This window comes from Elgaria multicarinata, chromosome 18, assembly GCF_023053635.1.
Source record: "Elgaria multicarinata webbii isolate HBS135686 ecotype San Diego chromosome 18, rElgMul1.1.pri, whole genome shotgun sequence".
Lineage (NCBI taxonomy): Eukaryota > Metazoa > Chordata > Lepidosauria > Squamata > Anguidae > Elgaria > Elgaria multicarinata.
In genome coordinates, this window is record NC_086188.1 from 16162769 (window position 1) to 16306067 (window position 143299).

A 143299-nucleotide genomic window follows, 5' to 3' on the forward strand; every position below is an offset into this window, starting at 1 on the left:
GGATCCTCAGGCCAGGGTGCAAATAGCCACACCTCCTTCCCTGGCCCCGCCCTCTTTCCCTTAACCACCAATGAGTGGATGATTTCCTGGCCCTTGTGCATTTTTTCCCCATTCTAAAGCCTCCTGTAGGGTTTTGTTGCTGGCAGCAAGAGCTCTAAGATAAAACATGATTATTATTTTTTGGCATTTTGGCTCCGCCTCCTTTGCCATCAGCCCCGCCCACCTCTGGAATGTGCCTCCCCACCCCCAGCTTTGCCAAAATGGAATTTAGCCTCCACCTCTCTGAGCTCTAAAGAAATATAGTTTTCCCGCCATTGCCACCGCCAGTCCCATTTTCATCCTCCCAATAACCTTGTGAGATAGGGCAGTTAGAGCGCACACGCTGGTAACTTTGAGGCTCGACTTCTGCAATGCACTCTACATCAGGCTACCTTTGTGCTTAGTCCGGAAACTTCAATTAGTTCAAAATATGGCAGCCACATTGGTCACCGGTACACTTAGGGTGGACCACATTACACCAGTTTTAAAATCTCTTCACTGGCTGCCCATTAGTTTCCAGGCGAAGTATAAAGTGTTGTTTTTCACCTTTAAAGCCCTACATGGTTTGGGTCCAGGCTACCTTTGGGATCGCCTTCTCCCGTACAATCCGCCCCGCACACTCAGGTCCTCTAGGAAGAATCTACTTCAGCCTGCCAAAATTAGGCTGACAACCATTACCCAGAGGTCCTTCTCTTCTGCTGCTCCCAGACTGTGGAATGGCCTGCCGGAAGAGAGACTCATCAACTTAATAGACTTTTAGCATTTAAGAAAGCTATAAAGACTGATCTCTTCCGGCAGGCCTATCTAGTGGATTTTTAGGGTGTTTTTAGGATGTTTTAATAATGTATACTATGAATTTAATTCAGTTTTATGTATTTTATACTTATGGTTGTTCCCCGCCTCGATCCAAACACAGAGAGGCGGGTAAGAATTATTATTATTATTATTATTATTATTATTAGTATTATTATTTAATTTATTTATTTATATAGCACCGTCAATGTACATGGTGCTGTACAGAGTAAAACAGTAAATAGCAAGACCCTGCCGCATAGGCTTACATTCTAATAAAATCATAATAAAACAATAAAGAGGGGAAGAGAATGCAAACAGGCACTGGGTAGGGTAAACAGGCACAGGGTAGGGTAAAACTAACAGTATAGAGTCCAAACAACATCAGGTTTTAAAAGCTTTAGGAAAAAGAAAAGTTTTTATCTGAGCTTTAAAAGCTGCGATTGAACTTGTGGATCTCAGATGTTCTGGAAGAGCGTTCCAGGCGTAAGGGGCAGCAGAAGAAAATGGACGAAGCTGAGCAAGGGAAGTAGAGACCCTTGGGCAAGTGGGAAACATGGCATCAGAGGAACGAAGAGCACGAGTGGGGCAATAGTGTGAGATGAGATAGGAAGGAGCTAGACCCTGAAAAGCTTTGAAGGTCAACAGAAGAAGTTTATATTGGATTCTAAAGTGAATTGGAAGCCAATGAAGAGAGTTCAGAAGTGGAGTAACATGATCAGAGCGGCGAGCCAAGAAGATGATCTTAGCGGCAGAGTGGTGGACCGAGACCAACGGACTGATGTGAGAAGAAGGAAGGCCAGTGAGAAGAAGGTTGCAGTAGTCCAACCGAGAAATAACCGAGAAAAATTATTATTATTATTATTATTATTGGTAGTGATTGGGTGAAGTCACATCCTGAGCTTTCTGGCTGAGTGAGGAATGGAAGCCTCATCTCCCCAGTCCAGCACTCTAACCACTACACCATATTGGCGTAGTCTTTAACTTTCTGGTTGACCTTTCCTCTCTGCCTTGTGTGTGTGTGTGCGTGTGCATGCAAGAGACTTCTAGTTTGTTTTGCCTAAGATGAATGTTAGAATATCCGGACAATTAAGAACATCAGAAGAGCCCTACTGGATCAGACCAAGACTCCATCTAGTCCAGCACTCTGTTCATGCACATTCATACAGTGTGCGCGCACTGCAGTTAGGTTTTGGTGGGAGAAGGCCTCCCATTGAAAGTGGGATTCTTAGGAAGCCGATTTTTGCTATGTAGGTAGAGCTGCTGCCTTTTTATGCTCCTGAATCGAATTGCGCACGCAAATAGCTTGCCCACCTGCAGAGCTGTTTTGGACTTACCCAACACGGTCTGGGTGTGAAAGAAGAAGTGTTGATTGAAATCACTCTTGCTTGCTTACACCCGTCTCCATATTTAGCCCTGTGATGTGGTGCAGCAGGAAGACACAAGGGGACAAATATCCTGTGGTTTTCTTTTCCTTTTTTCTTTTCTTCTTTTTAAATTTGGTTTTCCGGCTAGCTTCCATTTCTCACTCATCATTAGTGGCACTCTTAATTGCAGTGGGTGGGTGTCAAACTTCAGAAGATGCACCCAAGCATGAGACTTCTGCTAACAGAAGATTTGTTAGCAACTCACAAGGCATGCATTCCCCCTTCTGTGGCTTTCTCTTGCCTCTTTCCAGATCATCCCCAGTTTCAAAAGACTAGAAAGTAAATACTTTAATTATCACTGTTGCATTTAAAATCCCCTCCTGTACCTCAAGCCAGGACAGTCAAATCCAGCCAAAATCATAGCAGCCTGCTATTACCTGCTTCTTCTTAGATCACTGAAAAAGTGTATCAATTACACAACTCGTTTAATCTGGATATGATAGGTGTCTTCAAGTACCTGAAGGTCTGCCATGCAAAAGATGCTGCAGAGTTGGGCCCTTTCTGTACCTAAGGAGTATCCTAGGAAAATGGAGGGATCATCCCTGCCTGCTCCTGGGATCCCCTGTGTGTTATTTGGATGCACAGGGATGATCCCGGGAAGATCCCAGGGGAAAAGGCAGGAGTAGAAAGGGCCTCTGGTTCAGTGGTGTAGAGAGAATTTTGAGATATGTATGTATGTATTATAGATGCATTTATAGATGCAAGATTTCATATTGCATCTAATAAATCTGTGATTGAATGGACAGTAAACTTTAGAACCTGGAGGATCAGCAGCTGACAGAGCCTTGTTTGCATGGGGCTAAAAGTCCATCTCATTCAGCATCCTCTTTTGAAAGTAGTGAGCCGGCCAAAGGCTTCCAGAAAGCCATGATGGTAGTGCACTGCATGCGCTGGTAACTTCGAGGCTTGACTTCTGCAATGCGCTCTACATAGGGCTACCTTTGTGCTTAGTCCGGAAACTTCAACTAGTTCAAAATATGGCAGCCAGGCTGGTCACTGGTACACCTAGGGGGGGACCACATTACACCAGTTTTAAAATCTCTTCACTGGCTGCCAGTTAGTTTCCAGGTGAAGTATAAAGTGTAGTTTCTGCAGCTGGAACTCTCCCCAAGGCCTGAGTTCGATCCCAGCGGAAGCTGGTTTCAGGCAGCCGGCTCGGGTCGACTCAGCCTTCCATCCTCCTGAGGTCGGTAAAATGAGTACCCAGTTAGCTGGGGGAAAGGTAATAACGGCCAGGGAAGGCAACGGCAAACCACCCCGCTATAAGGACTGCCAAGAAAACGTCAGCGAAAGCTGGCGTCCCTCCAAGAGTCAGTAATGACTCAGTGCTTGCACGAGAGGTTCCTTTCCTTCTTTCCTATCACCTTTAAGGCCCTACATGGTTTGGGTCCAGGCCACCTGCGGGATCACTTTCTCCCGTACCATCCGCCCCGCACACTCAGGTCCTCTGGGAAGAACTTCCTTCAGCCAGCCAAAGCTAGGCTGACACACTGTGCAATGGCCTGCCGGAGGAGTTTCGTCAACTTAACAGTCTTTTAGCATTTAAGAACGCTATAAAGACTGATCTCTTCCGGCAGGCCTATCCAGTAGAATTTTAGGATGCTTTTTTAGTATGTTTTTAAAGAAGTTTTGACAATGTATACGGTGTTTTTAATCAATATTTTATGTATTTTATACTTATTGCTGTTCCCCGCCTCGATTAGGATGGAGATGCAGGTGAGAATAATTATTATTATTATTATTATTATTATTATTATTATGGACATGAAAGTGATACCACTCCCTGCCTGTCCTGCCCCACAACTAGTATTCAAAGGTACAGTACTTCTAAACCTGGAGGATCTATTTAGGTCTCTCAGTTAATAGCCTTGGATCAACGTGTCTTCCATGAATTGGTCTAATTCCCCCTTTAGGGTGATCTAGGGTGCAATCCTCTGCATGTTTAGGAAGAAAAAAAAGAGTCCTACAACTCCCAGCAGGGGCGTGCTGGGAGTTGTAGGACTTTTTCCTGTGTAAATATGTATAGGATTGCACCCCTCAGCTAAAGATCAGCATCGCTTCTGGTGGCAGAGAGTCCCACAAGTGAACTGTGTGGTTGTATGAAGTCCTTGCTTTTGCTCGTCTATTTTATCGAGAATGGGGGAATCCTTGAGTCTGAAGTTATAAGAGAGGGAGGAAAATTTCACCGGCAAGCCTTCTCATTGACGTAATTCTGTGGTCTTTCTCCCCGCCACCACCTGTTTCAAAAGCCTGAAATGTAAATAGCTTTTATCCCTGTAAAACAGTGCCTTGGTAGGGCCTCCCTAGGGAAGGGTAAACAGTCACTAAGAGAGATGCAAGAATCTCACGTCCTTGCACCTTCATCTTGATGCGTTTAAACAGAGAGGGCTAGACAGGATCGCATTCAAAGGGACGTCCTACATACTAATAAGCATATAGCAAATTTGGATCCAATACAAACAGCCGCAGCATCAAAGGGGATAGCATCAAGAGATCCCCAAGGCTTCAGAAAGAAAAATAATAATAATTAAAAAAAGCCTGGGTCCAGCTCCAGCTGAGAGCCCCCTCCCTCCTGCTACCAACTGTCTCTGCAGAGGCCACCAGTGAGGGAGGAAGCAGCAGCCAGGCGCCTCTCCACCGTGCCTGGGTCCAGCTCCAGCTGAGAGCCCCCTCCCTCCTGCTACCAACTGTCTCTGCAGAGGCCACCAGTGAGGGAGGAAGCAGCAGCCAGGCACCTCTCCACCGTGCCTGGGTTCAGCTCCAGCTGAGAGCCCCCTCCCTCCTGCTGTCATCTGTAACTGCTGAACTTTACAACTAAGATTGTAGTGCCTGAATTTGCTTTCCTTTCCCCTCTCCTCCTCCTCCCTCCCAATCCCCTTTCCTTTTGTGTCATGTCTTTTAGATTGTAAGCCTGTGGGCAGGGACTGTCAAGAAATACTTTTGTAAGCCGCCGTGAGAGCCTTTTTTGGCTGAATGGCAGCATAAAAATCCTTAAATAAATAAAAATAAAATAAATAAATAAATAAATAAAAAAGGAAAAAAAAGGGGGGGGGAACTCAGTGGCATGATCAAACAGCCCGACTGCATATTCAGTGGCCATAGTGGGGGATGAAATGGAATCTCCTGGAAAGGGCATGGCTGGCTGGAACCCTGCCCACATGGTAATTTTAAAGCAGTGTTTCCCAGATTTCTGAAAAGCGAAACGCACTTTTTAAATCCGTATGAAATCCAGAAGCATACTCCACTTTCATACCTGTAACGGTTTTACTTCTAGAGGGCGTAAGGTGATGACTGGCACATCCTAAGAAAAGCCCGACGGCAGTGTTGTGCAAACTATTGCATGAGTCACGGTTCTTGAGTTTGCCTCTCCTATCTGGAAGGAGGCAGGCTCCAGACAGAGGCCCAGTGGGCAGCCTCCTCAGCGAGCGATCACTTGAGCTAACCGGGGCCTTCAGTTAATTTCTTGCAGTAGATGTGTTTGGAGAAGACTGTCTTCAATCACACTTCGGGGCTTTCTGTCTGGGACAGGGATCCCCGGCTTTTTTAGGTTGGTGGGCACATTTGACATTTGGAGAGAGAGCTGTGGGCACTTTGACAAAATGGCTGTCGTGGGGTGAGGGTGGGGGCGGGGGCTTGCTCATTCATAAAATAGCTGCTGGTGTGAATATGGCAAAGAGGGTTGCAAAGCCTTGGTCCATCTAGATCAGGAGTGGTGAAATGCCTTTCAATCCGAGAGTGGGATTCCATTTCAGGGGAGCTCTCGGGGGGGGATTTTGCAGGGAGGGGGACGACAAAAGCTGAAAGGGGTGAGGCCAAAATACCAGCCTCTTGTAGTTTAAAGTTCTTACAGTCATGAACATTACAACCCTTAGAATGGTGGGGGTGGGGTGGGGGTTGGAGCAAAAACCTGGAAACCATCAATTGGTTGGTGGTTGGAAGAGGTGCTGGGTTGGGTCAAGGAGGCAGGGTCCCCTGGAGGGCCCCAGGTGGGCCAGACTTGGATCCAAATCCTGAGCTCCTCCATCCATGATGGAGACATGACAGCACTTTTCAAGTACTTGAAAGGTTGTCACACAGAGGAGGGCAAGGATCTCTTCTCGATCCTCCCGGAGTGCAGGACATGGAATCATGGGCTCAAGTTATAGGAAGCCAGATTCCAGCTGGACATCAGGAAAAAATCCTGACTGTTAAAGCAGTACGACAGTGGAACCCATGACCTAGAGAGGTGGTGGGCTCTCCCACCCTAGAGGCATTAAAGAGGCAGCTGGACAACCATCTGTCAGGGATGCTTTGATGTGGATTCCTGCACTGAGCAGGGCGTTGAACTCGATGGCCTTGTAGGCCCCTTCCAACGCTACTTATTCTATGATTCTATGATGTAGCTGGGAGTCAGACAGGTGTCTTTCACAGGCAGTGGAGGCTGGTGGCTCCGATAGCACTGGGGCTGTGAATCCACTCTGGTTTTCAGTCAGAATGCTAAAGGAGCTATCCAAGGTGCTGAAGCCTATTCCCAAAACAAACCCAGCATTTTGAGTAGCTCCTTCAGAGTTCTGACTGGAACCCAAAGCGGATTCACAGCCCCACTGACATCAGGGCCACCAGCCCCCACTGTTTCCAGCCCCACCTGGAGAGGCTGGAATGCACCTGAGTCCCCCTTCATGCATCTATGGCAGCAGCCCCCTACTTGGCATTTTGCCCAAGGACACCCCCACCCCACCCACTCACCCGCATCTCCAAAACTGGAGATGACAGGCTGGGTCAATCAATCTTCAGCCCGTGGCTGACGGGCGCTCAGCTTGCGGGCTTGCTCCGAGAGGCATGTGGCTGTCCGCCCTTGGAAACAGAACTCTGGGTTTCGACCAGCGGGATGGAGCAGCGGGAGGGGCAGGGGCAGTGCTACCCTAGAGGCCACTCAGGCAGCTGCCTAGAGCGCCAAGCTAAGAGGGGCACCAGGCGCAGTGCAGCACTCACGCGCGTTGGCTGTGAGCCGGGCCGGCCTGAGATTTCAGCTGGGCCTGGGCGGGCAAGATGGTGCCCTGCGCCCGGCCGAAGCAAAGCCAGGGACGCTGGGGTGGGGGTGGGGCGTCTCCACGTTCGGACTTCCGGAACGCGCCCGGAAGAGAAAGAGAGAGAGAATGTATGGGTGAATGGGGTGCATCATGGGGTCTTTGAGTGAATGCATGTGTTCATGCGTGTGTGTTTTTTGGAGTGTGTGTGTGCGCGCGTGTGTGAGTTGGGGGGGGAATGATTTGGAGGTGATATTCCTATTAAATAATGCATTTTAGACCCATCGACGTTCCTTTCCAATTTGTTTGCTATAATTGGCATGACGTATTTCTTGCACTTTAAAATAAATTTAGCAGTTCCAAGTTTTGTGCTTCTTATTTTTTCCAGGAAACGTATGTTCTTAAAAACCGAAGTTGGCATTTTTTTGTGGGGTGGGTGGGTGAAAGTAGCTCACCTTGGCTAGGGCGCAAAATAGTCTGGCACCGGCCCTGGGGAGGGAGCGGGGGCATCTTGCGAAGAACTCCGCCCCACGCACCCAGCCCCCGAGCGGCGGCCAGGGCGGTTCCCCCGCGCGGCCGCTAGGAGGCGGGCCAGCTCCACACTCCTCCCTCGCCCGGGCAACCTGTAGCCGCAGCAGACGCGCCGGAGTTCGCCTGGCACGAGGCAAGCAGAGCGAGCCGCTTAGAGAGGCGGGCGGGCGGGCGCGCAGGCAGGCAGGCAGGCGGGCGGGCGCTGAGGCTCCGCGAGGATCGCCACCTGGGCCGACCGGTTCGCCTGCTCCCTGGCTCGCTCGCCTACCTGCTTGGCTTGGCGACTTCCCGGCGTTCCAAAAGGGAGGCGTCGGCGGCGTCGGCTCGGCTTCCCAGCCGTCGAGGATCGGCGTTCCATGAGCCCCCCGCGCGGGGACAGCTAGCTAGCCAACCGCCCCGACTCGCTCGCCATGGCCAAGAACGCCTCGCTGCACTTCCGCGTGGTGGAGGGAAAGGACCTGCCCGCCAAGGACGTGTGAGTTGGCTTCGCGAACCCCCGACGCGTGTCTGCGCCCCGGGAAAGAGCCGCGTGGCGCCCGGGCGCTGCTGTCCAAAGCAGAGCGCTTTATCTCCGGGACGGCGCGGACGGGGAAGTCCAACGGCGCTGCCCTTTGCCCGTGTCCCCATTCCCACGACCACTAGCCTAGATTAGATACGGGGTCAGGGCTAGAAAGCTCCGTAATTAGGAGGGAGAGTCCATCGACACCGCCCCTTTGTAATTCCAGCTCTATAATTCCAGCCGGACCTGCCCTTTGCCTGCGCTCCCATTCCCACGACCATTGACAGGGACGGATTTCGCCAGTGGAGGCAGAACTGGTCAGAACTCTAAAGGGGCTATCCAAGGTGCTGAACCTATTCTGGGGATTGGGTTTAGGAACTTGAATAGCTCCTTTGGGGTTCTGACTTGTTCTGAGTGAAACCCAGAGCAGATGCACAACCCCACCAACACCAGAGCCACCAGCCTCCACTGGATTTTGCTGACCACAAGTGAAGACAAGAGACAGGGTCAGACTAGAATTAGAAGAGGAGGTACATCCACGCTGCCCCTCTGCAATTCCAGTTTCTAGGGGGCGGGAGGGCACTGGGACAATAATTGATTTGTTTGTTAGAAAAATATACCGTACAAGCCACATTTCTGAACCAAGTCTCCTTTGTGGTAGAAGACAGCAATCTAAACATATAATGGCAAGCGTGTCCCATTCTGTTAAAACTTTTAAATTAAAATTAAATGCAAAAATACGTACAATAGTGCATTGAGGTATGAGTCCCCCCACCCTCGGGAAAAAAAAATACCCATGGGGATTAGATTAGCAGCGCTGCACCCAGTAAAAGGGCCTCAATTAAAAGCGGCTTGAAAATGAAATCTGTTTTAATCTGTTGCAGCAAAAAATATCAACGTGTCTCGTGCACCTTAAAGGGTGCAATCCTATGCATATTTAGACAGAAAAAAAGTCCTACAACTCCCAGCATCCCCAAACCTGCATGACTGGCTGGGTAATGCTGGGAATTATAGGACTTTTTTCCCATATTTATTTATTTATTGCATTTCTATACCGCCCAATAGTCAAAGCTCTCTGGGTGGTTCACCGGGGGCTGCATGCATAGCAATGACACCTGCTGAAATTCCCTTTCCTATACCACTGTTAAAGATACAGGAGCCCTGTCCTCCTTTCCGTATGGTCACCCTACCTCATTGCCACCAAACACTCTGGCACCTTAGTGGACAATAGCAGCAATTTTGTGCACACTTACTTGGGCTGAAGGTTTTAAGCCACTGTTTTGAAGGGTCTTTTCCTTCTCCTTGACTTTGGGTTGGAATGGCCCACCAGTGGTGGTAATGTGGAGAACATGGATGGGAAGACCTTTTTCTCCCTCTCTCATAATGCTAGAATGGGGTCATCCCACAAAGCTGACAGGGCAGATCAAAGGAAGGGCTTCGTCACACAGCGCAGAGTTAAACTATGGAACTCACTACCACAAGGTGTGGTGATGGCCACCAATTTGGACGGCTTTAAAGGGAGGTTGGATGAATTCCTGGAGGAGAAGGCTATCAAGGGCTACAAGTCCTGGTGGCTCTATGCCACCTCCAGGATAGAGGCAGTAGGCCTATGTACGCCAGTTGCTGGGAATATGAGTGAGAGGGTGCTGTTGCACCATGTCCTACTTGTGGGTTTCTCATGGCCAACTGCTTGGCCACTGTGTGAACAGAATGCTGGACTAGATGGACCTTTGGTCTGATCCAGCAGGGCTCTTCTGATATTCTTAATGTACTGACTTTATCTCATACTGGATAAGAGTATTGCGTCCAGTTCTGGGCTCCACAATTCAAGAAGGATGCAGACAAGCTGGAGCGTGTTCAGAGGAGGGCAACCAGGATGATCAGGGGTCTGGCAACAAAGCCCTATGAAGAGAGACTGAAAGAACTGGGCATGATGATGATGATGATGATGATGATGATGATGATGATGGAGCGTGTTCAGAGGAGGGCAACCAGGAGGATCAGGGGTCTGGAAACAAAGCCCTATGAAGAGAGACTGAAAGAACTGGGCATGTTTAGCCTGGAGAAGAGAAGATTGAGGGGAGACATGATAGCACTCTTCAAATACTTGGAAGGTTGTCACACAGAAGAGGGCCAGGATCTCTTCTCGATCCTCCCAGAGTGCAGGACACGGAATAACGGGCTCAAGTTAAAGGAAGCCAGATTCCGGCTGGACATCAGGAAAAACTTCCTGACTGTTAGATCAGTACGACAATGGAATCAGTTACCTAGGGAGGTTGTGGGCTCTCCCACACTAGAGGCCTTCAAGAGGCAGCTGGACAACCATCTGTCAGGGATGCTTTAGGGTGGATTCCTGCATTGAGCAGGGGGTTGATGGCCTTGTAGGCCCCTTCCAACTCTGCTATGATTCTATGATTCTGTGGATAATCAGGATGCTAAAATGTACTGGGGCACATATCTTCCCTTATATGAAAAGCTAATATGTTTGAGGATTTATAGAATTTGTGGGTTGGAGGGTTGGGGAGAGATAGTAGGGGGAAAGTGGGTCAAACTATGGCAAGGAGAATTTGGACAGAGATACTTTTCCCTTTCCTCTCTCATAACAGTCAGACCAACCTGCATCACCCAGTGAAAGAGACAGGCCGTTGATTCAGGGCAGGTCAAAGAAAGGATGTCTTCACATAACATGGCATTCACTTGTGGAACTCTCTGCCACTAGACGCAGTGAGGTATACTGACTTATGTGACCCTTAAAAGGGTTTAGAGCAGCCTGCCCAACCTGCTGCTCTCCGGATGTGTTCGATATTACAACTTTAATTAATCATGCTGGCTGAGCATCAGGGAAATTGTAGTCCAACACACCTGGAGAGTACCAGGTCAGGTAAGGCCGGATTAGCTAAATTTATGTTAAGAAGAGAAGCCTATTAGCCAATATGCCCCCTGCCTGTAGGCTCACAATCTGAAAAGATACGACACACAAGGAAAATGGAATGGGGAGGGAAGAAGAAAAGAATTAAGTCTTTCAGCAGGAGTGGTAGAATGGCCATGTTTCCCCCTCTCATCCCCCTCCATACCGGCTGCTGCTAGTTACAGTTGAGGGTGGAGCAGCCTTTATTGAAAGGGGAAAAAAGCCTGTTACTTTCGTGCTCAGCATGTGTGGTCTGCCTAGAAATGTTTGGCTACCTCCTGCTGGAAACAGTATACTGGGTTCCACCAGTGTTTACTCTGATCCATGAGGCTTCCCCCTTTATGCTTACATCCTGGAAGGTTAGCCCCTTCTCTTATCTCAGTCTGGGGGTAGTGGATACAGTGTTTGGCTTCTGGATGGGGAGACCTGGGTTCAAATCTAAAATCAACCGCGGAGATCACCAGGAGAACTTTAGTCAGTTTCCTCCAGCCTAACCCACCTCTCAGGGTTGTTGTGTGAGGATAAAATCAAAAGGCCTGCCCTCTTGTTCTCCTTGTGGGGACTGAAAAGTTCTGTGCCCTCCGTGGTCTTCTGATGCAAACTTTAGTATTACTTTTATAGCACTGAATGTACATTAAGCACGGCACACGGAACAGAAAAGGCTCAACAGATTCTCCAGGAAAGGGAAGACAGAAAGGAAAGCTAGAATATTTTGCTTATAATGCCGTGCAATAGTCTAATATTATATTAGAACAATCTAATAAGGAACAGGAGTGAAAGAACCTGAGATGTGTTTATCTCACTCAGAACATTTTCTGATTCATATAGCAAGCTGCTTCTGAAATTGACAAGGGGTGTGGTATAGAAAGGAGGGACCGTTTGAAGAAAGTAAGTGTTTGAAAACCCCTGGGCTGATGCAAACCTCCACCATGAACTGAAGGTGCTCTCTGGATCTTAGATCAACATAGTAATCATTTGAGATGTGGCTCATTCAAAACAGGAAACTATGGCGCCACGGGCATAATTGGCCTATGGAACTAATTGCCACTGGAATTAAAAAAGGGAGGATTAATTGCATAAATTTAATTGTCTATTTGTGGCAAACAGCTATGATGGCAAGGAATATAATAATCGTGAAGTGCCTCTAATTATGGGACTTGGGGAGGGGGGAAAAGGTATTATAGATGTTCATATCCATCATGCTATTCATATGAGTTCTCTAAGCGTCTGTCTGGGCAGCGTTGGAGACAGTTTTCTGGGCCAGATAGACTTTTGGCCTCCGAACTTCGGCTGCAAACTGCTCTGCCATGCTCTGTAGTGAGAAAAGGGTTACATTTAGCTTGTTGTAAATTAAATCTGACCTTTTTAATGCTGCATCAGGGCCCCATTTTGTATATTTTGTATATTTTTAAAATTTTAATTTTTCAATTTATTATTTTTATTTTTTTAAAAAAACAATTTAATGCACCCTGCCCAAGTTTTAAAGCATAAGAACGTAAGTGCCCTGCTGGATCAGACCAAGGGTCCATCTAGTCCAGCACTTTGTTTGCACAGTGGCCAACTAGCCATCGATCAGGGATGAACAATCAGGGCATGGTGCAACAGCACTCTCCCACCCATGTTCCCCAGCAGCTGGTGCACACAGGCCTATTGCCTCGAACACTGGAGATAGCACACAACCATCAGGGCTAGTAGCCATGGATAGCGTTTGCCTCCAGGAATTTATCCAACCTCCTTTAAAGCCATCCAGATTGGTGGCCATCACTACATCTTGTGGTAGTGAGTTCCATAATTTAACTATGCGCATAGATGGCTTTGAATCAAACTCCATGGCGGGGAATTGGTCTATCTGCAGCACTTAGCCACCTAGCTAAGAAATCCGAATGGCCGCTGCTGGCGAACATAAGGCAATGCTTATGTTTTTACGGACAGCATTTAAAACCCACAGCTTGGTTGGACCAGAACAAATGGCTTGTCTCGAGCACACACACACATGCACACACACACACACAAACACACACACACGCACACATTCTCCCAAGTCAGCTAAGTGGAAACCTGCTTCGAGTTGAATCTGGCTTGTGGCATTTTGCTGTTTCCATGGATGTAGTGACAGTTCTCTGTGTTGCTTGGCTTCACAGGCTGGTTAACCAGATTGTAGAGGAAGGAGCAGAAAACCCTGCCTTTAAAGGACCAATCATTCAAGCGTGGCAGTGGTGTGTCCCTCTAGAATTCCATGGAACGGTCTGACCTGGTGTCATGCAGAGGCTAAGAAGAGACAGACCTGCGAACCGGTCTCTGCCATGAAATCTGGGATTTCCTGGTTTACTAGGGTGACCATATGAAAAGGGAGACAGGGCTCCTGTATCTTTAACGGTTGCATAGGAAGGGGGATTTCAGCAGGTGTCATTTGTACGCATGCAGCACCTGGTGAAATTCCCTCTTCATCACCACAGTTAAAGCTGCAGGAACCCTGCCCTATTGACCAGATACAAAAGAAGGCAGGACTCCTGTAGCTTTAACTGTGGTGATGAAGAGGGAATTTCATCAGGTGCTGCATGCATACAAATGACACCTTCTGAAATTCTCTTTTCTATGTAACTGTTAAAGACACAAGAGCCCTGTCCTCCTTTTCATATGGTCACCGTAGGTTTACAGCTCTGCTCACTCACAGCCTCAGGAACCTCATCTGCAATACTGGGGTGGGTTCCCCCCCCCATATTTTACTTTATTTATTATTTACTTGTGGCATTTATATGTTAAAATCTCTCAGTGTTGGTCATACTGGCTTACCTTACAGGGCTGTTGTAAGGATTTCCTTTGTTTCTCTTTATTATACTTTTTCAACTTCCTGCTAAGTTCCCTGGGCTTTGTACAATATGTTAAAAATTTGGGGGTTTGATCCAGATTTACTCTGGATCAACTGCGCTGGTGGAATTTGAGTTCCCTGCCTCCTCCTTCCCATGGCAGACCCTTGAAAATGCTACAGAGAGATCCTGCTGAATGGGGTGAGCTGTGGGTGGGTGGGTAGGTGAGGGGGGAATCCCACAAAATCGGACAGAGGGCCCTTCCGCGAACAGGGCCTTTCCCTTTGCAGAAGGCAGATACTGGCTCCAACTCATAAAACGCAAACAATGAAAAAATGAATCTGAAAAGCACATAATAAAAACCCAGATCAGTTCGACAGCGAAGAGGGAAAACGCTGCAGCACGTAATACCCAAGTAAAACCAGCAGCGATAAAAGTGCAGGACCACAACTAGAGCAGGGACGTGCAAAGCTTTGACCACTCGAAGGCTCTGCACGAAATTATTATTGTGGCTGTGGTTTATTATTCCTGTGCAGCAATCCGTGTATTTTTGAACGGCGATCTGGCATTGCCAGGCCTGTCCTATTATAGCCCTAAAGGCTGAATCAAGTTACTATTATTAGATATCAAGTTACAATTCAGGCTGATATTAATGTATAAATAATGGAGGGAGAAGGAGCTGGATATAATAATATGTTGTGTGGCAATGCCAGCAGGCAAAAACTCAGCCACTCGTGCACCAGGGAGCATGAGGGAAGTAGATGCTGGTTTTCTCCTTTGTGTAGAGCCAAAGTGGCATAGTGGTTAGAGTGTCGGACTGGGACTTGGGAGATCCGGGTTCTAGTCCCCACTCAGCCATGAACAGGGCTGGTGCCAGGCTATTTTGCGCCCTAGGCAAGGTGAGCTGCCCACCCCACCGTACCCCCTCACCCCCACCCCCGGTAGGCGGAGACAGGCAGGGATGGAGGCCGCGTTACCTTTCCCTCACCCGAAGTCGGAACGTATGTCCCGGCTTGGCTTCAGCTGGGTGGGACGCTGGGGTGGGGGTGGGGCGGGCGGGCAGACAGCTCCACATTCTGATGTCTGGCGTGCCTGGACGCTGGAATGTGGAGCCGTCCATCCGCCCCACACACCCCAGCGTCCCAGCTTGGCTTTGGCTGGGTGCCCAAGGCTGGCTTCAGAACGGCACGCCCGGAAGCTGCCCTCCCTCAGCCAGAGCGGCTCTGGGAGCAGGAGGGCGACTTCTGGGCACGGCGTTCGGCACCCCCCTTACCTTGGTGCTCTAGGCGGCTGCCTGACTGGCCTCTATGGCAGCGCCGGCCTTGGCCATGAAGTTCATTGGGTGACTTTGGGCAAGTCACTGGCTCTCAGCCTAACCTACCTCACAGGGTTGTTGTGAGGATAAAATGGAGAGGAGGAGAATTATGGCTCCTTGGAGGAAAGTTAGGACAGGAAGGTAACAAATAAATAAATCCATGTTATACATAGAGATCACGTTAAGGGAAGAGGATGGGGTGTTTTAACGGCCATGGCACGGGTTGGCATTGGTTGTGAGGATTAAATAGAGAGGAGGGGCCTCCTTGCAAAAGGAAAAAAAAAGGGGGGATATAAAACAGAAGGATTCCTAATAGCCATAAAGGGTCAAGTTATAGCAACCAAGAACTACTAAAAACACATCATAAAAGATAACAGTGTAACAACAGATTCAGGAAGGAAATGTCTTCAATTCCAAGAAACAATAGACGATGTAACAGGAGGATGTAAAATTCTGGCAGGAATAGATTATAGACACAGTACAGCTGCAAAAATGATTCACCAACAACTGGCCATCAAAATCAAACTCATCAAATAATTTACACCGTACTGTGCGTACTCACCTGAAACAACCTTGGAAAATGCAGACCATAAAATATACTAAGGCAGAACAATTCATATGGGCAAGACAATACTTTGCAATCGACCAGACACAACAGTTATAGACAAAAAATGAAAAACACACCTACCTCATTGACACAGCAATACCCAATGACAAAAATGTAGAAAAGGAAGAGGAAAAGAGAGGAAAACATATACACCACCGGCTATGGAAGTTAAAGAACTATGGCAACAGGAAAAGGTCACAATTCTTCCATTAGTCACATCACTCCCCAGCATCACATAATTTATTTATTTTTACAGAAGACCTTCAGAAACTGGGCCTACCAAAATACGTCCACAGCAACATCCAGAAAGCAGTCATACTTAAAACATGCTCAATAGTCAGGGAATTCCTGAATCAGTAAAAGACAGCATGACTTGACAAAGCCCGTCATGTCTGTCTGGAAAAACGGCCACAAGCGAGAAAAGAGATGATGATGATGATGATGATGATGATGATGATGATGATGATGATAGATCCTATTCCAACAGAAAACTCTTCCTCCGAGTGGCAAGGTCTCAACAGGCTTGGGGGAGGCTGAAGATTTATGGTAGGGTGACCATATGAAAAGGAGGACAGGGCTCCTGTATCTTTAAAAGTTATATTGAAAAAGGAATTTCAGCAGGTGTCATTTGTGTATATGGAGAACCTGGTGAAATTTCCTCTTCATCACAACAGTTAAAGCTGCAGGTGCCCTGCCCTCTTTTAAATCTGGTCATTCTAGTATAGCTCCTGCACCTTTAACTGTTGTGATGAAGAGGGAATTTCAACTGGTTCCCCATATGTACAAATGACGCCTGCTGAAATTCCCTTTTCTATGCAACTGTTAAAGCTACAGGAGCCCGGTCCTCCTTTTCATATGGTCACCTTACCTTCCTGCTGTTTGTCCCCTCAAAATCTTCCTCTAGCTGCTTTTCTCTCCATGGGGAAAAGGATAATGGAGGCCCCATTGTTTTTCTCCACAGGTAAGAAAACTGCTTGGGGGAGAGTGCATTTTGAAGGGACAAACCGCCCGAAAGGCAAAGGGTGAGGGATACCATCTCTCCCTCAGCTCAATCGAAGTCCCGAGGCTTTTTTTTTTTTAAAGCGAAAAACCCTGAAAAAGGAAATGCTCACAATGAGTTGTTTGGCCCCTTGGTTGGAGGGCTCCTAACGCCACCAGCCGAAAGCCACTGAGCAGCTACTCTGTCTTTCCCACCTTAAAGCAGGGGAGTTGAACGTTCCATGTTGGAGAAGGTCTTGGGGCCCGTGGTGGGCAGAGCCAAAGGGTAGGGCCAAAATACCAGAAATACCCACATATCCTAAACCTCTTACTGTCAGTAGCTAAGGCTCAGGAGAGACATTTCAATCTTTTAGAACTGGGGGCGAGAATTGCAGATAAGCAAAGAAGCATCAAACCATTGATAGTTGGAGCCTGGAGAAGGGGCGTGGACTTCTAGGGACCCCTAGAGGGCAGGGATAGGTCCCCTGAGCATGGGGCTCTGGTAACCCCTGCCTTAAAGGGGGGGCAGCTCCAGTACCCGGATGACCTCCAGAAACTCCACATTCCCTCCTTAGTATGGGCAGGGCCGGTGCCAGACTATTTTGCGCCCTAGGCAAGGCGAGCTACTTGCACACACACCCACACCCACAAATTGCGCAGAGGTCCGAACGTGTGCCCCGAGTGGAGAGCTGGGATTGGCTCACTTCGATTTGGGACCGAGCCATCTGGAATTCACTGGGACTTACTTCCGTGCGAACGCAACCCGCTATGCAGCCTGGCGTCCCGATCCCCTCCGCATGTTTACTCGGGGGAATAAGGCTTCCGAGTAAGGAAGCATAGGCGGATCGGGCCACACTGGTGCCTCCCGGTGCAACGCTTTCTCGGATGCAAGTCCCGTTGATCCACGCGCGCAGGATCGGGAAGCAGGAGAGTTTGCCTTGTGAGGAGTCCACAAGTCCCTGGCTTTCCTGGAGGAAGGGAGAGGGAGTCCCGCTTGCCCGCCTGCCTGGACATCGCGGCCTGTTTGAGGAGAGAGGCGAGGCGACCCAGTGCCCTTTCCTTGGGAGTAAGGCAGAGGCTGGCCACCTTTTAAAGCTCAACTAAAAACTTTTCTTTTTCCTAAAGCTTTTAAAACGTGATGTTGTGCGGACTTTATACTGTTAGTTTTACCCTACCCTGTGCCTGTTGGCATTCTCTTCCCCTCCTTATTGTTTTACTATGATTTTATTAGATTGTAAGCCTATGTGGCAGGGCCTTGCTATTTACTGTTTTACTCTGTACAGCACCATGTACATTGATGGTGCTATATAAATAAATAAATAAATAATAATAATAATAATAATAATAATAATAATAGAGCACCAAGCCATCTCGCCCACCCAGGCCCAGCTGAATCCTCGGACTGGGCCAGGCCAGCTAACAACGCACGTGAGTGCTGCGTGGCGCGGCGCCCCTCTTAGCTTGGTGCTCTAGGCGGCCGCCTGAGTGGCCTCTATGGTAGCACCGGCCCTGGGTGTGGGGATTGCCAAACGCAACCCCACAGGAGGGAAACCGTGGGGTTTATGGGCAACGCGGCACCAATACGGTACCCTCAAGGCAGCCCCTAGGTTCTGGGAAGCCCTGGGCAAAGTTCCTCTGCTGGCCCCTCAGTGGGTCCCTCTGGCTTACTTGGCAATGATGACAGCTCCTCTCAATGTAGGCTGGCCCTAAAGCAACTGACATAGTGTCACTCTGGGGGGCATTCTGGGAAATTAAAATGGAGGCTCGCAAACTCAGACGCCCAGCACAGTCGGCCCGGGGCGGGTGTCCAAGTCAGTTTTATGGTCTACAGACATTACGTTCTTAGAATCGTCCGTTTTCCACTTTCAACCTTTTTTGTTTTCTACACTAAAAGACAAAACTCAACAAACAAGACAATACTACTTATAAAAACACCCGTACACAACATACAAGGCATTCTTCATGTCAGACATACGGGCTATCCGTTCTTACTAGTCAGTTTCCTAAATTCAGTAACATTATATCATTCGTCCTTCTCTCTAGCCAGCACAGTATTGTGTATTAATTCCCCCGACATTATATATTGAATCCACAGACATAGAAATGGGTTTTTTTTCCAACTCTTGCAAATACTCTATCAGAGGTTTCCAGTCCAATACAAACGAAGCTGTCGATTTTTCTCTTATTAACGCCGTACGTTTCGCCGTCTCCGCCAACTTCAAAACCTTCAGCAGCCATTCCTCTGTTGATGGTACTTCTGTGTTTTTCCAGTTTTGCACACAGAGGAGTCTAGCAGCTGTTGTCATATACAAAAACAGCATTCCTCCTTTGTTTTTAATGTTTGTATTTTGTGTTTTTAATGCATTTTTCACCGCCAGAGGACTTCAGTTATTGGGCAGGTTAAAAGTAGAGAAAATAAATAAATAATTTTTTAACCGAGGGAGGGGGGAAACGAACATGCTGATCAAAGCAATCCCCATTATACACAGGACTGATAGTAGTAGCTTTTAAAACCGTAGGTCTAATCTTTCGGGCAGCAATAGCAAATAAAGCGACTTGATTCGTTACATAAGGATATGTATCCGCAATCAGTTTGCTCAAGCGGTGTTCTATCAGATATTCCTTTCAAAAAAAGGTATAAGCAATCTTTTCCAGGGATACAAATCACACACACATGCAAAATACATAATGTATAACAGCCTCTATTTTCCCCTCTCTCCTGCCAATACATAAAGACATTGGAATATGAGAATATTTACATACTCCCAATCAAGATAAGAAGGCATAGCCTGGAAACATAATTCCACAATTATTCCTCGTCTCAGTGCAGAAGAAGGCAAGGAATTAAAATGATACGAAAGATCACTCTCATGTTTATAATGATACGAAAGATCACTCTCATGTTTATCTTTCAAATAGCGTTCGTTCAAGAATTTCCAAACCAGCGTCCTGTAAATAGAATGATTCTTTTAAAATTTTGAGTGGCATTTTACCGATAACTAAAAGAAATCCCATGGAAGGGTAAACCGGGCCCTCCTTTCTGAACAAGAACAACAAAAACATCCTTCGTCCTCGAGGAAAGTATCAGCACCATTGCGCCCTCCTGGAGCAATGGCACCCTGGCGACTGCCTTGGGATGCCAGGTTCTGGCGCCACATCCTGAATGCAAAACTCGCACCTTGGCACTTGGGGGCAGATGGCAAACTGCACCCTCGGCTGGCATGGCACAAGGCCGAGACATTTCGTGGACTCCTCCCATGTGGTCTAGAGCTCCTGATATTATCCAAATGGTGCAGAAAAGTTCCTGCATCTAGGAAAATGCCTTATACAGAGTCAAACCCTTCGCCCATCTAGCTCAGTATAGTTGACACGGACTGGCAGCAGGGATTGAACTTGGGGCCTTTGGTGTGCAAAGCACACGCGCTACCATGTCGTGATTTCAAGGCCTCCTGCTGAGACGTGGGACAATAAGGAGGTCTGCAATCCACAAAGCTTTATTCACTAAACGGTCATGTCTTCACACCTGGAATGTGAATGCTAGGAGCTATTCTCGAAGCTTGATTAGCTTAACAAATGGACGGTTTCCCCTGGCATTGCTCCACAAACTCTTACCAAAGCCCTCCTTCAGGAAAGTTCTTGAAGTTGTAACCTCTGCCGAGTGGCTAGGTTCATGAGCTGCTTCCTTTGTTGTTGTTGTTTATTCGTTCAGTCGCTTCCGACTCTTCGTGACTTCATGGACCAGCCCACGCCAGAGCTTTCTGTCGGCCGTCGTCACCCCTAGCTCCCCCAAGGTCAAGTCTGTCACCTCCAGAATATCCTCCATCCATCTTGCCCTTGGTCAGCCCCTCTTCCTTTTGCCTTCCACTTTCCCTAGCATCAGCATCTTCTCCAGGCTGTCCTGTCTTCTCATTATGTGGCCAAAGTACTTCAGTTTTGCCTTTAATACCATTCCCTCAAGTGAGCAGTCTGGCTTTATTTCCTGGAGTATGGACTGGTTGGATCTTCTTGCAGTCCAAGGCACTCTCAGAATTTTCCTCCAACACCACAGTTCAAAAGCATCTATCTTCCTTCGCTCAGCCTTCCTTATGGTCCAGCTCTCGCAGCCATAGGTTACTACGGGGAATACCATTGCTTTAACTATGCGAACCTTTGTTGTCAGTGTGGTGTCTCTGCTCTTAACTATTTTATCGAGATTTGTCTTTGCTCTCCTCCCAAGAAGTAAACGACTTCTGATTTCCTGGCTGCAGTCAGCGTCTGCAGTAATCTTTGCGCCCAGAAATACAAAGTCTGTCACTGCCTCCACGTTTTCTCCCTCTCTTTGCCAGTTATCAATCAAGCTGGTTGCCATGATCTTGGGTTTTTTGAGGTTTAACTGCAACCCAGCTTTTGCACTTTCTTCTTTCACCTTCGTCATAAGGCTCCTCAGCTTCCTACCTCCTCTCAACTCCTCCTGCTTAACCCTGCTGTGGATCTGTCAAGTCCAATGCTCCCTCCCACTCCAGAAAAGATTGAGTTCCCAAGGGCAGGGAGGATGATCTCTGAGCCTGGCCTAGAGATGTGAAGGCCCGGGAAAAAACCAATTTTTTTTGGGGGGGGAAATGTTTTTTTTCTGTTTTTCCCTGAAGCCTTTTTTGTTTTGTTTTTCCAAAAAATTGAAAAAAAATGAAGAAAAAAATGGATTACGGGATGTTTTATTTTAGCATGATGAATAAAATGTTTAAGACAAGGTGTTCAGATATCTACTTCTCCAAATGATTTCTAAAAACTGGACAGTATCATAGAATCATAGAATCATAGAATAGCAGAGTTGGAAGGGGCCTACAAGGCCATCGAGTCCAACCCCCTGCTCAATGCAGGAATCCACCCTAAAGCGTCCCTGACAGATGGTTGTCCAGCTGCCTCTTGAAGGCCTCTAGTGTGGGAGAGCCCACAACCTCCCTAGGTAACTGATTCCATTGTCGTACTGCTTTAACAGTCAGGAAGTTTTTCCTGATGTCCAGCTGGAATCTGGCTTCCTTTAACTTGAGCCCGTTATTCCATGTCCTGCACTCTGGGAGGATCGAGAAGAGATCCTGGCCCTCCTCTGTGTGACAACCTTTCAAGTATTTGAAGATTATTACAATGTCTGTGCACCAAGGATGAGCAAGTCCAAGGTTGCAAACTGAGACTACAATTCTCAAATGCAAGAGGAAGATGCATTTCTGCCTCTAGGGGGCACCACTGCCATGGAAGCAGAGACTGAAACTAATAGTGATCGCTATAGGTCAGGAAATGAGTCTGATTAAATTTCATGCATATTCATTGAATCTTGGTCCCGTCCCCCCATTTTTCTCAGTTCTTTTTATGGGAATGGGGGCTTTATGTCTTGACACTGGAGGACTAGCGGAGACATAAATAACTTTCATTGTTACTAATGTTGGTGGTTTTTTCAGTTGTTGTTTTTTAAAATTTATTTTTTTGCCTGCTCCTCATAAACTGGCAGAACCAAAGAGGTTCCTTACAGTTCAGGTGTTCCTAACACTTCAGGAGCTTGTAGCTCCATTTCTTACCAAAAAAAGGTAAATTAAATTTGTAATAATTATTTGAATACACTACTTTTAATATACCAAATGTAATAATTTTATGCCAAACCAACTTGGACATAATTACATTTTATGTTCCTAAAGTAACAAAGTGACTTTCAATCTGGAAAAAGTGCTAATATTGCATTATTTCAATTTTTCCGAAAATTTTCGTGTTCCCCCCCCGCCCCGAAAACGGTTTTTTTCCATTGCTTCAAAATTTCCAGAAATTTTACATCTCTAGCCTGGGCCTCTTGTCCGATAAGCTCCTGGGAAGATTCCTCCTTTACTCCTGGAGAGTCTTGGAGAATTTCCTCCCCCGCTTCCTGTCTTGGCTGGTCTCCTCCTCCTCCTCTTCCTCCTCCTCCTCCTCCTCTTCCTTCTTCTCCACCTTCTCCCTCTCCTTCTTCTCCACCTTCTCCCTCTCCTTCTTCTCCACCTTCTCCTTCTCCTTCTCCTCCACCTTCTCCTTCTCCTCCACCTTCTCCTTCTCCTTCTCCTTCTCCTCCACCTTCTCATCCACCTTCTCCTTCTCCTCCACCTTCTCCTTCTCCTTCTCCTTCTTTTTCTCCTTCTCCTTCTCATCCACCTTCTCCTCCACCTCCTCCTTCTCCTCCTCCTCCTCCTCCTCCACCTTCTCCTTCTCCTTCTCCTCCACCTTCTCCTTCTCCTTCTCCTCCACCTTCTCCTCCACCTCCTCCTTCTCCTCCTCCTCCTCCTCCTCCACCTTCTCCTCCTCCTCCTGGCTCCAAATCCAATTCGGGACATACACCAGAGAGACCATGCCTGATCCTGACATACCACTGAGCTACAGCAATGCAGTGGCTCTTCTGTTAGAAGCGCTTCTGCTCTTCCGATGCCATCACAACCGGCAGCTTTCATTTCGGAGTGCCTTTAGAATGGCCCCTCTCCTAGATCTTGCCCCTCCCATTAACCAACAGCAGTGGGGGCTTCACAAGCTCCTTCTGATGGGGCAGAACGCTTCTCCCGTCCTTCTCCCCAGAAGCGACCCACTACACCCAGGTGGGGGAGCTTCTCTCAGCCTAAGGGCTGAATTCCATTTCAGAGAAGCTCTCCAGGGCCACGTTCCAGTGGTGGGCGGAGCTCAAGTCAAAAGGGGGTGGGGCCGAAATAGTAAAGCTTATATCTATTACTGCCAGTAATGAAACCTCGGGAGACCTGTTTCATCTTTTCAGAATGGGGAAAAACGGAAGCTGGGAAACCAAGCTATCGGTAGTTAGGGGAAGGTTCATGGGGAGGGCAGACTTGGCCCCCAGGCCTGAGGTTCTGTAACCCTGCACTGCAACATGGAGGCTGTAATACCTTGGGGGTTGAATCCCATCTGGGCTTATGCAGTGAAATTGGCGTCCATGTGGCCACCCGGTGCCAGAACCTCTTTGGCATTTTTACAAAGCTTTGATGCCAGCACAGCAGGTGTTTTTTGTGTGTACAGAATGCAGGGCGGATGGCTTAATACTCACCCAGGTTTTGTTTGGTTCCCCAAAGGTCCGGCACCAGTGATCCTTACTGCATCATCAAGGTGGACAATGAAGTGGTGGCCAGGTAAGCCAAAGTTACAGCTTGGAGGTCTCATGTTTCCAAATCTCTCCTCCCGTCTACCCCAAATTATTTTACTCGGGGCCAAGTGACACACGACGTGATCCGCCCTTCGGAAAATATACAGCACGCGTCACGTTGACTTTCAACTGAATTCCATTTCAGTTTAAACTTTGTTTTAAACTGAAGCTTGAGCAGGGTAGGCGTGCAGAAAATTTTGAAAGTTTGAAAAAGTTCAAAGCGTGAACTTTGATAGCAATTAATTTCTAGGGATGTGCTCCGCTTCTAATCGGACCGGCGAATTAGAAGCGGAACGGGGTGCTTTGCCTCCCCTTAAGGCGGAGGCGAAGAGGATTGGGGGGCCGGCAGAGCGTGGCGAAGAGGATCGAGGTGAAGGCAGATCCTTCGCCTCGATTCGGAGCTCCGCCGGAAAGGTAAGTGGGGTTTACCGGGCCCTGCCGCTGTCGCTGTTGCCCATACAGCGATGGTGGCAGGGCCCGGTAACACCCCCCCGCCCTCCTCTCCTGGCCTTACCTGGCACCACTCCCCTCCACTGCGGAGCTCTGATTCGGAGCTGGAGCTCCGCGGCGAAGAGGAGCGGAGTATGGGCGGAGCGGTGCGGGCCGATCCAAAATTTTCAGATCGGCCCGCGGGGTGGAGCAGGGGGTCCGTGCACACCCCTGTTAATTTCCTCCGCACCAAACAAGCAGGGCAGTCCCTTCACTTACAAGATGATGGGCAGCCCTGCTCAGCCAATCAGTGTGGAGCAAAGTGGGCCCCGGGCTCAGCAGCCTCACTTAGTCTATCACTGCCGGTGTGGAAGGGGAAGGGGATGGAGGCGGGCAACTGGGGTGTGTGAGGGAGGCGCTGTATGCAAATTATTGTGTTGCTCTGCAAACTCCTGCTTTCGATGGGAGGCAAATGACGAGGCCTGCTACGTAATCCACAAAGCTTTTACTAAGCAACAAACATCTCTTCCACCTGAAGAGAGTCTAATCCCTTGGAAACGTCCCCCTAGGCAAAACTATGCAAACTAAGTGAGACAATTGTCCGAGCAAGGAGAACAGGAAGCCTTTCCCCAAATGCCTGTAACTTCAGAGAGCCTGGTGCGGAGGCAGGTTCTGGCGCAATTCTAGCTGGATTGACTTTCTCACGCCTTCCTTCTACTCTGTGAGTTTTAGCTTGCGGCGGACCCTAGCATCAGCTAGCTTGTCGGGGCGCTCTCCTCCGGAAGAAGGCTCACTTCCCACCGAGTGTGTAGGATTTGGCCTTCAGGAGATAAGTTCTCCAGTGCTGGGGAATCGCCCGCGAGAGCTTCCTCCCCCACTGGTCCAGGCAGGCTGGTGTCTGGCGCTGCGTCTTCTAGTTCCGAATCTGATTCTGATTGATTACCTGAAACACCTTCTCCCAAAACAGAGGCAGTAGGGTTAGACATGGCACCAATTTAGGATGGGGGAATTCACTATTCATGGGTCACAGTTATGTCATTCATGAGCCTCTCTGTGGTAAGTGGACTGTGGAGCAAAAATGAAGGAAAGAAGGAGTATTATTAGCGCCTGTGATGACTTGAGCTTTGCTGTAGTGATGATGATGATGATGATGATGATGAAGAAGAAGTTTACAGGTTTCACATGCATTTTAAGATCCCTCCATATATTGTTACAAAATGTACTTGGATCAGGGCTCCGTCTGCACCACTTGTGTCTCTTAGGGAAAGTTCTTCGTCGCCAGGCCTCCAAATCCAGGATTTGTCCATGACGCACACCACTGGCCCTCTGAGTCAAAGATTAAACTCACTTCCACAGGGATTGTGAGCAACAAGGCGGTTCAGGCGGAATGGTGGCAGCTGGAACATGCTGGCAGCCAACAGAGAGGTTCAGACGAATAGCCAACAAGCCAGTAGTCATATCCTCAGGGGGTGCTGATCTACTTAGGTCACTTTACACCAGCCATCCACAAAAACTCCACCCCACGGTGGAGTGTTTTGGGGAAAAGACGCCAAGCAGAACATCCACGCTGTGCAGAGGAGAGTTCCTGCACAGCTGTTGTGTTGCGCGTTGTGTGGAGGGCTCCGTGGAGTTTTACGTTGCGCTGCGTTGACTTCTCCCACTGGCTACAGAGTTTCCTGGCAGTGAGTGAGGAGTGAGTGCTGCTCTAGGAGGCCTGCATGGATTGTTGATGGCCATAAAGCCAGTGTGGTGTAGTGGCTAAAGTGTTGGACTGGGAGTCAGGAGATCCAGGTTCTAGTCCCCCACTCAGCCACGGAAACTCACTGGGTGACTTTGGGCCAGTCTCAGACTCTCAGCCCAGCCTACCTCACAGGGTTGTTGTTGTGAGGATCCAATGGAGAGGAGGAAGAGGATTACGTACGCCGCCTTGGGTTCCTTGGAGGAAAAAAGGCGGGATATACATGTAATAAATGAAAAATAATAAAATAAAGCAGCCCTTTACGCAACATTTTGCGCAAATGGCAACTTGTTGAAGAGATGGACAGCTGCTGGATGCTCACGGACAGGTCCAGTGGGCCTGGGGGGGGTCACAAGCGGGTCCGGGGGGAGCGTGTGGGGCAGTGGCGTGCTGAGCCCCTGGAGAAACTGGATGAAGCTGAGTACGTCCATCCCTTCCGGTTTGATAGTGTACAAAATAGGAGATGGCTTGAGTTCAGATGGAGAGAAACGCCCTGCAGGTGTAATCGATAGTTGGTACGTGACTATACTCAAGCAGACTCTGGGGCAGTTGAGGCAGCAAGAAACACCCACCCATTTCTCTGCCTCTGTTATGTCCTTTATGTGTCACCCAACTGAGCTTTCCAGGGTCGTCTGGAGCTTTTTTCATGCTTGTCTTAAGGCCGTCATGACTCTATCAAAGGCCTGCTGTGATATGTTTGCAAGGCACTTCCAAGACAAAACCTCTTGCATCCGCCAGGGCTTAGAGGCCTGTGTTACAGCACAGGTGAATCGGCCAAGGTATGTTGGATGAGTTGGATGAGTTGGATGAGTTTCAGCTCATACAGCTCGAGCATGTTGACAAGGAGCTTGGACAGGTTCAAGCAACCACTTCCGTATCAGATTCTTCTCCTCTTGGCTTCTAAAAACCGGCAGGGAGGGAGCAGCCAGCTGGGCCAGGGAGGTGATTAATGCCTCCTTGTGAGAAGCAGTAGTCCTGAGCCATCTGAAAGAGGTGGCGGTGAGATCACACCTGGAAAAAATCCGCCTGGACCTGGAACATCTTAATAATTTTAGGCCAATGGCAAATGTTCCTTTTCTGGGCAAGGGGCTGGAGTTGGCGGTGGCCAACCTACACAAGGCACTCTTAGATTAGATGGATTATCTGGATCCATTTCAGTCAGAGTTCCAGTCAGAGCGCCATCACACAGGAGGAAATCGCGTTACCTTACCGTCGCTTCTCCGCCCGTGCGTTTGTCCCTCATTACTTCCACTTTTGAAAGAGGAAGTAAACAGCCCACACCTGGCCCATTCGGTGGGCCGTTTGGATCGCGCTGCTTTTCCTGCACACAGCAGGAGAGAGCGGCAACTTCCGTCTCAAAAATAAATCGGACTTACCGTTTGGCGGGGGGGGCACCCAGTAACGAGTGTGCAATAAAACGCTCGCCTGATGATACCCATAGTGGCAGGAACCTGCAAGTTTGGTCAGAGAGCTCAGGGCTCGTCTCACTAACGCAAGCCAAGCCAGGGGCTTGAGGGAAATCCAGAGAGCCCCTGCCGGACATCCCTAGTTGCAGCCAGATTAATAACACGACCAAAAGCTTGAAGCATATAACACCCATTCTAGCATTCTTGCATTGGCTGCCTGTATGGTTCTGAGCCTTTAATCCCTAAAACCCTAAACTGCATGGGACCTCAATAAACGATGGAGTGCTTCTTTTGACCTGACCCTAGCCAGACACTACGATCAACAACAAGGGAGAGGACCTTATCAGTGGTGCCCCCCCCCCCCGAGTATCGAAAGGTCTCCCCACTGGATTTTGCTTAGTTGCTTCTTTTTGCAGGGAGGTTACACAGATTTTTTTTTTGTACTGGAACAGTCTTTAATATTCACTGATGTACACGCTCTTTTAAATTATTTACCTGCTTCATGGAAAGTGACAAACGGTCAGCGTAAATGGATTCTGCGCGTCCTTTTCACAGCTAAAAGACTGATATTAGAACAATGGAAGGATAAACATTCACCTCCTATAATGCAGTGGATTGAGGACCTTACCAGACTTTCAATATTTAAAAGGGTGGCATGTTGACACCACCTTCTAATCAATACTTAGTTGGACATTTGATCCATTTTGTTGTTGTTGCCGTCTTCTTATAATCGATAAAAAGTTGTATGCATTTCACATAAATCCATAGACGTAGAGTCAAAAAATGGGGGGGGGGGGAAATAGATCAAGGCAACACGTTGGAATCCATTCACAGGTGCTGTGTTGGGGATGCCTGCAATAGAGTGTATGAAATGGGGATTTCTTCTGCCTTCACTTTCCCGTCTGCAAAATGGGCGTGGAAGCTCACTTTACTGGAAGCTTGGCCACCTGAATGACAGTTTGGCAGTCTTTTGATATGGGACAGTGCCCCAGGGTGTAAGGAGCTCTGTCCTGCTGTTCCTGTGTCGGATGCTGGCAGGATTCTCTGAGCCTCAGCAAAGGCCTTCCACAGCCTCGACATTCCTTTCTCATCTTATCCCTCCTCAAATATTTGCTCAAGAGCGAGTTAATGACATTTCAAGAGGCTTGACCACAGGAAGAGTGAGCTAAAAGGATTTATCTTCGGATGAGTAAACGATTAACCAGGTAAGGAAGAGTTGGTGCTGAGGGCATGGGTTATGGTCCCCGGCTTTGTCGGTGGGGAAGAGGACAGGGGAAGGAGGACAGGGCTCCTGTATCTTTAAGAGTTGTATTGAAAAAAGAATTTCAGATGGTGTCATTGTTATGCATGCAGCACCTGGTGAAATGCCCTCTTCATCACTACAGTTAAAGCTGCAGGAGGTACACTGTTGTGACCAGAAGAAAAGAGGGCAGGGCTCCTGCAGCTTTAACTGTTGTGATGAAGAGGGGATTTCACCAGGTGCTGCATGCATACAAATGACACCAAGCAGGGCTGTTCGTCATCCTGCTAGTGGAAGGGCTGCCCTTCCTCTTTGGTGCGGAGGAAATTAACTGCTGTGAAAGGTCAAGCTTTGAACTTTTTGAACTTTCAAAATTTTCTGCACGTCTGCACAGCCCAAGTTTCAGTTTAAAACAAAGATGAGCAAAATTAGTCTGGTAGCTCTCGATTAATAAGCCTTACAGTACTGTATTCTCATATAAGATAACAACACTGGGCTACATTGCAGGGTTGTTGTAGCCCACGATCTCTCAGCTCCACCCTACCAGCAATGTGGGACTAATTACAATGGAACGAAATTGCAGGAGTATTGTCAGCCAGTCCCTCAGCCACAGAACCAATTGTATTTGCAATTTGCATCGCAGTTTTAAACATGTCTGAACCCTCCCCCACGCTAACAAAACCCACATTTTCCATACAAAACCCATTATAAAGAGCACTCTTTGCTTCTGCCTTTCAGTTGCTTCATCACAGCTGGGCTAAAGTCCTGTATTTCTCCACTGTTTTCCAGTGGTCAGCTAACGTTTACCCTGCAGGCAAAAGAGAGAGAGGGTGAAACGGTGTCAAAAGTTACTGGGAAGTTTCATCTCCAGTCAGAATTGCCTGTTTAGTACTTTTAGAGAAGGTTCCTGGGGCAGTGTCCCAAGACCGTAGGATTGCTCAGGAAACCCCACTGAGGTCAGAGACAGCACTCCAACCTCAGAAGGGGGAGCCAGAAATCTGATCCCAGATCCTGCCCCCTCACAGCCAGCGTGGAGAGGGCCATGCTGGCTGCCTCTCTGAGGTCGGAAAGGAACCTTGGAGGAAGAAAGGGGGTGTTCTGGTGGGCAGGGAGGAGAATGGAGAGGCCAGGGTACGAAATATCCTGAGCCTCCTCCCCTCCCCATCTGAAGTGCTGTCTCTAGATGGGCTGAAAAGACTGTCTAGCTAAAACTAGGGCTGTGCACCGCTTCGGATACAAATCCCGAATCCGAAGTGAATCAGGGTGATTCAGAAGGCTTTGAAACAGATCCGAAGCAAATCGAAACAGGTCTGAATCAGTCTGAAGCAAATCAGCATGATCTGAAGCGAATCGGGCTCGATTCGGAAAGGTCTGAATCAGGATCCGAAGCGAATCGAGGGGTCCATGCACAGCCCTAGCTAAACCCACCAACTGCATAGGACAGGGAGGTGATGATCACCTCCACCGCTCCTCCTGCCCTAACAGCTTCAGCCTGCAGGGCATAGGAATCTTGGAAGCCTCCAAGTTCGGAAGATTTTGAGCAGCGAGGGCTCAATTGATTGGATTGTGCCCTGAGAAGCCTATCTCTGGGCATAAGAACTTCAGAAAAGCCATGCTGGATCAGACAAATGGCAGCGGCCCATCAAATGGCCATGAGAAACAGGACATGAACCCAAGAGTGCTCTCCCACCCGTGTCCCCCTACCTCTGGCACACAGAGGCATACTGCCTCTGATACTGGGAGGTAATAGATAGCCATCATGACTAACAGTCACTGACAGCCTTATCCTCTATGCGTTTGTCTCATCCCCTTTAAAGCCATCCAAGTTGGCAGCCAGCCCTACATCTTGCGGTTGTGAATTCCACAGTTCGACTACGAGCTGTGTCAAGGAGTACTTCCTCTTGGCTGGCCGCCTCCTCCCACTGCTCAGCTTCACCGGATGGCCCCGATTTCTAGTATCGTGAGAGAGGGACAGCATTCCGAAGCATCCGCATCTGTGATTGGCAGGCAGTGTGAAGCCTTTGTATTGGCTGGACCCTGGGATAAAAGTTAAGGGCCTGGCCTGGTGCCATCACAGCACACCTTACTCAGCTGACACTCAGATCTCCTCTGCTTCCACTCTGCAGGACTGCAACTGTGTGGAAGAACCTCAACCCTTTTTGGGGTGAGGAATATACCTTGCACCTCCCAATGGGATTCCACAACCTGTCTTTCTACGTTCTGGATGAAGACACCATCGGGTGAGTAAGAGAGAGAGGGCAATTCAGCCTAGGTTATTATAGGAAGTTGCTCTTATTGTTAATAATAATAATAATAATGTATTTATTTAAAATATTTTCATAAGGCCGTCATTGTAAATGGTGTACACAGTAATATGTGGAAATGGCAGGTCTTTGCTCCTGAGATCACGTAGGGATGGAATTAGGTCTGACTTCACTATGTGGATAGCAGGACCTCAGCAAAGTTTGATACTTACGCTGAATCTCCCTTGAAAAGTTTTCTTTTTTCTGATGCTTTGCGCTGCCTGGCCACCATTTTAATTTCCCACAATGCCCAGTGGGGCAGCCATTTGATTTTCCACAATGCTTCAGAGTAGTACTATGTCAGGGTAAGATGTTGGAGAAATCCACACGAGGGTCGGTGGAGTTGGATGAGTTTTCTCCAGTTCGGCCCCATTGACTTTGTTTCAGAATTTGCACAATTTGTACGAATTACAACCAAATTTGCGTAATTGGCGTGAACTGTGGCCAAATTTGCACAATTGCACAAATTATGGGCAGATTTGCATGATTTCCCCCAATTCAGCCATAATTTGCAGAAAATTGGCTATAGATTGCCCAGAAATTAGTGCAAACTGCAAAACCTTCCCAAAAAAAGTTAAAAAGCTCCCAGAGTTCAGGGAACAGCCTGTGGCTCAGCTCACTGATGAAAAGTGAGTCATACACACTGCAGAATTCTGTTGAGCCAAAAAAGAACTAGATGTTCCAGTGACGGGCATCCCTATAACAGGGGAGTTATGGGAAATTAAAATGGTGGCTGTCAGGTTCCACTGATGCCGGGAGACTACTGGCGTAGGAGGGAGTCCACTGGGCACTACACCCTTCAGACTTGGCATTGGCCTGTTGGAAACCACAGAGGATTGTACAAGAGAGGTATTCACGTAAGCAAATCCAATTCCACACACGTGAAACATAATCCCAAACCTTCTGTTTTAGTTTAATGTGGGGTTTTCCTCCCCCTTAAATCCCATTCCTGCACAAGACTGTAGGGGATTATAAGGCCCTAGGGTACAAGTTAGACAAGCAGGCTCTGAGCAGGCCCTTCCTGGCCTGGCTGCTAGTTTAATCCTCTTCTCTGATCTTCTGGCAAGAAGAATTGTTTCTGTCGGGCAGGTGGGTAGGCGGAGGTGCCTTCGTTGTGCGCCGGAGGGGTGGCCGGGAAGGTAATCCTATTGTGTGAGAAGGAAGTCACGTTGCTTATTTTCAGGACGAAGCGGCGTAGAACATCATGTTGACAGGAACTCTGAGGGTGGTGCAATGTTGCGTATGTTGACTCTTGAATCAATCCCACGGTGCTCAGTGGGATTTAGTTAAGTGTAAGGGTGCGTGGGGTTATGCCTTCACACCCCAAGCCCCCAGCAAGAACGCCACGGGTGTGATCATTTACCAGGATTTTAGTTTCCTTCGAAGGAGGTACTGGAGACGTACAGCTTTTTGTGATAGGCAGAGCATAAGTGGCGTTCAGCGTGCTGCTCTCCACCGCTAGGGGATTTGCAGGGGAAACTGCAGGACCCTTATTTATTGATGGATTAATTTTATAGCCCACCCTTTTCATTAAAAAAATAATGTGCAGAGTGACTAATATTAATAATATGCAGATAAAGTGAAGGTTTTTAAAATTAAATCATAAAATCAATTAAAAGACATCGAAAGGGTGAGGCTGTCGCTCAGCGCTAGGGCATCTGCTTTCCATACAGAAATTCCTGGGTTCGATCCCCAGTTTCTTCAGGTAGGGCTAGGAAAGAATCCTGCCTGAAATCCTGGAGAACCCCTAGCAGTCAGTGTCAACAATACTGGGCTAGATGGACCAAGGATAAAAGCCAGCTTCCTGTGGTCCTAATGAAAACAGAAATAAACCCACCAGTTATAACCTACTTTAGCAAACAAGTCAGTCATTCCCTGCAGGTAGAAGGACAACAGAAATGGAGCTAATTTGCTCTCCCTCTTGGCAGGGAGTTCCAGAGACTGGGAGCAGCCAATGAGAAGCCCCTGACCCTCTCTTGCGGTCGTATTTCTATGCCGTCCGCTGCAGAGCGAGACAATTTTATTTCATTGAAGACGCCTGCCAAGTAATCCACAAAACTTTATCCAGCAAATAAATGTCTCTTCGCACCTGAAGAGAGTTTAAACACTAGGAACTTTGCTAACTCAGCTAACTAAGCGAGACAATTGTCCTTTCAAAAAAAGGGAAGGACTTTTCCCTGGGTCCCTTAACTTCAGGGAGGATTCCTCTGAAGAAGCCTTTGGTGAGAAGCTAGCCAATCCTCTCTCCAATCTCCTTCTTTTAGCTCCACCCATTTGAATCTGCAACGGCCTCTGGGATCAGTGAAGTCCCTTCCTCCTCTGAGGATTGCTGAGTTCCCACAGACTCCGAGTTGTTAATGTTTTCACTGATAAGGTCTGGTGAAGGTTCATCCCTGGCTGTAGAAGAGCCTGGGAGAATCTCTGCCCCATTTCCTGTGTAGACTGTTACATTTCTAGTCCTGTTTCTTCTGGTGCAGAATCTGATTCTGATTGATAGCCTGAAACTCCTCCCCACATACTAAAGGGAACAGGCCTGATCATGATACTTGTGTCCCTACCAAATGTGCTTCTGACGGTGGGAGGATAGACAGAAGGGCCTGCCCTGAGCATCTTCCAAACTAGGCAGACTCATATGGTAGAAATCTGTTATGACCCCACACCTTTTCAGGGTACCGGAGAAGACTCAGACAAAGATGAGGATCAGATTGCTCTTCCAGAAGCAGGACAGACAACACCCCCACCCCCTGCCAGAAGACATGACCATGAGTCATTGGAGGAACCCACAGCAGAACTTCAACCTCCCCAGCCTTGCATTAATCTGAGACTACAAAATCAGGCAAGGGTCCTTTAAAAATCCAGCCAGATGCTTCAGAGAGGTAGAACTGACTCCAAAGGGAATAGAGCACTACAGATTGTGGCCACCTACATAATGCTTCCATTGGCTTTTGCTTTCCGCTGAGACAACATTCTCCTATGGTTCTACTAGGGGAGAGTGCTGGCCAGGAGCTATCTGCGGTCCTGTTCCAGCTGTCCTTTACACAAGAGGGCTTCTGTGTTTACTTAGCCTGCTGTACTTACCTATTTATCTGACAACCTCGCCTACCTAGACTTGACTGTTCTGTCTAGACTGGGCTCCTTCTGCTCACATCTGGCCCTGGTCCATCAAGTTCAGTTATGCATACTCTGCCTGGCAGCAGCATTCCAAGGTTTCTGATAGAAGGGGGGAACTTTTCTAAGCCTGCTGTCCCTGGAAATTGAAACCCCACAGGTGCAGAGAGAGAGAGAGAGAGGACCTTCATTGGTGCCAATTCTCCATGAGCAAACTTAAAGGGGAAAAGAAGACTGGGTGGGAAGTTTTAAACCACCATTGCCTACAAGCAGTGGTCCCAATCAAGATGGGGGGCCCACGCTCTTACACAGAAGTAAATAAAAGGGTGAGGATCAGCTGTGTGATATGAATTTAACATTGCATGTAGTTGACCCCAAAGAGATATGTCAAAGAACAGATATATGTACATCATTTTTAACCCTAAACAAAATAAATAAATAAATAAAAACTTACTGAATCCTTCTTTATATTTTAATTGTATGTGGACGGATTCGTAATCTGCCTGTAGTTAAAGGGATTTTTCTCCTCTGATTTAGGGGAGATGCCTCTGTGTGCCTGTAGTAGTTTCTCCCAAGTTTGCACAAATCTGTATTTAGGTGAATACAAATAAATAAATGGCAAATTTGCTAGGTGGTGCAGTGTGCTGAGGACCGAGTTGGGCCAGCTAGCAGAAGGTGAGGTGATGTCCGGAGGGGGCAGATCATTGAGCTCCGTCCCCCAACTGGATTCGTCCAACCTCCATACTACAATCTTAGAATCATAGAATAGTAGAGTTGGAAGGGGCTCATAAGGCCATAGAGTCCAACCCCCTGCTCATTGCAGGAATCCACCTTAAAGCATCCCTGACAGATGGTTGTCCAGCTGCCTCATGAAAGCCTCTAGTGTGGGAGAGCCCACAACCTCCCTAGGTCACTGGTTCTATTGTCATACTGCTCTAACAGTCAGGAAGTTTTTCCTGATGTCCAGCTGGAATCTGGCTTCCTGTCACTTGAGCCCGTTATTCTGTGTCCTGCACTCTGGGAGGATCAAGAAGAGATCCTGGCCCTCCTCTGTGTGACAATCTTTCAAGTCCTTGAAGGGTCTGATCATGTCTCCCCTCAGTCTTCTCTTCTCTAGGCTAAACATGCCCAGATCTTTCAGTCTCTCCTCATAGGGCTTTTTTCCAGATACTGTCTTCCTTCAGCCCCTGCCATTAGGCAGAGTGGGTCATCTACCTTAGGTGGCGAATTCCAGGAGGGGTTGTACAACAGTGGGGAAAGTGTTGTGGGCAGAACTCTGTGTCCTGTGTGGCCTGCTCTGAAGCCCAGTCTGAAGGGCACCATTTTGTCTTGGGTAGCAAATTGCCACGTCTCTGTTCTTCTGTCCTTGCAGGCATGATGATGTCATTGGCAAGGTCTCCCTCAGCAAAGAGGTCATCTCTTCCCATCCAAGAGGTAGGTGCTGGTGGTGGGTACCTTGCATCTAACACCGGGGTGGCCGGGGTGACCTTGAATCTATTTATTTATTTATTTGTTTGTTTGTTTGTTTGTTTTATTTATTACATTTTTATACCGCCCAATAGCCGAAGCTCTCTGGGCGGTTCACAAAAATTAAAACCATAATAAAACAACCAAGAGGTTAAAAGCACAAATACAAAATACAGTATAAAAAGCACAACCAGGATAAAAACCACGCAGCAAAATTGATATAAAATTAAAATACAGAGTTAAAACAGTAAAATTTAAATTTAAGTTAAAATTAAGCGTTAAAATACTGAGAGAATAAAAAGGTCTTCAGCTGGCGACGAAAGGAGTACAGTGTAGGCGCCAGGCGGACCTCTCTGGGGAGCTCATTCCACAACCGGGGTGCCACAGCGGAGAAAGCCCTCCTCCTAGTAGCCACCTGCCTCACTTCCCTTGGCAGGGGCTCACGGAGAAGGGCCCCTGTAGATGATCTTAAGGTCTGGGCAGGTACATGTGGGAGGAGGCGTACCTTCAAATAACCTGGCCCCAAACCATTTAGGGCTTTAAATGTCAATACCAGCACTTTGAATCGGGCCCGGACTTGGACTGGCAGCCAATGAAGCTGTAAAAGGACTGGCGTAATGTGATCTCTAACTGGTGCCAACTTGCAATTTACTAGAAGGGGGTTGAGGAGGCCTGATTCAGGATCCTGGTGACCTGAACTCAGAGAGCTCTGAGTTCTCCCACACTGGATTATTCACACACCAGGTAAAGGCTAAGTGACCACCAGTCAAAACTGGTGGGAACATTGTACTGAAATATAATCAAAAACATTGGAATATAGAGTATTGGACTTCAACAGGTAGGTGGTGAGTTTCACGCCCTGATCTATGTTGGGTCACACCATTGTGTAGGTTTACATTTTAAAGAGAAGGAAAAAGAGGGAGAAAGACAGGGAACATGGGAGGGAGAAGAAGGGGAACGACAGACTGGGAGAAAAAGTGAAAAGGAAAAAGAAATGTGGACACACGCGATTAAAAATATTAAAAAGCAGGTCCTGTTGTCCCATTTTTTTACGCAATTTTACGGAGTGCGCACATTTTTTGCAAGCCGTTTACCCAAGTATGCGTTTTTTCTACATTATTTTTTATTGTTAGATGAATTTCTGCATGCATTTCCCCCTCCCATTTTTATATTCAGTGTTGGATCAGAGAACTGCATCGCAAAATCTGGTGAGATTTCTGATGGATTACTGTGTTGCGGTTTGCATATTGCTTCAGGAAGTGCAAATTAGTTCGGTTCACATATGAACCAAACAAGTCTCTTCGCTCTTCCTAATTTCCAGTCCCAGATTTGAGCACATGGTTCTTTCTCCGGGTTACCAAAACATTCTGCATTTCAGCAGCGCAACTTAGGTGGTGAAAAATCATTTTGTTGCTACTGTTATGTAGTAGGAAGTTAGAAACCCTGGATGATCTATTGCAAATCTCCCAGAAATCTAGCTCTAGAGTCTGATCTACCCCCACCCATTCCTGATCTAATCATAGAATCATGGAATCATAGAATAGTAGAGTTGGAAGGGGCCTATAAGGCCATCGAGTCCAACCCCCTGCTCCATGCAGGAATCCACCTTAAAGCATCCCTGACAGATGGCTGTCCAGCTGCCTCTTGAAGGCCTCTAGGGTGGGAGAGCCCATGACCTCCCTAGGTAACTGGTTCCATTGTCATACTTCTCTAACAGGAAGTTTTTCCTGACGTCCAGCGGGAATCTGGCTTCCTGTAACTTGAGTCCGTTATTCCGTGTCCTGCACTCTGGGACGATCAAGAAGAGATCCTGGCCCTCTTCTGTGTGACAACCTTTCAAGTATTTGAAGAGTGCTATCACATCTCCCCTCAGTCTTCTGTTCTCCAGGCTAAACATGCCCAGTTCTTGCAGTCTCTCCTCATAGGGCTTTGTTTCCAGACCCCTGATCCCCTGCTCCTTTCTCCCACATCTTAAGACTGTGACTAAATGCAGACTTTCATGGCTTCAACATCTGCAAGCTTCCCCCCTTTTCCCTCCCCACTTTGCCTAACATTCTACCCTACCCCTTCCACTTCATTTAACATCTGTCCTGATGAAGAGCTCTGCAGAACTCTAAAGCTTGCTCACTTTTTTTGCGGAATTTTGGTTGGACTAACAAAGGGTTTTTTTCCCCTGATGGGCCAACATGACTACCCTTGACTTCGTGCACTAGAGCTATTACAGTAGAATCTGGCACCCCCTAGTGTTCTGCTGGGCAAGTGCTTTCGGCTGTGGGCAGCACCTTCCGTTCGATCAGGGGTGGGCAGCCTGTGCCCCTCCTGTGCCAATTTTGCAGCCTCCGCTGCTGCTGAATTTGCTGCGGCGGCCAAAAAAACCAAAACGAAAACGCAGCCCTCCAATTTTTCAGCCGAACAAGGCGCAGAGGGAGCGTGTGCCCTTTTTAGAAGCGGAATCATGTTCCTGGAAGTCTCCAGGGAGGGCGTTTCTCCTTCTAAACAAACCTGTACTTCCTGAGCCTTGCTTTTGTGCAAAGTCGCAAGTTTCTGGCCACCACTGCAGCAAATTCAGCCGACGGGTGTGTGTGTGTGTGGCCCCTGGTGAGTTTAGGAAGGAAATTCCCCCCCTCGTTCTATAAAGGGGCTGTCTATAAAGTACGTCACAACTCTCCAGAAATTGTTTTAAACTCCCCTCTCCTACTCTTTCGTCATACTTTGCCCCATTTCAACCAACCCTTTCTTAGTCACAACTTTGCTACCCGATTCTTTAAAAAAAAAAAAAATGTTACGTTTTATATACTGGTACATCTAGGGATTCAGGACAGATAAAAAGAAGGACTTCATCACACAACACATAGTTAAACTACGGAATTTGCTACCACAAGATGTCGTGATGGCCACCAATTTGGATGGCTTTCAAAGGGGGTTGGAGAAATTCCTGGAGGAGAAGGCTATCCATGGCTACTAGTCCTGATAGCTATGGGTGACCTCCTGTATCAGAGGTGGTAAGCCAATATACTCCAGTTGCTGGGGAACATGGGTGAGAGGGTGCTGGAGGGTGCTGTTGACCAATGTCCTGCTTGTGGGTCCCTGGCCGACAGCTGGTTGGCCACTGTATGAACAGAATGCTGGACTAGATGGACCCTTGGACGAATCTCCAAAACTGAGGTGAGGCTGGCTGATTCGGCCTGCCTCGCCTTGGTTCTGAGGCGGTTCTGGGTCAGCCCAAGGCGCCTTGAAGTCGAAGCCGATCGACTCTGAAGCCTCAGGGTGCTTCGGGCCACTTCGGAGTGGCATTGGGTGGCTTACCTGCTGCCATTGCCACACCTCCTCCTCCTTGCTCCTGCCAGCTGCGGTCATCACCACCGCCACATCTGAGAAGAACCAGGCCGTGATTTTAAGTTTAGTACCTCTATGGCCACCACTATGGCCATAGAGGTACTAATCCTAGCCCCTGCGATATCTTAAAATTGCAGCCTGGTTCTTCTCTCAATGGTGGCAGGAGCAAGGAGGCGCTGACGTCAATGGCAGCAGGTAAGCAGGGAGAGTGGGAAAAGGGAGGCTTTTCTGCACAGGCCGAATCACCTTGGAGGGCCCAAATCTCGCTTCGGCTTCAGCACTGAGGCAAGGCGGGCAACCCCTGAAGCACACCGAGATGAATGGGGGTGTTTCGGGGGCTCCAAAATGGCCTCCAAGGTGAATTTGGTGGGGGTCGTCCATGCACAGCCCTACTTTTTATGTTCTTATGTCAGAGTGTTCCAAAACTTGGGTGCCACCACTAAGAAGGCTTGTTTATGGACCGCTACCTGGTGACTTTGCATTGGGCATGAAACAACCCAATGCAAACCGCGGTGCTGTTTTTTAGGGGTGGGTGGGTCTTCTTATGTCCTTATGATGGTCTGCAGGATATTGACCAGAACAGAGCTCTGATGTGTTCCCCTCCCCACACCCCTCCCACGCCCTTGCTGCAGGAATTGACAGCTGGATCAACCTGAGCCGTGTTGACCCCAAGGAAGAGGTGCAAGGGGAGCTCTCGCTAGAGCTGCGAGTGGTGGAGGAAGCCAATAGACGGGTGCTCTGCTGCCATGTCATCGAAGCCAGGTAGAAGCAGACACTGTTTGCTTATTTATTTATTTATTTATTTATTTATTTATTTATTACACTCCTATACCGGCCCATAACCAAAGCTCTCTGGGCAGCTCACAGAAATTAGGGTGACCGGATGCACCGGGAAACCCCGGAGACCTCCGGAGAAATGGAAGTCACCGGGGCAACCGGCACTGGCCCCCAATTCACCAGGGAAAAGGGCTGGACGATCCATTCCCTGACTTCCAGGAACGGGTCCTCCAGACCTCCCCCAGCGCCGATCTAGCGCAACAGAAGGCTAGATCGGTGCTGGGGGTGGGGACTGGAAGACATGTCCGGGGACTTCCGGGACAGTGTCTCCCAGCCCCTGCCTCCCCCCAGGGATGATCTATCCCTTCTGCTGCACTGACGCGATTGCATCAGCACAGCAGAAGGCTGCCATCAGCCCTGGGGGGAGGAGCTCTCAGTTCCTTTGAAAGAGAGCTCTGTCAGTAAACCTAATGTTTAAATGAACCCAAACTAAGCTTAGGGATACTCCATACCATACCTCTCCATGATCAGGAGACTCTCCCGTTCAAGATGAACAACAATGATCTCCTATCAAAGCAGCCATTTTCCCGCAACTCACATTAATTCAAGTCATTTGAACAAAGCCCCGGGGAGTGCAATTTTGCATTAAAACGGGGCACATGTTCCACGCGTGCCTTGCTTTAAAGATGAAAATGCAGCTGGGTTTTTTTGACAACAAAATTTGCTGGGGAGGCGGTAGCAAGTTGGGAATGGCAGCTGTGTATGTGCAAAAAATGATGACTACCCCTGATCTGAATACCATGAGCAAAACGGGCAGAAGACGCAGCAACAGCAGTATCTCTTATAACTAGGGATGTCTAAGAAATCTGCAACAGAGTCAAATGAGTTCAGATTTCTATGAGCTTGACCTGTGCATTCCACCGGCTTTTTCCAAGTCACACAGGTTCCACGGACTTGTGGACCGGGTTTTTGTGGGGTGCATTAATGCGTAGGTACGCATCTGCGCTAATGCGAAGTAGTGCAACTAGAACAAAATTCTATTTGCACAAATGTCCATGAGCGGACAACGGGCTGAAAGATGTCATCTTTCCAGAAAGCACAGGCAGAACAGTTCTAACAAAACCCGTACATCCCTACTTCAAACGTCTGGTTACGCCCAGAGGGCGAATAAATTTTACTGTTGGCTTACAAAAAAATCCACATAACTATGTATCCCACCACTGAAGAAGGAGAGCTGTCAGCCCTAAGAACATCAGAAGAGCCCTGCTGGATCAGGCCAATGGTCCATCTAGTCCAGCATTCTGTTGACACAGTGACAGACCAGTTGCCCACAATAAACCCACAAGCAGGACACGAGTGATACTGGGGGTAGCATATGGCCATCAGGACTAGTAGCCATTGATAGCCTTCTGCTCCAAGAATTTATCCAACCCCCCTTTTAAGGCTATCCAAATTGGTGGCCATAGCTACATCTTCATAGAATCATAGAACAGCAGAGTTGGAAGGGGCCTTCAAGGCCATCGAGTCCAACCCCCTGCTCAATGCAGGAATCCACCCTAAAGCATCCCTGACAGATGGTAGCCCAGCTGCCTCTTGAAGGCCTCTAGTGTGGGGGAGCCCACAACCTCCCTAGGTTACTAATTCCATTGTCGTACTGCTCTAACAGTCAGGAAGTTTTTCCTGATGTCCAGCTGGAATCTGGCTTCCTGTCACTTGAGCCGTATATTCCGTGTCCTGCACTCTGGGATGATGGAGAAGAGATCCTGGCCCTCCTCTGTGTGACAACCTTTTAAGTATTTGAAGAGTGCTATCATGTCTCCCTCAATCTTGTGGTAGTGAGTGTCAAAGTTTAACTGTACAGTGTGTGAAGAAGTCCTTCCTTTGATTTGTCCTGAATCTCTCTTTAACCTGAACAGAAATATAATCAGCAATAGAAAGTTTCTTCCCACCTCGTAATCGCTGCGTTTTGACAGACATTTTTATTATCCCAGTTGAGGTCACAAAGCTTGGAGTGGTACATTCAGGGCCGGCGCTTCCATAGAGGCCAGTTAGGCGGCTGCCTAGAGCGCCAAGGTTAGGGGGCGCTGAACGGTGCGCCCGGAAGTCACCCTCCCACTCCCAGAGCCGCTCTGGCCAAGTGAGGGCAGCTTCCGGGCGCGCCATTCTAAAGCCTTCCGCCCGCCCCCCCCCCCCAGCGTCCCTGGCTTGGCTTCACCTGGGCACCGGCCCAGCAGATGAAGCCAACCCGGGACACTGGGGGGTGGGGGTGGGGGAGGGTGGCTCCACGTTCTGACTTCCGGAGAGCGCCGGACGTCAGGACGTGGAGCCGTCTGACCGCCCTCCCCCAGTTTCCCGGCTGGGTGCTCCCAGCCAAAGCCAAGCCGGAATGCTGGGGAGGGGGGCGGCGAACGGACAGAAGAGGAGCTGCCCACCCACCCACCCCACTGCAGCGTCCTGCCAAGCCAGGAGGACTTTGGGCGAGGGACGGGTAACCTGTCTCCGCCTACCTGGGGTGGGGGGGAATATGGTGGGGTGTGGGTGGGTGTGAAAGCAGCTCACCTTGCCTTGGGCACAAAAAAGCCTAGCACTGGCCCTGGGTACATTCAAACCCAAGTTTGAAATTCAACAGAATGGCCAGGCTGGATCAGACCAAGGCCCCATCTAGTCCAGCATTCTGTTCACACAGTGGCCAACCAGCCATTGGCCAGGGATGAACAAGCAGGACATGATGCAACAGCACCCTCCCACCCATGTTCCCCAGCAACTGGTGCACACAGGCTTACTGTCTCAGATATTGGAGGTGGCACAGAGCCATCACTACTAGTAGCCCTAGACAGCCTTCTCCTCCAGGAATTTATCCAACCCCCTTTTAAAACCACCCAAATTGGTGGCCATCACTACATCTTGTGTTAGCAAATTCCATAATTTAACTACGCTTTCAGAGAATCAAATGCAAGAAGGTCACAAAATGGCCATAAACGACGGTGGAGCATTTTCTTTGCTGTTGTGTGCAAATTTGTCTTCTTTTTAAAGCTTTGTGAGCCCTTAGGATCCCGAGTGGGTCCCTCCCTCCCACCCACCCCGCCAGAGAGAGTAGACGGTGCTGTAATAAAAAGGTGTTGCGCCTGTGAAATTCGAGTGTGAATTCTCCTGCGATCTTCCCCTCACCCTCGCCTGTCCCTTAGAAAGTGAGATAATTAACAGATCATGAATTATATATATAAAAAAACCCAACACAGAAGTGTGAAGAGATTTGGCAGTGGGTGAGATGGGGGAAAGAACTCAAAAGTTATCTTGAACGTCTGTGGTCTTGGCTGAAGTTTCAATGCAGACTTTATTTTCCGTGACAAAACATACACAGCTCACAGACGTATAGGCAAGATCAACAGGTGTGTGGGGCAGAGTGATGGTAGGTGTCATCCTCAGGTCTTAATTATTGAGCCAAAAGCAGAAGGCATTTCCCAGTATCTCCAGTTAAAGGTTTCAGTAGGGATTTAAAACAACAGAAATGGAAAGACTCAAAGGCCGGGGGAAATAAGGTTTTCACCAGTCGCTGAAAAGAGCACAATGTAGGTGCCAAGTCAGTCTCCCTCGGAAGCTCAATCTACAACTGAGAATGCTACAAGAAAATATCCCCTTTCTTAGAATCCACTCACCTCACCTCCTTTGACAGGAGCTCCCAGAGAAGAACCATTAAAGATCTTAGGGTCTGTGCAGCTATATATAGACTCCCTCAATTAACCTCCTGTGCCTCTCAACCCGGACGACATATCTAGAAGGATACCGTGGTTGATGGCAAGGCAAAAGTTCATCCTGGTGGGGCGACCAAGGCAGTTTCTGTTCCAAAGCCAGGCCTGAAGCCCGATTGAAATGGGTCTAGATCTAAGTAGAAGGGGAAAAAACCGCACACACCAAGAAATAAAAAGGACAACAGCACGCATTGGGCGATCCTTGACATATTTCAGAAAGCATTCTTTATTAAAGCACGTTGGTCTGTAAAAATCAAAAACGTGAGAAAAATCAGTGCACTCAGAAAAGCAATATGCAATACAATAAATTGCATTTGAACACACGTTGGGTTAGATACTGAGTTAGCCATTGAAATCAATGGGAATTAACTTAGTAAAGCTAACTTCTTCATCTTCCTCCTCATCACTTATAAAGCACCTAAAATTTTCTAAGTGCTGTACAGACACTGCCATATAAAACACTCCCTGTCCACAGGTTCACAGTCTAATAGACCCGATACAAAAGGGGAGAAGACAGGGGAGGGAAGAGGAAAACAGCAGCTCCTTCTCTGGATGGTGGATGGGATGAAGTCAGGCTCAGATCAAAATGGTGTTTTTACTGGGCAAAGCAAGCCACCCCTTTGCTGGCTGATATATCGGTCCAGGTTGGTCTCCCCCCTTGCTATGATGTTATTCCTGGGAGACAGGTTGCAGCTTCCCCATCATCCTTGATCAGTTGGCAATGAACGTAAGCCCCATTGATTTCGGTGGGACTACTCAAAATACCACTATAAAGCAGTCGTGTAGATCCTGCCAGAGGCCCTGTACTGAATATTTTTTTGAAGACCATTTATTATATTGGGTGTTTCCTTTTCAGAGGCTGCATCAGGATGATCAAATCCTAAGTTAATTAATTAGACAGGATATGCACGAACTTCACACGCTCACACGTGCCCCTTTGGCTTTTACTTTGCTCCATGAAAGCTGCAAAACAAGTCAGGATGCCTCATGTAAACATCGCTTTTCATGAGGCGGCTTCCAAACAAGCCAGGATATGAAGCCATGGCTTCCGAATCTGGGCTTGTTTGGAAGCCATGAACAACAGTTCCACGTTTGCACATAACAAGAAGCTTTAGTTAACGGCGGCTTTCCGGTGTGTTTTGCTGGTTGCACAAAGAGAAGAGCAAAGGGGCTGGATGCAGGGACATGAATCTCATGCATACCCTGGCTTAAACCAGGATTCGATTGTGCAAACTGGGTTTTATTTTTCCATTATTATTATTATTATTATTATTATTATTATTAACCAGCAAACTGCCCTTGATTTTTTTAAAAAAAAAGTTTGGAGGGAAAACTCAACGTGCAACTGGGTTTGTTGATCTTGTTTTTTCTTTCTCTTTTTACCTTTTCTGCTCTTTGGGGAATCCAGTACCCTTGAAAAACATTTAAGTACATAGTTAAATTATGGAACTCACTACCACAAGATGTAGTGACGGCCACCCATTTGGGTGGCTTTCAAAGGGGGTTGGATAAATTCCTGGATAAGAAGGCTATCAGTGGCTACTAGCCCTGATGGTTCTGTGCTATCTCCAGTATTCGAGGCAGTAAGTCTGTGTGCACCAGTTGCTGAGGAACATGGGTGGGAGGGTGCTGTTGCACCATGTCCTGCTTGTTCATCCCTGGCCGATGGCTGGTCGGCCACTGTGTGAACAGAGTGCTGGATTAGATGGACCCTTGGCCTGATCTAGCATCAGGGCTCTTCTTGTGTTCTTATGTTCTTAAGTAGGCGTGTGAGGCAGCTTTTTGCACCACACGGCCGAATTTCTGTCGGCACTGAGTTGACACAGCAGCAACGCTGCCGCGCCTCTTTTGCGAGGTGGCGGTGTTTGCATTTCAAATGCCACAAGCCTGGGATTTAAGCCATGCGCTTTGAGTTCAGTAAGCATGCCTTCGAAAGAGGAGGAGGAGGAGAAGAAGAAGGCACACTTTCGAAATGAAGTGCTAGGTACCACCTTGGTCGAAGTCTCTTTTTCTCACTACTCTGCTTCGCAGGTGCGATGGTGGAGGATACAGTGTGTGCGTGCGTGTGTGTGTGCGTGGGCGAGGGTAGAGGGCTGGGAAAAGGAACTGTGGCCAGGCAGCTCATCATCAGCGTGAAGTAAGCATCCTGCTTTCCCTAGAAACCGAAATTGGGCACCTAGGCAACCGAGCGGCCAATAGGAAAGTGGATAACTGTGGTGGGGGGGAAGGAGACCAGTGAAGCGGGTGCGGTCAAGGATGTGCTGGCATAAGGTTTAGTGGTGGTGTGGGTGGGCCACTGTAAGCTTTAAAAATCCCCCTGCCCCGGGGGTGGGTGGGTTTATATTTGTTTTGGTCCACAAGCTCTCAAAACGCTGTGAAGGAAATGCTTAATTGCAAAAAGAGATAGCTAGTTTCAGGCCTGGCAGGACACCCTGCTCTTTCATTGCGGCTGTGTGGGGCACAGGTTACAGTTGATTCACTAATAGGGTGACCCTATAGGGTGAAATTATGGAACTCACTACCACAAGATGTAGTGACGGCCACTAATGAAAAGGAGGACCAGGCTCCTGTACCTTTAACAGTGGTATAGAAATGGGAATTTCAGCAGGTGTCATTGGTATGCTTGCAGCACTTGGTGAAATTCCCTCTTCTTCACAACAGTTAAAGCTGCAGGAGCCTTGGCCCCTTGACCAGATCCAAAAGAGGGCAGGGCTTCTGCAGCGTTAACTCTTGTGACAAAGAGGGAATTTCACCAGGTGCTGCGTGCAGACAAAGGACACCTGCTGAAATTTAATTTTCTATGCAACGGTTAAAGGTACAGGAGCCGTGTCTTCCTTTTCATATGGTCACTTTAATCAGTGATGAGGAGGAAAGGCACTCTGAACATGCTCAGGGGACCTTTGTTCCGATTATTATTTTCACAACATTGTTGATGACCAGACAGATGCTGGCCCCCGTTTTCTGTTTTTATTATTGCTTTTATATAAAGTATTTTTAGCTCGCTCCTCTACTGAAATGGTTCCCGGCACAGCGTACAAACAAACGGTTCAACAAGGCTGCTCCTGCTTGCAGGCTTACAATTTAAAAAGATACGAGAGACGAGGAAAAAGGAATGGGGAGGGAAGAGGAAGAAATGAAGCGGTGTTTTAGACGGGCTGGTCGAATGGGCCCGATCCCCCTCTCCCCTCCATCTGTCTAAACCTGCTAATTTTTGCTTATTTGCCTTGTATTTGATGATGACCTACACTGTTAGCCTCTCTAAGTACATCTGTATGGAGAACAGGTTAGAAAGATAGTGCGGTGTAGTGGTTAGAGTGTGTTGGACTGGGACCCGGGAGATCTGGGTTCTTGTCCCCACTCAGCCATGAAGCTTGCTGGATGATTTTGTGGGTTGGACTTGATGGCCTTATAGGTCCCTTCCAACTCTACTATTCTATGATTCTATGACCTCTCACTGACCATCAAACAAACCGGGGTGGGGGGGAGAGATCCGGGTGGAGCAAGTTGAAGGGAGTGGGGGCTTCTGGGGAACCTGGAGGGCAGGATTGGGACCCCCAAGTGGGCTCTATTGGGAGCCCAGCTTGAAGCCCCCCACTCCTTGTTTATATGGTGGATGGAGAGACTGGAGCGCACATCCCTTATGGAAGTTGAGTGTCCGTCCCCCACAGAGGCGGAAACTAGCCCGCTTCTAGGAATGGCATTCCTTTGTCAAATGTCACAACAAGCCATGCATCCCCCCCCCCACCCAAAAAAATGTATCCTAGCTTCCCTTTTCTTCCTCTTAGAGACCTCGCTCCGCGTGATCTCTCCGGCACCTCGGATCCCTTTGCCCGCGTCCACTGGAATGGACAGACCCTGGAAACAGCGGTGAGTATGACGCGTGCTGAGTTTCAGTGCTGAGCCTCCAAGGGGGAGCCCAGAAGTCGAGACCAAGCCAAGAGACCAAGCCAGGACTGAGTCATTGTTGTCCGGGCAAAGTCGCAGCCGGAAAAGGAAACCTTTGTAGCGCGGGTGCAGTGCTTCTTTTGGTCCGAGGACCAGATCCCATCTTCTCTGGAGGTCTTGGGGAGCGCATTCCAGTGAACGTGGGGAGCAAAGGCTTAAGGAATAGGAGAAGAATCCCACCGAATTTGAATTTAAGGGCTCAGTCCTATCAATTGCACCCTCGGTGGTTGGAAGCCCCTGAACGTGGAGACATCTGATCATCAGTGCTTCGGAGGGGGAAGAAAGGAGACTGGAGGAGGCTCAGGATATCTTGGATCCTGGCCTCTCTGTTAAGTATATGAAAGAAATACTTGCTTAGTCATTAAAATTGTGTGTGTATGGCTATCTCAGGGTTAAACAGAGAAAGTCTATCTGTGGGCAATTACCTTGAGATAGAGGCTGTTCTGGGAACCTTGCCAAGATTCTAAGTTAGCCTCATCACAGCTGTATGTAATGTAGATAAGAATTGTGTAGATCTGTATATAGTTTCTCACTTGTGTAAAATGGAACTGATCGCTGCTCTCTGATCACTGCTGACTGATCACTGCTCTCTGATCACTGCTGACTGATCACTGCTCTATGATCACTGCTCTATGATCACTGCTCTCTGTGTATGCCTCAGTGTGCTGATCTGAACTGATCTGAATTGGACTGCACAGAAGCCTGAAGGAAATAAACCAGCTCTGCTGTGTAAGACCTGCGTGATGTGTGTTTGTTTCTGAGCACAAAACAGAGTTCCAGAAAGAGAAAAGTTCTGGCACAATAACCCAACAAAGGTTATGGGCCCAGTCCAGTCCAGGCAGCCTACGCCAGCCTAGACAAGCCTACGCCAGCTTAACCCAGGCAGAAGAACCAGAACTTGGTGGGAACGGTGCAGTATCAGTATCAGAACCAGGAGTCTGCTAAAACAGAAAACTGTTGATGAAGGAAGACATCAAGCTAAAGCCAGTGCTGCAAAGTGAGGAAAAATCTCAGTCGGCTGACTCTGAGGAGGACTCTGAGCAGGAGGACGGTGAGATACCAATTCCTAAAGCAGAGGAAATGGCGGGAGCTAATATGTCTGGTTTGCATCAATTGTTGGAAAAGCTGAATGACTCTAACTATGCATTATGGTCTTACAAAATGCAAATGTATCTGATTCAGGCTGAACTGTGGTATGTAGTCACAGAGGATCCACCAGATAGAGCAGATCCACAGAATGCTAAATGGTTTAAGGACGATGCAAAAGCAATGGCAGTTATTGCATTAGCTGTGGAAGACTCTCAAATTTCCTTCATTCAGTTTTTGAATACATCAAAAGAGTGCTGGAATGCGCTACAAGCTGTATATCAAAGAGAAACAGCGGGCAGTAAAATAATTCTAACCCGGAAACTGTATGGAATGAAGCTGAAACCAGGGGAGTCTATGTCAAACCATTTGAAAAGCATGAGAGAAATCTTCAATCAACTCAGGGCACGAGGGATGGAGTTTACAACTATACACCAAGTCTATGTGATTTTGTCAAGTCTTGATTCATCGTACGACGCGGTTGTCACCATGATGGAAAGTCAAGAGGAGAAAAATTTAACCCTCGAGTATGTAGCTGGAAAACTACTGGAAACCTATGAAAGAAGACAAGCTTCAAAACAACAGAGCCTTAAACTTCCTGTGGCTGAATTTCAACAAAGCCATAAATCTTCTGACGTGGTGGCTGCATTAAAGGCAAGGAAATGCTTTAACTGTGGTTCCACAGGACACTTAAGGCGGGATTGCAACAACAAGAAGAAAAAGCAGTCAACAGCAAAGTGGAGAGAAGAAAACAACATGAATGAAGCTGAATCAACAAAGAAGTGTCTTCTAGCAAGAGTCAAAGAAACAATGAATCCTTGGTTTTTGGACTCTGGGGCTTCAATAAGTATGGCAAAAGACAAACTTTCATTTGTAACCTTGGAAACTTCTACTTCAAAGCAAAAGTGTGTTACCCTTGCAAATGGAACAAAAATCCAGATTTGTGGTGTGGGTAATGTATATTTTGATTGTCTGGGAGTTGAACTACAAAGTGTTTTATATGTACCAGAATTAGAAACAAACCTTCTAAGTGTGTTTCAGTTAACAGAAATGGGGTATGAGGTTTGTTTTACTGAAGAAAATTGTACTATAAAACAGGGAAACAAGGTGTGTGTGCAGGGAATAATGAAAGAATCTTTGTATGTGATTAATACTTGTACAGAAAATGAAGTTGTAGCCAGCAAAGTCACAATAAAAACAATAGCCAATTGCAAACCACACCAAGAGTGTATCCATTTAACTCATAAAAGATTTGGTCATGCTAACTATAAAACAATTTCTAAGATTCCAGAATTGTGTGAAGGGGTGAAAATCAAACCATGTTCTAACTATGTAGAATGTAATGTATGCAGTGAAACCAAGTGTCATAAGTCAAACATTCCAAAACATAGTGAGAGAACAACAAAAAGAATTTTTGAATTAATTCATGCAGATCTTGCAGGTCCTTTTGAGAGAAGTCAAGGAGGAAACAGATTTTTCTTGTCTATTGTTGATGATTACAGTAGATTTGGATTTGTGTATGTGTTAAAACAGAAGAGTGAAACTTTTGGAAAGTTTAAAGCCTTTGTTAAGTGGAGTAAAAATAGATTTAAAGAACCTATAGCTAATCTAAGAACGGACCGGGGAGGTGAATTTCTTAGCAACCAATTTAAAAAATTCCTCAGTGATGAGGGTATACAACATAACCTTACTGCTCCATATTCACCATTTCAAAATGGAGTTGCAGAAAGGAAAAACAGAACCTTGCAGAACATGTTAAGAGCTCTATTGAAAGAGTCAGGATTGTCTAACCTGTTCTGGGCAGAAGCTTTGTCCACCTCAAATTATTTGTTAAACAGGCTTTACCACTCTGTACATGAAAAAACCCCATATGAAATGTTTTACAAAAGAAAACCTAGAGTGTCACATATAAGAGTTTTTGGAAGTAAATGTTTTGCTCATATTCAGAAAGAAAACAGACAAGGAAAACTAGCTCAAAGAGGTTTGGAATGTAAACTGTTGGGATATGATACACAAACAAAAGGCTATCGTTTGTGGTCTCCATATCACAAAAGTGTAATTGTGAGCAGAGATGTAGTTTTTCATGAACAAATGCAGGAAACAAAACAGTATGTAAGTTTGCCAGTGGAACAGAAAGCTGCAGAAACAGAAGAAGTTCCTGAACAATCTCAGCAAGAGAGGGAGGGGGAAGAAACTGTAAAGGAGGAAACTGTACCTGTAACTATGCCAAAGCGACCAGAAAGGGAACGCAAAGCTCCAATTCGTTATTCAGATGAATACCAAAGCAAACAGGTTTCTCATAGAGCTTTACTAATAGCCTATGAACCTCATCACAGCTGTATGTAATGTAGATAAGAATTGTGTAGATCTGTATATAGTTTCTCACTTGTGTAAAATGGAACTGATCGCTGCTCTCTGATCACTGCTGACTGATCACTGCTCTCTGATCACTGCTGACTGATCACTGCTCTATGATCACTGCTCTATGATCACTGCTCTCTGTGTATGCCTCAGTGTGCTGATCTGAACTGATCTGAATTGGACTGCACAGAAGCCTGAAGGAAATAAACCAGCTCTGCTGTGTAAGACCTGCGTGATGTGTGTTTGTTTCTGAGCACAAAACAGAGTTCCAGAAAGAGAAAAGTTCTGGCACAATAACCCAACACTCTCTAGGCTCCTGCCCGGCCCATGAAAACAGCCCCTTTTCCCCACCTCTGAGGTCACTTTTCCAGCTGCAAGGGGGCGGAGAGGACGAACGGATCACCAACTACCCCCGTCGAAGGTCTGTCTCCAACCTCAGAAGGGGGAATCCAAATACTCCCACGGTCCCTAGGGGCTATAGGATTGCTCTCTAAAGCTCTCACTTCCTTAGGAAAGCTGCACAAAACTACACAAACGTAAGTACATAAGAACATCAGAAGAGCCCTGCTGGATCAGACCGAGGGTCCATCTAGTCCAGCACTCTGTTCACATAGCGGCCAACCAGCTGTCAGCTAGGGATCAACGAAGCAGGACATGGTGCAACAGCACCCTCCCACCCATGTTCCCCAGCAACACAGGCTTACTGCCTCGGATACTGGAGGTAGCACAGAGCCATCAGGGCTAGTAGCCATGGATAGCCTTCTCCTCCAGGGAGTTATCCAACCCCCTTTCTAAGCCATCCAAATTAGTGGCCATCACTATATCCTGTGGTAGTGAGTTCCATAGTTTAACTCTGTGCTGAGTGAAGAAGCAGGGAAACCAATGATTCTCTAGGTCAGTTTCTTTCTTCCTTTCCCCCTTCTCTGCTCCATTAACCTGGCACCCCCTTAATTTTCCACGGGCCTCCAGTTTCCTCCCCTAATCCATATTCCGTGCCCGGATACCTGCACCTTTCCCCAAAGTACAACGCTGGAGGACGTGTCTATGCTCCCGTGTGGCGGTGGGATGCAGGAGGCAACCAAGGTGGCAGTCAGTGGGCTGCTCAGCTGCTGACACTTTCTTGTGTGTCTCTACAGATTATCAAGAAGACTCGTTTTCCACACTGGGACGAAGTGCTCGAGTTTCTCCTGGAGGACGGGGCTGCCGGGGAGACCTCCCTCGTTGTGGAAGTGTGGGACTGGGACATGGTGGGCAAGAATGACTTCCTGGGTCGGGTGAGTGGTAGGCTAGAGGGTGGGGTGGGACATGCACTTGGCTTGGAGGAGACCAATCCAAACTGGGGGACCGTGCAGGTTCCAGGGGCTGCCCTCCAGGTACGTTGGGCGGCAACGTCTGTAATTCCAAGCCAGGTGCCCCACAGAAGTTTTTGGGATACAGTCTCATAACTCGCAGCCTGCTGCTCTCCAGATGTGTTGGGCTGCAATCACCCTGGCCTGTTGCTCTCCAGATGTGTTGGGCTGCAATCACCCTTGCCTGTTGCTCTCCAGATGTGTTGGGCTGCAATCACCTCAGCCTGTTGCTCTCCAGATGTGTTGGGCTGCAATCACCCCAGCCTGTTGCTCTCCAGATGTGTTGGGCTGCAATCACCCCGGCCTGTTGCTCTCCAGATGTGTTGGGCTGCAATCACCCTGGCCTGTTGCTCTCCAGATGTGTTGGGCTGCAATCACCCCGGCCTGTTGCTCTCCAGATGTGTTGGGCTGCAATCATCCCTGGCCTGTTGCTCTCCAGATGTGTTGGGCTTGAAGTCCCATAACTCCCAGCCTAGTGCTCTCCAGATGTGTTGGGTGCAACTCCTGTAATTCACAACTTTTCTGCAGTCTCTTCCCCCACCCCCGCACCATTCCAAAAGGTTGAACCGCTTCTTCTACGGCTTAGTTACTGACAGTAAGATCTTTAAGCTACAGTATGCTGGCATTTGGGGTAGGGGGTTGTCCCCGCCTCTTTTTCCTTCGGCCCAGCCCATCATTGGAATGTGGTCCCTGAGAACTTCTCCCAAATGGAATTTGGACCTTGGCCTGAAAGCGGTTCGACATCCCTGCTGTAGCCTCTGCCTTGGAGTCACCATCAAGGGTGACTCCAAGGACCATTGATGCTCAGGTCTTCTCCTTCTTGTCCACCTCCTTCCTTGATAGCCCCTCCCTCTGCACTGACCTGCCTCCTTCTCTGCTCCGTGCAGGTGGAGTTCTCTTCGGATGACCTGCAGAAGGCCCCTCCCAAGGACTGGTTTCGCTTGCTGCCCTTCCCCAGCGCAGAGGAGGATGCTGGGTAAGCGTGCCACCTCTTCTCAAGCATTTGGAGTCGCAGCGTGTCGGAGCCCAACGGGGTCAGGCCTCCCAGGCGGTCAGGTTTTGGGATGGTGATTGTGAGTCCAAGGAGCCCGAGGCAAGTAGTATGCTCAAAGGTGGGCTTAGGGCAAATTGTGGTCAGGGGGACCCAGAAGCATCCACCGTAGTTCAAGACAAGCAAGAGGTCCGGGTTCCAGAAACAACAATTGAGGATCTAGAGGCAAGTAGCTTCAGAGCTGGCCCAAGGCATGGTGCTGCCTGAAGGAAAGGATGCAACGGTGCCTCTCCCCACTCCATGTAGAGTAGGGTGGCCACATGGAAAGGAGGACAACAGGGCTCCTGTATCTTTAACAGTTGCATAGAAAAGGGGATTTCAGCAGGTGTCATTTGTATATATGAAGAACCTGGTGAAATTTTCTCTTCATCACAACAGTTAAAGCTGCGGGAGCCCTGCCCTCTTTCACGTCGGGTCATGCTAGGCAGGGCTCTCGCAGCTTTAACTGTTGTGATGAAGAGGGAATTTCACCAGGTGTTGCATGTATTTCTGGGCTTCTCATAGGCTTCTGGTTAGTCCTTGTAAGAAACACAACACTGGACTAGATGGACCTTGGGCCTGATCCACCAGGGCTCTTTTCCTGTTCTTAGGCCAAGAGCTGTACCATCGTTTTTAAAACTCTACCTGTTCCTGCAATCCTTCTCAGCTTCTTTGCACAGCGTAAGTCCGGCAGGTCAAAACCGTACACCCTTGTGTGTTGGGACCACGGGTGTGCCACTGTGCTCTGCTTGCAGGGGGAAGCTGGGAACCCTGAGGTTGCGGGTCCGACTCGCCGAGGATAGGATCCTGCCTTCCAGGTACTACCAGCCACTCATAGACCTGCTGGTGGAGTCCATCTTGTGCCCGCCAGAGGTGGGTACTTGGGCCCGAAGCGACGCAAACAAGCTGGAGAAACTGGGTTGGATTTTTAGCCTGCTTTGTGAGATGGGAGCAGGGTTGAAAGAGGCGGGATCTGAACGCGGTGGAATGAATGGGTACAGCAGGGGAGGCATTTCCGATGGAGGAAAAGCAGGGCGTTTGGTCCCGATCGGGTGGTGAGCCAAAGCTGAAGGCAGCTAAAGGGTGGAGCAGGCCCGCCAGGAACGTTTCTGAAATAGAATCGGCCTGAAGGCAGCGGAGCAGTGTATCTGCTCTGGGTTCCAGTCAGAACACTAAAAGAGCTATCTAAGGTACTTAGTATCATAGAATCACAGAATAGGGGCCTATATGTAGGAATCCATCCTAAAGCATGCCTGACAGATGGTTGTCCAGCTGCCTCCTGAATGCCTCTAGTGTGGGAGAGCCCAACCTCCCTAGGTAACTGATTCCGTTGTCGTACTGCTCTAACAGTCAGGATGTTTTTCCTGATGTCTAGCCGGAATCTGGCTTCCTGTCACTTGAGCCCCTTATTCCGTGTCCTGCACTCTGGGAGGATCGAGAAGAGATCCTGGCCCTCCTCTGTGTGACAACCTTTTAAGTATTTGAAGTGTGCTCTCATGTCTCCCCTCAATCTCCTCTTCTCCAGGCTAAACAGGCCCAGTTCTTTCAGTCTCTCTTCATAGGGCTTTGTTTCCAGACCCCTGATCATCCTGGTTGCCCTCCATACTTCACACCATGGATAACTCCTTTAGAGTTCTGACTGGTTCTGACTAAAACCCGGAGTGGACATACTGCCCAACTGACACCAGAGCCACCAGCCTCCACTGCCTTACGGCTGAGAGAGGTTTTCCCACCCCTGGGTGACACAGAGCCAGGAAGACCATGTTGTTCAGGCAATGTCCCAACCCCAGAAAGGAAGCTCTTTATAGCCCTTCCTGTCCAGTATGGGCCAATGGCCAGCCTGGGAATATGCCAGGAAGATGTTCCAAGCTGCAATAATTGTAGTTCACCACACGGGGCAGCTCAGTTGCACACAGAGCCAAGGATTCCTAGTTTTAGTCCTGGCAGGCAACCATCAGGAGACAGGTGGGATGTGGACAGCAAAGAACCAGGGTTCTATGCATCCATGATCAGAGATTTCAGGACCTTGGAGAGCTACTGTGTAGAGCAGGAGTTGCTCTTACAAAGTCCAAAGCTTAATAGAGCTATTTCCATCCCAGAGCCACCGAATCGCGCAAAAAGCCTTTTCTACGCTCCCACCAAATTAGTCACAGATATCGTTGCAGCACCAGTATCTACACATAAGTCCATCTTTGGCACTAGAGAAGGCAGATTTTAAACGCATATATACGTTCCTCCATACCTTACTTGTGAATGTTATGCTGCACTGCAGGAGAAGGACGACGTCACACCCCTGACCCTGCTGGAAGACGTGTGCTCAGTGGAGAGTCGCCAAGATGTAGCTACCAAGTTAGTCAAGATCTTCCTTGGGCAAGGCCTGGTGGTGCCCTTCCTGGACTACCTGAACCTCCGTGAGGTTTCGCGGACGAGTAAGTTCCCTCATACATCAAGTTGCGGGTTGAGCATGGTCCAGGGCTAGGTGCGAGCGCTGCAGTTCGATGGGAATGAACACAAGCCACAGAATCCTGCATGGAATTCTGGTTCCTGAAAAGCTCATCTTTTAGCTTTCAAGTAAGAGACAAGTTTCTAGCCCACAAGGTGAGGGACAGAAGATGTTTGAAAGTGTGCTGGGTAAATACAGCCTTGTAAATAAGATGACAAAAGGTTTGGGGTTTTTTTTAAGCTAGCCTGTTGGGAGCTAGCGGAGAAACAGAGTCTCCAATCCAGCATCTCACTACATTTGTATGGTGGGTCAGGAAGAGCGGGGTTTACCTTCTTTCACAGCCCACTTGTTTTTAATGCTAGCCACTGATTGGGGAGGAAGTGGGGCTTCTTTTTCTGGAACAAGCCACCTTGAGAACCCATGGTTTGTCGTTGGGTCATTTAGGGCGGTTAACAAGCCACCCTGTGGAAAATGTCCTGGGTTCAAACGACACGCTAACCCAGGCTTGAACAAACAACCCGCGGTTCAACAACAACCCACGCTCAACCACTGAGTGTGGATTAGTGTGTTGTGAGAACCTGGCCAGTGGGTGAGTAGGAAGAGAGGTGAGTGGATGTGGATTATATGAGTGGAGGTAGTTTGTGTGTGCAAAGGGGGGGCATAGAGGGACCCCCACCACCTGAGAGATGACCCCCCCAAGGAAATGCTCCACAAGTTTCCATCTCTGTCTTAAAGTCTCTGTGTGTGGCTCCCTCTGCCCCAGCAGGCATCAAATGCAGCCAGTGGGACCAAAAGGTTTGTGCACCACTGGTGTAGAAGATGTTGGCCCATCAGGTCAGTCTCCAAAGTAGGTGGGAACTCAGAGGAAAGAGCAGAGCTACCTCAGGGGAGCTGCATCACAGAATCCAAAATATAAGCCCAGGAGAGCGGGCTTATATTTTGTGTTGCACATTCGCTTGAATCATTTGTTTTGAGCAAAACCGTGGAAGGGACTCCTTCCACTGAGTCATGGGGCTGGCTTGTCAATGCTATGAGAAATGATCATAGAATCATAGAGTTGGAAGGGGCCTACAAGGCCATCAAGTCCAACCCCCTGCTCAGTGCAGGAATCAATGTACATGGGGTTCCCTGATAGTCACCCTTCCAGAAACTGACCAGGCCTAGACCTGCTTAGCTTCATAAAGGTTGCAGCAACCCATTGCCATCACACTAGGCTGTGTCATCGCAGGTATCTTTTCTCACTCCTCCGGGCTAATTAAAGCAAGAACGGTGAATCCCCTGTGTTTTCTTTCAGCGGATCCAAACACCCTGTTCCGTTCTAATTCGTTGGCCTCCAAATCCATGGAACAGTTCATGAAGGTGAGTGAGGAGTGGAGGGAGGGGCTGGGGGTTTTCTAGGGAGTCCATGTGAGGAAGGGCATAAAGTGTGGGGAGAAGCAGAAGGGATTGTCCCAAAGTTCCTGGAAAGAAGTCCGCAATAGGAAAGCATCTGGAGGTTTTTTTGAGCTGAATTTTCGGGGGGGGGTGATGCCTGGTGTGAAAGACCACACATTTCAGATGGGGTAGTGGGGCAAACCTCCTACAAGGGACATTGGAGGGTGGAGCATGGCAAGTTTTTGCCAGCTTGGACCCCCGGATGCCAGCTTGCAGATCCCTGAGCTACCTCCCGCTTTTTTAAAATTTGTGCAGATCCGAATTTGCGCAAATTAGAATTTGTGCAAATTTCCCCCTGGGAATATTTATGGACATTGCTATTTGTGCAAAACCATAGGCCTAAATGGTCCTTTATGCCTGCATTTCTACACAAATTGCATTATTTTAGGCCATGTTTTTGGGCAAATCCTGATTTCCGTAAATATTCCCAGCCACAAATTTGCGCAAATCGCAGGTTATGGACCAAAAAAGATGCGGACACCTGTGGACCATCTGGCAGCTCGCCCTGCATGCACACCATGGTTGTGCAACAGGTGGGAGCCCAACAAGCAGAGCACGAACAGAGTGCAGGGGAGTTTGCCCATCCCTACCGCCTGCCAGAAGGCAAGACAAGATACCCCTTATAAAAAGCATCTTTTCTTTCCAAAGGATGCACAGTCTTTCCCCTATCTTTGCAAACACTTCGCTTAAAGACAGGGAGATAGTGCACTCTTATTTTGGTTTTGCTGCACCATCATGCAACCGATTCTGGCTACAGTGTGGCACAAAGGTATCACATCCGTGATCCCTACTTGGCTGGGATTGCATCAGAAAGAAGGCCTTGTTTGTTGTTTTTAAAAAGATACCATAAAAACTCCTGGGTTGTCTTTTTCGCAGGATTTTTTGTAAATATATACTTTATCAGGTAAGAGTCTCACTGGCTTTAAAACAATGTTAAAAACTTGCTGAAGTGTTTTTCTTGAGCACCTTAAAGAGAGAAGCGACTCTGAAGGTGATTATGAGAAATGTTTTCTGCAGCTTTCTGAAGAGCCCATTTTTTCTTTTGCGGGCTCCAAGTATTGAAGAGATTTTTCAGGGCCATAGAATCCTTACTAAAACTCACTGTAATATTAGCAGGGGTGTGCATGGACCCCCCGATCCTCTTCGCGCCCGATCCGCAAATTGCTGTGGCCTACAGGTAAGGGAGAGAAGGGGGGGTTACCTGGCCCTGCCGCCGTCGCCGCATGGGCAGCAGCGACAGCGGCAGGGCCAAGTAAACCCCACTTACCTTTTTTGCCTTCACCTCGATACGCTCCACGGCTCCCCCAATCCTCTTTGCCTCCACCTTAAGGGGAGGCGAAGCCCCCCGATCCGCTCCTGCTTCTCCGGTCCGAGGAGAAGTGGAGCACATCCCTAAATATTAGGAGCCTGGTGGTTGGAGCAAGGCATGCGATAGCTGTGAGCTCTGGAATTGGTAGAAATCCCTTATAGGTTGATCAGCCTCAGTTGCTTGACATGGTCTGAATTGGAAGCGAAAGCCGTCAAAACGCTTCTGGTTTCATGGTCATCCGTTCTTCCCAGGGAGACCTAGGGACTGAAGTTCCCATGGCGACAGATGGGGATCTCATAGCAATTCTTTACCCTTATCAAAGTAGAATTCTCAGGATTCTTTGGAGGAGGCCAAGGCAGCTAAGGAGGTACAAAACCCAAGTATGTTTGTAGTAATCGCATGTTCACAGTTCATGAAAGTGAGTGAGGTGCGGGGAGAAGCAGAAGGGATTATCCCAAAGTTTCTGGAAAGAAGTCCACAATAAGAAAGCATCTAGAGCTTTTTTGAGCTGAATTTTCATGGGGGGTTGATGCCTGGTGTGAAAGACCACACATTTCAGGTGGGGCAGTGGGGCAAACCTCCTACAAGGGACATTGGAGGGTGGAGCATGGCGGGTTTTTGCCAGCTCGGACTCCCGGATGCCAGCTTGCAGATCCGTGAGCTACCTCCTGCTTTTTTAAAAAAATTGTGCAGATCCCAATTTGCGCAACTTCGGATTTGCGCAAATTTGCCCCGGGAATATTTATGGATTCTTATTTTCTCATAATCGCATGCCCTTTTGAGTATGCCAGCACAATAAAAAAAATTTGGGGGGGAGGGTTAATCCCCCACACACCAGAAAACAAGTCTTTCTTTATTTCGTTCCAAATCAACATGTCCTCTTTCTGCTCTTCCAGGTGGTGGGGATGCCTTATCTCCATGAAGTATTGAAGTCCATCATCAACCGGATCTTTGATGAGAAGAAGTACGTAGAGCTGGATCCTTGCAAGATTGAACCAAGCCGGACCAGGTGAGGGACGGAGCACCAGGAGGGAAGGAAGATGGGATGGTGGCATCCTTCACTTAGGCAGATTTCTATCGGAAGGACCTTCCTGGGTGTCAGGAGAATGAACCCAAGTATATCCTGATTTGCACCCGGAAGATGGATTTCTTCTAGGGCTAGACGAAAAAATACAACTCTCTCTGTGTGGGTACATCTTACTAGGGATGTCGAAGGAATCCGTTTTGGGTGTGCAGCTCAGCAAGTTTTTGCTAGCTTGGCCCCTCGGACACCAGCTTGCAGATTCCTGAGCTGGTTCACCTCTGCGCCCACTAAGTCATGCAAGGTCGTGGTTTCCCGGTGGTTTTTTTTGTTTTTTTTACAAATCTCAATTTGCGCAAATTTGGGGCTAGGAACATTCAAGGAAATCATGATTTGCGCAAAACCGTGGCCATAACTAGCATAATTTGTGCAAAATTGCATGTGGAAATGGTCTTTCGTGCCTACATCTTTTCACGCATTGTGCTATTTTATTGCTGTAATTTTGCACAAATTGTGATTTCCTGGCTCCCCATTTGCGCAAATCGCAGCTCATGGACAAAAGGAAAAAAGGGGGGGAAATGCAATCTCTTGCCGGGCGCCCATAGACCATCTGGCAGCTCACCCTGCGTGCACATCGGGGTTGGGACACCGATGATACTCCAGTAAGCAGAGTACCAACAGAACTTGGGAGATTTTGCCCTTCCCTACATCTTACAAGGGGTCTTGTGATGGCATGGAACTAAGACATGTCCAGACATCAGGGCATGCGCCATACAAGTCTACGAGACGTTGCCTGTCAAGTCATCCTCAAAGGTGGGTGGAAACTGGTAGGGAAAAGAGAACGGCATCACAGTGATCAGAAATGTAAGCCAAAAAGCTTATATATGTGTGTGAGAGAGCGTGACTTGAGTCATAAGTTTGGAAGAAGACTGCAGAAGACACCGAATCCCCCTGAGGAGTGCCAAATGCAACGAGAAACGATTAAAACAGTGGCACATGGGAAGCGGTGTCATTCGCAAGTAGCTTTTCTCACTCATCGGTGCTAATTAAAGCAGAAATGGCAAGGCTTGCTTGGGGGATGATGTATGACGCTAAAAATAATTAGGCAGAATGTTGCCAGCCAAGATCAACAACGATTCAGGGTCTAATTTGTGTCAGCAGTAATGCCTGGAAGTTCTAGGAAGTGGAGCAGGGAAGAGGTCCAGGAGGAAAAGGGAGACCAGGTGCCTGGTTGCTCAATATCTACCGTAATTGGTCCTGCTCCTATGGTTGCAGGTTTTCAAGAACGGGATCGGCTCAGTTCAAACAGCACGTTTCTATGCGGTGGTTTTAGAACACCACGGTGGAGTTTTTACACCACCGTTGGGAAAGTGTGATGGGAAAACTCCACCCCACGGTGGAGGTTTTTTAGTGGAAAACACTCCACGCAGAATATCCACGCTGTGTAGAGGAGAGTTCCTGTACAACCGTTGTGTCGCATGTTGTGTGGAGGGCTCCGTGGAGTTTCCCATTGGGTTGAGTTGACTTTTCCCTCTGGCTACAGAGTTCCCTGGCAAGAGTGGCGAAAGGATGGAGTGCCGCTCTAGGAGAACCTCCAGGATTGTTGTTTTTTGCAACAGTGGCTGATGGGATACCATCAGGAGGACTGGAGGAGGAGAGAGGGCAGAGGAACTGTCAATCAAGCGTCCCAATGGATTCTACTCAACTCCACAGTAGCCCACAGCCACAAAACGATGAACTTAGAACATGTTGTGTGGGGAGTATCTCCTAAAAACTCCGCCGTTGAGTGGAGTTTCCACACTGCGTTGACTAATGTGTTGTCTGAACTGAGCCATCGTCATCATGGGGGGAAAACAGCTCTGACACCACTGCAGTAAACATAATGGGAATAATGGGAGGATTCAAACCACTGCCTTATGGTACTGACAGTTGCTGCAGTCCAGTTACATAAGCCATGGAGTTCCATGTGGTTGGTGCTGTCCTGGGCCACTATGAGGTGGGATTAGGGTGGGTGTGATGTCATATTTCAGTACAGGCAGGACTTTTCATTTGGTTTTCATGGAATACCACTATCCCGCCCAGCCTTTGGCCACATCTACATGCTGTCTTGCAAACTGGGAGAATTGCCGTTTTGAGAATCATTTGCCCAATACCCTTCTGGTCTGCAGGGATGATAGTAGCAGAATTCTAGAGAATGTGACTCCACCATTGGACAAATAAGGATACATTCCAGATTTATACTTGCATCTCAATCTTTCCTGCATTGCAGGGAATCTTGAGAATTATAGGGGGCTAAGGATCTCTTCAGCAAAATACCCAGAGTTCTTTGGGGGAAACCATGCATTTATTTATTTTTACAATATTTGTAATATATATATATATATATATATATATATATATATATATATATACCGTAGGACGGCCATTGCAGGTGAGGGAGGGTGGATGAGGAGACGCTCCTCAATCCCCAGCATTGGTAGGCTTTATGGTGACACTGGCCATTTCATTCCTGCAACTGGGAGCAACGACGCTTTTTTGGGAACAGTGGTTCCCTGGCGCAGCAGTGGAGCAGCTGGAGGGCAACCTGAGGGCCGTTCCTGCTGTGTCTGGATCCCCCTCTGGATCCCTACTCAGTGGGCCCCTCAATTCAGCACTTATTGCTTGAGACATTAGGGTGTGCCTGGGCACACCCGGCACACCCCTTGCACACCCCTATGCTCTAGTCGGTTTCAAACTAAGCCAATTTCAAACCATGGTTTATGAAGCTGAATTATTAGGCTAAGCAGTGTTTGTTATAAACCATTTGCCTAGTTCCCGTGCAATGACAAGCTGAGATTGAGTGGAAATGGAAGTAAATGGTCCCAAAGTTCTCCTTGCCCATAGGGCAGGAGGAGTGGGGGAGAGAACAACCCAGAGCTCAGATTTGTTCCAGATGTCATGCATGGCTTAGTGTGACATGCGAATACAGCCACTGCAGCTTACACCAAAAATACAACAGTGCAGCATAAAGTGCAGTTAAATGATCCCATTAAAACTTCAAGCAGCAACTCAGAAATCCAGTACATATTAAGACTAAAACGGAGACAGGAAGAGAATAATCAAACACTAAAACCCTGCCCAAAGAGGATATAAGAAGAGCCATGCTGGATTAGATTCATTACCGCAAGACGTTAGTGATGGCCACCAATTTGGACTGCTTTAAAGGGGGCGGGGGGGGGGTTTGAATAAATTCCTGGAAGAGGCGGCTATTAACAGCTACTAGTCCTGGGGCCCTTCCGCACGTCGTTCTCGGTGCGCTTGCATCCGCCCCCAGCGCACCCCGGGAACAATCATTTAACTTGCTTGAAAAAGAAACGACGAAGAGCCGCCGCCGCCGCCACCCAGCTTCCTGCTCCCCGACCGGCTCGGAGAGCTCTTTTTGAAGAAGGTGGGGGAGAGAGCTTCTTCCGCTCTCTCCACCGCCTTCTTCCGCCGAGCGCTCCGTCCCGGGCGGAGGAGCAGGAAGCTGGGTGGCGTCGTCGGCGTTGGCATCTCTTCCTCGTTTCTTTTACAGGCAAGTTACATGATCGTTCTCGGGGTGCGCTGGGGGCGGATGCAAGCGCACCGAGAACGACGTGCGGATTCCCCCCAGATGGCTCTGTGCTACCTCCACAATCAGAGGCAGTCAGCCTATATACACCAGTTGCTGGGGAACATGGGTGGGAAGGTGTTGCACCATGTCCTGTTTTGTTTGTCCCTGGTCAGCTACTGTGTGGACAGAGTGCTAGACTAGCTGGTCTGATCCAGCATGGCTTTTCTTATGTTCTTAAGTGTCTGGGAGGGAGAGCAGACACTGGGAGGGAGAGCAGTTTTCTCCCCAGTCTACTGAGTGTTCATAGAATGATAGAATCATAGAGCCAGTGTAGTGTATTGGTCAGAGTGTCAGACTGGGAGTTGGGAGATCCAGGTTCTAGTCCCCACTCAGCCATGAAAACCCATTGGGTGACTTTGGGCCAGTCACGGACTCCCAGCCCAACCTACCTCACAGGGTTGTTGTTGTGAGGATAAAGTGGAGAAGAGGAGGAGGATTACGTATGCCGCCTTGGGTTCCTTGGAGGAAAAAAGGCGGGATATAAATGCAATAATAAAATAAATAAAAATATAATAATAGAATAACAGAGGGGCCTAAAACCCATCAAGTCCAATGCCCTGCTCAATGTTGGAATCCACCTTAAAGCATCCTTGACAGGTGGCTGTCCAGCTGCATTTTCAATGCCTCTAATCATAGAATCATAGAATAGCAGAGTTGGAAGGGGCCTACAAGGCCTTCGAGTCCAACCCCCTGCTCAATGCAGGAATCCACCCTAAAGCATCCCTGACAGATGGTTGTCCAGCTGCCTCTTGAAGGCCTCCAGTGTGGGAGAGCCCACAACCTCCCCAGGTAACTGGTTCCGTTGTCTAATGTTCGAGAGCTCACTATATAGTGTTCCTGCTGCCAATATTACTGGCGCTCTAAGGTGGGTGATATCTACTTTTCCAACCCTGTTTTAGCTATCCCAGTTAAACAGGTCTAGCAACCAACAGTGACAATAGGCCGTCAGTTCCCCATGTGAAAGAATGCGGAACTCAGCCCAAGGAAGGGGACACAGGAAGAGGCAAAAATCTCACCTTGATAAGAGGATAAGCATCAGTGTGTGTGTATGTGTGTGTGCGTGCGCACCTGCTTATTTCATGTGAGGAGCAGCAGCCTCGGTTGGGACTACAGAAGTGTGACGTACTGAGAATGGGACTTTTCTGCTGAAACGGCGAATGGAGCATTAGCGCCGAGAAGAGCGTGTGGTCAGCTGCTCCAAAGATAGCAGCGTTCCTGGGAGAGATGCGGTGTCCGCGCAGGTTGCTAGGCAACACCATCTCTGGGATGCTGTCGGGGAGAGCGTGGCGCTGCATCAGGACCAGCATGGGGCTGGGATGTTCAACCAGAGCTTGGCCATGGGGAAGCATCTCGGGGACCAGATCTGTAGCATCGAAGAAGCCATTTGCAAAGGCTTTTGGGGGAGTGAACAGATTTTTCTGGGCAAGTTACAGATTTTTTGTTCCTCGACACACGTAGCGGTGTACCAGAGCCAAGGCTCAGAGAGATGAAGAAGACCCAGGGCTTTTCGATTAGCAGGGGTGCTGACCTCATCTGCCACCCACCCCCTCATAATTCCTTTTCCCCCTGAGCTTAGCTGCAATCCTCCCACTAACTGGGAAGAAATTAATTTTCCCAGCAACAAAACATTGTCCCTTGTTGCAAGGCAATTTTTTTCTTGGGTTGCTTGGGCTGGAATGGGCAATTTAGACCCATGAGCTTTACCAAATACCTGTTCCTGGTGGAGAGGAAAATGGCTAGACCTGGTTTGTTGATATGGACCAACGCAGCTGCCTGCATTTGGGGTGGTGGTGGTGGTTTCGGGGACTGTTACAATGAGCGTCTGCATTTCCAAATGTCCTACAGCATCACTGGCAATAGAGACGAGGTGAGGGAACCGCGGCCCTCCAGACGTTGTTGGATTCCAACTCACATCAGCCCCAGCTAGCATGACCAATGGGTGAGGATGATGGGGTTTGTAGTCCAACATCTGGAAGGTTGCAGGTTGCTGATCCCTGCCATAGAGAGAATGTGGGGTGCCAGCCCCATGCTGGTGTTTCACACCCCTATTATTCCTCACAGGTATCTCTTACTAGGGGTGCTGGGAGACATAAGAACACGAGAAGTGCCCTGATGCTGGATCAGACCAAGGGTCCATCCAGTCCAGCACTCTGTTCACACAGTGGCCAACCAGCCATCAGCCAGGGATGAACAAGCAGGACATGGTGCAACAGCACACTCCCACCCATGTTCCCCATGTTCCCCAGCAACTGGTCCCCAGCAACTGGTGCACCCATGTTCCCCAGCAACTGGTGCACACAGGCTTACTGGAGGTAGCACACAACCATCAGGGCTAGTAGCCATGGATAGCCTTCTCCTCCAGGAATTTATCCAACCCCCTTTTGAAACCATCCAGATTGGTGGCCATCACCACATCCTGTGGCAGTGAGTTCCATGATTTAACTCTGCACTGTGTGAAGAAGTCCTTCCTTTTGTTTGTCCTGGATCTCCCACCAATCATCTTCATGGGATGACCCCATTGGGTTCTAGTATTATGAGAGAGGGAGAAGAATGTATCCTTATCCACATTCTCCACACCAGGCATCATTTTGTACACCTCTATCATGTCTCCTCTGAGCCTCCTTTTTTTCCAAGCTAAACAATCCCAGTAGATGTAACCTTCCCTTTTTGGGGAGATGCTCCAGCCTCTTATTTTGTTAGGTTGCTGCCTTGTTTTTAGGCCCACCAGGAGCTAAGAGCCCCCCCCTCCACCAAGCAATCTACCTACAGGGGGTAACCTGGTACTCTGCCGGAGTATGTGAGAAAGCAAAGCAATTTGCAGCCGTGAATTCAGGAGCAAAGAAAAGCACTGAGTGCTTAGCTCAAATTACTTAAATTGGAGGTGAATCATGGTGGCGGGGAGTCTCAAGGGCTGCTCCCCGGGTATCTGACCTGGGGTTAGGTCACAATTTCAGAGCCTGAGTCTAGCAGTTGACGGTTCCATGGTCATCAGCACAAACAGGGATCAGGCAAAAGGTCTGATTCTAACAGGGAACGAGATTCCAAGGCAGCACAGCAGACAAGGGCCAGGCAGGTGGAGGGTCTGAGTCCAGTCCAGGTAGCGGCCAGTGAGGTTGGCAACAGAGCAGACAAGGGCCAGGTAGGCGGAGGGTCAAAAGCTCTCCTGCTTTGGCTGTAGCAAACTCTAAATGCAATGGGATCAGTAAATCGTCAAGCCTACAGGCAATTAGCCGATGGAGTTTAGGCTACAACAGAGGCGGTTTAAGTCCAGGCATTGGCCAGAGCACATCAGAGAAGAGGATCAGGCAACAGCAGAAGTGACCACGATGACAGGCAAGTGTTCAAACACAGCAAATAAGTCAGGGCTGTTATGCAGCCCAGAAGCAGGGTCACCGGGCAACCCAAAAAGCCAGGAAACAGGGCATCGACCACAGGCATGGTTCAGGAGGCGCAAGGCACAGAAACGAGTGCTCCTAAACAGCAACTCCAATAAGAGTTTCCAAGAGCAGAGGGGACTCCGAGGTAGTAAAAGCCACGGGGCTGAATCTAAAGGCTAACAAACATGGTTAACTGCAGCCATGAGCATTCTCCGATGAAACAGCGGAGCACAAATTTGCTAGAGTAGAAACAAAACCGAACGGACAAGGAGGCTCCCAAGATGTGCTGGTGTTCCGTTTCGGCGGCTCTGTTTTTGCAAATTCGTCTTAAGACAGGGTGTTTTGCTGAGGCTCTTTCTGCACCCTTTGGGCTCTTTTCCTAGCCAAAAGTTGGAGAGGAAGAACTTGCTGGTTCACCGATGGATGGGGATGCGATGGGTTGGGTCTGGCTTTTTCCCAAGTCTCCTCCCTCTCCCCCTGGTCTTGTATTTCTCTCAGGCGGATATCCTTCAAAGGTTCCCTGTCCGAGGCCCAGATCCGGGAGAGCAGCCTGGGGGTGCTGAAGGGGTACCTGGGGGACATTGTGGAGTCCATCGTCAGCTCGATGGAGAAGTGCCCCCCCACGATGAGAGTCGCCTTCAAGCAGCTGCACCAGCGAGTGGACGACCGCTTCAGGGAAGTGGAGGACCAGGTGAGACGTTTTGGAGCTGGGGATAGAATCATAGAATAGCAGAGTTGGAAGGTGCCTACAAGGCCATCGAGTCCAACCCCCTGCTCAATGCAGGAATCCACCCTAAAGCATCCCTGACAGATGGTTGTCCAGCTGCCTCTTGAAGGCCTCTAGTGAGGACAGCCCACAACCTCCCTAGGTAACTGATTCCATTGTCGTACTGCTCTAACAGTCAGGAAGTTTTTCCTGATGTTCATCCGGAATCTGGCTTCCTTTAACTTGAGCCCGTTATTCCGTGTCCTGCACTCTGGGAGGATTGAGAAGAGATCCTGGCCCTCCTCTGTGTGACAACCTTTCAAGTATTTGAAGAGTGCTACCATGTCTCCCCTCAATCTTCTCTTCTCCAGGCTAAACATGCCCAATTCTTTCAGTCTCTCCTCATAGGGCTTTGTTTCCAGACCCCTGATCATCCTCGTTGCCCTCCCCTGAACCCCCTCCAGCTTGTCTGCCTCCTTCTTGAAGTGTGGTGCCCAGAACTGGATGCAGAACTCAAGATGAGGCCTAACCAGAGCCGAATAGAGGGGAACCAGTACCTTGCGCGATTTGGAAGCTATACTTCTGTTAATGCAGCCCAAAATAGCATTTGCTTTTTTTTTTGCAGCCACAAAGAGGATGTAGAACCTTTTTCAGCCAAATTCCGTTTTAGAGAAGCACTTGGCTGCCACATTCCCATGGTGGGCATGGCCACAGGGACGAGGCCAAAAGAAGTTGCACAAAAGTCAAGAAGCCACGAAACTATCAGTGGCTGATGGGAAGGGAAGGGCCAAGACCCTCTGGGCAGCCCCAGAGGGCTGGATTGGGACCGTGGTCCTAAGGTTCTGCACTTCTGGAATTCTAGTATTTGCACAGCAGGGCTTGGGAACATCATCCATCTGGGACTTTATGCCCTGTTCCATTTTGTGACCCAAACAAAATTGCCAAGATGGAGCTGAGCTTGATTTGTTTATTCATTCGTTCACTCATTTTATTTCATTTCTATACCGCCCTGTAGCTGAAGCTTTCTGGGTGGTTCACAAAAGTTAAAACCATAAATACAGCACAAAATTTAATCTGGAACCTTAAAACCACAATATAAAACCACAACACAAAAGAACAACCAGACAAAAACTGAGCAGAGATGCAGAGATTTCAAATGCAGCTTTAAAATAGCCAAGTTAAAAGGCTAAGTGGCTAAAATACTGGGAAAATAAAAAGGTCTTCACCTGATGCCGGAAAGTGTACAATGCAGTGCCAGGCGAACCTCTCTAGGGAGCTCATTCCACAGCCAGGGTGCCACAGCAGAAAAGGCCCTCCTTGTAGCTGCACGTCTCATTTAGCAGATTTTGTTAACTGGCGCGGCTACTCAAGTCAATGCACAGGTTTAGACTAGGGATGGATGAACAAGCAATGTTTGAGATAGATTGAATTCTCTGAACATGGTCACTCGTGCCCAATTCCCATTTGCATTTTCACTCGCTGCACGCTCTGCACGAACAGGAAATTTGCACAGATTGAGCAGCGATCAAAAGGCAGATTTGCACAAATCTCCCCAAATTTGCACGAAGCTCCCCAAATTGACACAAATTTCCTCCATAGGCTAAAGTCGACTTAGGAAATTTGCGCAAACTGTACTGGGAATTGGGAATGAGACGAAAGCGAGCACGTGTTCGACAATCTGCGAATATTTTCGTCGAACACGCCCTCGTATAAAATTTTAAACTTTAGAAGGCCTGGTGGAAAATGGTCTTCTAGCAACAAGAAGCCATTGAAGCAGGTGATGGAGTTAAAAGACGTTTGACCATTTTTACAGCAATTCATCAAAAACACAGCTTGATGAGATGTACATGAACGATCATTTCAGAGTTTTGTTTTTACAATTGATGTTTTGCGGTACAGAACTTTTTGCAGCTGCGATCTGCCATAATTTCTTGCATAATCATGTTGAGGTTCAGTTTCTCTTCTTGTTGTTTTCCATCCAGGATGCAAAATACATTGCCATCAGCGGGTTCCTCTTCCTCCGTTTCTTCGCCCCCGCCATCCTGACCCCAAAGCTATTCAACCTGCGAGACCAGCATGCTGACACACAGACTAGTCGTACTCTCTTGCTCTTGGCCAAGGTACCATCCGCCACTGCCATAGGGTTGGGCTCCATATTAGTTAGGCTGACCATATGAAAAGGAGGACAGGGCTCCTGTATCTTTAACAGTTGTATTGAAAAGGGAATTTCTGCAGGTGTCATTTGTATATATGGAGAACCTGGTGAAATGTCCTCTTCATCACAACAGTTAAAGCTGCAGGGGCCCTGCCCTCTTTTAAATCTGGTCACTCTAGTATAGTTCCTGTACCTTTAAGTGTTGTGATGGAGAGGGAATTTCACCACGTGCTGTCTGCATACAAATGTCACTTTCTGAAATTCCCTTTTCTATGCAACTGTTAAAGATACAGGAGCCCTGTCCTCCTTTTCATATGGTCACCCTATATTAATGCAATGGGATTGGGGTGAATTTACATGACACACCCCTATTTCTTTTCACCCCAGCCTTCCCACCACATGATTCCCAAAGCGGCTTGGGGAAGAGGTGTCCTTGAGAAGAGAATTAGCATGTTGCATCCATGAAATTTTGGTCAATATGGGATCCATGTAGGGTCCAGCATATCTGATTCTAGTCTGGGCCTTGCTAGGCTTGTGTCAGGCCTAGGCCCCGTTGCCATGGTAATTGCCAACCACAGGGAAAGGAAGGGTCGTGGTTTCTATAGCAATAGCCGGGCCTTAGAAGGATCTCAGGCCTTGCCCAATAGATGCTCTTATGAAGCCTTCACCCACCCAAAGAAATGTATAAAGTCCTGCTGAGTACATTGGAGGAAAAGTGGAATAAAGAGAGATTGAATAAATAAAATAAATTGGACCTCAAGAAAGCACAAGATCTTTCTTCCCCTTCTCTTCCTCTGTTGTCATTTCCTTGCCTGCTTCTCTCCCTGCCAGGCGGTGCAGAGCATTGGAAACCTAGGGCTGCAGTTGGGTCACGGCAAGGAGCAATGGATGGAGCCCCTGCACCCCTTCATCCTGTCAAGCATTGGACGAGTCAAGGAGTTCTTGGACAAGCTCATTGATGTAGAATCTGAGAATGGTGAGCTCCCATGTTTTGCTGTCCTGGAAGCAGTGGAGTGGTGTATCCTGTGAAACTACGAACGTGAACAGAAGAAGATCCATGTTGGATCAGACCAAGGGTCCATCTACTCCATCATTCTGTTCACACAGTGGCCAACCAGCTGCCCACAGGAAACCCACTAGCAGGACATGGGTGCAAGTGGGCTTTAGCTCTGGCCAAAGCAATGATTGGAGGAATGTTCACATTCATTCGGTGCTTCTACTGGATCTGAGAGAGAGGGCCAGCTCTACCATTAGGTACAGTGAAGCAGGTGCCTCAGGTGGCAGATGCTGGGAGGTGGCAGCGAGGTGTTGGAGGAGAGAGCTGTGTGTCTCAAAGCTTGCCCCATGCTCCTTAAGCCAGCTTGCTGCCTCCAGGTTCAACAAAGGATGCTGTTGTATCACCTGTGTCGAAGAGTTTGGTCGGCTTTTGTACATCAAGTGGGAGAGGGTGCCATCTTTGCCCGAGGCAGCAAAATGACTTGGGCTAGCCCTAGTGAGAGCTCAAAATCTCTCTTTTTCTTTCCTTAGAAGCAAGCGAGAAGCAGCCTTGGACACTCTTCCAACCCTCGGCCATCATAAAAGAGGGCTACCTCCAGAAACGCAAGGCAGAAGGCCTCCACTTGGTCTCACGATTCACCTTCAAAAAACGCTATTTCTGGCTGAGCAACGAGACCCTTTCTTACTCCAAATCGCCCGACTGGCAGGTGGTCACTTCTCATGGGAGAGGAGGAGGGCAGATCTAGCGGGGATTGGAGCCATCAGAGTTGTGGACAAACGTACCTTGTGTTACCAAAAAAAGAAGAGATAAATATTTAAGACCGGGGTCCCCAGTGTGGATCTCATGGGCACCATTATGCCCATGGACAACTCTGTTGGCGCCCCTCAGGCTCGCTGCCTCTCCCGATTTACATTTTATTTCTTAAGATTAAAAAAAAAATTAAACTGGGATGCTGACATGATGCACCATCTTGATTTGGGTTCCAAAGCGTGGTTTTGTGTTTCACTGTCTTCAACTTGGGTTCTTGTGCAAATTACTTTTCTTTTAGTTCCACCAGTTGTCTTCGGGGAAATGAATGTTTTGTGACTGTCCATGCCCACCATGGCAAGGGTTCTGTGAATGGGCAAGATCCCATGGCAGCCATTTTGTGAAAGCAGCTGCGACACTCAAAATTCCAAATGTGCCCACCAGCCCCCAAAGCTTGGAGACCCTTGACTTGAAGAACACCAGTTTCTCCAAGGGCAGGTTTCCAGCAATGGCCCTTCGCAGCACAACATTAGATCTACAAAAAATACAGATCCCCCATCTTCCGTAAAAAATGGCATCTCGCATAGAAGAGTGGGTGGCTGCCTACGTTGGATGGTGGTGAATCCGTCCATTCCTATTGGGCTCTGAATTGTCTGGATCATTCCAAAGTGATCCGAAGCAATTGGACTGCTTCGGACTGATCCGATTCGGGCTGATTCAGTCCAAATCATGCTGCATTGCTTGGGGGTTTGGATCCAGCACCAAAGCCGTGATTTCAAGATGTGATGATGGCCACCGATTTGGATGGCTTTAAAAGGGGGTAGGATAAATTCCTGGAGGAAGAAGGCTATCTCTGTTGTTGTCGATCTCCATTGGATTACGCCCTAAATGATCAAGAGCTAGATGGAATGGTTCTTTCTTTCTTTCTTTCTTTCTTTCTTTAATATCGTCCAGCTGACAAGCTGTCTGAGTGCACCTTTGCCGAAAATATGGGCAGCACCTCTCCCTTCCAAGACATTTCCATAGCTGTGGCAGGTGTCTCTAAAAAATTGATATCCAAGGCTGTTGAATTGTTTTCCTCTACGATTCAGCTGGTCCTATAATCGTGGGTCGAGAGAGGGTGGTGTGTCAATTCATCACCTTAGTATAACAGAGCTGGGATGCTTTGGGAAATGTTTTCCAAAGAGAGGTTGGGCAGTTGAGAATCACACGGCGGGTTTGCGTTGTTCCCCCATGCCCAGATACGTACATCCATCCCTGTCCAGCGGATCTGCGCCGTGGAGCGTGTGGACGAAAACGCCTTCCAGCAGTCACACATGATGCAGATAACGACACGTGACAATGGAGGGCAGCTGTTCACCATGTACATTCAGTGTAAGGTAAAGCCTGGCGTCATATTCGGGCCTAGATTGTGTAATTCCTATGTTGTGAATGTTCTGCTGGAGGAGGCAGAATGAGTAAAACTGCTGGGTGTCTAAGGCCGTTGCTAGACGAGGGTTTAGCCCGGTGCGAGGCCCGGGCTCCCTGCTGTGTGTGCAGATGACACACGGGGATCCCGGGGTCAGGCCAGGCTAAACCCTCCCTTGACCCGGGATAACCGGATCCACTTGTGGCCCAGTTTTTCCGCAGCCCCGGGCTCAGCCGAAGGTCTAGCTGGTTTTGTGGCTTTTCCTGGTTGCTTGCTTACTTGCAAGTATCCGGGAGAAGCCGCGCACTGGGCACAGCGCTCCATAGAAAGCAGCGGAGAAGCGCTCTATGGGAAGAGCGGAGCCAGGGTGGGGAGATCATGGACGGGGGGCCGGCAGAGGGGGCATCGGATATGGTGTACCAGTGTGGTGTAGTGGTTAGAGTGTTGGAGTGAGGGTCGGGAGAGCCGTGTTCTAGTCCCCACTTGGCCATGGAAGCTCACGGGGTGACTTTGGGCCAGTCACTGACTCTCAGCCTAACCTACCTCACAGGGTTGTTGCCAAGATAAAATGGAGAGGAGGATTATGTCAGCCACCTTGGGCTCCTTGGAGGAAAGGTGGGATAGAAATGTAACAAATAAATAAATCCCTACTGTGGTCAACCAGATGCCTTTTTAGATTGTAAGCCCGTGGGCAGGGACTGTCAAGAAATACTTTTGTGAGCCGCCGTGAGAGCCATTTTTGGCTGAATGGCGGCATAAAAATGCTTAAATAAATAAATATGGCGGGTGGGTGATCGGGCGGGCATGGCGATCGGGCCAGCGATCGGGCAGGGGGGCATCAGACATGGCAGATGGGGGGGAAGAAAAACGGGGCCAGGGCAAGAAGATTGGGGACAGGGAGGTGGGTTACTTGGGAGTTTGGGACGTTTGGTCCAGGAGCCTACCTTGCAGGGTTGTCAGGTGGACCCTGACTTCCTTTACAATAAGAACCTAAGAAGAGCCCTGCTGGATCAAACTGAGAGTCCAGCACTCTGTTCGCACAGTGGCCCACCAGCTGTCAGCCAGGGACAACAAAGCAGGACATGGTGCAACAGCACCCTCCCGCCCATGTTCCCCCACAACCAGTACATATAGGCTTACTGCCTTGGATACTGGAGGTAGCACATTGCCATCAGCGCTAGTAGCCATGGATAGCCTTCTCCTCCAGGAATTTTTCTGACCCCCTTTCAAAGCCATCCAAATTGGTGGCCATCACCACGTCTCGTGGTGCCTGACTCTCAGCCTAACCTGCCTCACAGGGCTGTTGTGAGGACAAAAGGGAGAGGAGGACCATGTCTACCCCTTTGGGTTCTTTGCAAACTTTTGTAAACCGCCCAGAGAGCTTTGGCTATGGGGCGGTATAATAATAATAATAATAATAATAATAATAATAATAATAATAATAATAATAATAATAATAGTCAGAGTACAAATGCAGTGATAACGGATGATGCAATGATAACCTTAATAGCAGCTTATTCACCACCTTGTGCAGAACCACATGCTTTCCAAGCAGAAGATTTCAGGTGCAATTCCTGGCATTTTTTTTAAAAAAATAGGATAAGGCTAGAGGTGATAGGAATGGCCATGGAGAGAAGCTGCCATTAGTCTAGACAATACCTTCCCATGTTCCCTCCCTGCAGAGAAAGTGGTACAGTCCTGAAAAAAGAAACCTTATCCTTTTTTGTCTAAATCTTTACCAGTGCTGATTAGATTCTCCCATTTTCACATGTTCAAGCCACCCCTTATTCGTATGTGAACGAATATGTGACAGCCTTTATATTTTTCACGCGCCTTGGGTAGCAACCCGGCCCTGGCTTACAGCCAGCTTCCTAGCCTGGAGTAGATGGTTTCCAGCAGCTTTGGTCCAGCAAATAGAGACAGAAAAACCTGCTGCCAACTCCGTCTTCCTGTCTGCTCGCTGCGGGGCGACGCTGCTACGGCACCGCCAGACATCAAGCATTTCCATCATTGACAAGATGTGGTGATGGCCACCAATTTGGATGGTGTTAAAAGGGGGTTGGATACATTCCTGGAGGAGAAAGTTATCAAGGCCTACTAGCCCTGATGGTTAGGTGCTACCTCCAGTATCCAAGGCAGTGAGACTATATACAACAATTGCTGGGGAACATGGGCGTGAGGGTGCTGTTGCACCATGTCCTGCTTTGTTGGTTCCTGGTCGACAGCTGGTTGGCCACTGTGTGAACAGAGCGTTGGGATAGATTAACCATCAGGCTGATCCAGTAGGGCTCTTCTAATGTTCTTAAGTTCTTGTTGAACATGATGGACACCACCGCGTGCCAACAAAACCGCTCCACCTTTGACAAAGCCCAAATAGCTCAGCTTCTACAGCAGTCTTCTCTGACCTGGCACTTTCCGGGTGTGTTGTCCATGCCAGCTGGCGTTAATGGGAATTGTAGTCCAACATAGCTAGGGGGCACCAGGATGGTTGGCTCCAGGTTTTGGAGGGCTGTCAGGCGAGACATCCTCAATGGAGCTCCTCACTCAGTGAGTCTACCTTCTCATCACCATTACCATCAGCTGTGACGGCTCATCTTCCTCTTTCTCGTCACGGCTACCACTTGCTTGCTTGGCAGGCAGAGAGCCAGGGAGCAAGGAAGAGCCAGGGAACACCATCAACATTACCTGGGCCAGGCCGAAAAGCAGGTGAACAAACAAGACCGTGTTTGCCCCCCCACTGTGGAATGATCTCCCCGACGAGGCTCGCCTGGCGCCAACGTTGTTATCTTTTCGGCGCCAGGTCAAGACTCTTCTCTTCTCCCAGGCATTTTAACAGCATTTAACAACGCTAAGTTTGTTTTTAATGGACCCCAGAATTGTTGTTTTTAAATGGATACTTTTTTTTTACTGTTTTTTATGTTTTTGATGTTTTTTAAATTTTGTATACTTTCAATGTTTCCTATTTTTAATTGTTGTAAACCGCCCAGAGAGCTTCGGATGTGGGGTGGTATATAAATGTAAATAAATAAATAAATAAGATTAGGAGGATCACTCCAGGGGACTCCAGGGGACTCTTGTGAGTGATTTAAAAATACACTAAGTGCACAATCCTATGCATGTTTAGACAGAAAAAAAGTCCTACAGCTCCCAGCATGTCCCAGCCTGCATAAAGGGCTAGGGCATGCTGGAAGTTGTAGGACTTTCTTTTGCCTATATATGCATAGGATTGTAGCCAAAATAAATATATAAATCCAAATCTTGCCTCTCTGCCTAAGGTAAGGCAGGGAAGGGCCAAATTGGTGTACTGCAGGGCCGGAGAGAAGGTAGATCTCCAGATGGTTTGGACTTCAACTTCCAGAAGCCTCTGCCAGTATGGCCAGTGGTCAGGAATGCTGGGAAAAGTCCCAAACATCTGGAGATCTACTTGCTGCCCGAACCCTGGTATAGTCATTAGAGATCACACTAAGCCATGGTGGTTAAAGCATTTTTGAGCTCAACATTACGGCTTAGCGTGTCACGTGAAGGATTCCTAACCACGGTGGCTACATAACCATGGTTTAAAGACACTCACTAACCCTTTGCTGCAAAAGGGTTAGCAGCTTAACCAAGGCCCATAGCGTGAGATTAGGACTGACCTGGTTGAAGTCCCCAGGCAAGCATGAAATTCATTGGTTGACCACCTTTCTTGAAAACCTCAGGGAGTTTTCGGGAGGATCAGCTTGGGGATGGGGGAACCCCGTCCCCCACCTTGACCTCCTTGGAAGAAAGGCGGGATAGAAATGCAATAAAGACATAATTGGGTTGCAACGCTGCTATTTCTTGACCCGGCCTTTCCTTCCTCCCTCCGGCAGAACGTCAATGAGCTCAACCAGTGGCTCTCGGCCATCCGGAAAGCGACCGTCTCGAATGAGTGCATGCTGCCCTTCTGTCATCCGGGCACCTTCCGGGGTAATCGCTGGACTTGCTGCTTGCAGACTGACCGCACAGGTAACCCAGCAACTCAAGATTCCCTGCATATTGTTGGGGAACGGAGCCTGCGAGCGCTGTGTAACACAGGCTGGCTGGCTGGCTGGCTGGCTGTGGGCCTCAAAGAAATAGTAGCCAAGGTGGCTCTTGTAGCTACTTCAGAGCCATCCTTAACGCCTCTTTGCACAAGTGGTTTCTTAACAAAGTCGACGGAAGTCTTTTATTGGCTGCACGGTTAAGAGGCATGGATTGAAACGCCCCCAGTTCCGGTATGACCCATCTGTTGGGATTATCGCCTGCCATCCCATCCTTGCAGGCGCAGGGTCAGCGCCTGTCGCCCTTAAGGGCAGCAATTGGGAGCCCTGCATCTTGCAAAGACCACTGGCGTTGGCCCCAGGCCTGGGCCAGGTGGCTACAAGCTGCCATTATATCATTCACAATCCCCACCCGACATTCTAAAATGTCTAAATTCTTCGCCTAAGGTTTACTTACCGGCAGTAAGAGCTTTACGCTATTATGTGCTGATATATATTTTTTGTATTTTGGCCATGCCCCTTTGCCTTTGGCCACACCCCTTTGCCACACCCCTTTGCCTTTGGCCACACCCACCCCTGGAATACAGTCCGCGAGAATTTCTCCAAAAGTGAATTCGGCACTCAGGCTGAAAGAACTTCCCGTCCCTGTTTTAAAGGAGCGCCTTTCTCAGCTCCGCTCCTGACCGTGGCCCAAACCCAGATCCCACCCAATTCTATGGGGCCGTCCATCCCTTCGCCTTACAGGACCATCCGTGGTTGTGGTTTGGTTACAGTTTGCGGCTGCAGCCGCACGCACTCTGCCGTGACCCTCGGAGACTGGAGCGACCCTTTGGACCCGGACACCGAGGCCCAGATGGTGTACAGGCAGCTTCTGCTAGGCAGAGACAAGCTCAGGTTTGTGGATGGTGATGTGGACAGTGGTGGTGAGCGGGGCTGGCTCAGGTGGATGGAAGAGACGTGATCAGTTATGGCTGTTAAGAGAATATTAAATGTACCATGTGGAGGGACCGGAGCTCAGTGGTACAGCACGTATTTTGCATGCAAAAGGTCCCCGGTTCAATCCTTGGCTCCTCCAGGTAGGGCGAGGAAAGAATCCTGCCTGAAACCCTGGTGAGCTGCTGCCAGTCAGTGTTGACAATATTGGGCCAGATGGACCAAGAGTTTGACTCAGTATGATATCAGTACAAACCCTTCGGGTGTGAGTGAGTGACCTGCAATGCAGCACTAGGCCAGTTAGTTACACAAATTACAATAATTAGAGGTAAAATTGTGCCAAGTTTTTTTTTACAACTATAAACAGTCAGGATTTCAAAACAACGATATTATTTATTATTTATTTATTTAGAATATTTATATACCGCTCCCCATTGAAAAATTTCGGAGCGGTGTACAAGGTAAAATGAAAATAAAAACAGAATAAAAACAGTTAAAACCAAATTTAAAAGAAGCAAAAGCAGAGATCCAAGGCTGCATGTTAAAGAAAGGCTTCTTGGAATAAAGATGTTTTCAGGAGGCGCCGAAAGAAGTACAAGGTTGGCGCCTGCCTGACCTCCAGAGGCAGGGAGTTCCACAGGAGGGGGGCCACCACGCTGAAGGCTCTTCCCCTGGTGGATTCCAATCGGAGGATGGATCTAGGTGGAACCACCAGGAGCAGGCCCTCGGATGACCTCAGTGACTGGGCAGGTTGGTAAGGGAGAAGGCGCTCTCTCAGGTATCCTGGGATATATCCATATATATCCATAACTATATCAGTTATGCCGGTCTATTTCGAACTAACATTGTAATGTTATCAGCAATTGTAAGTTGTTACCGACCATGTTAGATCTACAGGAGTACCTGATGAAGACTTATTAGAGTCGAAACAAAAATATACCTGAGTTCTGTAGACATAACTTGATATAGCATTACTGATATAGTTATTTTGACATAGACCAGCATTACTGATATAATTGTTTTGAAATAGACCAGCATTGCTGATACAGTTGTTTTGAAATAGACCAGGATTACAGATATAGTTGTTTTGAAATCGACCACAATTACTGATATATTTGTTTTGAAAGAGACCAGCAATGCTGATATAATTGTTTTGAAATAAACCACCATTACCCATATAGTTGTTTCAAAATAAACCAGCGTTACTGATATAGTTGTTTTGAAATCCTGACTGACAGTTTATAATGTAAACCAATTGTCACAATTATACCTCTAATTATTATATATTATTATATTTCTGTAAACCGCCCAGAGAGCTCTGGCTATGGGGGGGGCGGTATATAAGTGAAATAAATAAATAAATAAATAAATAAATAAATAAATAAATAAATAAATAAAATAATACATTTTGTAACTACCTGGCCTAGAGCTGTGTTGCAGGTGTCTCACAACTGGAGTGTTTGTATTGATACTTTTATTGGAGACTTCATCCTTTTCATTTTGTACAGCTGTCTCAGCATAAAGCAGCTTCCTATGCTCCTATGATTCTGAAGAACCACTTCTTTGTATTAACTGGTCTACAGTAGACAGTTGCAGTAGACCTTTGAGCAGGGATACATGTGAAGAAAAGCAAAACAAAATGACAATGCAGGCGTCCAAGATCCGCCAACAGCAGCAAATGCGGGATTCTGTGACCTGTAAAAATTATGCCAATTAAACACATCTGCGTGGTTTCTCTTGTTGCACAGAATTGATTTTGTTTACCAGGAGGGGCAAGGAGTTATATAAGGCACTGCCCCCCCTCCAATCACTGAAAACCACATACAGCAACCCATCTGGCTTCTGAGCTTTCGCTATGTGTCTCTTGCACACCTTCCCAGATCTGTCTTCACAATCATTAGGGATAGAAACTCCCCCGCCTTTTTTTTTTAAAAAAAGGCTGAGATTCTTTGCAATCTTAATCTGCACATTTTGCAGCTATTCTGCGTTCCTATGAAATTACAGCACCCAGGTTGCCCTGGCCTTTTCAGCTGTTCTTCGGGGCAACTTATTATTAATTTCATGCGTTCCCATTCCACTTCTCCACCACAAAGGGGTCCCTGGGGCGACTTAAAAACCAACCCATTAAAAGTATGATTTAAATTGCCAGTGCACTGAAAATTAAAACAGTAAAACCAATATTAAAAACAGAGCCGGTATCATTTAAAAGCACTTAAGACAATATCTAAAAAAAGAAGACTTTTTTTAAAACAACAACTGGGCAAATAAAAAAGGCCTTTATCTCTTGCCAATAAGATAAGGAAGCTGGCACCAGACAAGCCTCCCAGGTGAACACATTCCGGAGATGGGTGCCAATGCCGGAAAGGCCCTATCTGGAGGTATCTGTCCTGCATTACCAACTGTTCCCACCAGAGGACACCCGGCGTTAAGGAATTTTCACAGGCTCAGCACAAAACAACAAGGCAATCTTGCGTTTGCTAAGAAGAGAAGGCAAGATTTACGCTTCTTAAGGGCCAAGATGGCATCATGGCCGAAACATTGGAGGAAGTGTCATAGTTCAGTATTAAAGTGCAGGCCTGGCATGCATAATGTCCCAGGTCCAATTCTTGGCATCCCCAGTTAAAAGGGAGAGTCCGCCGGCAATGGATAACTCTTTTCTTCCTGAGCGCCTAGAGACCTGCTGCGGCCTAAAGCAGAGCGAGACTCTGGGTGCTTGCAGATGAAGGTGCCACCACTCACAAGGCACTGTGCTGTCCTTCCACCATTTCCTCCTTAACGGATTTGTGTGTGTGTGTGTGTGTGTGTAAATTAAAACAAAGACAGAAGGAGCAATGGGAAAAACTGGCAGGGTTTTTAATTGAAGACAGCAGTGTCTGGGCCCTCCCACAAAATTCCGTGAATGAGGCACAATAAAAGCCTCATCTGGACTCATCCATGGTATAAACCTGGGGATGCAGAATCTCTCTTGGGTCCGTCCCCCACCCCAGAAGCCAGGCTCGCTGTTCCTTTCCCCCATCCAGCTTGGTTTCTCCCCAGCTTTCATGTGGATTTTTCTCCCATTCTAAAAGTTCAAAATACCTGCGCTAAGGCTTTGTTACTGGCAGTAAGAGCCTTAAGACAAAAGGCTGGTATTTTGGGGCCTACCCCCTTTTGGCCCGCCCACCACTACAATGTCCCCCCCCCCCGAGAGCTTTTCAGATATGGGATTCGGCTCATGGCTTGAAAGAGGTTCTAAACCCACTTTATATGCTTATTTACTCTCTACTGGCCTTAATGCACCAGCTACATTGGTCTGGACTGGCTTTGCTTTTTCACAAGGGATGTGAATAGGAGGGGGGATGTGTGTTTATGGGTCATTGGCTGGAACAGCACATTACAGAAGATCCATTGCTGTGGAGCAGGGGTGCAGAACCAAAGACCCAGCGGGGGGAGGGGGAATCCAAGCTCCAGGATTCTCCAGAGAGCCCTGTCCTTTCCTATGTCCCCAGCCCTACACCTTTCCCCCCAACCATCAATGGTTGGGTCGTTTTCCAGCTTTTGTACCGTACTTCCATTCCCCCCCCCCCGGCCCATTCTGAAAAGTGGAACTGCCTTTCCTAAGGCTCAGGGCCGGCCCTACCACAAGGCAGGGTGAAGCAGTCACCTCAGGCGGCAGATGTTGGGAGGTGGCAGCAAGGCATGTTGGGGGAGAGAGCTGTGTGCTTCATGGCGTGCGCTACGTGCCCTAAGCTAGGATGATGCCTTCAGGTTCAATGAAGGATGCTGTTGCATCACCTGTGTTGAAGAAACAATCTAGTCAGCTTTTGTACACGAAATGGGAGACAGTGCCATCTTGTTCTTCGCCTGAAGTAGCAAAATGCAGCTAAGGCTTACTTATTGGCAGGAAGAGCGATAACCTAAAATATGCTGGATGTTTTGGTACATTTCGCTTCACCCCCTTTGCTTTGGCAACACCCACCAATGAAATCCATCCCCCAACCAAGAGTTTCTCCAAAATGGAATCCAGCCCTTGGGCTCAAAGATGATCTGCACCCCTGCTGTGGAGGATAGGGAAATGTAGAGCGCGGTAATGTAGTGTCTTGCATTTCTTTGTCCCAGGTTACCTGAGGAGAGTGGAGGACCAAAAGCGGAGCTTCTGTTTTCAGCAGAAGTCTTGCGCCTCATAGAATAGTAGAGTTGGAAGGGGTCTATAACATCATCGAGTCCAACCCCTTGCTCATTGCAGGAATCGACCTTAAAGTATCCCGGACAGGTGGCCTCCAGTATGGGAGAGCCCACGACCTCCCTAGGTCATTGGTTCCAATACTGCTCTAACAGTCAGGAAGATTTTCCTGATGTCCAGCCAGAATCTGGCTTCCTGTAACTTGAACCTGTTATTCTTTGTTCCGCACTCTGGGTGGATCAAGGAGAGCATCCCAGCTTCCTCATAGGACGCTACTTTATACCTGGTCAGAGTTTTTGTCCATCTAGCCCAATATTTTTTTTTACTTTGATCGGCAGCGACTCTCCAAAGTCCTTCTCAATACTGGAGACATCGCTGGAGATCAAACCTGGCCCTGCCTGCATGCAAAGCAGGGGCCCTTCCCCTGAGTCGCAGCCGCCTGCTGAGAATTCACCTTCCACCCGGATGAAAGACAGCGGATATAATAAACGCCGATTTCCTCCTGTTCTTGAGTTTAATCATTGCCTGTCACTTCCAATAAAAAGTGTTATGGATAATCAGACAGCCAAGGTCTTCCAGGCGATGAATAATGTTTTTTTGGATTCAGGCGATGAATAATGTTTTTTGGGATTTTGCGTTTGAGTTGTTTGTCTATTGTGATACGGCTCTCCACTGAATTAGCTGCGTAATTGATAGCATTGATTTGCTACAGTAATGTCCATAAGTTAATGGCTGTTTTGGCCAGATTTGGCCTTAAGTCCCTTTGGAATGCAAAAAATAAATAAGAGTTCTTTTTGTTTTTTAAATGATTAGGAAGAAAAAGGGATTCCTGTGTCTAAACACCGTGTTTCTGTGCCTTAAGTAAAGGAAATTCTTGGTGCAGAGAAGGGTTGCTTTCTAAGAGGCTGTGCTTTTAGAACTTGCAGTTAACAATGTGACAGATTGATTTCAGCAGTCATTTGACTTTAATAGCTTGGAGGCCCATAACAAACTGTCCTTCTCCCTCTACAGCGAGAAGCACCAGGAGTTTTTGAGCACAGCGGCTGTGCAGGAGCAGGGCAACAGAGCTCAGAAAGGTAGGACCTTTTCTTTAGGGGGGCGGGGGGGGGGGGGCTATGGAAAGGAGGACCGGGGTCCCGTACCTTTAACAGCAGTATAGAAAAGGGGATTTCAGCAGGGGTCATTGGTATGCATGCAGCCCCTGGTGAAACCCCCTCTTCGTCACAGCTGTAGGAGCCCTGCCCAGATATGAAAGAGGGCAGGGCTCCTGCAGCTTTCACTGCTGTGATGAAGAGGGAATTTCACCAGGGGCTGCATGTCTACAAATGACCCCTGCTGAAATCCCCTTTTCTATTCAACTGTTAAAGATACAGGAGCCCGGTCCTCCTTTCCATAGGGTCACCCTATTCCCCCCACCCCACCCCCGGTTGGCAGAATCTGAAGCGGTGAGAGGGCAGAAGTGTCAAATGAGTCAGAATATGTGCAATTGTGCTGCAAGTTGCAGAACTGTCTTCCTGGGATATTGCCTATGTCTGCATGATCTGCAGCGTGGGGGGGGGGCATTTATGTAGCAGATCCTATGGTGCAATCTCAAAGCCCCACAGATATGGGGTGATGGTGGGCGGGAGCAAGTGACCGCAAAGCTATTCCAAATTTGCTCATGTGAGCACAAGCAGGGAAGCGAGGCCAGTGTTACAATGACCTTCCTCTTCCATGAAAATATGTGCTCTTCCCTGTCTCTGGTCTTGCAGCAACGCCCAGCTTTTGAGAGCCATTGGGCTCCCAGCGCATAGATGCGTGTTGATGCACGCCCAGCAAATTGACCATTCACCTTCCTGACAAAAGCTGCAGTTTGCCAACAGTACAGTTGAACCTTCTTCCCCAGCCGCTAGCAACGTTTGTGAACGTTGCATGACATCACAGCAGCTCAGCCAATAGAATTTCCAAGGTGAAAGGCCAGCTGTAGCCTTCATCCTTCCAAAAGATGGAAATAGGGACATTTCCACCCACACCATCTCCCAAACCCATGGGAATAGGAGTTCCCTTCCTCTTTGCTGTCAGATGACAATAAAGGCTCTGTACATCCTTAATCAAGTGTAAATGATTCCTTCTCCTGGATGGATGACCGATGTTCACCATGCCGGAAAGTAAAAAAATGCCTTGAGCTCATAAGGAGGGATGAAATGGGAGAGCCCAGATGATTGGCTTAACAATAACCCAATGGGATGGGATCTTCTCTGAGGTCCAGTCAGACCTTCTGGTTGCTGTAGGAGCCCAGCAGGAAGCGAGTCTGGGCTGGGAGCCATAGGCTGTGTACCCCGTTTCACGTCCCCACTGGGTTATAAGATGTAGGCTTTATGGTCTCCATGAGTCATCCGTTCATCCAGATTTAGGGAGATCCACCGTTCTCCACCCAGTTTCTGCCCATCTGACCAGCCGTGGGTTGACAGGCAGCACTACAGTGGAGAGACACACCTGTCCCCAGTCTGTGGGCAAAGGTGGTGCCTTCAGGTCTTCTTCCATCTTCTTCTTCAGGGCCGACTTCAGGTTTTGGAGGGCCCTTGAGCAAGACACGCACAATGGGCTCCTGCCCGCAGGGAGTCGATCTTCTCACCGCCATTGTCACCAGCTGCTCTCGCTCCTCCTCCTCCTCCTCTTCCTCATCATTGCCACCAGCTGCTTGCTTGATAGGCAGAGAGACAGGGAGCAGGTAGGCCGCGGCACCTGCTGGTCCTCCTTCTCGCCACCACCGTTGTCTGGGCCAAAGCGACAGGCAGGTGGACCAGCGGGTTGCAGTGGGGAAGAGGAGGCGCATCTCCAGGGGGGCTCTTGACAGTGGACCCCTGCTTTGACGTGGGCCCTCGGCAGGTGCCCAACCATGCCTACCCTTGAGGCCGGCCCTGAATGTATTGCTTCATGCTCCCCAGTTCCCCAGGTGGTGGAGATCCTCAGTGGCAGGAGAGAGCCTTTTACAAGGTCACATTCCCTGGTGAGGAGACGGCACGGGAGGCTTCTGGCCTTTGGGTGGCATCTGTTTCTTTGCCAATGCACCCCCCTTGTAAATGCAAGGTTGAGAAGCAAACGTTTGTTGTGCAGCCTTCCGAGACCACGTCTTGCCTGCTAGGTGCAAACCAGTCTCTCTCTCTCTCTCTCTGCCACACCATCTCCCTGTCTCCCTCCTCTCCTTATCTCTTTCTCTCCCTCCCTCCCTCCTTCATCTTTCTCTCTCCCCCTCTGTGCCACCCTACCTCTTTCCTGTTCTCTCTCTATCTCCCTCCCTTCCCGTTTTTCGTCTGTCTGTTTCTCCCCTAATCCCTCCCTCTCTCTCTCTGTGCCACTTCACCTCTCTCTCCTGTTCTCTGTCTTGCTCTTCCTCTCTGGCACTCTCTCTCTCTCTCCCTCCCCTCTCTTTTTTCTCTGTCAACCCACACCTCTCTCTCTCTCTCTCTCCCCTCCCTCCTTCCCTCCTCTCTCTCTCTCTCTTTGCCACCCTCCCTCTCTCCTTTCTGTCTCGCTCGGCCACGCCATCTCTTTATCTCACTGTGTGTGTGTGTGTGTTTCAAATTTCAATAGTGTTGTCTTCACACCCCCCCCCAAAGGAGTAGGCAGGGCATGTTTCCTAGCTATGACCACACCAGACGTCGAAGGCCATTAAGTCAGCATGTCCAAGCAAGCGAACGGCACCAAAGCCTTGAGAGAAGGTCATTTCGCAGATCGAAACAGAAAGAAAATAAGAAAGGAAGTTTCCTTTCTTCCGTCGTATCTCTGTCGGGTTTGGCAAGGGTAAAAGGCTGAGCCTCTGCAAAGAAGTGACCCTAACATACTGCAACACGTCCCTGTAAGGTCGTCCTGCTGGTCAATTGAACTGGTCAAGTGCTGACCTCTGATTTGGCCTTGGGCAAATATTGTCAAATATTTAACAAAGCCCCAAACGCCATTGTGTCAACGGCGGCTTCCCTTTACCAACTCTAAAAACTGTTGCTTTGTTTCTGTTTTAATTTCATTAAAAAGAAAAGAAAAGTACAGGTTGTTGGGTAAACCATCAGGTCCAGGCTGTGCCCAGTTAATCAATTGCCTTTTATTTCACAATAACCATAAACTAATTTGGGAGTTTGGGGGGTCATTTGGGGTGTGTGCTGGGCGACAGGGCCCTGGACTTTGGCCCAAGGTTCAGCCCTATCTGCACCACTGGGAATTATTATTATTATTATTATTATTATTATTATTATTATTATTATTATTATTATTATCAACATTTGTATACCGCCCCATAGCTGAAGCACTCTGGGTGGTTTATAAAGATTATGTAATGCATTGGAAAGGCAGTATCTGAACCACAAATCACCTTGGATAGCTCCTTTAGAGTTCTGGATAGTTCTGACTGAAACCCAGAGCAGATTCGCAACCCCAGTGACCTTGGAGTCACCAGCCTCCGCTGCCTTCCACCCATGTTTTCTCCTTCTGTTCTCTGCCCCCCCCCAGACACAAATGGCCGGAGGATGAGAGCAGCAAGCCGCCTTTTAGAAGTCATTCAGGATCTGGAGCGGGCCCACGAAGCCTTTGAGCACCGGGTAGCAGAAGGCGAGAAGGGTGCGGCCGACGTGGCGCCCCACACCTAGATGGATTCCTCCGCTCGGGCCCCCAGTTGTGTTTTCTCCGTATTGTAATGATGTATTTACATCTGTCAGGGGAGTGGGGTGTTGGGATCCTTCACGTCTGTCGCCAGCGGCATGGCCTTTGAGGCGGTCGTGGGGCCGCCACAGCAAGTCTACAGCTTCGGACGAAGAGAAAAAGAGGAGGCGGAAGAAAGTAACGACGGAGGCCTCTCACTTCCGTGTGGCTGCACCCAGTCCGTGTCCTCTTTGAGACCGTTGTTAGGGTGCGTTCCAGCAGAACCTCCCAAAGCGTGAGACCTCTTTTTGTTTACCAGGGAGGAAGCCCAGGGCAGCGCGTCGGTCCGTGTTGCGAACCTGCAGGAGCACACACTGCGGCGTTGCGCACAACGTTTAGCCTCCTGACAATCTCGCCAAACGACAAGTTTCCAGTCCCACAGGCTCGAAAGGGCAGGAGCGATGGCCATTTGAAATCCCGGCAGCCAGGCGGGTGTCTTTATTGGAGCGTCACTGGGCACAGGCGTGAAGCTTCCTTGGCGCCCCGTACCGCTCCTTTGCCACTCCCCGTGGTAATGAAATTGTGCAAAGTGGGTGTTGTTTCTTTTAAAGCAGAATAAATTATATGAAATGAAATGGCAACGTTTGGCAGAATTTCTCAAGCTCACAGAAGCCAGCTGCGCTTGACACAGAGGTTGGATTTGCTTCCTGCGTAATGAATTTCCCTTAGTGTTTTTTTTTTAAAAAAGCATGGGATTCATGCTCCATCCCTACCCCGGTTTCATAGTGCCCTGTTCCTCCTTGCTGTATTCACCTTTGCCATGCAAGTGCCACCCGCACTCCAGAGTGGAGCAGGGGAGACGTGATAGCACTCTTCAAGGACTTGAAAGGTTGTCACACAGAGGAGGGCCAGGATCTCTTCTCGATCCTCCCGGAGTGCAGGACACGGAATCATGGGCTCAAGTTACAGGAAGCCAGGTTCCGGCTGGGCATCAGGAAAAGCTTCGCAACTGTTAGAATGTCATGGGCACTTTCACAAAATGGCAGGCATGGGCTGTCTCAAACCACTCATTTCCCAGAAGCTAAAATGATGCAAAGAAAAGTAATTTCTCCAAGAACTTAAGTACAAGGCAGAGTTGTGTGTGTGTGTGTGGGGGGGGTCTAAGTTCTAAAACACAAAACCACTCTTTTGAACCCAAATAAAGAGGGCGGCAGCATGCAAAATAAATAAATAAATAAATAAATCTTAAGAAATAAAACAAAAACTGGGAGGGGTGTAGAGCCTAGTGAGGTATCCTGCAGGCACGTTAAAAACCCCAAAGCTACATGGACCAGATGCCTGACTTGGTGTAAGGCAGTTTCCTATACTCCTACAGCTGTTGGTGATGTTTTCAGCACTAGCCAATAGACACCAACCAGTCCGAAGTGGCTTTTTGCTGGCTTAACCTCAATCCTGCTGCAAACCTCCCGAACTGGATAATTGATTTCTCCCAGGAGAAAGGAAGGTTTGCGTCTTCCAAAAGCATCGATGGTGTTCATCGCTCTGAAAAGCGTTCCGTCTATCTTTGCCGTAATGCAGGCAGAAGTGTGACTCATGTGTAGTCCAGAGCAAGGACTGAAATAGGTTTTCCCCCCAGAGGGCTGAGGGCAGGCTAGGACAAGCGAACAGAAGCAGGTGGGGGTGGGTGGGTTGTCGTACGAAGGGCATCATGGGGGGCTTATGCCGGCCAGCAGGTTGGCTGCCAGCCCATCGTGATGAATCCTGAACGGTGGCTTTGCTCCATGGCATGCGCGCACATGCACCCTATCACTGGACCGATCTTCTGGACTGAGGGCAGTGAAGAGGCTGCCAGGCGTCTGGCTCACTGGGTGGCTTCTTTGGGGCTGATAGGACACCAGCTTTGCTTCACAAACCATTTCCATTTATTTTCGAGTGCAGCGACAGCCGTAAAACTCCGCTCCCCAGGGATAGGGCTGCTGCAGCAGCGCTAAAGAGGCCCCATAAATCATGAGCTTATGCCAAGGTGCATGTGCAACAATGTCTCTTGAGGAAGCCTTGGGCCCTGGGGGAATGAGTCCCCGTCCCCCTCAATCACGTACGAATCTCTCCCAAACCTTGCATCGTTCCGAATCGTCCAGCAAGCCCGAAGCTGTTTCACAAGCAGCGTTAGACACCATGGCTACATAAATGGTATTCTTTGCTGGTCTTGAGGGCCCTGGCAGAAGCCTAACATCACTTTTCCTTTTAGAGAAGGGATAGACAGAAAGATCTACAGATGTTTTGGGACTGCAACTCCCATTGGCCATGCTAGCAGGGGCTTCTGGGAGTTGAAGTCCAAAACATCTGGAGTTTTATCTGCTCCCACCCCCATCCCTGTTCTGAAGGGAGCTGTGAAGAATCATCCTTGTCCGGGTTTAGAAATGGAACCGTGGAGAGGGCAATGAAACCACGTTGATGAGGATCTCAGCCACGCTCGAAAGTGACCAATTTTTGACAGTTCTGGACTTTCTTAGAGCCTATAGCTACTGACCATCACCTATATGGTTTCTGAAGAGGGTAACCAATAAGCTTTTGCCATGAGATGTCCTGCAATGAAGCACACTGATTTGGGTGTGCTGTGTGAGTTTGCTTGCCTGAGGGACTGGAAAACCTGCAAGTTTTCCCTTGTTAAAAACATCTCTCATTCCTGGTCTGACCTGGCCACGGTGACACATGCCTTAGTTACATCCCATTTGGATTACTGCCATGCGCTCTACGTGGGGCTGCCTTTGAAGAGTGTTCGGAAACTTCAGCTGTGTTGGGCTGCAATGGGAAGAACGCATGTCTGAATGCTTCGTCACTGCCCCTTCCCCCATAAAATAACATCAAATCTTACATGTAGAAAGGTAGCAAGATCAGAGCAAAGGCCAAATCCTTCTCCTTGATATGCTGGTTTTCTCCGTGCAATGAGTTGTTTCCACAAGCATTCAAATGCGCAACCCAAACACTCCATTCTGCAACCCAAAATGGTACAGTCCAGGAAAAGCTTTACCATGTGGCGCGGGTGATGTGAGAATGGTAAATCAGGGATACACTCCCATGATTGCCTCACCACTGGCTATGCTTGCTAGGTCTGTTGGGGAGTTGTAAGCCAAAACATCTGGAGGGCCACACAAATGGCCCACACCTGGCCTACAGGGCTAATTGGGAATGAATCCTCTTTCGGAACACAAAGGAACAGAGCAACCTTCCCCCAACCTGGTGCTCTCCAGATGTGCTGGACTACAACTCCCATAATTCCCAGCCAACATACCCAACTTATGAACTTCCAGCAGCCACTTTGCCAGCAGTGGTCGAAAACCAAGAAAGTGGATCGAATCGAATCAAACTTCCATCTAGCAAGGTGCTTCTTGGCTCAGAGAATCAAAAACAATAATCTTATATAAGAATACAATATCGTAAGGCTTATTACTCGAGATCTACCAGACCGATTTTGCTCATTTTTGTTTTAAATGGAAGCTTGAGCAGTGCAGACGTGCAGAAAATTTTGAAAGTTCAAAAAAGCTCAAAGCTCGAGTTTTAATAGCAAATAATCCCCTCCACACCAAACAGCGAGATGACAGACAGCCCTGTTTGGCCAATCTGTTTGGCGTGAAGGTGGGCCCTGGGCACAGCTGCATAGTTAAGCTGTTGCCACCAGTGAGGAGGGGGGAAAGGCCAGAGGTGGCCAATTGGGGAGGGGCGTGAGGGAGGGGGAGGGGACTCACCATGCCGCATCCAAATTTTGGAAGACAGATGGGGACATGGACGGACTTTACATTAGTCTCTATATATAAAATGCCAGAGTGCTCCTCCTCACAGTTATAGTTTTTGCCCTTTGGCGCTGTCTCGGAACTGCGGCCTTCTAGGGAAGTTCCAAAAAAATAACTACCTGGACCTTCCAGCCTAGCAGACGGGCCAAAACCCACTCTCAGTAAGTCATTTGTCTCATGAGGGTAAATTTGACAGAAGGCTAACCTCCTCACCAGTTATAAAAATGTTAGCAAGGCTTTTACTTTAACGTTTCGTGTTAATTTGTGCTTTAACAAAATAAATACCCCTGTCGTACGACGGGCTTTTTCACTAGTAATACAATAAAATGCAACACACCGGGAACGTTTGGATTCCACATTTACTGCATAAATTTGTAAAGATATCAACACATGCTGAGCATGAACACAGAGAAAGAGAGAAAGACACACACTCACACACACACTCACACACACACACACAAAGGAAATTACAAAGCCCTTACGGAGCTCCAGACAGGAACCTTGATTGACCATGCTCTTGTTGTGACAACTTTCTCCGCTACTCCACCAGTAGCTCTAGCTAGAGCCGGACATGCCAGGAGATACAGCTAACACAACCTGTCCCGCCCTGGGCTGTTCAGACTCAGCCCCCCTCCCTCCCAATCCTCTTTCCTTTTGTGTCATGGTTGTTGTTTTTAAGATTGTAAGCCTGTGGGCAGGGACTGTCTTAAGAAATATTTTGGTAAGCCGCCTTGAGAGCCTTTTTGGCTAAAGGGCGGGATCAAAATGCTAAACTAACTAACTAAATAAATAAATGCCTGGTTTTAGACTACAGGCTTTTCTCTTTGCGGTTGCCCTAGTCAAACCTAGGGGTGCAAGCCTATCAGTTGCACCCTTGCAGTTCGGAAGCTCTCAAACTCAGGGGCTTCTGCGTTTCCTATACACTATCGGGGTGAAACCAGCAGGCCAGGGGAAGGCAATCTCTTCTATCATCACTAGATGGGCTTTTCAGCCTGTGCAGTGAAAGAACTCCAGAGGGAAGGGGACGAGAGAAGGTTCAGGATAAATTGTATCCTGGCCTCTCCTGTCTCCTCCCCTCTTTGCCCACCGGAATGTCTTCTTTCCTCCTCTGAGTTCATGTCTCCAACCTCGGAGAAGCAACCAGCACGTTCCTTTCCATGTTGGCTGCAAGGGGTAGAGGTCTGGGGTCAGATCTCCGAGTCCCCCTTCCGAGGACTATCTCTGACCTTAGAATGATTTCCTGAGCTGTCCGACGGTCCCTGGGATGCTCGCCCAAGGACCAGAGGATCGCTCTCAAAGTTTGAAAAGATCCATGATGTAAGGACGGAGAAAACCTTCCATAGGTGCACGCGGTCTTGGTCTTGAACCCCACCTATTTACCACCATCACCTCCCATCTCTGCCCATGCCCCTTCTTTAAAGGAACAGGTGGTTTTAAGCGCAGCGTGATTCCAAATGAGAGAAGCAATGGACTCTCCCAAGACACTTAGAAAATGGTGCCCTCTTCCCCCGCTCAGCCCAAATCACGATGCTCCCTGGGCCATGCGGCTCTTCCAAGACTTTAAAAAGCAAACACTTCGAGCTCAGGCCGATACCGCCGTTAAAACTTGTGTCCATAATAGGTACCTCATTAGGCCTCCACATTTCTTACTCTAGAGAAAGGCCAACAAGAAGTAGAGGTTGGAATATATTAGATTTGTGCATCTCAATGATATCCAGATATCCCAAGTTCCTCTAGACTCCTACCGCTTGCCGTCTGCAGACAACAAAACCTGCTAGGAGAAAACAAACCATTGGGATGTACGGATTTTGTTAAATCCATTCCGTCTGTGTTTTGCGGATCGTCGGCTGTGTTTTGTTCCATCATCCACTCATTGACAGAATCCATTTTTTTTTAACCAGAATTTTGTTCTACTTGCACTAATCCACAATAGCACTAGTTCACATCAGCGCATTACCCAATGCGCAGTTGCGCTGATGCGTACTTTGGCACTAATACAAATTAGCGTAATTTCCCCTCCTCCACAGTATCCAACCGTGTCAATGACATCTCCATGGCTCGGAAAAAGCCAGTCTGCTATGGAATGTCGTGTCTAATCCTTCTGCCCCTGTTTTGGGAGAAGATGTTTCAGGTAATCAATCAGATTCAGAACTAGAAGATGCAGCGCCAGACACCAGCCAGCCTGGACCAGTGGGGGAGGAAGCTGTCATGGAGGATTCCCCAGCTGGGAGTCAGCCCTCTCCAGAGCTTATCTCCTCAAGGCCAAATCCTACACACTCAGTGGGAAGTGAGCCTTCTTCCAGAGGTGAGCGTCCTGACAACCTAGCTGATGTTAGAGTCTGCCAGAGGCTTAAATGTATGGGGCGGAAGGAAGGCGTGAGAAAGCCAGTTCGATTATGCCAGAACCTGCCTCCGCACCAGGCTCTCTGAAATTACGGATGTTTGGGAAGTGGCTTCCTATTCTCCTTGAGTGGACAATTTTCTTGCTTAGTTTGCCTAGCTTTGCCTAGGGGGATGTTTCCAAGAGGTTAGACTCTCTTCAGGTAGAAGAGATGTTTGTTGCTTAATAAAAGCTTTGTGGATTACTTAGCAAGCCTCGTCATTTGCCTCCCACCGAAAGCAGGAGTTTTCTGAGAAACACGACATGGAATTTACAGGTCATATTCATCGTAGAGTTCTCCAATATCCCTAAGAGATATCTACCCACAACCTTCCAACACCACAAAGGATGGATGCTTCTTGTTTTCATGGGAGCAGCCCTGCACCCTGCAGAGGAGGAAAGAGTTGGGGGGCAGGGATGAACTCCAAAGGAGCAACCAGGGTTTAGAGGGGGGAAAGTGGATCGAAGACCAGAGAAAGGCAGGAGAGCAAATGATGGGAGGAAAAAACCAACGGAATATGTGAAACTTGTACTTGTTCCTACGCAAACTGGGCCTGTGGTGAGCAGTTCTGTGAGACTTAGGCAAGCTTACACCACGCTACGTCTGGGGTGCAGAACCTCTTTGAGCCCATGGAGGGGCAAATTCCATTTTGAAGAAGCTTTTGAGGGTCACATTTTAGCAGTGGGCCGATCCTAAGGCAAGAAGAGGCGTAGCTAAAGGCAAAAGGGGCGTGGTCAAAATGCCACAATCGCCAGCATATTCTTTCTTAAAATTCTTACTACCGGTAACTAAGTGTTAGGAGAGGCATTTCAAACCTTTTAGAATTGGGGGAGGGGGGAGCCAGGAAGCCACCCAACGATGGAAGGAGGTAAGCGCCAGGGGGAAAGTAGGTGGCTGTCTGGGGAACCACGAAAGGCTGGATTGGGACCCCAAGAAGGCGACCGTTGGCCCCAGGCCAGAGTCTCTTTGCCCCCGTCCTACACCAACAGGGTCCAATAAAGAGGGTGACAAAGGTATTTAGCATGGCTCTCAGATAACAGGAAGGAGGCTTCGGCCTAGTCAAGATTCCCCTGCAACCCACATAGCTACTAGGACAAGGTCACTTTGTACAGGAGTCACTTCACTTGTAATGCTTTTTGCACTCTGGGACAGCTCCGGTCTCGAAGGGTTCCTCAACACTGGACCCCTTCCTTTGCCAGCAACCACACTGGTGGGGTTCTCCAGTCACAGTCGTTCTTCTCCAATTGGCGCCGAGTTGCTGCCATTTTAATTGGGGCTGCCATTTTCACTTCCCACAATCCCCCCGGAAGAGAGACTCTGTCAGGGGCAACATGAAGCTTTCTGATTGGCCAGGCCTGATATGCCCTTGTGTGGTTAAAAGCGCAGGACCTGCAGTGCATCACAACCCGTTCCCTGACTTCAGTTTTGCGCATGTTCAGGGGTACTGCGCACCTTTGGCTGCAAATCGTCTTGAGCCAGTCCTGAGCAGTGAGACTCCATATGGGATGGAGCATCAGGGCTTTTCCAAGAATTTTTGGTCTCCTGGCAGATCTACTGGAAAGGGCCTGTTTTCCCCCAAAACTCATGAGACGCATAAATCTCTCTCAGGGAGGGCCCATCGCTCAATGGTAGAGCACCTACTTGGCATGCAGAACGTTGTAGGTTCTATCCCAGCATCTCAGTTAAAAGGAAAACCCTTCCCCACCTGAGATCCTGGAAGAATGGAAGCTGGTGGATCCCATGTCAGTGGGCCGGCGAATCCATTCCGGATTTCACTCAGAACTCTACGGAGTTATCCAAGGTGCTTTCACACCTTGGAGAGCTCCTTTAGAGTTCTGACTGAAACCTGGAGCGGAGTCACTGCCCCACTAACATCGGAGCCACTAAGCTACATTGCCCTGAAGAGTAGACAAGACAGACAACTAGTCTGACCTCGTAGAAAACGGTCTCTCATGCTGCCAACTGTTCCTGGAGCCGGGCCGTGTTCTGCAGCACCTTATCGAGTTACCGGTTTCATTATTTCCCACAACCGCGACACAGCAAAATCCATTCAATGATGGCAAAGGGTGTTATCTGTCCCAATCAGGAGCATGACAGATCTAAGCATAGGATCAGCTTTTAAAGTTCAAAAAGAAGAACAGCAACAAAGAATTTCCATTTGCTGCTCTTTATCGACACCCCCCCCCAAAAGAATCTTCCGCGTGAGGCTGAAGCCTCATCATTATTCTGTCAGCTCTCTTGATGATGCGTGCGGTGAGTTACTTACTGACATACATCACACGGATGCAAGGAGCTGAATTCGAAGCCAGCTGGCATCCCGGTTGGGAGCCGGGACACCAGCTGGGGGGAAGCAATTTTTGGAACAAAACCAGTTCTGAAAATACATCACTTCTCACTGCAATGGGAAGATTGCATGCTTGAACGCTTCTTCACTGCTCCCTCCCCAATAACATAAAGGCTCTGTTCAGACGTCACGTTAAGCCATGATGGTAAAGTGTTCTGTGTCGTGCAAAGTCGTGTTGTGCAAAGTGCGTTTTCCATAACCATGGCGGCTACATAACCACAGTTTAACCATGCTCACCAACTGCTTGCAAAAGGGTTAGCGGCCCTAACCATGGCTTAGTGTGTTGTCTGAACAGCCCCCCAAATAAAATAAGTCTTACAGGTAGAAAAATAGCACGATCAGAGAGAAAGCTGAACCCTTCTCCTTGATATGCTGCTTTTCTCCATGCGAGGAGTTATTTCCGTGAGGGAGCATTCGAATGTGCAACTGCCTCCACTCCTCCCCTGGTGTAGAGCCCGAAATGGTACAGTCTAGGAAAAACCTTACCATGTGATGCTGAATGTGAACAATATGCCCAAAAGGAAGCTGGGGGGGGCGGGGTTGTGACTGCAAGGGGTGGGCAACTTGTGGCCACTCCAGATGTTTTGGCCCAGAATTCGGATCAGCTCTAGAAAGCATAGCCAATGGTTGGAGGCGAAAACATTTGGACACCCACGAGTCGCATGGTGCTGCAGGAAATGGAGAATTCCAAAAAGTGTGGCTCAGGGCATATCTTGACTCAATCAAGGTTCCCAGGAGCTCGAAGTATCCACAATTAGTGGAGGTTGCCGGCCACCTCTCTGAACGAGTCACTGGCTTCTTTTCAGGGAGCCGCCACCAGGGGCAGATACCTCTGTCATATCTCTGTACTGAGCATCTGATAGGATCATGGAGTCCTTCCCCACTGCAGTGACACAGCGTCCCTAGGACAGGGACTCACCCATTGTCACAACAGGCAGACTCCTTTGAAGCTGGGCAATTCTGATGCGCTTTAAAAATCCACCCTTTTCGGATGGAGGAGCGGAACTGGGCCTGCCGTTTTAATTCCACGAAAAAGAGGGTTTCTCAACCCGCCCGAGTTGGGGAAACGCTGCTGCATCTGTTCCCGATAACAAAAGGGACAGACTGATGGAGAAACGGAGAAAAGAGAGAAGGATGAAATCTTCATTCAGCTTAAGGGGCGTTACCCAAAGCCAATTCTCAGTGCAGCATCCCCCAAACTAGGGCTATTAATGGGGACCCCTATACCAGGGCGGTTTCCAACCTAACCCACAGATGTGTGGCTCCGTACAGGATGTGGGTATGCACGGCATGTTGTGGTTGCACAGTGATGAGAGAAAGGCACTTTGCACACCCTCAGAGGCACTCTCCTTTGTTGTGTTTCCCCCTTGGCTCCAGGGTCAATTGCCACTGGTATCCCACCACTACCAAAGGCAGGGTTAGGGTGGGGAGAGAACGCATCGTGCTGGGCTCCGGTTCAGATTAAGCCTTGGGGAGTCCCGTACGCCAAATGAGAACGGCCGGAGCAGGATGGCGAGGGGTGGGGGAGGGTTTGACACAGCGCCAGAGGCGGCCCTTTTGACAGCGTGGAGTGGAATCATCATGGCTCCAGGTGCAGCAGCCAGCAGGAGCAAGGAACGAAAGAGGCAGGAGAAACGTCAGCTGCTTTGGCTGATTTAAAGGCGCGGCACAAATCTCTGGTAAGTTGGGAAGCATACGGCCCTTCCACGGCGTCTAGCATTCATCCTATATCAAACTACTCTTGGTGAATTATGCCAACGTACTAGTCCTACTTGTTCTACCCATCTCTGACCAGTTATTTTAGTTTGATTCCGAGGCTGTTACTAGCGGTGACGTGAACCACATGTCCACCGCTGAAAATGGCAGCTGCGTGTCCAGGCTGTCTCTGACTTCTGGGGAAAGTCTTTAGACTTTCAGTCTGAATTCCATCTCAGAGAAACTTGTGGGGACACATATTCCAGTGGTGGGTGGGGTAAAAAAGTACAACCCCCCCAAAAACAGCCCCCCAACCTATTTAGCTTAAAGCTGCTACTGCCAGTATCATTTAATGCCTTAAGAGAAAGATTTCAAACTTTTAGAATGGGGGGGGGGAGGCAGAAAAGCTGGGGGACAACCCAAAGATTGGTGGTTGGGGGGAAAGGGGTGGGGGGTCAGAGGAACCCTGGATGGTTGGATTGGGACTCAGGGTGAGCTGAATTTGGCCAATGGGTTTAGGTTCCCCACCCCCGGTCTAGTACTACCCATCTGGTTGGGACATCGCCGAATTCTACGCTTCCCTTCCTTGCATGACTGGCTATTGCTGTTGGAAGGAGTGGGCCAACATGGTGCATTGTGGGTAAGCATGGTGCACTGTGAAGTCATGACATAAGTAGCGCTAAGCGTTATGGAGGGGAGGTGTACCACGGCTGCCATTTTGGGCAGAGGATACTCAGTCAGCGCTCTGTCAAATCACCGGTCTTTGAGACTCAGAAGTGGGTGGCCTGAGCCAAGGGGAATGGGGCCAGTGGCACTGCCATCATACCTATCTACGGGTCCTGTAATGCATGTCTGGGCTAAGGGTGGGTCCCCCGGTCAGAGAAGGTGGAAGACTTCAGTTTGCCCCAAGGGGAGCTTCTTCTCCAACCAGGTGTCCGTCCTATAGAGTTTTGACCAACAGCCAGTTGGGCAAATTTAGACAGGGAATGGTCATATGTGCCCCCACCCCCCTCGCATGTATCTTATTACTTCGACACATGGTAAGCCAGCCCTGCTGTGTTTAGGGTCCCTCCTGCAAGGAAACCAATTCTCAGCTCTGCTCTTGTCTCATTTTTTTTGCATTGCATCTGCCTGCTGCGGACCGAAGCCACGCTCACAGATGTAATGCATTCCTAAATTAATTTCCCCCTTCCTGCTGGGTGGTGGTGGTGGTGGTGGTGGGTGGCTTCTTGATGCAATTCAGTTCTGGCAGCTGGAGAACTAAAACTTCCCAGGTAATGAAACCGAGGACCCTTGCTCCACAGGTGCGTGTGGTCAGGGAATGTCACCCCACCCCACCCCAATCCACATCAACGCTTCACTGGAGCAGATACCTGCCTTTGCCAACAAACAAACCATTGCTCCTCCCTCCTTGTCTTTCAACACAGGCCAGCCACTGAATTGTGAGCGGTAGGCATGTGAAATTAGTTTGGAGCAAGATGGGCACAGATTGTGCCCAGGAAAGCGCGCAGAGCGTATTTATGAATCCATCCCTAAATGGCACCTCCCCCTCCCTCGATCTGCAGAAAGAGCAGTAAGTTGGACACTTGCGGATCGGTGCCAAGCTACTTAGGATGGGAAGGCCGTGGGAGAAGATGCACCAGCCAAAATTCTCCCCACAGTGCAACCACGAGAGGGCATCAGAGATTCCATACAGGAAGAGATTCTTGTACTTTTCGCCAGGGCTGTGCAAGCCTCGGGCCTCAGATTCGGAACTTCGAATCGCGGAGGCCATTTTATGGCGAATCCGCCATTTTCTTGCACAGCTCTAGGCCTCCGTAAGCAAGTTACAGCCTACAACTCCCAGCATGCAGTGCATGGGGGGCGGGACTGCACTTACCGAACGGTGGCCACACGTGTCCTTGCGTCTACCGCAATCGCCCGCTCTGCCTCCTCGGAGGCCTAGGGCTGTGCAAGAAAAAAACGGAGGATCCGCCATAAAATGGCCTCTGTGATTCGGATTTCCGAATCCGAGGCCTGCACAGTTTTCGCCATTGTCCCAAGGGGAGAATTTGGGAGCAGCTTTTCCCATCCGTGCCCTGCAGTGCGGCAGGAAAACCCGCAACTGGCAAAATTCCCCTCTCTGCTGTGCTGGGTAAGGCACAGGAGGCTAGCAGCTCTAGGGCTGAGTCAAATCTATGGGGCTGTCCCGGCAAGGCAAGACTTTTGCTGACAACCAGTCGCAGCGAGGGCAAACCGCGTGAAAGTTCTTGGGGAGGCGGATCCTATAAGAGCCTTCGCCCAACTGGCAGGCTCTAGATCAGACTACAACACCCAGAATCCCTGGCTGGAGGATTCTGGGAATTATAGTCCCACACATCTGCTGGGCATCAGGTTGGGGACTGCTGTCCTAGAATGTATGAGGTGTAAACTTGGATGAAGGCAGACATAACATTTTAAGAGCAGTTGGAGCACGATGGGGGAGTTGAAATGTTTCTGTCCCCGACTGCAATGCTATTAAAAATGTATTCAATGTTTTTTCAAAAATATGTTGAAGGATGTGGTGGCTGATAGGGTGCGGCTGGAGCCCGTTCAGGGAACGCAACCTTCTGGCCGCCAGAACAATGAGCCATGCTCCCCATGCCACCACACAGGCTGGCTTCACGCGACATAACCCACACTCCAGGTTGAGTATGGGTTGAACCGTGGGCTGCCGTTGAACCGTGGGCCGTTGTGTTGTGTGAACCCAGCCACGGTAACAAACCATGGTTTGTTAACCATGAACTACCCTCAGTTAACAGCACAGGTTGAGTTTTTAGAAAGGAAAGGAAAGGAACCTCTCATACAAGCACTGAGTCATTACTGACTCTTGGAGGGACGCCAGCTTTCGCTGACGTTTTCTTGGCAGGCCTTATAGCGGGGTGGTTTGCCGTTGCCTTCCCCGGCTGTTATTACCTTTCCCCCAGCTAGCTGGGTACTCATTTTACCGACCTCAGGAGGATGGAAGGCTGAGTCGACCCGAGCCGGCTGCCTGAAACCAGCTTCTGCTGGGATCAAATATTATCTAATCTGTTCTTATGCTTTTTATGGTTTGGAAATTTTGTATATTGGTTTTTCATGTTCAGTGTTTTAATCTTTGTTAAACCGCCCAGAGAGCTTTGGCTATGGGGTAGTGTATAAAAATAATAATAATAATAATAATAATAATAATAATAATAATAATAATAATAATAATTTCACAACCCAACAACAAACCATGGGTTCTCTTCATGGGTTGCTCGTGGTTAACAAGCCATGGTTTGTTAGAGCAGCTGGGTGCAGGAGAAGCTGGACGACTAAGGGCAAAACTAGGCATCACGTTTGTCTCCTTGCGTGTCCTTGCCTGGCTGGTTTTTTGAAGACAAGATGCTGATGCAGGCAGGTGGGCAAGTTGAACTGGCACCCTGCTTGCGTCAGTATTTTATCTTTTAAAAAATAAACCCATAGCATGAGTTTTAAGCCTCTGCCTCTGCCACAGCCCCCAATCAGAACCTCCCCGACCCTCTCCAGTGCTGGCTGTTTATTTATTTTTAATAAAACCAATTGACGCAACAGCAAACAACGCACCAAGCATCGCATCTACCTGGGCCAAAAGCCAGAGAGAGAGGGTCGCATGCAGCCCCAGGCACTTTTTCTACCCCCCCTGCTGCGATTTTCCATTCAAATGAAGCAGCGGAGTTGAGAAGCACAGCAGCGCTCTGGCGAAGTTTCCTGGGAGGTTGCAAATTTGCTTCCCGAGAAGCTGCGCTTTTTTTGGGGGTGCTTGGGTTTAAAGAAAAATGGAGGGCAGGGCGATGTTTGGCGCCACCGCCGCACCACTGAATTTCGGCAGCCAAATCGGTGGCGTGGCACCAGCGCTGGGTGGGGGGAACTGGCTGTGGGGAAGAAGAGAAAGCTGTGGTTCCTGGCCTCGCCGCGATTCCTTCTTGCTCTTCCTAGGGGCAAGAAGCAGCCATCGGCATGGTTGTGTGTAAGGCAATTTGCAAAGCTGAGGTGCAAATGGGAACCCGACGCTGTTGCAATGGTCTGCGGACAGAGCGATAAACGTTTGGAGGGAACCCGCCGCTGCGACGTTACATCGGTCTTCACCCTTTCGAGCCTCCCAAACGGCGGTTCCTTCCTGCTGCCTCCCGGCAGAGTGGCAAAGACATCGCGGGAAGAAACAGGGAGCCGGGAGGGAGAGGCGTAGAAGGTTCCAAGAGGGGAGGCGAGACAATGAGGTGGGGCCTGGACGAAGCGCGATTGGCTCCGTCGTTCTCCTCTAGTGCGTCAGAAATCCCATGCAAGAGCTGCAGAGACGTCACACAGAGTGTCTTACGCGCAGCGCATATACAGTCGGGGCAAGAGGAATATTGCAGACTGCCAAGAATATATATATATATGTGTGTGTGTGTGTATATATATATCAAAAAGAAAAGAACAGCGGAGTATTTGTATCAGTTGCTCACTTGCGCCGTTTCGTGTGGTCTTCCTGCCACGCCTCCAGCAGGGAAAACAGAAGGGGATCTAAACAGTCCTGTTCCGGGAGCAGAAGTGCGTCCCGGCGGGTTTCTTTTAGCCACACTGGGCGATGCTGCGCGCAGGTCATCCGGAGTCAAGGCAGCAGAAGCAAACGCGGGAGAGTGAAGGGATCTATCCTGAATGCTGGTGGAGAGCCAAATCGACAGACAGACGCACACACGGACGGACGGAAGGACGGGCGGAGGCAGGCAGTATTCACGCTTCCACGCAGCACGTGGCAAAGTGCAGGCGGGATAAACAGGGGCAGAGCGGAGACGCCTCCTCAGTCCTTCAGGTAGGTTTCCGAGACCCCCTGGGCCATCAGTTCGGCCAGGACGTTGTCCAGGTAGTTTGAGTCGGGGTAGCCGTGGCCTGTGAGGTTGGAGCCGAATTCGGTCTTGTGGTGAATCTCATTCCACACCACCGTGTCGGATTCCCCCGTCGTGTTGGACGTCCCGATGGTAAAGATGAGCCGGCGTTCCCAAGCCACGATCAACAGTTTCAGGATCTGGGGAAGAGGGCAGCGAAGATTTATTTATTTATTTATTTATTTATTTATTGCATTTTTATACCGCCCAATAGCTGGAGCTCTCTGGGCGGTTCACAAAAATTAAAACCATTCAAAGTATAAAACTACAGTATAAAACCATGATATAAAATACAATATAAAAGCCCAACCAGGATAAAATCAGCAGCAGTACAGAAATACAAACTGAAGATACAAATTTAAAACAGCCAAGTTAAAATTGAATTTATAGACTGTTAAAATGCTGAGAGAATAAAAAGGTCTTCACCTGGCGTCTGAAAGAATATAGAGTAGGTGCAAGGTGAACCTCCTTAGGGAGCTCATTCCACAGCTGGGGTGCCACAGCAGAGAAGGCCCTGCTCCTCCTGGTAGCCACCAGCCTCACTTCCTTTGGCAGGGGCTCGCGGAGAAGGACCCCTGAGGATGACCTTAGGGTCCAGGCAGGTACATATGGGAGGAGGCGCTCCTTCAGATAGCCTGGCCCCAAGCCGTTTAAGGCTTTAAATGTTAATGCTAAAAATTCTACAAAACAACCAAGGCATCTCTACCACCAAGTGATGGAGTTGTCTTCCTTAGAGCTAAACCTGATGCTAAATGTGTCACTTCAAGTTGTTGCATAGCAGCTTCTTGATGGACCACCAAATGTGATTGGAAATTCAGTGTGCAGAAATTTACATCTGGTGGCCAAATGCAGCCCAGTTCTGCCCTCTCTGTGTTCTCCGGATGGCCACGCTGCATTAGGGTGACCCTATGGAAAAGAGGACCGGGCTCCTGTATCTTTAACAGTTGTACAGAAAAGGGAATTTCAGCAGGTGTCTTTTGTATGCATGCAGCACCTGGAGAAATTGCCTCTTCATCACAACAGTGACAACTGCAGGAGCCTTGCCCTCTTGACCAGATACAGAAAAGGGTGATGCTTCCCTGCCCTATCCTTCGCGGGAGGTATTTTAAGAAAAAAATGAATATTTTCTTAAAACATTTAGCATCATGCATAGTTTGATTTATTGGCTTAGATTTTAAGCACCCCCACTGTGGGAAAACTGGGTGGTGGTACGATGTTCTGCCTTGGGTATCAAAATGTCTTGGGCCAGCTATTCTATGAATTAAAAACTACATTGCCAGTAGCAGGATCTTGACCCTGGGGAGTCAGGCAGGGACAGGCATTTACTGCATATTATACATGCATGCACGCATGCACCATGTTAGCCTGCTCTACTTAACCAAACCCATGGACTGCATCTGCTTTTGTCCTTCCCACTGCAGAATCTGAGAACACGCATTCTGCTTTTTCTTCTTCTTTAAAAATCGGCAGGTTTCTAGTCCTCGTGACCCCAGAGATAAGCTTGAAAACACGGGGCGCGATCTCAGAAGCCCAGTGTGAGTCCAAAGCAGGATTTCCAGAGGGGAGTTTGGAAATGCCGCCTTCACAGCGAGGAGCCCAGGTTCAGCATAAATTCGAACGGATGCACGGACGGCCCCAGCAGTGACCTACCTTTCTGCCTTTCTCGTTGTCAGGAAGGTAGCAGTGTCGTGGGAAGCCTCGCGCAGTGAACTTCTTCCCAGGATTTGGGTGCTCTGCGCCCTGGTTAAGCAAGACGTCAGAGTTAGGTGTTCCACTGACAGAAATCATAAGCTGAGGAAAATACCCATTCCCTCACCTTAAGAGGGTGATCAGGGGTCCCTGCGGCTTGGATTGTTGCCGAAAAGGGAGAATTTTAGTGGGTGTAGCTTTTCCCAAATCTGTGCTACAATGATGGGAGAAGTGGCACAGGCCGGAATTCTCCCCGGGAAATCATTCTCCTTCTCCAGGCAAGCAAGTGGTCTTTAAGGGGGCCTGGAGTCGTCCAACACAGAGAGGTCTTGAAACATAATTTCTTAGGTACCTTTCCCTCCCTGATATGCATCCCCATAGCTATTTATTTATTTATTTATTTGTTGCATTTTATACCACCCAATAGCCAAAGCTCCCTGGGCAGTTTGGCACTGCAAACACCTCTCTCTCTCTCTCTCACCTGGATCCCCGTGGGAATGTCATACACAATGCGAATGGTTTTGTAGTCCACATAGCCAGGGAGCGAGTGTGGGATAATGTGGAACTCCATCTTCCCAGGGGGCTGAGTCCCAGTCTTCTCCCCATAGATGGCCTTGCAAGTGGGGCACTGCAGGCTGCCATCCTGTTAGGCAGAAGAAAGCGGGGTGGGTGGGTGGGGCGGAGTGGGGGGTAGAAAGAGGGTAAGGGGTGAACACTCATGCTTTAGCTATTTCCCAGACATAGACTTCAAGATGCTTCTTTAAAACAGGGATGCAGAAACTCAGGCCAATTTCAATCCCCCAAAGACCGGTGGTGTAACAGAAACAGGGTCTCACAGGGATGCCGCACCAGCACTTTTTTATGAGCGGGGACGCTGACATCCTCCACCCACCCACCCCTCTGACTTCCCTGACACGGCTGAGTTTAGCGGCAATCCCCACAGCACTTGGAGCAGGGGGAGGAATGAATTTCCCCAGCAAAAATATATGGTTCCTTGTTGTGATGTGAAATATTTGGGAATGGCTTGGACTTAAATAGAGCCTCGTGCGGCGCAGAGTGGTAAGCGGCAGTTGCTGCAGCCGAAACTCTCCCCACGGCCTGAGTTCGATCCCAGCGGAAGCTGGTTCTCAGGCAGCCGGCTCAGGTCGACTCAGCCTTCCGAGGTCGGTAAAATGAGTGCCCAGCTAGCTGGGGGAAAGGTAACCGCGACTGGGGAAGGCAACGGCAAACCACCCCCCTATAAGGCCTGCCAAGAAAACGTCAGCGAAAGCAGGCGTCCCTCTAGGAGTCAGCAATGACTCAAGTGCTTTGCACGAGAGGTTCCTTTCCTTTTCCTGGACTTAAATGGGCCATTAAGACCCATTCGCTTTACGAAAGATCCGCTCCTACTGGAGATGAAAACTCTTAGAACTGGTTTGCTGATATGGTTTCCCCACCCCCACCCCCAAGCTGCCTGCATTTTTTGGAACCATGCATGATGTTATATTCTGTATAATTTGGCTTTTTTTTTTAAAGAGGGTTCATGTGAGGCCTGCCTGCCTCGGGTCTCACCTTGTTGCCATTGTTGTACATCGCCACCAGGCAGAGGAGATGGTACACGTGCCCGCATTTCCCCAGCTTGCCCACCAGCTCCGGCTTGGCGCCTTTGTGCCTGAGGATGCCCTCGTAACCTGACGAAGACACCAGTCTCTCCATGCAGATTGTGCAGTCCTGTTGCAGGGAGAGAAACTTGCTGAACCCAGGGAGTTTATAGAAACGCAGGCGGGCCCGTCCCCAGGTATTTTAGCACCTTGATCGACGTGGCACCAGTCTAGAGATGGGCAAACTCACCTGGTTCCATTTCGGCGGACGCTCACCCCGCCCCCTGCCCCGGTAGAGCGTCCGATGACCACCTGGCAGCCTTAGCCCTCAGCCGGAGCCTCCGTTGTGTGCGACGGTGGAGGCACCGGAAATTTCGTCATTTCCTCCATTTATGCAAGAGCAAAGGCGCCTTGCCGTGCACAACGGAAGCTCCGGACATGGCGCATTTGCCCTGTTGCGTAAGTGGGGCCTTTACAGACGCCATTTACACAGCAGAGGGAATTCTACAATTTCCAGAGCCTCCGCCGTTGCGCACAATTGGAGGCTCTAGACGAGGGCAGACAGCTACCCAGGTGCACAACGGAGGCTCTGGACATGGCGCATTTCCCCTGTTGCGTAAGTGGGGCCTTTACAGCCGCCATTTACACAGCAGAGGGAATTCTACAATTTCCAGAGCCTCTGCCGTTGCACACAATTGGAGGCTCCAGACGAGGGCAGACAACTACCCAGGTGCACAACGGAGGCTCCGGACATGGCACATTTCCCCTGTTGTGTAAGTGGGGCCTTTACAGACGCCATTTACACAGCAGAGGGAATTCTACAATTTCCAGAGCCTCCGCCGTTGCGCACAATTGGAGGCTCCAGACGAGGGCAGACAACTACCCAGGTGCACAACGGAGGCTCCGGACATGGCACATTTCCCCTGTTGTGTAAGTGGGGCCTTTACAGACGCCATTTACACAGCAGAGGGAATTCTACAATTTCCAGAGCCTCTGCCGTTGCACACAATTGGAGGCTCCAGACAAGGGCAGACAGCTACCCAGGTGCACAACGGAGGCTCCGGACATGGCGCATTTCCCCTGTTGCGTAAGTGGGGCCTTTACAGCCGCCATTTACACAGCAGAGGGAATTCTACAATTTCCAGAGCCTCCGCCGTTGCGCACAATTGGAGGCTCCAGACGAGGGCAGACAGCTACCCAGGTGCACAACGGAGGCTCCGGACATGGCGCATTTCCCCTGTTGCGTAAGTGGGGCCTTTACAGCCACCATTTACACAGCAGAGGGAATTCTACAATTTCCAGAGCCTCCGCCGTTGCGCACAATTGGAGGCTCCAGACGAGGGCAGACAGCTACCCAGGTGGTTCTTGGTCTGTGCTGACGCTCGACCCACGGGCCAGTGAACGCACCAAGGGTGCCCGAAAGGGTCGGGGGGCAGACGTGAAAGAGTCCGTTGGACACCCATACCCAGTTGGGCACCCGTAACATCCCTAGCCACCACTGCTTCCCCCTCGCTTCTCCCACACCCATCCCACCGCTGCCACCATGACCACCCTTGCTTCAATCTAACCTCTTCATTTTCTTCAGCCACCCTCCTCCTCCTCCTCTTCTTCTTCCATCTCCCTTCCACCTGCCTTCCTCTCCATGCAACTCTTCAGTTCAAACCTGAGTGTTCCCCCCTCTTATCTGATACTCCAGTCAGCATGCCGCATTGACTGGCGCTACGTTTGGAATGGGCTCGTGGGAGCAGGTGGAAGACCCACCTCATCAGGAGGGTTCTTCACCTTCTGGATATAACGCCGCACCACATCCTCGGGGTTCTTGCCTGTACAGAGCAGAAGAAGGGTAGAACTAGACATGGTTTATTCATTTATGATATTTTAATCCCGCTCCTCAGCCAGACAAAGCGGGCTTACAATGAATCATTAAATAAGACCGCCCCTGCCCACCGACTTGCAATCTAAAAAATATGTTTCCAAGCCCAATTCAAGGTGCTGGTTTTGACCTATAAAGGCTTATATGGCTTGGGACCACAATACCTGACGGAACGCCTCTCCCGACATGAATATACCCGGTCACTACGTTCAACATCTAAGGTCCTCCTCCGGGTGCCTACTCTGAGAGAGGCTCGGAGTGTGGCAACGAGGGATAGGGCCTTTTCGGTGGTGGCCCCCAGACTATGGAATGATCTCCCTGACAAGGCTCGCCTGGCGCCAACGCTGCTATCTTTCCGGCGCCAGGTTAAGACTTTCCTCTTTGCCCAAGCATATGGCGGCACATCTTAATCACCCACATGTTTAGTTTTTTAACTGTTTTTAATGCTTCATGTGTGTATGTTCTGTGTTATAGAGTTTTAAATTTTGTATACTTGTTTTTATCTCAATTTTAGAATTTCTGTAAACCGCCCAGAGAGCCCTGGCTACGGGAGCAGTATATAAGTGTAATAAATAAATAAATAAATAAATAAATAAATAAATATAAATAAATAAAAAAGACACGACACACAAGGAAATAGCAAATGGGGAGGGAAGAGGAAAAAGTTAAGTAGACTTTCAGCAGGACTAGTGGAGTGCTACTTTCTCCTCTCTTTCAGGCATGGAGAGGGGACAGTCCAATTGGCAGAGGCCCTGATGTTCCCTTTGCCTGCTCCTGTCTCCCTCACTCCTTTTTTCCTTCCAACAGGGCTGTTGATGTCTGTCTCTTTGCGTGGGGGACACACCAACAGCCATTTCTGATTCATTTCTTTGCTTGCTTGCTTGCTTACTTATTCAAAATATTTGCCAGCAACCATTCCATCGGGCTGCAGAGGTTGGAGAGGAAGCAGGGTGGGCCAACATCAGCCCTGCTGAGAAGTCACAGCTTCTTCTGGCTTTGCCTTTCTCCCAACCATTCCATCAGGCTGCAGCTGAGGGAGAGACCAGAATCAGGGCCGCTGCATTGGCTCAGCTGAGTGACCAGCAATGCTCGGCTCTTCCTCTTGATCCTCCCAGAGTGCAGGACACGGAATAACGGGCTCAAGTTAAAGGAAGCCAGATTCCGGCTGGACATCAGGAAAAACTTCCTGACTGTTATAGGAGTACGACAATGGAACCAGTGACCTAGGGAGGTTGTGGGCTCTCCCACGCTAGAGGCCTTCAAGAGGCAGCTGGAGAACCATCTGTCAGGGATGCTTTAGGGTGGATTCCTGCATGGAGCAGGGGGTTGGACTAGATGGCCTTGTAGGCCCCTTCCAACTCTACTATTCTATGTTTTTGTGATTCTATGAGCCATTTCCAGCCCTGCCGGTTGTGAAGAAGAGGAACCCTGCGAGATAGCTTGGGCTGAGCCAGTGAGCTTCATGGACAAATGGGGGACTTGAACCTGAGTCCAGGACTCTAACCACTACATCATAAGAACATAAGAAGAGTGAGGGTCCATCTAGGTCCAGAACTCTGTTCACACAGTGGCCAACTAGCTGTCAGCCAGGGACCAACAAAGCAGGACATGGTGCAGTAGCACCTTCCTACCCATGTTCCCCAGCAACTGGTGTATGTACACAGGCTTACTGCCTCTGATACTGGAGGTAACACATAACCATCAGGGCTACTAGCCATTGATAGCCTTCTCCTCCAGGAACGTATCCAACCCCCTTTTAAAGCCATCAGTTTAACGGTGTGCTGTGTGAAGAAGTCCTTGCTTTGATCTGTCCTGAATCTCCCACCCATCAGCTTCAAGGGATGACCCCCACTGGGTTCTAGTATTATGGGAGAGGGAGAAAAAGGTCTCTGTGATGCCACCACCTCTCACACAAGGCCTTGACGTGCACACCTCCTTCAGGCTAAGCACCACCACTTAGATACCAGAGGAAGGGGTAAAAAGAAAAGTATAACCTTTCCCTTATAAGCAGAGGGAAAAGGTAAGGAGATTTGGAAAAGGCTTTTCTGTGAATATAGCAGGCTGAAGGTTTAATGTAATGTGTTTATTTATGAACTAATAGAGCAGGAGACACAGCCCAACTGACACGTGGTTTTATGTTGGCAAAATAAAGAAAATGTTTATTGTTGTTTACAGTCCTTAGTTCCTTTGAATTATATTCCATTACGTGCCTGGGTCCAGCTCCAGCTGAGAGCCCCCTCCCTCCTGCTACCAACTGTCTCTGGAGAAGCCACCAGTGAGGGAGGAAGCAGCAGCCAGGCACCTCTCCACCGTGCCTGGGTCCAGCTCCAGCTGAGAGCCCCCTCCCTCCTGCCACCAACTGTCTCTGGAGAAGCCACCAGTGAGGGAGGAAGCAGCAGCCAGGCACCTCTCCACCGTGCCTGGGTCCAGCTCCAGCTGAGAGCCCCCTCCCTCCTGCCACCAACTGTCTCTGGAGAAGCCACCAGTGAGGGAGGAAGCAGCAGCCGGGCACCTCTCCACTGTGCCTGGGTCCAGCTCCAGCTGAGAGCCCCCTCCCTCCTGCTGTCAACTGTAACTGCTGAACTTTCCAACTAAGACTGTAGTGCCTGAATTTGCTTTCCTTTCCCCCCTCCTCCTCCTCCCTCCCAATCCCCTTTCCTTTTGTGTCATGTCTTTTAGATTGTAAGCCTGTGGGTAGGGACTGTCAAGAAATACTTTTGTAAGCCGCCGTGAGAGCCTTTTTTGGCTGAATGGCGGCATAAAAAGCCTTAAATAAATAAATAAATAAATATATTCCAATCCTGCCTATTCTTAATCATACTGGTAGTAACCAAGCTAATAATAACAATCCTTAGTCCCTGTGATCTTATTTTCACTCACTCCTCACACAACTCCTGACAAGGAATCCCGCAGCTAAACACATCTACCCTCCAGACCCAATCACCAACTGAACCCCTCAAACCACTCAGCTCCCCCATATATATATAGACTCCTCCCCCTTTTCCACCGCATCACCAGCCACACCCACTCAGTCCAACATTCCGCACTCTCTAAACATACTCTTCCAGACATACCTAAGGGAATAGAAATGTGGGTAACGCCACAGTCACCCTGTCTCCACACCATGCATCATTTGGTACACCTCTATCAGGTCTGCCCTCAGCCTCCTTTTTTCCAGGGTCTCCTATGGCTTTACATTTTGATTTACATTACGTCCTGCGATTTCGCACCGCACAGAGGTGGGAGGGCAGGCAGCGTCCGCCTCTCCTCAGACTCAGTCAAAAGCGTAATTTTTTTCTCCTTCGGCCACTGCTGTACACCTCCCACCCCCACAAGATAGTGCCATGGAGACAGGTCACACCAGTCATGCCCGTTTGCACGTCAACATACACTCCCAGCCATCAGACCATTGCTCAGGGAATATTTGTAACCCCTTAGCGTTGGCCCATGCTGGCCGGGGATAATGGGAGTTTTAGTCCAAGCCATCTGGAAAGGCACCAGGTTGGGGAAGGCTGAATTAGATTGCTGCATCAATTTAATTCGTGTGGAGATTTCCCCCACCCCTTTTTTAATTAAAATCATGCCGAGATTTGAATGAATCCACAGATGTGGTTTATTGTCAACTTCCTTGGAGATGCGTTTCTATGGATGCTGACCTGTCCTCACATGCTGTGCCCTTGTGAGGCAATTCTAGAGTTGGAAGGGGTACTGAAGGTCATTTAGTCCAACCCCCTGCTGAAGGCAGGATCTACAATGCAGGATGCAAGCCTCACGGCCCTGTCCAGCCTCTGCTTAAATTAGGGAAGTCAGAAAAATCCATTTGGGGGTGGGTGGGGGTGGAATTCAATGAGTTTGCCTAGGTTCACCCCCCCTCCCCCAGACTCCATTCTGGTTTCCACTGGGGCACCCCGCCTGTTCCGCAATTTGTGCAAATTTCGGAGCAATTTGTGCAATTTGCTCAGAAATTTGCACAAACTGAGGTACCTATGGGAGAAATTGCACAAAAAAGTTCCCAGGGAAAAGCCCACAACTCGGCTTGCAAACCCAAATGAAGTTGCACATGCCGTGGAACATGCTAGGATGTCTGGGCTCTCCTTTGGGAAAAGAAAGCATTCATCTATAGGGTCTCCTTATTAGCTAGGGCTACAATCCTATTTAGTAAAGGCTACAATCCTATACCCACCTACCTGGGAGTAAGCTCCATTAAACTCAATGGGACCTACTTCAGAGTACAGAGTCTAGGATCATGCTGATTGAAATTCTTGGGAAAGTATTTGAATTTTGGGTTGCTTCATTTGATGTAGTTAACACTATATATGAATATATGAAAGACAGGAGTAAGAACAGACTATTAAAGCATTAGTAGCTGTGTTTTAATTCTCTGCTTTTGGTCTTTCTATCTTTCTTATACGTTTCACCTTAAGGCCTTAGTTAGACCTAAGGTTTATCCCGGGGTCGTCCCTACCTGCTCCCGGGATCCCCTGGGTCCAGCTCCAGCTGAGAGCCCCCTCCCTCCTGCTACCAACTGTCTTTGCAGAGGCCACCAGTGAGGGAGGAAGCAGCAGCCAGGCACCTCTCCATCGGGCCTGGGTCCAGCTCCAGCTGAGAGCCCCCTCCCTCCTGCTACCAACTGTCTTTGCAGAGGCCACCAGTGAGGAAGAAAACAGCAGCCACGCACCTCTCCACCGTGCCTGGGTCCAGCTCCAGCTGAGAGCCCCCTCCCTCCTGCTACCAACTGTCTTTGCAGAGGCCACCAGTGAGGGAGGAAGCAGCAGCCAGGCACCTCTCCATCGGGCCTGGGTCCAGCTCCAGCTGAGAGCCCCCTCCCTCCTGCTGTCAACTGTAACTGCTGAACTTTGCAACTAAGATTGTAGTGCCTGAATTTCCTTTCCTTTCCCCCCCTCCTCCTCCCTCCCAATCCCCTTTCCTTTTGTGTCATGTCTTTTACATTGTAAGCCTGTGGGCAGGGACTGTCAAGAAATACTTGTGTAAGCCGCCGTGAGAGCCTTTTTTGGCTGAATGGCGGCATAAAAATCCTTAAATAAATAAATAAATTTACATAAACAGGGATGACCCCGGGACGATCCCGGGATAAACCTTAGGTCTAGCTACGGCCTAAGTCTGACTACTTCCACAGTGGATCCATTTTATGCACAACAGTGCTTTGCTGTTGTGCATAAAAAATATTTTTAATCAGACATTTGATTGTTTTTGTGAGTGTGTTTAGATGCACATTTGTGTCTTAAAAAGAAGTGTTTTTGCGGGTGTTGTTGTTGTTGTTGCTTTCTGGAATTTTATGCAAATTAAGTTGTAGAAAATTATGTACTTCAAAAAATATTTTTTTTAAAAAAAAATCACTGGCCGAAAATGCATATTTCCCCCATAGGTTAAAGCAGGGGATTTGCATATTTTTGCAAACGCGAATTTGCAAAAATTCAGGAAATTGGAAAAAATTGGATTCCGCCAGATAATGGAACACCAAGCACCTGACAGTTCTCGGTTGGACTACCGCAACCTTCTTCTCACTGGCCTTCCTTCTTCCCACATCAGTCCGTTGGTTTCTGTTCACCACTCTGCTGCTAAGATCATCTTCTTGGCTCGCCGCTCTGACCATGTTACTCCACTTCTGAAATCTCTTCATTGGCTTCCAATTCACTTCAGAATCCAATATAAACTTCTCCTGTTGACCTACAAAGCTTGTCACAGTCTAGCTCCTTCCTATCTTTCCTCTCTCATCTCACACTATTGCCCCGCTCGTGCTCTTCGCTCCTCTGATGCCATGTTTCTCACCTGCCCAAGGGTCTCTACTTCCCTTGCTCGGCTTCGTCCATTTTCTTCCGCTGCCCCTTACGCCTGGAACGCTCTTCCAGAACATTTGAGAACTACAAGTTCAATTGCAGCTTTTAAAGCTCAGCTAAAAACTTTTCTTTTTCCTAAAGCTTTTAAAACTTGATTTTGTTCTGACTTTTGTACTGCCTGTTTGGTGCATTCTCTTCCCCTCCTTATTGTTTTATTATGATCTTATTAGAATGTAAGCCTATGCGGCAGGGTCTTGCTATTTATTGTTTTACTCTGTACAGCACCATGTACATTGATCGTGCTATATAAATAATAATAATAATAATAATAATAATAATCTGAGAAATAGAGATGGAATGGAATTTACAACATCCGTACATCCCTAGTGTAGGCCTCTTTACGTGGAATGGCGTAGATATGTCCATCGTACGTCACGGGTGGTCAACATGGACCCTGTGGGCTTCATGCCCTCCCCACCCCCACATTCTCCTCTGTGGCAGAGGCTGAAAAAAAACTGGCAGTTTCACACCAAATTTCAAATCGCCAGGGAGCTTCAAAAAGGTCAACAATAACCAACGCACATTCAGGTGTGTGTTTGTGGGTGTGGGTGTGTATTTTTCTTTGTTGATAAGGCTGACTCAAAGTGGACTCCATCCTGTATCAATGGGCCCCTGTTCGCCATTTTAAATGTTCCCACAATGCCTCAGAGCCCCTGACGTAGCATCACTCTGGGGCATTGTGGGAAATTCTAAATGGTGGGCGGCCCTCAGGTCAGCTACCCACACCGGGGCCCAAGATAGGCCCTGCTGGGGCCCTGGTAGTCATCTGCATGTGCCAAGTACCGGCCTTGGCCCTAAATTTAGACATCTGAGGGATCAGGCCGCTACAGGGCAAGGCGGCTCCTTGAGTATGATGCATTCATTTGTGGTGGGCATGTAAATGTGTACAAAAATTCTGGCAATCGGTGTATAAAGAGATAAAAGAGATAACTGGAATAAGTTTAGAGTTATCCTCAAGCGTAGCACTGTTGTCAATATATGATAGGGTGAAACTGCATACAACCTATTAAGGATTTGATTACGAACTTATTAACAGCAGCAAGATTAATAATAGCTAGGAAATGGAAGATACAAAGTGAATATCAGACTGAGGAATGGTATAAAGATGTATGGGATATAGCTTTATTTATTTATTTATTACATTTTTAGCTGAAGCTCTCTGGGCGGTTCACAAAAATTAATGTAGCTATCAAGGATAAATTGACATGTAATATTAAAATAGAAAAAGGAAGGTGTAATTATAATGACTTTGAGATTATATGGAAACCGTTTTTGGAATTTGTTTTGTTAAAAGGGAAAGGATGTATACTTGTACAAGAAATATTACAATTTTGGGGAAAGGGATGAAGGTGTAGATGGTCCCGGTGATGGGTGTACTGTTGTTTTATCTTAATGTAACGTAACCAGGGCTGGCGCTGCCATAGAGGCAACTCAGGCGGTGGCCTAGAGCGCCAAGCAAACGAGGGCGCCAAACGGCGCACCCGGAAGCCGCTCTCCTAGAGTGGCTTCCGGGCGTGCTGTTCCAAAGCCGCCCCCCCAGCTGCCCTCCAACCCCAGCGTCCTGGCTTCGAAGCAAGTGCCCGGCCGGAAGCTGCTCCTGGCTTTGAAGCCAGGACGCTGGGGTTGGAGGCGGAGGCTTCAGAACGGCGCGCCAGGAAGCCACTTCTGGCGCGCCTCTTCGAAGCCTCCACCCTGCCCCCCAACCCCAGCGTCCTGGCTTCAAAGCCAGGAGCAGGCGCGCGGCGGAGGCTTCAGAACGGCGTGCCAGGAAGCCACTTCCGGGTGCGCTGCTTCGAAGCCTCCGCCCCGCTCCCCAACCCCAGCATCCTGGCTTCAAAGCTGGGAGCAGGCAAGCGTGCGCGCACGAGGGGGGGGTGAGGCTTCAGAACGCGCCTGCCTAGGGCGCAATATAGTCTGGCGCCGACCCTGAATGTAACTAATAAAATAATAATAACCAATTAAAAAAAAGAGAGAGAGTGTGTGTGATGCGGAGAAAGCCACTTACTCTTTTTCAAATGCTTCTTCTTAGTCTTCCGGCAAATCCCGGCGATGCCTGGCACCGGCTTCATGTCGCTCTTATTGACAGGTGGCGGGTGCAGGATTGGCTTTGGGGCTCGGGTGAGGCAAACGGGCAGACCCGCAGCACACATCAAGATGCCGGTCATCCCTAGGCCAGAGAGAGAGAGATTGCAACTGAAGAAACTCAAGGACAAGGTTGTGTATATGCCATTGAGAACAAGCCCTGCCTCATCAAGAGACTCAGAGTCCCGGTGCTGAGACCTTTCTGCCATGTAGATTCTAGTACGTCTATGGTAGACAGGGCCAGCCCTACCATTAAGCAGGGTGAAGCTGTGGCCTCAGGCGGCAGTTGCTGGGAGGTGGCAATAAAGTTTTTTAGGATTAGACCTCTGTCTGTCAGAGCCAGCCCTATGCAATTTAAGTTAGCTAAGGTTCAATGGAGGATACACTTCCATCACTAGGGGTTAAAGAAACAGTCTAGTCAGCTTTTGGACATGAAATGGGAGAGGGTGCTATCTTGCTCTTTGCCTCAGGTGGCAAAATATCTTGGGCTGGGCCTGGTGGTAGAAGCCACCAGAGCAGGGGTGGGGGAACTCGGTCCTGGGCAGGGGCATTGCTAGGTATGAAATCTTATTTCCCAGAACTATTCCAGAGAACTAGGAAGTTTTTTGTGTGTTTCTGCTGTCTTGCACTCTCTGCTTAACTGCCATTCAGGGAAAAAATTTCAAGCAGGATTGCAGATGGGGTGGGAGAGTGAGTTCTCGCCTTCCCACGTGCCCTAAATGACCCCTGTAGTTTAGGATTTAAAAAAAACATTTTCCATTCATTTAGGATGACTTGGGTCAGCGTGCAAATTAATTGAAGTATTTATTTTATTGAAGATGGTTTGGATGACAAATCAACTGGTTGGCTTTACCTCCTGCAAATTTAAATACATCATAGTAATTATTTCTAAATACACACATATGCAGCTTTTACAAATGTTTCTGTCCTATAGGCCTGGTCCCCAAATCTTTTAAGTGCCTAGCAATGCCCTGGTGTCAAGATCCGGCTGAGTCTCCCTGGTGTGTACCCTGAATAAGACTTGGGCAAGAAGAAGGAGGAGGAGGAGGAGGAGGAGGAGGAGGAGGAGGAGGAGGAGGAGGAGATAGAAGAAGGAGGAGGAGAAGAAGAAGAAGAAGAAGAAGAAGAAGAAGAAGAAGAAGAAGAAGAGGAGGAGGAGGAGGAGGAGGAGGAGGAGGGGGAGGAGGAGGAAGAGGAGGAGGAGGAGGAGGAGGAGGAGGAAAGACAGGAAGCAGGGGAGGAAATTCTCCAAGACTCTTCAGAAGTTAAGGAGGAATCTTCCCAAGAGCTTATCAGACAGGAGGCTCCGAGATCATCCTCCCTACCCCTGGGAACTCAGTCATTGTCGGTGTGGGAGGGAGCATCAGAACTGATAGATCCCAGAGTCCACCACAGGGACAAGTCAGCAGAGTTGAGAGGATGTGAGGTGGTTGCTAGGCTACCCACTCGCTAGAGGTTACATCTTGAAGACCCTCCTTGAAGGAGGAGTCCGGTAAAAGCATATCATGCATGTTGGGGACAGTTGACAGGCTAGTGCCTTGCTTTGTTAGGCTAATTAAGCTTAGAGGATAGCTCCTAGCATTCATACTCCCTCCTAGAAGAGACATCTATTTACTGAATAAAGCTTGTGAATTGCAAAGCAGACCTCCTTATTGTCTCTCATCTCAGCTGGAGGGCTTAGAATCACAACACCCTGGCCCCCCTGGGAGTCAAATCTGTGCTTCCTGGGGGTCGAAATCCAGCCCTCCCAGGTTTCTTAGATGGCCACACCCCTTTCCTCTGGCTCCACCCTCTTTCCCCTCACTACCTATCATTTGGTGATTTCCTTTCCCCCATTCAAAAAAGTTGAAATGCCTCTCCCATGGCTTAGTTACTGCCAGGAAGAGCTTTCAGCTACCCTATGCTCGTCTGTCGGGGTCTTTTAGCTCCACCCCTTAGCTTTGGCCCCAACTGGAGCTTCTCTGAAATGGAACTCGTCCTGTGAGCTGAAAGAGGTGCCCCATCCCTGCCCCAGAAGAACCACGTCATGCTCCTGGAACGAAGAATGTCAGAAGCTGCCTTTTAACCAGGTCAGCTTGCCCATCAAGTCCTGTACTGTCTTCTGCAGCCTTCCCCAAGGAACGGGACAGGGGGCCATTACTGGGCCTGGATGGGCTTACCTGGCACTGGCTGGCAGCAGCAGCAGCATTCTGATCAGTGCCAGTAAGCTGGGTCCCTGGGGGCCATTTTTTAAAAAGAATATATATCCCAGAATGCCCCTGCACAATTCTACATCTGGGGCATTGTGGGAAATTAATATGGCAGTGTCCGGAGCACTGGAATGTATTTGATTTTATACGGTCCTCCGATTCAGGCATCATTGGTGAGCCCTGCTGTGGCGCTACGCATGACAGCTGCCCAAACAGCCCCTTTTGAGCAAGGGACTCCACTTCCCCCAGCCCCACATCTATGGGTTTCACCCCCGCAGCAGCATCTGGGGTCTCCTTACCTGCCAAGGCAGGGTGGACTGGACCAGTTCCATTCAGGTTCTTAACTGGGAGGGCAGGGACCCTGCAAGAAAAGAGAAGATGGAGTGAATCAGGAAATGTTTATTTGTTTGTTTGCTTTATTTATATCCCGCCTTTCCTCCAAAGAGCCCAAGGCAGTACGCATGATCCTCCTCCTGTCCAGTTTATCCTCACGACAACAACCCTGTGAGGTAGGTTGGGCTGAGAGTCTGTGACCAGCCCAAAGTCACCCAGTGGGCTTCCATGGCAGAGTGGGGACTAGAACCCAGATCTCCTGACTCCCAGCCCAACACTCTAACCACTGCACCACACTGCCTTTCCATTATGATAGAAATATAAGAATAAGATCATAAAACCAGTGTCTATTTACATGTGACCTCCGTATCATTATTAGGACTGTCATTCGATTAAATCAAAGAACCCTATCCTTTTTCGGTCGGTGGGATTTGGGGATTTTGAGAGAGGGTCACAGGCACTCTCACAAAATGGCTGCCGAGGGGTTGCCCATTCATAAAATGGCTGCCATGGTGGGCAAGGCCAGACACAACACTCATTTCCCAGAAGGCAAATCACTGAGACTAAAAGAAAAAAGAAAAGGAAGTTTCCCTAGATCCGAAGTACTTCGCAGAGGGTGGGATCTGAGCTCTTAGACGAACAAAACATCTGATCTCTGAGGTCCTCAGCAGTGGTGTAGATTGGTTTTGGACTCCGACTGCCATCAGCCCCAGTCAACATGGCCAGTGGTCAGGGATGATGGGGGTTGTAATCCAATGGCAGCACAGGTCCCTTGCTCTTGCATGATAGCTTCCATGTGTGTTTCTGTTTCGAAATTCCGCCACATGGAAGTTAAGCTCTTCCACCTTTGGGGTTCCATCACACGTGGAGAAAGAAGAAGGGCATTATGGGATCTGGCTGGCTTCCTTTTTGCCCTGCCCTGCATTGAGAAGACGACAATGTTGCTGTTACACACACGACACCTTCTATTTGTCCTGGCCGGTAGCCAAAACACAGAACGCTTCAGAAATCTGTTGAGCCTTGTTTACTCTGGGCGCAACTTTGGCTGACTAGGTTGGAGCGCTTACAAGCAGCACATGGGTTGTGCTTGGGCATGGAGCCACCAAAATGGAAAAACACTGGTGCGCTGTCATGAGCCAGACTTCAGCATTAGGGAGTCATTGTATACTAGTTCCCCCCAACTACAGTTTGGATCCAAGAGCCCAAAATCCACTGCCTACGTTCCATCAGCAATTTTTAAAATAGGGTGACCATATGGAAAGGAGGACTGGGCTTCTGTATATTTTAACCATTGCATAGAAAAGGGAATTTCAGCAGGGGTCCATGCAGCCCCTGGTGAAATGCCCTCTTCATCACAACAGTTAAAGCTGCAGGAGCCCTGCCCTCTTGACCAGATACAAAAGGGGGCAGGGCTCCTGCAGCTTTAACTGTTGTGATGAAGAGGGCATTTCACCAGGGGCTGTATGCATACCAATGACACCTGCTGAAATTCCCTTTTCTATGCAACAGTTAAAGATACAGGAGTTCCTTTCCATGTGGTCACCCTACTTAAAGGCTTACCTTATTCATTTATTATATTTTTTATACCGCCCCATCGCCAAAGCTCTCTGAGTGGTTCACAAAAATTAAAAACCATTAAATATACATTATACAACGTGCAAAACCATTTATATAAAAACAGATTGCGCACACAGAGACAGCGTATATTAAAAACAATTTCATTTATTAGACTGTTAGTACTATTACCCTCCTCTTCCACATGTGTGGGTGGCCATTTTGTGAAGAGGGAAGCCCCTCCTTGTGGTAGCCATTTTGTGAGAGTGCCCAGGGCACTCTCACAACATCCTAAATGTGCCCTCCACACACACACCCAAATGTTGGGGATCCCTGTACTACCTCAGTATTGTCTATTCTGACTGGATCTACCACTGAAATATGGCCCTCCTTCCCAAACAACAGGCTAACTTCTGGCTTCCCCACCCCAGTTTCATACCTCCGCTTGTTGCAAAGTGATTTCCTGGCAGCAGGAGTGGTGTTTGCATGCATAACCCTTGGTTGTTTGGGGATTTGGTCGAGCAGCATTCTGACACCTCTATTTTCCTGCAAAAGTGGGGAAACTCTACAGACCCTTTACTAAAGCTGAAGAACACCCTTCTCTCCCCCCCCCACACTCCAAAATCTCTCTCACCTTCTTCATCCGCGTGGAACTAGCTAAATAACAGAGGAATAAAAGCATTGAGCTATTGAAAAGTAGTTTCAAAGAGCTTCCAGTATTTAAGCCATGCTCACAACAACCCCATAAGGTAGGCCAGTATTATTACGCTGTATCGCCATAACGTGGCTGAGAAGTGACAGCTTGCCTCTGAAGCACCTTGGACAGCTCCTTTACAGTTCGGACTGAATCATAGAATCATAGAATAGCAGAGTTGGAAGGGGCCTACAAGGCCATCTAGTCCAACCCCCTGCTCAATGCAGGAATCCACCCAAAAGTGCAGCGGTGCGGAACCCGGAGCGGATTCACCGCTGCACTAACATTGGAGCCACCAGCTTCCACTGTTCTGAACCATCTCGGGGCGCTAAGGCACATTGACCTATACACACATACACACACACACACACACACTTCTATCGTCTTGATGCCGTGGTCACCAGTTACTCCTGCTCCTCATCCTTTTTCTCTTCATGGCTACAACTTTCTTGCTCGGTGAGATGTATGAGGAATTCTTTTCAGTTCGTTTTTTTTTATCAGGACTTTGCCCAGGTGCCACGTTCTGGACCGAACACAGATTCGGACACAACTGACCATCGGAATCTGTACGTTCCATATGCACGGAATTTTCACGCGAAAAGAAAACAAGGAAGCCCACGATCTAATACGGACTCAGGTCGAAACAAGCATCGAGATAGAATTCACAGGACTTTGGCACGCGAAGGTTTGCTGAGTCGCACATTCCTAGACAGGCAGAGAGCCAGTGGGCAAGCAGGCTGGGGCACCTGCTGCTGCTTCTTCTCACCCCCACTGTTGTCTGGGCCAAGGTGAGAGGCAGGTGGGCAAGCAGGTGGCAATAGGGAAAAGGAGGAGCCCTTGCAGGAGATGATGATGATGATGATGATGACGACATTTGTATACCGCCCCATAGCCGAAGCTCTCTGGGTGGTTTACATAGGATAAAAAAAGTTTAAAACAATACACAAAAATTTAAACCCGCAAAAACATACAAAAACAAACCCAGGCTCATTACATATTGCTAAATGCCTGGGAGAAGAGAAAAGTCTTGATGTGGCGCCCAAAAGATAACAATGTTGGCGCCTGGTGGGTCTCATCGAGGAGATCGTTCCACAATTGGGGGGCCAGCACAGAAAAGGCCCTCTGCCTTGTTGCCGTTCTCTGAGCTTCCCTCGGAGTAGGCACCCGGAGGAGGACCTTAGATGTTGAGCGCAGTGTCCGGGTAGGTTCATGTCGGGAGAGGCGTTCCGTCAGGTATTGTGGTCCCAAGCCATGTAAGGCTTGATAGGTTCTTGTCCATGGACCCCTACTGGAAGCGTGGGCCCTCGGCCGGTTCCCAACCATGCCCCCCTACCACATACTCACCTCATCGCAAGCTTGGTCTTCATGGCTGCTCTCTATGCTCGTCCCCCACCCTCTGAGAAAGAAAAACCGCAAACCGGAGAGAGAGGCTGGGCAGTCTCCCTGGATCTGGATTACCAGGCCGGCAGGTCAGGTGGCTTTTATAGAGGAGCTTAATCGCCTGCTGAAGTGACGGAACAGCACGTCGCCCCCTCCTGCTGGTAATTTCATGGCCGTGTAAGGAGGGGGGAGTGTTTGAGCAAGACCAGCTGTTGACCCGGTCATTAAGAAAGGCTGGAAATTGTTAGGAGTTGTTGTTGTTATTGAGTGGAAGGAGGCTAAGGGAATGGACCTCCTTTGAGGCGTAAAACAGCTGATGGGGAGAGACAAGGTGGTCCCTTTCGCCTGTGCTATCTATGGGCATGATCCAGCCCAAGCGAAGCATGTTAAAGTTCCATTATTTCCATAGGAGGAGTTTAGGCATTTCCACAGGGCCTTAAAAGTGCCTCCTTTGGACCGGATTGTGTCCAATCTATTTTTCATGTTGCAGCCTGTTTGCGTGATGGCCTTAGACAAACGGGGTACCAGTTCATAGCACAGAGCACATACATTTCCAGAAAATAGGGTGGTTGTTAATTGCCTCCCCCTCCCCCAGAAATCTTGAGATAAAGATAAGCTGTGGCTTTTGAAACCCCAGTTACTACTGGCTGGCTGTCTTCAGTATACTGAAATGTGACTTCCCTATATTGGCTCAGCGGCCGAGGTGTGACGGAACGCTTACGAATATTCCAACCGCTCAGGAGAAATGTGTGTCCACGAGGTTGACGTGACTCTCCACTTCCTGATATGTACATTCCTTGCGTTGGCCGCGTAGTCTTAGGAGTGAAATCGGCTTTAAGTGCAGTACTCGGATTTGTGCCAGCTTATGGCCCATCCCAGAACGCTCTCCTGTCTGGAGTAATCCTTTAATGAGAGCTATTTATTTCTCCTCCGTGTAGCCTTCAAGACCCACGTAAGAATACACTGCAAGCTGATTGATGTACTATGGAAGAGACTCCAGGGATATCTGTTTACTGGGTGATGGCCTTGATTGTATGCTATATAAAATAGTAACGATCGTTGCCCTGGGACTGGAGAGCAAAAGAGAAATCCATTCCCTACCTCCCAGGAATAACACCAAGCCCAGGGGGAGACCAACTTGTTCCATCCATCAGCCAGAGGAAGGAAAAGTTGCAGGGCGCTCACTTCCTTCTCCCTGTCGGAAATAATGCTCCAACCCTATCCATTGACCTAAGGAACAAGAGCCTAGCTGTAGCAAGAATACCAGCAAGGGAAGATCCAGGCCACGCTTTATAGCCCACCATTTGGTTCGGGCCTTGAAAAAACCAGTCCCCCTCCTTTTCCCTTCCCTTGGGTGTCTAGGCTTTTTAATTTGTAAGCCAGATGGCGGGGGACCCCCCCTTCCTCTTATATTCGTGTGGATCACTTGCGAGATAAGAATGCGGTATATAATAAGTATTTGTTTATTGTAATTCTATACGACCAAATAGGCAAAGCACTCTGAACAGTTCACAAGAATTAAAACCACCACTACAACAATAATAAGTCACTAGCTCTGTTTGGCCTTCAGTGGTGTGGCACATGTGTGTGTTTGTGAGTGTGTCAGCAGTGCATGAACACTAACCCTAACCCTAGAAAAATAGGGGGGTTCCTTAAACCAGATCAGACAGCCGATTTATCCATCCAGGATAAATTACTCTGATTCATGACATCTTCCCGGAATCTCAGGCAAAGGTCTTTCCCCCATTTGACAACCTTAATCTGGGGACACCGAGGATCAGACCAGGGCAGGATCTACACTACTGCTTTGAAATGGGTTATAATGGTATTGACCACTGTTGGGTAGGGTGACCCTATGAAAAGGAGGACAAGGCTCCTGTATCTTTAACAGTTGTATTGAAAAGGGATTTTCAGCAGGTGTCATTTGTATATATGGAGAACCTGGTGAAATTCCCTCTTCATCACAACAGTTAAAGCTGCAGGTGCCCTGCCCTGTTTTAAATCTGGACACTCTAGTATAGCACCTGCAGCTTTAACTGTTGTGATGAAGAGGAAATTTCACCATATACAAATGACACCTGCTGAAATTCCCTTTTCTATGCAACTGTTAAAGATACAGGAGCCCAGTCCTCCTTTTCATAGGGTCACCCTACTGTTGGGACCCAGGACACACTCCATATATACCGTATTTCTTCGATTGTAAGACGCCATCGATTGTAAGACGCACACTAATTTCAGTACCACCAACAGAAAAAAAGCTTTGATTCTAAGAAATAATAAACGCACCCGCGATTCTAAGACGCACCCCGTTTTTAGAGATGTTTATATGGGGGGGGGAGTACGTCTTAGAATCGAAGAAATACGGTCGTTTTCAAAGCATTGTGTCCTGCTTGGTGTACATCTGGACTTCTGACATGCAAAGCATGTGCTCAACCGCTGAGCTGCAGCCCTTCCCCAAGGGAATGCTGGGCCAGACTTTTTGGTCCCCAGGCGTGTGGAGACGCGCCCAGTTACATTGGGTGGCCTTTGCCTCCGTACTGGATCTCAGTACTGAACCGGAGATCCTTCCGTCGGCAAGGCCTGCACCCTCCCCAAACTCACATGCATGAACGCTCAGGTGCTACCCAACACACATCCTGCCGTTTCACGCCCTGCAGCTGGTGTTTCTTTTGAGGCAGCTGCTGACAAATGTGTGTGTCAACATGTTAACAATAATCATAAGAATAAGGCAATTGTAGCCTCGGTATTTTTTATTATTTACTTTTTTGCTAGTATATCTTTAATCCAAAGCACAAACATGCATAGCCTACACCATAAAGAGAAGAGCCTTTGGCTGTGTGTGTAAGAGAGAGAGAGAGAGAGAGAGAGAGAGAGAGAGAGAGAGAGAGAGAGAGAGAGAGAGAGAGAGAGAGAGAGAAGCAGTAGTTTTGGCAGTCATTTTGGTATGAGAAGCACACAAGCGTTTTCTTCTACAAAATGGCAGTGAGCGTGCTGGAGTCCAGGGCTGGCTCTACAATGAGGCAGAGCGAGGCATGCGTCTCAGGCGGCAGGTGCCGCAGGGGTGGAGGGGCAGCAGTGTCAGCCCTCTGGGCATTTCTCCTGAGCTCCCTCACTGTTCCTCTGTTGTTGGACAGAGTTCCCTTGGAGGCTACGGACGATCCTCAACTAGCCTCTGCCCTCGAGTGCAGTGGAGGAAAATGTCCTGCCATCATCCGTGTAGGGTGACCATATGGAAAGGAGGACAGGGCTCCTGTATCTTTAACAGTTGCATAGAAAAGAGAAATTTCAGCAGGTGTCATTGGTAGGCATGCAGCGCCTGGTGAAATTCCCTCTTCGTCACTACAGTTAAAGCTGCAGGAACCCTGCCCCCTTTTGTATCTGGCCAAGAAGACAGGGCTCATGCAGCTTTAACTGCTGTGATGAAGAGGGGATTTCACCAGGTGCTGCATGCATGCCAACGACCCCTGCTGAAATTCCCTTTCCAATACAACTGTTAAAGATAAAGGAGCCCTGTCCTCCTTTCTATATGGTCATCCTAGTGTTGAAGCAAAATTAAATTGCTAGACCAGTTTGCTTTGGTATGTGGAATGGGGAAGCAGGCTTTAGGCTTTGGAGGACCCACGGGCAAGACACCCTCCGGCCCTCCTTGCTCAGTAAAGTCTACCTTCTCCCCACCATGGTCACTCACTGCTATTGCTCCTCAACTTTTTTCTCATCATTGCCACCACTTGCTCGCTCGGAACAAAAAAGAAATAAGGAGGAACCCTCGTCTGTTTAAACTTATGCTATCTCCAGAAGCTGTTAATTACAGATTAGAAATCTACTCCCTATACTCTTGGACGTAGAGTCCAACATTTTTCTTCGGGAAGCCAACAGTCTACCACGGGGGTTAGAAGTCGCAGCCGTTATACCAAGCCTATATGTTTACGTTATGGTGAATTCCTAACTTTTGTAAATTGAAAACGTTCGTTACTGACCAAGGTGGAAACGGTGTATACAATCCGGAATCATCGTTTAATGAAATATTTATACGTTTTCTCTTGTTTATAACCTCTCATGTCAATGACAGGTTCTTGTACTCGCTAATCACCAGTAACTCTCTGAACTTCTATTTGTGCATGTATGTTATGGTTGCCAATTACGTGGGAATGTACATTTCTTTGGCTTAACCCTTAAGATCCCACAACGGTGAGATATTTGTATCCAAGCACACACATGTAACCTTGCGATTCATGCACATTGTCCTTTAAATGTTTGTTAAACGTTTGCTAAACGGTCATTAAATATTTGCCAAACATCTGTTAAATATTTATTATATGAGTGTGAACTTTTCCAGTTTAGATCAATTATATGGAGGCTTTTGGTATCTGTACTAGGGGTGTGTGCTCTGCTCCATTTCAGATCCCCGGATCCAAAGCGGAGCGGGCCGATCCGGACCTCCAAAGCCCAGTTCCGGAGCAGATCGGGGGAGATCCAGATCGGCCCGAAGCAGTTCGGAATGGTCCGAAGCGTTCCGAAGCTTTGGAGCCAGGTAAGTGGGGAGGGGGGCTTACCTGGCTCCCCTGTCCACTGCCGCCGTGGTCTGTGCAGCGACGGTGGCAGAGCCAGGTAAGTGGGGAACAGGGCCGGTGCCAGACTATTTGGCGCCCTAGGCAAGGTGAGCTACTTTCACCCCCACAAAAAAATGCCAACTTTGATTTTTAAGAACAGATGTTTCCTGGAAAAAATAAGTAGCACAAAACTTGAAACTGCTAAATTTATTTTAAAGTGCAAATAATACGTCATGCCAATTATAGCAAACAAATTGGAAAGGAACGTCTATGGGTCTAAAATGCATTATTTAATAGGAATATCACCTCCAAATCATCCCCCCCCAACTCACACGCGTGTGCACACAAACACACTCAGCATCGCTCACTCCAAACAAACACAAGCATGAACACATGCATTCACTCAAAGACCCCATGCACCCCATTCACGTTCCGGAAGTCCAAACGTGGAGCCGCCCATCCCAGCATCCCTGGCTTCGCTTCGGTGGGCGAGATGGTGCCCCGTGCCCATCCAGCTGAAGCAAAGCCTGGAGGGCGGCTTCCGGGTGGAAGTCCGAACGTGGAGCCGCCCACCCACCCCAGCGTCCCTGGCTTCGTTTCAGCTGGATGGGCACGGGGCACCATCTCACCTGCCCAGGCCCAGCTGAGTCCTTGAGCCAGCTCACAGCCAACGCGCGTGAGTGCTGCACTGCGCCCGGCACCCCTCTTAGCTTGGCGCTCTAGGCGGCCACCTGAGAAGCCTCTATGGTAGCACCGGCCCTGGTGGGGAAGGGGGGAGGGGGGCTTACCTGGGTCCATCATCGGCCTACTTCTGGCCTTAGGCCTGGGCAGCAGTTGAAGCTGCCCCATGGACCACGGCGGACAACAGATGGGTCATGCTAAAACCGCCAACAACAGAATTATCTTACCTGTCCATGGGAAGCACAAACTCTGCAGGGCGGCCGCCTGTGGGCAATGCGTGAGCTCTAACCCACCCCAGCAGTAACTCCAAAAAGTCAAAATGCAACTACATACGGAGGAAGGAAGCTTATGCAAACTGTGACCACAAACCCTCGCCCTGATGGCCTGGTTGCTTATTCCTGGGCACGACTGAGATTCGCTACGAAGGTGTCAATAGTGCAAGTTTCTTCACTTCTGTTCTTACTTCTAACCCACAGGCAGAAACAGAAATCTGTAATCTGCAAAGCCCCTGGTGTGCACACTCCCAACCCTGAAAAGCTGCTTATATTAACATCAGTATGGAAAGTGTAAAATCATTCTTTTTTCACTCTTCCTTTCTTTCTTTTTTAGATCAAGGGTGATGTCAACCATAGAATCATAGAATCGCAGAGTTGGAAGGGGCCTACAAGGCCATTGAGTCCAACCCCCTGCTCAGTGCAGGAATCCACCCTAAAGCATCCCTGACAGATGGTTATCCAGCTGATGATTTTGTACGACAGGGGTCCCCAAGGCGGCACGCACGGGCGCACCCGTGGGATCTCCAACAGTGCCCACAAAGCTGACTCCCTGCCCCCTTCAAAAAAATATTTTTAATACGAATTTTGGCAAACGTTATGGGAAAAGATTCTCCTTCCTGTTCATGCACAGGCTGCAGATCAGTTTTTTCGGGCCTTGCTTCACCTTCCTCAGCTCACACAGACCTTTCCCCTTCACTCTCTCCCTCCCTCTCTCTAACCTTGCTATTTCTCTCCCCATATCCCCTTCCCTTCCCTATTTCTCTCTTCCCTTCCCTTCTCCTTTCTCTCCCTTTCTAGCCCCTAGCCTTGCTTTTTCTCTCCCCTTATACCCCTTTGCCTTGGAATTTCCCCCTCCCTCCTAGGGGACGTCTCTACGATGCACTTTGCCAACTGATTTCCCCCAAACCCCGCAGTACCGCTGCTGCGAATCAGCGTCGACAGGGTTACATGGCAGGAGTGAGTGCTGCCTATCCAGCCAGGGAAAATTGCAGCACCGTTGTCAGACAGCGGGAAGGGGCAGCAAATATCGAGGGACTGAAAACCGCAAAAGGCTTTTGTTTTCTGGAAACTGCGCAACTCCGAAAGCCTGTAGCAGCGCATCCGTGATGGTATAGTTCATTGAATTTATGCGCTATACATCATAACTGTCTTTACCTTCATTCCTCAGACTTTAATATCACTGTGGTGGCCATTACTAGTCTTGCCAAGGCCATTGCCTGCCCACTAGTCCCGTGCCTACCGTGCCCTGGGATCTATCCCTAATTACTCCCAGTCTCTTAATCCAAACTGAAGCCACCACTGACAGACAGACAGACAAACAACTGTGGTGACATCGGAGCAATGTAAAACAATGCAAAACAACACATTGAAAAAGCAGAGTTTCGCAGGGAATAGCACGATGAGGCTGCGAGTTGTCCTAGAAACAATGGGGCGCAACTGCGTAGTCACGACAGGGTGTAGAGAGCATATAGACAGGCCCCAGACTCTAAAGTCACTATTCCCCACCCTTACCCCTGCTTTAGTTCACTTTTGACTAGCTGGGCCCCCACAACAGTCATTATGTGACTAGCAGCATCCATCATTGGGGCCATTTTGTGGTGGTGCCCACAGCAGTTTTGATGGCCCCAGGGAGAGATTTCCTCTCTCTGATGAATGTAATGTGCCAAGGGTTAAAAGATGGCTTCTCTGCCAAAGGGTGGCTATAAGTGGCTACATGCCAGATTTGCATTCCTTAATGGTAGACAATGGACATCACGTCCTAGCACAGGGGTCCCCAACCCCCGGGCCATGGACCGGTACCAGTCCGTGGCCTGTTAGGAACCGGGCCGCGGAGGTGAGCTGCTTTCACTCCCCCACCCACCCCACCCCCAGTGTACCTGGGCGTGGGGCGCCATCTCGCCTGCCCAGCCGAAGCGAAGCCAGGACACTGGGAGAGCGATTTCTGGGCGCGCCGTTCTGAAGCTGCCCGCCCACCCACTCCAGCATTCTGGCTTCGCTTCGGCTGGGCCCACCCAGCCGAAGTGAAGCCAGAATGCTGGAGAGGAGTGGGTGGGTGGGCTTCCCCAAACCATCCCCTCAACACACACACACACCCCGGTCCGTGGAAAAATTGTCTTCCACGAAACCAGTCCCTGGTGCCAAAAAGGTTGGGGACCGCTGTCCTAGCAGACAAAGAGAAAAACTTTCGACCAATAGAACATCGAATGTAACCTATGACTCATTGTAATTGTGCACCTGAACTTGAAAATTGAATGTACCTTAACTTGCTAATCCAGAACTGACCAATAGAAATGTTAGAAAGAGACTAACACCCTCTTGTAGTCAGGGCCTATATATACTGTGAGATTCCTTTGTTCTGGGTGCCTCCATCCGGAGAGCACCCCCATACTGCAGTATCAGAAGTAAATGGATTAAGTGTATTCTCCAGCCTCATGTGTTTGATTGGCTATTAACGCGCCGGGGCAGCAGGCCTTTAAAATCCCTGGTTAAGGGACAACAGTTTCACAAATTCCCAAATGTGCCCATGGGTCCAAAATGGTCGGGGACCCCTGGTGTATGGAAACGCTTTATGATATGTTCTTCCTTTTTCTTTTTCTTTTTCTTTCTTCTTTCCCCACCCCTCTCTTCTATAGTTGTCGTCGTCATTATCGTTGTATTTGCAAATGAAAAAAATAAAAATAGATAGATAGAGAAGAAAGATGCTCGGAATAAAGGCGAGGGATGTAAAACAGGAAGGAAGGAACGACAGGACCGGAGTGGGGAGAGCCGTCGCACCCCGGGGGCTCCATTCTTCTTAGGGCATCCTCCATACTGCTACCTGGTTGCCGTGGCAACACAAGGCCTGCTCTCTGGGTTCCTAGCCAGGCTAAACCCTCCTCGGTGAGCGAAACAGCAGCTTCCCCACAGCTCCCTCGCTGGTCTCTCACGAGGCATTTGGGAAGAACGGGAGAGGTCTGCTCTCCCTCTGCCCACCGCCCAAGATCCGCAAGAACACCAAAATCCTTCACAAAGCTCATCGAGAGTGGGGGAGCCGTTATTCCGGCGGCCTCTTCCTGTTTTCCTTTTTGCCTGCACCAGCGGGAAGGCAGGACACAGAAAGATAGGAGGAAATGAAGGGTGACAGCATAAGGCAGTATTTCTCCATCAAGCAGACAGGCAGGCAGGCGCCTGACCTGGAAAATCCCATTCCCAAATGCCGTTTTCCTCCTCCTCCTCCTCTTCCTCCTCCTCCTCCTCCTCTTCTCATTATTATTTTGACATTTGATGACAGCAGAAGGCACTATTACTCCATCAAACAGATAGACTGGCTCCTGACCTGAAAATCCTAGTTCCAAATGCTGCTGCAGCTGCTATTATTATTATTATTATTATTATTATTATTATTGGCATTTGGTGACACCATAAGTAGGGTGACCATGTGAAAAGGAGGACAGGGCGCCTGTATCTTTAACAGTTGCACAGAAAAGGGAATTTCAACAGGTGTCATTTGTATGCACGCTGCAGGAGCCCTGCCCTTGTGACCAGATCCAAAAGAGGGCAGGGCTCCTGCAGCTTTAACTGTTGTGATGAAGAGGGAATTTCACCAGGTGCCACATTCATAACAATGACACCTGCTGAAATTCCCTTTTGGATACAGCTGTTCAAGATACAGAAACCCTATCCTCCTTTCCATAGGGTCACCCTACCATAAGGCAGTCTTATTCCATCAGAGAGGCAGGCAGGGATGTCTCTGACATGGAAACCCGCCCGCCCCCCTCATCCAAGATGATTATTAATTTTGGTGATCGCATAACACAGTATTATTCCATCAGATAGACAGGCAGGCTGGCTCCTGACCTGAAACCGACCTCCACCCTGCGCCGTGCCAAATGATGATAGTATTATTATAATGCATTTATTTATCAGAAATATTTCTGATAAAAATGGAGAGGCAGTATTATTGTCTGAACAGGCCCAGTAAAAGCAATCCTAACAATAAAACAAAATAAACAGATATAAAAATCTGACCAGCAGTGGCAGACTAAAACATAACCAGGAGCACTATCTTAACCCACAAACACACACTTGCACAGCCTGCTAGAATAAAATATATATATTATTATTATTATTTTACATTACTGCCCATAAGAAGCACCAATAATAGACCTCTATTTCCGTTACTTGCTGTTTTACGATCTCAGAACCAAACCACACGGGCCTAGTCATGCATTTAAACAAGTACACATAACCTGCCTGCTTTTTTTTTTTTGCACACGAAGGCGCTATTTGTAGTAAACAGTACTTTTGAGGGCAAAAAGTAGCTAAGTCCGGGGCGATTTTCAGCAGAAAACCAACAATTGGGCCCAAATCTGGATTGAAAAAAAAAGGCCCAGATTGGAGGCCGGTAGCAGCTTCTTCTCCAAAATAAAAGCGACCAGGTTACACACACGCTTCTTTAACCATATGATTAACATCACATCTTGTTCCTGTTTTGCTGTACGAACTTGGGGCATGGTTTCCAAAAAACAAAAAAACGGTATCTGTATGTTTTAAAAATAAATAAGATGGCTACCTCAAGTCAAGAGGCATGGTGGCATCCACGTTTGATGATGTGCACTGGGATTTTTTTCCCCTATCCCGCACATGTGTACGCATGGATGCTCGTGGCCGCTGGAAATAGAACGACAAAGTTACAGAGGGAAAATTATGGGAGCGGCACAGGGTGAGGCTGTGCTCTCTGGGAGAGATTCTGCAGGCCTGATGTCACAATCGGACCTCTAATTTGCTGTGCAGTTTTTAGAGGAGATAAATGTCAAGAGATAAATGTCTGCTGTGTAAAAAAAAAGGGGTGCATGTCCTCACAAGGAGGGGTGACTTCAGTGGTGGACAGTTTATACATTTTAAAAATGAATGAATGAATGAGTACTAGATCCGCAACTGCAGCTTAAATCTGAAAACGCCATGCAGTGCAAATGGACAGCATTCACTTCAAACACACATTTGGATGCGCCTCAACAGATTAAAGTCATAGCTCCTGATTCAATCAGCACTTTCCAAACCCTGAACGTCTTAGTTGGATTGGGGCCACCTCTCTTGCTGCACTGCAGCAGTGGTTTCACTATCTGCCAGTGCACTAGGGCAAGGCAGGGAGCTTTATCCCCACTGCCTCGACAATGGCTAACGTGGTCCCTCTTTCTCCCTTCATTCAGATAGACAGCAATGTGAAAGCTTGGTTTGATTTCAGTGACGTTGTCATTTCATCAGATCTGATGGAACATGTGTTTTCAGTCACAGAGTTGAGTTTGGCTATGCAGTGTAATGGTCCCTGACTGGCTGGGCTCGTGTCCCTGACTGGCTGGAATCATGGTCCCTGACTTGCTGGGCTCATGATCCCTGACTGGTTGGGCTCATGTCCCTGACTGGCTGGACTCATGGTCCCTCACTGGCTGGGCTCATGAAATCAGAAAGAATATATATTATATTTATATATTTATATTTATAAATGCCATGCATTTATATTATCTTATATATATATATAAGATAGCAGCTGCTGGCAGGGCCACAGACAAGAGTCAAAGAGACATTTTAAAAAGGTACCCCTCTGGCAGGATTTTCAGTAAAGATTTTGTGCTCCCCAAATATCTCATTTTCCATGCCAATGATCTTCACCCCTAATAATTCAGCACCCCATTGCTCTGGATTTACACTTTGAGACAGCGCTCACCTGTTTAGAGGGGCACCAAATGCCTTCTGTAGACTTACCCTGGTGGGATGGAAGCCCTGGTACTGAGAATGGCCACTCGTTGTGTACCCGGCCGGTTCAGGTTGTTTTGACCAGGGAGCTGGGTGTGGCTGGGAGCACTTTGACTTCGCGAGAAGGTGGCGACTTGCATCCCATTGGCTGAGCGGACCTGCTCGATCTTGGCTGTCCCGCCAGCTGGCACGGTCCCCAAAGACCACAGGGCCGTCCCATTGAACGTATTGCTCTGACGGACAGCCAGCGTCCCGTTGACGTTGCCCGAATACACCTTCCTGCGCTGGGAGGCCAGGATGGCGTTGGAGGCCGCTCGGGTGCTGTTGACTAGCAGGCACTGCTGGCATGAACAGGGATGCCCAGAGTTGGTGCCCACAGGCCAGGATTGGGACTTGGGGATGGAGCCCATGGTGAGCGGGTAGGCCAGGTCCATGCGCCTCCGGAGACGGCGTTTCCGCTGCGTCTGCCGGTTCACCTGAGACATGCTATTGAAGTAGATCAGGTAGCAAAATCCCAGCGAAGAGAGGTCCAGCCAAGGGTGCTGTTTCTCATACGCATTCTGGATGGTGATGCAAATGTCCATGTCGTAGGGCGTCCAGGAGTTGTTGTCGTTTTCCCATTCCCACACTATCCCCTTGCCGGGAGCAGAGGACGGGTCATAAAAGTTCCTTCGAACGGGACGCATCGTCCCTGGGGGAAAACAAAGGAGAAAGACGGAACAGGTAAACTAGGAGCTTTTTCTTATGTCTTATTATTTATTTATTTAGAATATTTATATACCGCTCCCCATTGAAAAATTTCAGAGCGGTGTACAAGGTAAAATGAAAATAAAAACAGAATAAAACAGTTAAAACAAAATTAAAAAAGAAGCAAAAATTAGAAATCCAAGGCTGCATGTTAAAGAAAGGCTTCTTGGAATAAAGATGTTTTCAGGAGGCACCGAAAGGAGTACAAAGTCGGAGCCTGCCTGACCTCTAGAGGCAGGGAATTCCACAGGAGGGGGGCCACCACACTGAAGGCTCTTCCCCTGGTGGACTCCAATCAGAGGATGGATCTAGATGGAACCACCACGAGCAGGCCCATACGAGAATGTTAATAGGTTGTTAATCTGCTGTATCTACTTTTGCTCTGGTCGGAGAATTGAGATCCAAGCACCATCTAATTATTTGCTTGTGATATCTATATACTGTCAAATATACTGTCAGCACCATGTACATTGATGGTGCTATATAAATAATAATAATAATAATAATAATAATAATAATAAATATAATGAAATCCCTAAGAAGTTCCAGAGAGAGAGGCAGGTAAGATATTGATATTATTATTAATATTAATATTAAAGTCATGTTTAAAATTAAAAATTAAAAATGCAACATTAAAAGCAATCCTAGTTGCAATAAAAACAATACAATACCTTTCCCGTTTTTCTACTACACAACCTCTAGGTGGCACTGCAGTATAGGGGAGTAGTGCAAATATACAAGAGGAAATCGCGCTTTCTTTCATTTTCACAACTAAACGCCTCATTTTCCCTGCTCTAAAAAACGTTGGCGAAAGTACTCGTTAGCCACAGAAGTGAAACTGGAGAGGTTCAACATCATCTAAAGAACCTGTAAACAATTGTGACTAGGGAATGAGGAGCGCATAATAAATGACTCGTGTAGAAAAGCCCTTAAATAGCAACACAACTAAAAGTAAGATGGTTGTGTTGAGCTGAAGGCTGGCAGACTCTAAGCAGAGGCTATAGCTGCATTTGGCACCAAGCAGGGGGGTTGGACTAGATGCCCTCTAAGTTACCCTCTGGCTATAAAAGTCTATGATTTTAAAAATATTTTGATTTGACTTAAAGGTGTCCGCAATAAAAAAAGAAAAAAGGTATGTTCTTTAAAATATTGGTCTCCCTCAGGAGAACTGACCTACCACTACCCACCATCCTGCAGCCAGCACAGAAAGAACCATGCCAGCTGCCCTCCAAGGCCTATTTTAAGTCTAACCAGCATGGCAGGCTAGGGGATGCTGGGAATTGTAGGACTTTTCTCCCCATCTAAACATGCATAGATTGCGCCCTATCTTAAGTCACATTTGTTTCAATGGGTGTACTCTACATAGGACTGACATTGGATAATAATAACCTAGGTTCTTTAGATGTTATGACTATTCTTAAACATCCTGTGCTATTTGTTATGTTGCATTGCATGCCTTTAACCATTTGTCTTGTATTTTATTCCTTCAACCATTTGCAATCTGCCCAAAGAGCATTAGAAAATACAGTAAATAAAACAAAATGGCTTAAATAGGTGTGTGTGGTTGTTGTTTTTAACAGGAGGGTTTACAAAATCATGGTCAGCAGGTGGGTTTTTAGGAGGCAGCGTTCCGATCTTCTGCAGCAGGGAACAGCTCTCCTGAGGACAGAAGTACATGGAATCATAGAATAGTAGAGTTGGAAGGGGCCTATAAGGCCATCGAGTCCAACCCCCTGCTCCATGCAGGAATCCACCCTAAAGCATACCCAACAGATGGTTGTCCAGCTGCCTCTTGAATTGCTCTAATATGGGAGAGCCCACCACCTCCCTAGGTAACTGGTTCCATTGCTGTACTGCTCTAACAGTCAGGAAGTTTTTCCTGATGTCCAGCCAGAATCTGACTTCCTGTAACTTGAGCCTGTTATTCCGTGTCCTGCACTCTGGGAGGATCAAGAAGAGAAGCTCTCTCCCTTTTTCTTTTAAAATGCTGCTGCTTTTATGCTGAAAGAAAAGTAGCCGTGCAGGTTTCAATCCAGCTCAGAGCCCTCCATATGGATCAGGGCTTTTATGTCAGTCGCCTGCTGAAAATTTATTACAAACTGCAGCTTTGGGGCGCCCAGAGCCGCCCAGGGGGATTTTTCTCAGCAGGAAACTTACTTGAAGACCCTGTTCCAGATTAGCCAGATTTTATTGCATTGGCTAATGTTCTTCCTTTCCAGCAATAAATGGGGATTCCGGGAAGAGTAAAAGTTTGAAAATGAGTGCCCAGCAAGATCAGAACTCCAGAGGGTTCGAAGGAAGGCTTGCATCACAGGATCAGGCATGGGGCTGTTTCCCGGAACGTTTGGGGCTGGGAGGCACTGACCGGGGTGAGGGGCATTTTAAATTTCCCACGATGCCTTTTAGCAATGCATTCTCAGTGCTCCAGGGCACTGTTGGAAATGTAAATGGTGACCACCTTCCGAGTTACTCACTGGATAGTTACTGTGGGATTTGCTAGCACAAGATGTAGCAACGGCCACTAATTTGGATGGCTTTAAAAGGAGATTACACAAATTCATGGCGATAGAGGAGATGATTGATTGATTTGTATTATTGCATTTAAGTCCCACCTCTTTTCCTGCAAGGAACCCAATCCTCCTCCTCCTCCTCCTCCTCCTCCTCCTCCTCCTCCTCCTCCTCCTCCTCTCCACTTTATCCTCACAACAACCCTGTGAGGTGGGTTGGGCTGAGAGTCTGCGACTGGCCCAAAGTCACCCAGTGGGTTTCCATGGCCGAGTGGGGACTAGAACCCGGGTCTCCCGACTCCCAATCTGACACTCTATCCCGGTGGTTCCCAAAGGGGGTGGTGGGATTGCATAGGGGGGCGTTAAGAGGCAAGGGGGGCGGCAGGGGGGCGCTCAAGGTGGTCTTTTCCGTACCAGGAGTTTTGGTTACAGAAGGAAATTTCTGATCGCTGTCTTGCATTATGGAGAGTGGTTCAGAAACTCCTGGTTGCATTTCCAACATCATATTTGGTGGAACGTGGTTTTAGTGTGGTCTGCCTACTTCTCTCCAAGCAAAGAAATTGACTCCAGATTACTAAACGTGGTGATTTAAGACTCATGTTAAGTGACTTTAAACCAGACATTGGGAAACTGGTATCACTTCATCAAGCCCATCCATCGCATTAAGAATTTACAGAATAGTGAGGTCCTCTACCCTAGTTATTAAATGTGATATCTAACATTCTTGCTAAATGACTATCAGACTTTGAAAAGATGATATCACTGGATCAAGTTCATCCATTATGTTTAATTGAATAAACTAAAAAAATGTAATTGGATTTTGAATACATATTCAATTAATTGTTACTGTTTTGAATTTTATTGTTATTATCTTCCTTAGTGGGTTGTTGTACACCACTATTCTGAATAATGATTTTTATAGTGTAGGGTAGGGGGCACTGGGCATGAGTTTGTGGAACCAAGGGGGCGGTGACCTGAAAAAGTTTGGGAACCACTGCTCTAGCCACTACACCACACTGGGGAGGAGGAGGAGGAGGAGGAGGAGGAGGAGGAGGATGATAATAATAATAATAATAATAATAATAGTAATAATAATAATAATAATAAATTTATTTCTTAATCGCCTCTCCCTCTGGATCGAGGCGGGGAACATCAAATACAAAAATACTATAAAATACATAAAACTGATAAAAACATATAAAACTAATACATTATTAAAATAACAGCCAGGCATCTTAAAATTCGACCGGGTAGGCCTGCCAGAAGAGATCAGTCTTTACAGCTTTTTTTTCAAATTCAGAAAAAGTGTGAAGTAGATGCATCTCTGCCAGCCGGCCCTTCCACAGTCTGGGGGCGACAGAAGAGAAGGTCCTCTGGGTAGCGTTTGTCAGCCTAGTTTTAGCTGACTGGAGCAAATTCTCCCCCAGAGGACTTGAGCGTGCGGGGCAGACTGTATGGGAGAAGGCGATCCCGCGTGTAACCTGGACGGCTATCAGTAGCTACTAGTCCTGAAGGCTATATGCTAACTCCAGTATCAGAGGCAGTAAGCCTATATACACCAATTGTTGGGGAACATGGGCGGAAGGGTGCTGTTGCCGTCATGTCCTGCTTGTGGGTCCCCGGTTGACAGCTGGTTGGGCCACTATGTGCACAGACGGTCTCTTCTGATGTTCTTACTGTTGCTGCCTGCTAAGCTTATGTTGCTTAGAGGAATGGGGGGGGAACCCCACACACATACACACAGGTGTCCACTTCACCAAGCCCCACAATACAGGAGCCACCCCTGCTCAAGACTTCTCATCGAGCAAATTAACGTGCCATGTATTCCCTTTAGCTGAATGGAAATATCCTCTTTCTCAAGTCGGAACGTTTCTTTGCAGGACAAAGAGAAAAAAACTTTCACTACCACACACACAGAGCTGTGATGACCTCAAATGGAATCTGCTCAGGGGCGGAGGACACAAAACGGAAAAGAGATCAAACGGAAGGGTGACTTCAGCCGGGAACGTCCCCGAGCAAAGGCCAGGGGCTTCTCCCCCTATCGGGTCTGTGGAAACGTGCACAGGAAGATGCCGGCTCGCCCAGGGCTGTCAGGCGGTGATCTGGCGTTCCGAGGGGAAACCGGAGCAAGAACAACGGCTGGTTTGGATGGGTTGGGCCATGTGGCCGGGAAGCCAAATCGTATGACTATCCCATGACCCAGTCCAAATTGGCTAGGCGGCTCAGGTTCAGGGCGGGCGTTTGGGAAGGGTGGATCCTGACACAGCACAATTGATGCTCGCCTTCTTTGCACCACGCTCTTAGGGCTGAAGGGACATCAGAGGCAGTGGTAGGGTGACCATATGGAAAGGAGGACAGCGCTCCTGTATCTTTAACAGTTGTATTGAAAAGGGAATTTCAGTTACCCTATTTCTTCGATTCTAAGACACACTTTCTCCCCCCCCCCATATAAACATCTCTAAAAATGGGGTGCATCTTAGAATCGCAGGTGTGTCTTAGGGTGGGTTTTTTTTCCTGTTGGTGGTACTGAAATTAGTGTGCATCTTACAATCGATGGCATCTTACAATCGAAGAAATACGGTAGTGTTATTTTTATGCATGCAGCGCCTGGTGAAATCCCCTCTTCATCACAGCAGTTAAAGCTTTAGGAGTCCTGCCCTCTTTTGTACCTGGTCAAGAGGACAGGGTTCCTGTAGCTTTAACTGTTGTGATGAAGAGGGGATTTCACCAGGCGCTGCATGCATAAAAACGAAACCTGCTGAAATTCCCCTTTCTTTGCAACTGTTAAAGATACAGGAGCCCTGTCCGCCTTTTCAGAGGGGCACCCTAGGCAGTGGGGACTTGAAAGGGTTAAAAGCGGACCTTGTAAGACCCTTCCTAAGAAGACGGAAAAGATGCCCCCCACCCCACAATTCCAAGTACAGAAGACAACTACTCTGATCATCGAATCCTACTTCAACTCTAAGAACTAGCATCTTCAGAGAGCAGGTTTTTTAAAATAAAAAAGGTTACATTTCTTGAAAAATTGTGTGTATTTTATATACCAAAATAAAAGTGTTACTTTTTTTTTTAAAAAAAAAAGAAAGAAATTTCATTACTTGGTCCAATATTGTGTATGCCGATAAAATTTACCTAGCAAATGTCAGGTATCAAATATAGAAATCAAATCTCGCATAATGTCATAAGACCATTAAAAAACAAAAACAAAAAAAACATCCTGGCCCTGCTGGATCAAACTGGTCAGGGCCGGCTCTACCATTAGGCAGTGTGAAGCCCCAGGTTGAGGAAGGCTGGTCTAGAGCAAGACTCGGCAGATGTCAGGCTAGGGGGATTGCCTTTGCTTTTTCCTGGAAGCTCAAGATCCACCAAAATCAGAACCTAGTACCAATTATTATATCCATTCAGTTCTGATACTCAGAACTCTGAGCCTAAGAACTTCTTCTAAGCACCAGAACTGAACGGATCTCAGTCCTTGCATACAAAAAATCCTGGTTACCCTGACATTTTCTTTAATTTTAGCAGTATAATTCAGGGCAAGTGGGTGGGGGTGGGGAGTCATTTTGCTGCCTAGAAAAGGGATTTTCAGCAGGTGTCACTTGTATATATGAAGAATCTGATGAAATGCCCTCTTCATCACCATAGTTAAAGCTGCAGGAGCCCTGCCCTCTTTCGTATCTGGTCATTCTAGTATAGCTCCTGCAGCTTTAACTGTAGTGCCTTCGCTTTTTCCTGGAAGCTCAAGATCCACCAAAATCAGAACCTAGTACCAATTATTATATCCATTCAGTTCTGATGCTCAGAACTCTGAGCCTAAGAACTTCTTCTAAGCACCAGAACTGAACAGATCCCAGTCCTTGCATACAAAAAATCCTGGTTACCCTGACGTTTTCTTTAATTTTAGCAGTATAATTCAGGGCAAGTGGGTGGGGGTGGGGAGTCATTTTGCTGCCTAGAAAAGGGATTTTCAGCAGGTGTCACTTGTATATATGAAGAATCTGATGAAATGCCCTCTTCATCACCATAGTTAAAGCTGCAGGAGCCCTGCCCTCTTTCGTATCTGGTCACTCTAGTATAGCTCCTGCAGCTTTAACTGTAGTGCCTTCGCTTTTTCCTGGAAGCTCAAGATCCACCAAAATCAGAACCTAGTACCAATTATTAGATCCATTCAGTTCTGATGCTCAGAACTCTGAGCCCAAGAATTTCTTCTGAGCACCAGAACTGTAAGGATCTCAGTCTATAAAGGAATGTCGGTTACCCTGACGTTTTCTTTAATTTTAGCAGTATAATTCAGGGCAAGTGGGTGGGGGTGGGGAGTCATTTTGTTGCTGCTATTGTTAAAAAAAACCTGGGTGTCGGAACCCCTTGCTGATATACTAGCAAATCATCCAGAGATCTTTGACCCATCCCTCTGGTCTAGGGCACTCTTTGCCGGACACACACACACACACACACACACACACACACACACACACACTTGCTTGCTCGGCTTCTCCCCCCTCCCTTCGCTTGCTAATGGTGCATCGAGAACGGCAGGCTGTGCACGCAATCAATAATTATGTTTGAAGTGTTACGTTAACAGTACATCCCTCCCCGGAGGCTCATAAAGCTAAACGGCCCCACGCCAGTGGTTTTCGCGGTGTTTGTTTTCAGCCAGGCTGGCTTGGCCGGCATCCCGCTGGTCGCTTCGCCTTGCGGCACTGCCGATCCGAGAGCCACTGCGAGATGAGCCATCGTTGTCCTCTTCCTCCTCTTCCTCCTCCTCCTCGTCTCAGCCTGCTTTGGCCCAGGCCATTCGGGGCGACGTGCCGGAGTCGTCCCCACGGAAAAGGAGCCTCTCCAAAGCTCTACGCAAGTCCCCACTGCCTAGGGCGACCATATGGAAAGGAGGACCGGGCTCCTGTATCGTTAACATTTGCATAGGAAAGGGAGTTTCAGCAGGTGTCCTTGGTATGCATGCAGCACCTGGTGAAACGCCCTCTTCATAGAATCATAGAACAGCAGAGTTGGAAGGGGCCTACAAGGCCATCGAGTCCAACCCCCTGCTCAATGCAGGAATCCACCCTAAAGCATCCCTGACAGATGCTTGTCCAGCTGCCTCATGAATGCCTCTAGGGTGGGAGAGACCACCGCCTCCCTAGGTAACTGGTCCCATTGTCGCACTGCTCTAACAGTCAGGAAGTTTTTCCTGATGTCCAGCTGGAATCTGGCTTCCTTTAACTTGAGCCCATTATTCCGTGTCCTGCACTCTGGGAGGATCGAGAAGAGATCCTGGCCCTCCTCTGTGTGACAACCTTTTAAGTATTTATCACTACAGTTAAAGCTGCAGGAGCTATACCATACTTCATCACTACAGTTAAAGCTGCAGGAGCTATACTAGGGTGACCAGATACAAAAGAGGGCAGGGCTCCTGCAGCTTTAACTATGGTGATGAAGAGGGCATTTCACCAGATACTTCATATATACAAGTGACACCTGCTGAAAATCCCTTTTCTATGCAACTGTTAACAATACAGGAGCCCTGTCCTCCTTTCCATAGGGTCACCCTACCACTGCCTCTAATGCCCCTTTCTGCAAAGGCAGAAAGGGAAGGGTTAAAGCCAAGATAATGGAACCAATGTGCTGCACATTTCTCCTCCTCCTTTTCTCCGTGTGAATTCATGCATGAGCAGAAATCCCTTTTCCGGTATTTCGTGTGTCAGAGCGTGTCTGGTGGCAGGGGGAATTCCCTCTAAGTCAATCTGCAAAAAGTGCTAATATTGTATATATACTTTTCACTCCTCTAGGAGAAAACCTAGGACATGGCTACAGAATGCCTTTCAGCCCATTTCAGAGGCGCCTGCAGGGGGCGCATTCCAGGGATGGGCAAAGGGGTGTGGCTAAAAGATATATCCAAGAACACCAGCCTATTACTTAGCCTTAGGCGAGGCATTTCAACACTTTGGAAGCAGATAAGAAAAACAGCACAGAAGCTGAGAACGATCTTGGGGGGGTGGGCGAATGAGGCCATTCTGGGAAACCCTAGAGGTGGGATTGGGGGCCCCAGAGGGATGGATTTGGCCCCTGGTCCTTTGATTCGATCCCTGGGCTGTAGGAACTGTCTTCCTGAACCAGAGTAAGCTCCAACATCCAGCCCATTGAAATAATGGGATTTAAATTCAGTGGAGGCTGGTGGCTCAGATTCAAGTGGGGTTGTGAATCCATCCTGGGTTTCAGCCAGAACTCTAAAGAAGCTGTCCAAGATGCTGAACCCTATTCCCCCAGATTGGTTCAGTACCTTGGATAGCTCCTTTAGAGTTCTGGCTGGTTCTGACTGAAACCCAGGATGGATTCCCAGTCCCACAGAAATCGGAGCCACCAGCCTCCGCTGCTTAAGTTACATTTAATTTGAATGGGTCTGCTCTGAGTATAATAACTAAGTCTGGATCCAACTCTCTGTTTCCAGCAACAGCCAGAGAGAGGTGTCCTGCAGCACTCAGAAGCCGAACTAAATACTCGTGGTTTTCCCCTTAATAATCCATCTCCAGTGTCAGGTAGACTGCCCTTGTATATGGAAGGTCCATTTCACAATCACAAATAGTCCCTGCAGCAAAATGGTGTGTGTGTGTGGGGAGTCTGCCCTCTTGAACCTCCCCCTAAAGAAGGGGTGGGCAACTGCGAGAGCTCCAGGGGGCATTTTGGTCCCCCCGTATTCCTTCCCTGTGGGACACACTACTGTGGGGCTCCACCTGGCCCATGGGGTACTGCACAAAAATTGTGTAGAAAGGGGTCAAATCTGACTCTTTTAGTGCTCTGTAGCTTCTACAGGGTACCATTTTACCCCTTCCCTTCCAAATTATTTCCCACTGATACGGGGCGGGAGGAGGCAGGGGTGATATGTTGCCCCTGTGTTGCTCATAGAGATATAAAATTTTCAGAAATTTTGAAGCCTTGGGGGCAGGGGGGGGGAACAGTCCCCCCACACCTGGAAAAAATGGAAATTTCTGGGGAAAAATCACCACGAGCTCTTCCTGTAACGAGCCTGACAAACTTTATCCATTTGTCAAAAGATGTTTGCATTAAAAAAAAAAACCCAACCCTCTGCGTTGAGTGCTTGGTGTAAATGCCACAGCTCTAGGGAGATGTGTAAGAGATTGCTACGGATGTGAAGAATAGACTTAACTTTTGGGAATGTTCAACCTCCACCAGTTTTGTGGCTTTCCCCCCTCTTCTAAAAGAGTCGTGATACACTTGAGCACCTCAAGGATGCCATGAGCTAAACCGTGAAGGGACACCCAAGACGGGAAGGTCATGGTAGAGAGGTCAGACTAAATGCGATCCCTGGGGAAGGTAATGGCAACCCACCCCAGTATTCTTGCCGTGAAAACTAAATGGATCAGTACAACCAGAGATATGTCGGTATACCATCGGAAGAGGGGACCCCCAGGTCAGAAGATGGTCAAAATACTACTGGGGAGGAACAGAGGCAGACTCGACCTTGGGGGAGCTGGGGGTGGCGACAGCCGACAGAAAGCTCTGGCGTGGGCTGGTCCATGAAGTCACGAAGAGTTGGAAGCGACTGAACGAATAAACAACAAAAAAATTGGCCTCTCCTAAGGTACCATTACGTAGAAGAAGAGCTCTAAGCTAACGTAGGCTTGGATTTGGGGCCCTGCCCCGTTTTGACTGTGGCCCCACCCCTTTTTACCTTTGTTTCTGCCCACCAGGGGAATATGGAGTCCAGGGGTTTCTCTGAAATGGAAAGAGGTTATGTCTACACCTATGCCCCCTCCCTGTGAATGACTGTTGTGCCGTTGGCTCCAGTGGGTGGACTTTGGGGTTGAAGTAAGAAGAAAACAAAGGAGATCTCAGAAACCTGAGGTCTCCCCACCTCTGCCTTACAACAACCTAAGATCACCTTCTGGGAGCCCCTGCCAAAGGAAGTGAGGCAGGTGGCTACCAGGAGGAGGGCCTTTTCTGCTGTGGCACCCCGGTTGTGGAATGAGCTCCCTAGAGATGTTCGCCTGGCTCCTACATTGTACTCCTTTTGGCACTGGATGAAGACCTTTTTATTTTCCCAGTCTTTTAGCATCCTAGGTTTTTAGCTCTGCCGCCATTTTAAATCTGCGTTTTAAATCTCCGCATTAAATCTGCGTTTTAAACCTCCTCCGGGTGCCTACTCCAAGGGAAGCTCA

At 48.5% G+C, this 143299-nt stretch overlaps 2 protein-coding genes across 3 annotated transcripts in view; one reads left to right on the plus strand and one right to left on the minus strand.

The window, feature by feature from the left end:
• The first annotated feature begins 8205 nt into the window (after positions 1-8205).
• Positions 8206-86652, plus strand: RASAL1 (RAS protein activator like 1). Its single transcript, XM_063144351.1, has 21 exons — positions 8206-8270; positions 23977-24033; positions 30987-31100; positions 35644-35705; positions 39707-39836; positions 47386-47467; positions 52129-52266; positions 53229-53317; positions 54127-54244; positions 55644-55800; positions 57109-57173; positions 59454-59566; positions 67085-67277; positions 69275-69412; positions 70279-70423; positions 70975-71150; positions 72433-72570; positions 76451-76586; positions 77374-77494; positions 82707-82771; positions 86178-86652. Exons 1-21 carry the CDS (start codon positions 8206-8208, stop codon positions 86312-86314), a joined length of 2439 nt encoding a protein of 812 aa, XP_063000421.1. The 3' UTR covers positions 86315-86652.
• Positions 86653-100045: 13393 nt separating this feature from the next.
• Positions 100046-143299, minus strand: part of DTX1 (deltex E3 ubiquitin ligase 1) — a 71418-nt gene continuing 28164 nt past the window's right edge. For both annotated transcript variants that reach the window (XM_063144211.1, XM_063144210.1), the window contains exons 3-10: positions 131884-132565; positions 116974-117035; positions 114409-114570; positions 106434-106495; positions 104644-104802; positions 103574-103735; positions 103054-103143; positions 100046-101543 (exon numbers count right to left, since the gene is read on the minus strand). In XM_063144211.1, coding sequence (XP_063000281.1) covers positions 101319-101543; positions 103054-103143; positions 103574-103735; positions 104644-104802; positions 106434-106495; positions 114409-114570; positions 116974-117035; positions 131884-132565 — 1604 coding nt within the window. In that variant the 3' untranslated portion in view covers positions 100046-101318. The remainder of the gene's footprint in view (positions 101544-103053; positions 103144-103573; positions 103736-104643; positions 104803-106433; positions 106496-114408; positions 114571-116973; positions 117036-131883; positions 132566-143299) is intronic.

Excerpts from the sequence above, each read along its gene's own strand:
- RASAL1 (XM_063144351.1), top strand. The coding sequence starts at position 8,206 with ATGGCCAAGAACGCCTCGCTGCACTTCCGCGTGGTGGAGGGAAAGGAC. Across the intron at positions 35,706-39,706 it reads CATCTCTTCCCATCCAAGAG|GAATTGACAGCTGGATCAAC; the intron begins GTAGGTGCTGGT and ends CCCTTGCTGCAG. Across the intron at positions 39,837-47,385 it reads TGCCATGTCATCGAAGCCAG|AGACCTCGCTCCGCGTGATC; the intron begins GTAGAAGCAGAC and ends TCTTCCTCTTAG.